This window comes from Sturnira hondurensis, unplaced genomic scaffold, assembly GCF_014824575.4.
Source record: "Sturnira hondurensis isolate 20B ecotype Veracruz unplaced genomic scaffold, ASM1482457v3 Scaffold0019006, whole genome shotgun sequence".
NCBI lineage: Eukaryota > Metazoa > Chordata > Mammalia > Chiroptera > Phyllostomidae > Sturnira > Sturnira hondurensis.
This window is the reverse complement of record NW_028091637.1, coordinates 8,462,376-8,584,271: the sequence shown is the minus strand read 5'-3', so window position 1 is coordinate 8,584,271 and position 121,896 is coordinate 8,462,376. Positions and strand designations below refer to the sequence as shown.

At 43.5% G+C, this 121,896-nt stretch overlaps 1 protein-coding gene across 1 annotated transcript; it reads right to left on the bottom strand.

Moving 5' to 3' along the window:
• Positions 1-342: 342 nt before the first annotated feature.
• On the bottom strand, positions 343-81,200 carry TGFBR2 (transforming growth factor beta receptor 2). Its single transcript, XM_037070786.1, has 7 exons — positions 80,670-81,200; positions 46,134-46,302; positions 41,085-41,275; positions 19,468-20,267; positions 17,544-17,685; positions 4,720-4,847; positions 343-2,017 (listed from the first exon to the last, which is right to left on the bottom strand). Exons 1-7 carry the CDS (start codon positions 80,761-80,763, stop codon positions 1,838-1,840), a joined length of 1,704 nt encoding a protein of 567 aa, XP_036926681.1. The 5' UTR covers positions 80,764-81,200; the 3' UTR covers positions 343-1,837.
• Between the last annotated feature and the right edge of the window lie 40,696 nt (positions 81,201-121,896).

Genomic DNA, 121,896 nt, shown 5'->3' with positions numbered 1-121,896 from the left:
TCAAAAACGTTTTTGTTTTTTTTAAAGAGATTATTTGCAGCATTAACACTTGTTTGTGGATAAACAAGTTTCCTGTGCTATATTAAAGCTCATTCTTTGTTCTTGTCCCACCTGGATGCAGATTTTCCAACTGCAAACAGGACTCTTGTGTTCCACACTCAAATCTTCACTAGGAAATTCTGCAAGGGCTGGGAAGGCTGCTCCCGTAGAGAGACTGCTTATCTTGAAGCAAGCTTCTTGGAGGAAGGGGCTTGTCTCCCTAATACAGAGGGGGCATTCTTAATCTATAGATAAAATAGGTAAAAGAGACCTGAATTAATTGGGACCTCTCAGAGGTCCACCTTTTTGTTTTAAGGTGAATTTCAAATCTTAACACCAGATTGAGGAGAGGAGAGGAGTCAAAGTCATATTATACAGCCAGAGAACGACTGCTTGAATGCACATTTCTTACAAGGGACATTGGTTGGGGGCAGGTTTGATTCCCAGAATGGGGTGGGGGTGGGCAGAAAATAGAAATGTTTATTTCAACAAGTGAAGCAGCTTTGTAAGTGTGTCCACACCTTCATTTTATGAATGATGTGGGTTAGGGAGAACTGGAAACCATCTGCTATCTATTCTCACTTGAGGATCCAGATTGTGTGTGTGTGCATAATCTCCAAATGTTTAAAAAGTGGCTCACTTCTGTTAAATGCAGTGCTGGCCAAGCAAAGCACATTCAGAGTGCCTGACTCAACAGTCCTGACTTTGGCAGTATCATGCAGCTCAAATCCTTTCCACTAGGCCAAAACAGACTTGAGCGTTCAGGAGTCCAGATGATCGAACCTATTGGTCAGACTAAGTGTGTTGAAAAATTAAACACAAGGAACCCTGGGAAGATGCGATCCTTTTTAGAAAAGGGAGAGGCCTGGGAGTAAACAAGAGTTACATAGGTATAGGGGGGAAATATATATATATATATATATATATATATATATATATATATTTCTTATTAGTAGAAGATGTGGCAATTTGATGGATAAGGAAATACGTCCTGGTTTTTCTGCAGCATGCGAAGGAAAAGATGGGGCTCAAAACGTTTAAACTATTAGAGATGGGGCAAAGTTTCTGAGCTAGCTGAGGAAGGTGGTTAACGAGCTGATGTGGGGCTTGAAGCTCAATGAACAGTCCAGGAGAAACAGTGGCACACAGGAACCCCAGGGTCTGGTCCCCAAAACAGTGTGACTATCACACAGCTCCATGGCCAGGTGAGGACCCGCGCGCAGGGAACTGGATTGCAAAAGCGAGTGCAAAGTGGCCGTAGCAGGCTCTGACACCCAGAGCCACTCTCCCAATGCAAAGCGCCTCCTCGTGGAGTCAGAGAACCATCCATCCACGTGTGATTGTCAAGTGCTAACGTTGTCATGGATCCTTGCTTCTGCACGCAGCTCTGGAACTCTCCAATCAAACCGATTTCCTGGGAATATCTGATCTTTTTCTTTGTCTCTTTCCAGAGTATGGCTATATATAGATATAGATATATATATATAACATAGCTATTCCATATTTATATACAGGCATTAATAAAGTGCAAATGTTATTAGCTATTGTAAAGATCAATCTCATTTCCTGAGGAACTGCTAACACAGCTTATCCTATGACAAGGTCAAAGGCATAGAATGCTTCATGTCACCCACTCCCTGTCACTGTTGTTGCTGCTCAGTCCCAGAGCCTACAGGGAGGGGAGTGAGCCCTGCTATTCCAGGAAGCATCCATTGGTTTAGGGGCAGCTTCCCGCTGCCTCGGTTCTTTGGCGACAGGGGTGACCTCTTTGGACTTGGGCCAACCTGCCCTGGAAGAGCTATTTGGTAGTGCCCAGCGAGCCATCTTCGGGAATCTTCTCCTCGGAGCAGCTCCTCCCCGAGAGCCTGTCCAGGTGCTCCAGCTCGCTGAAGCGCTCCGCCACACACTGGGCCGTGAGGCGGGCCTCTGGGTCGTGGTCCCAGCACTCGGTCAGAGTCTCACACACCATCTGGATGCCCTGCAGGGGAAGAGAAGTCCACAGGCAACATGAGTTGGTGGGTTGGTGGGCTCCACGGAGGGCCAGGTGGTCTGCTGACCTTGTTCATGCAGTGCAAGCCAGGTGCTCTGACCCCATGCCGACAGAGGCCCACAGCATGAGGCCAGCCAGTGGCATGTAGGCTGAGGAAGCTGCGCAGGTGGCTGTGCGCTCTCCCGGGTGCAGCCTGCTGTACCTAGTTCCTCCGGTACCTTTTGCTCACAGTAAGTTGTGAAATGGAGAGACAGTGCAAGGATCCGCCAGGGGGCCTCTGGGAGACGGCAGCATCTCCAGTACCTGAAAAGTTCCATGTCATGCCTTTCTACTTTTTAGCTCCGTGTTAGCCTTTATTGCTTAGAGCAGTTTTGGTTCACAGCAAAACTGAGGGCGAAGTCGAGAGTTCCCACATCCCCCTTGCCACTGCCCAGGCTCCTTCTCATCAACAACTTGCATCTCGGTGGTACCTTGGTTAAAACCAATGAACCAACGTTGACGCATCAACTGAAGTCCATAGTTTATATTAGACTACACACAGCATGTTTGACAAATGGATAATGACATGCACTACCACTATAGTATCCCACAGGGTCAGTTCACTACCCTGCAAATCCCCTCTGCTCCACCCAGTTGCCCTCCTTCCTCCCCTTCCCCCAAGTCCCTGGCAACCACTGATCTTTGTACTGTCTCTGTGGTGTTGTGTTTTCTGCAATGTCTTGTAGTCAGAACCACGTACACATTTATGTTTTAATAGGGCCAAATACCCCAGCCAGCGGGACGTCAGGGCATGAGTCCGGTTTTGTCTTGTAAAGTCCACAGGTTTTGCGGGGTGATCTGGTAGCAACTGCCAAGGGCACCCTCCGTTCTGTCCCACTCCACTCCAAAAGGCCTGCTTGACGCCGGGCCTTTTCCTAGGGTTTGACCGCACCCCATGATGGCCCCACTCACAAAGCCTGTTCAGGAAATGCTGCCCAGTACTGCTGCATGGGTCTTCTTTCAGGGCCCCCAGGCTTATTTTGTGTTGCAAATGTTTTTACTATTGCCCCAAGTCCTTTTGGGAAATAAAGCAGGCGGGGCTTAAATAGCCTGTAGGCAGAAACAGAGTGTGCCTGTCACACAGGTGGGCCTGGTGGCATGGGTGCATCCTGACTCCACCCCGAGAATCAGCCCTCTCCCTGTGCTTGTAACTTTCCTAACACACCTGGGAGCCTCTCTCCCTCCCTTCCTGCCCTGTGAGTGATCACGTTCATGATGTTGAATTAATTGTATAATTCACCTAATTGACAGTATTGATTGATGGCCCTGTTAAGAGTGGAGTGTTATTGTTGGTACACAAGTAACATTTATTTTATTCTGACACTGTAATTACAGGCAGTAAATTAAATTAAATATTAAGCATTAACTTGAAATCAATAGGGCAACAAATCTCATTAAGAGAAAAAATGTATTATGCAAATTCTTTCCAGAATTTTATCATCATGAATAATGGCTTCATTACAAGAACTGTACAGCTTAGGAGGCAACCGCATTTAGAAGAAACAATGCCGGTGGCTTCTGATTTCAGAGTTCACACAAAGCACTCATGCATTGTCAGAGTCCAAGAGGCCTTGCCCGAAAGCCCGGGAAGCCCTGGGCTGCCGCTGCCAGAGTCACGCTCTCCCGGACTTTATTAGGTTTTGTCCTCGGAAATGGCTCCAGGCCAGGCTTCCTGCTCTATCTGTCTTCCCGGTCGTGCCTGATTTCTTGTTTCAGTTTCTTATCTGGATTTGCCTTGCCCTCAGGAAAACCTCTGATTTAGCCCCAGCCTTCACTGGATAAGGGAATTCATCCAAAGGAGGCAACAGAAAAGTTTTCTGCGGTGGAAAGATCAGTTCTGTCACTGACACAGGGATCACGGTCCCTCTCATGCTCTTTCCTGGCTGTGTCACAGGCCCTTGTTTTCACAACCTGTCACTTTGTTCTTTTTCCCTGCCCACGGCCCTCATCCAAGTGCCCACAGAGAATCCGGATAGGTCTCCTTGTGAGTCTGAACTACTGCCCAGCAGTGGACGGCTTTACCTACTATTTCTTGAAAAGAAGTGAAAAAGGAGCCGTGAGGATGTTCCCAACAGATAGAGTCTGTTTGTTCATTTGCATCTTGCTCTTCTTTGCCCCTGTTCATTCCTGACTGAGGAGCTGGGCTCCCCTTTCTCAGCTCGGTGCACCCCGCCTGCACTACACGCCGGTGCCCGGCCTCAAGCACACGACCGTCGCCTCTCAGTCCAGCTGGCTGACACCCTCTGCTCATTTCTCTCTGCTAAGTATTTCCTTCTACAGCTGAAAATTTCCAGAAGAAAACACGTGGAACCCAGAAAGGAGCCGAACATAAAGTCTCAGTGAAAAGATGTGGCACTGTGTAACAGAGGCCACAGACAAAATATTTTAACTGGAACCAGGGGGGCTTAGACGACGTGACAAATGCCCTTCAAATGATTAGTTGTGAGCTCTCTGAATGTAGTTTCTACCTGCCAATTGGAACTTACAATAACAGGCTCAGCCCCACTTTATTGAAATTTGTTTTAGAAAGAAAACCGAATTGGATGACAGAACACAGGGGACCCCCCCTCAGACTGAAGCCCGGTAGCCCAACATTCTCTCCTGCGTAGGAGGTCACCTCAGATGCTCCCCTCCCCAATGTTACCCCTTACCTGGTGGTTGAGCCAGGAGCTGGGAATTTCTGGTCGTCCCCGATCTCTCAACACGTTGTCCTTCATGCTTTCAACACAGGGGTGCTCCCGCACCTTGGAACCGAAGGGAGGTTCATACTCTTTCACTTCTGTCGAGAAAGCAGACAACCAAAGGGCCATTAAGAAGGGTGTGCGTAGTCAGTGGACAGGAGCGTGTTGGGAGGTCTGGTTGGAAGGCATGAGGCACTGCGGGTCAAAGTGTATCCATGATCGCTCTGAGCACAGTTGTTAATAATCGTGGATTAAAACAGGAAGGAAGGGGTGGTTGGGGAGGGAGCTTGAGAAGTATTCACAAGTGACCACTGAGGGTTTGCTACGTGCCAGGTGTTGGGCTGACCACTGGGGACAGAGTGGAGAGTGAAAACAGCAAGGTCGCCGAGCTGACATTCGAACACAGACATTCTCAATGGGGGCAGTGTTGCCCCAATGGAGCAAAACTGGTTCCTGGGAAGTAAAAACAGGCTTACGTATTATAATGCTTTGTAGCCCTACAAGGGTCCATCGTACATCAACAGATGGCATATGTGGTGTTCGAGTTCGTGGCGTTACAGTTCATGGCGCTATTCAGCCTAGAAAGGAATGAAATTCTGATACATGCTACAACACAGATGAGCCTTAGAAATGTTATGCTAAGTGAAATAAGCCAGCCAGGAAAAACTAAATATTGTATGATTCCACTTATACGGGGTACTTAGAATAGATTAATTTATAGAGACAGGACACAGAACAGTGGTTGCCAGGGTGATGAGATCCAGTGTGAGTATTTAGTGGGCTATACAGTTTCAGCTGGAGAAGGTAAAAAAGTTCTGGAAATAAATAATGGCAATGGTTGCATAACATTGTGAATATACTTAATGCTAGCGAATGGTACATCTAGAAATGGCTAAAATTTTTTATAATATGTATACTTTCATGGGAATTAGTGATTAAGAAAAAATGTCTACAAAGTCTCCTTAGGATAGCAATGATGGGGGGAAAAGTTTGCAAACGCTGTTAAGATGACAGAGGGGAGAGATGTTCATAGAATTAACAGACAAAATTTTAAAAACTCCTTTTCCTTCAATGAGACATGCTATAAAGAAAATAATAGAAGATGATGCCCTTTGCTAGGGCTTCAGGTTTCAACTAAGGTCAATTTCTTTATAGAAACTTCCTTGAATATCCCCCATGTCATTCCCGATCAGATGTCACGGGCAGAATTCTGGTGTAGCATGTGTTATATTTTAATATAATCACCTGCTTATTTGTGTCACCCAACTAGACTGTGAGCATTTGAGGACAGATTCAGAGTTCCTCGCTCATTCTTATATTCTCAGCCCCTGTGAGAGGGCCTCCCATACAATAGGCTCTCAATATATGTTTGCTGAGTGAATGAAGGAATGAGTAAGTGAATGAATGAACTGTAGATCTTGCCCAAAGTAGCAATGCATGAACTCGGGTTGGATATCAATGCACTAATTCAAGTAAGTGGACTAATATACATGTCAGGGAGGCACAGGACAATTTAAAAGGAAATACTCCATTACAAAAACATGCTTAAGCTAAAAGGGGAGAGTGGGCTAGATTTAACATTTTTCTCCCAAGGAACTAAAACCGTTGACCTATAGCTTTAAAATAATCCTACTTAATGAGTAAAATGTTCACCCATTTGCTCTCCCAGGCTAAGAATCAAAGAAGCTTTCAAAGCAAAATGACATTTTGAAAAGGGATGGCTTTTCTTGTTTGTTTGGGTTCCCCCCCCTTTCCCAGAACCGTACTTGCATACTTATATTCTTCAGCCTCAGCCAAGCAGGGCAGGATGTTGTCTTTTTACATCATTTGAAACACAGAGAAATTTGGAATGAAGGCTGCCCATCAGAACGAGATGAGCACAAGCCACCCTTCTGTGTGTCCACGGCATTTAACCCACACTGCTTCTAGGCTGAGATCTGAATTTTGATTTGCATGCTATTCTTTTTTCCTTCTTCCATTCTCTTTCCTTCTACTAAATCGTAGAGTCCCAAGGGAGAGGCTGTTTCATGTCTTGCAATTGCCCACACTGCCTACAGTTGTACCTTATACATAGTAGGCTTTCAACAAATATGAGTTGGGTTGAATTTAAGCAAAAGCAAAGGACGGAGAATTAGAGCTGGTTTCCAGTAAGGGTTTATTCTGAACTAATTCTCATCATTTATATGATGAAGGTACTGAATCGAAGCATGACCATGTCCCCTCCAGAGTTACCTTATAACCCAATCTATTCAAAGAACATGGTACCCTCAAAGTGCCATGCCTCGAGGTAGGTGTACTATATTATACTATACTAAACTATACGCTGATAGGATTTGTATATAATCTCAATACTCCTTAGATAATGTATCAGTCCACTGACTCTTCACTTCCAACTCTTAGCTGTTGTAGTTGGTGTGGTTGGTGCCCAGATCAGACCCCTTTACCCAGCGGAGAGCACCAGACTCCAGCTGCCTGCTACAGGCCTTCAGTCCTAAGGGCTCACATCTTTACCATTCTCTGAACGATTGCCCTTGGCTGATGTGGGCTGCCTACCTTGGAGATTTCCAGAACACGACAGCCCCACCCCCANACTCCTTAGATAATGTATCAGTCCACTGACTCTTCACTTCCAACTCTTAGCTGTCGTAGTTGGTGTGGTTGGTGCCCAGCTCAGACCCCTTTACCCAGCGGAGAGCACCAGACTCCAGCTGCCTGCTACAGGCCTTCAGTCCTAAGGGCTCACATCTTTACCATTCTCTGAACGATTGCCCTTGGCTGATGTGGGCTGCCTACCTTGGAGATTTCCAGAACACGACAGCCCCACCCCCAGGGGCAGCCTACAGCCAATGGCAAGTTAATGTGTGAGTTTTAAGAGTCTAACCCTCATGCCAAGAGCTCCCCATAAGATCAGCTGAGGCTGGACCTCTTCCGAAACTACAGGTTTGTGAGCTCCTTCCTCTTCCTGCTTCTCTCACTCACACTCTCATGAGACCTTATTCTCACTGGGTCATCGCACAAATATCTCTGTGTTAGACTCTTACTTCTGGTAAAGATGGCCTAAGACAGCTGTCAAAGAAGTACTTTCTCCTTTCTCCCAAGGTCAGTCTCTCACCATCTGAAGACTGGCAAAACCACCCGAGGAAGCCTTGATGTGGCCTCTTCTGGAGAAAAGAAAAGTAACTAGCCCATCCACAGTTCCCAGAGCACAAGGCTCAGAAGAGACAGGGGATGACCACAAAACGGGGAGAAAAATGCTGGGATCAGAATCAATCCCAGGTTTTGATGTCACGGCTGAGATTCCTTGAGAACAAAGAAAAAGTCTCCGTCATTGAGATTATAACCCAGGGACAATTTATTTCATTTTGAAATAAATTAGATTTATTAGATTTATCCCTAATCTTCAAAGTCACAAAAACCACAGTAGCTACTTTAGTGGTAAATTCTATGGGGCCTGTGGTGTATGCGTGAAAGTTGGGAGAAGATGGGACTGGGCAGCAAGTATGGAAATGTTTTTTTTCTTAACAAAAAGAAGTCATGAATGAATGAATGCCTCTGTGGAAAAGGAGATAGAGGCAGTAATCCTTTCCCAGAGCAAAGAGAATTTTAACTGCATTACTTCCTACTTTTCCTTAAACCTTGGCAAGTTGTGAGATTCTGTAGCACTCCCAAGGGGTACAAGGCCTTCTCCATCATTGACTGTGGGAGATTGTCTAGGGAAGGAAGGTCAAAGGTAGCCAGAAAGGGGCTGGCAAAGAGACTGACTCCCTGAGCCACACTGGGAGAGTATGAATAACTGAATCTCCTGCCTCCTACTAAGCTTAAAATAGGCAAGTCTGGGGTGACCATCATTTGACCCAAATGGGCAAATTCCCTTGCCCATACATACTGAAGTCGTCTTTCAGGTTATGAATGGGGGTGAGGACTTAAAGTTCATGCATGTTTTAAGTTGACCTTTCTTCAACTCTGAGAAAAGGTCTTATTTATATAATATGTATTTTCTCAAACATTTAAGTTTGCTCTTTGTCTTATTATGAATTCTGCAGTTCCTTTCTTTGCTCTTCTCCCTCATTTTGAACATTCTGCTCCCACCAATTTTCTTATCATGCCCTGTCATGGGTGTAAAGGTGACCTAATGCTTGTGTGTGTCCATTTGCCTCAGTCACCAGTTTAACACTCGATTGTGGGGGTCATGAAAGCACCTCCAGGCCGTGCTGTCTTTCCTTTTTTTCCTTCTGTGGCTACAAAGGCAGTGCTGTTCTTGGGCCTCCATCAGGAGGTGGAGGGTGACCATTGACAGACATGGTGTTGGAGTCCATCTCCTGATGGCTCCTCAGTTCTTCTCTGAGTCCCTCAGAAAACCGGAGACACTTACTTCAACTCAGCGGGAGGAGGTGGCCACAGACACCTGGGTGGGAGCCCGAACCCTCGCAGAGGTGGGAGAAAGCCTCTGTCAGCCAGGCGGGCACCAAGGTCCTTCCTAGGACAGAACCTCAGCCACTGAAACCCAGACAGTCCTGGGGAATGGAGCAGAGCCGGCAACTGGCAAAAAGTTGGTTTTCAACCGCAGCGCCCTCCCCTCGGCTCCAGTCACCCAGAGGCCGAGATGCTAATCCACTTAGGCAAAATTACTAGGGCCAAATTACGTATCTTTTATCCCTATTTTTCATATTGCTTCTCAAAGTATGTACCTTTTAGAAAATGTAGGCCATCAAAAACTACAAACTCACTAAATAGACAGATACAGACAAAAGCAAATCTCTCTCAACATCTAACCCCCTGGTTCACCAAAGTGGCTTAGTTTGAATGGTGGGATTAAAAGCAATTTAAATTTTTTCCTTATTGTTTACAGATCAGCACTTCCCAATCTATTCTTTTTTAATAAAAAAGAAAAAAGAAAAAGCAAGCACTTTGCTCCCAGTTCACTGGGGTCAGAGGCTTTGGTGAAACGTGTTAGAAATGAATTACAAGAAGAATGAATCCCACTTGGGTGTCAAGGCAACAGCAAATTGTATTGTTACCAAACACCTACTCTCGGTTTCTGTCCTTATCATATTGCAAAGCTGAGGCAACCTGTTTGAGGACTGTGAACCTTCCCCAGCTTTGTACTGCATGTTTTGCAAGGAATAGGAGTTGCATCTTGACGGAGGAAATGAAGACAAGTTAGTAAAGATATTTTATGGGTTTCAAATGAGTCAGACAGAGAAGAGCGAACAAGTGTCTTCAGAGAGGTGATCCAACACCTTGTGTTACAGTTGAGAAAACCAAGGCCAAAGAGCGCGCTGGATTCCGGGAAGGGCACTCAGAACTGCCGACTGTGTTACTGTCATTCTGATGCAATGGCCTTGCCTTTTTAGGAAGCTTGCAGGCTTTCCCCTGTCTACCGAGCATTTCAGTGAGCCCTTCCTCCCCCACCCAGAACAAGCATAGCTGGGAATATGCCTGTCACAAATGTGACAAATGTGTGCCTCGTTGCCTTGGCTAGTCCCTTCCCACCCTGTGACCCCGAGAAGGGAAACTTCTGGGACCTGTTGGATGTTATGGTTTAGAATTTCTAAACAAGCTATGCAAAAAGCCACTGATGACAAAGGGCACCCCTCTTCTTGCTGTTCTTACTTACTGACATTAAACCATTTGGGGGTTAGAGAAGTCCATGAATGGGCGGTGGGAGAGGTGGGGGGAAAGGGGACTGTGGCACTTTACGCCATAGGCACCAGATCAGGGCATGATTGGCAACAGAGTTAATGCGGTACTTTCTAGAGTTCCTCTTTGTGCCTTAGATCCAACAATGCCTAGGCTCAGGCCTCCCTTGTGGGATGCCCCGCAGAGGAAGCAAGTTAAGGGGTAAATGGGATTAGTTCAGAGAGTGCTACCTGGCTAACCTATAATGAGAACCACCCTTTAAAAAATTGGAAATGCCTCTAAAAAAAGAAGCAAAGAGCTTAGAGAGGAAGACTGAACTTAGCATGTTAAAAACGAGTGCTAATGATATGCATCGCAAGGGGGGGGGGTTGTTATCAGATCTCTTTGCCTGGCTCCACTATCAAGTAGATGTGAGGACTTGGAAAAGGGATGTCTACACTTTCTGCCTCAGTTCCCATGCCCACAAAATGTACAAAATAAGAAATCACAGTGTCCTTTAAGTCTTCCATCATGACTTAGTATGGTGGTCCCCCTTGCTCAGGGGAGAGATGTTCCAAGATCTCAGCAGATGCCTGAAACCATGGGTAGTACCACCTGCTCCCAACATGTGTGTGTGGTGTGTGTGTGTGTGTGTGTGTGTGTGTGTAAAATTCATTTTTATTAAGTCAAGAACTTTCAGCTTTTCACTTAAAGAAGGCAATCTTCGGCTTCTTTTTGGCATATCCGAATTGCCAGCGTCACTACTCTTGTGCTTTGGGGCTGTTGTCAACCCAAACGAGGTAAACTTGAGCACAAGCACTGAGATACCAGGAGAGCCAATCTGATCACTGAGAAGGCCCCAAAGGACCGCCAGTAGAGGGAACGTGAGCAGCACGGGTACGCTAGACAAAGGGATGCTTCACATCCCGAGGAGGACAATGCAGGGTTTCATGCTATCCAGAACACTGTGCAATGTAACCCTTACAAAGTACTTCTGGAATTTTCCATTTAACATTTTTGAATGATGGCAGATAACTGAAACTGCAGAAAGGGAACTGAGTGAGGATGAGGGGGACTACAGGATACCGCCATGGGACCGCTGGCCACACAGACTGCTGCATTTATCCTCTTCATGCAGGATGGGCAAGCTGGGAGTTCACTGCCCCAACTTGCCCTGGGCGCAGCCCTTAACCAGAGATAAACACCCAGCTTCCTCCTGAGTTGGGGGGTGTGATGCTGAGGATCGTGTTCAACGCTGCACCCAGGGTTCCCAGCAGGTTAAGCTCCAGCTGTCCACCGTGGAGACCTGCTTGACAACACGCCACTCGTTGGCTTCCTTCCCCTTGGTGACTCACTTCCCCGTTCCCTTACTGGCATTTCCTGAGCTCTATTCCCAAATAAAGGACATACACTCAAGTTCTTGTTCTAGGGTCTGGGACACCCACCCTAGGCAGATGCCCATACAGTAGAATGATTCACTCAGACCAAGTCCAGGCTCCCATCTCACCCTCAGACTGTTTTGCACAGCAGGTGAGTGAGGCTCAGCACTTCAGGGTCTCCCGGAGGCCTCAAACGACATCTTTCCCAAGAATCTTCTTCATTTCACTGCTGGAGAACAACTTGTTCCTCTTTTCCCCTTCTTTCCCTTCCCCTGCCTTTCCTGGCAGTCTTGTCACAGACAGAAGCTCCCTCCCCAACCCCCCTCAACTCCCAGGCCCTCGCAGCTTGCTTTAACTTCTCTCAGAAGGCTGTTAAGAGAAACTACGCTTCCGTCTCTTCCCAGTTCCACAGCACTCGGAGGGCACGTCTCTGGGACAGCAAAGATATTCTTCCGAAAGTCAGCATCTGGGTCCCAGCTGTTGCTTTGATTGTAGTTCCAACGTCACAGTGAGCGGAGTTGTTGACAGTTTTCCCTGGAGCAGGGCCCCAGAGTTTTTATATCTGCCTTCCAAATTAGGCTCCCCTGAAATCCAGGAAAATGAAGTGCTTCCATTCTGGTCCTTGAAGTCTTCAGACCACCTCTCCTGCCTTCATTTTTTTACCCCCTTTTCTTTCTTTTTGATCCGTTTGTACTTTTTGTCTGTCTCAAGACTGCAGGGAGCTGACAATACACTCAGGAGGCATTCTCCAGGTTGTGTTTTTCCTCTTTGTTAAATCCTCACTCAGTCGGTGGCTGTGTGTCAGCTTCTATTCAAAGGCCTAAATGGCTAGGGGTTCGGGGGTTGGTCAGGCTTGTGGGCTGGTTTTGGCTGGGCCATCAATATTGGGCCTGTCGGGCCAACGGCAGCCCTGAGAGGCACCCCGCCTTTGTCTGCCTCCCACACATCTTGCAAACACTTGCATGAACACCAAACAAACGGAAAGCCACGGACAGAGATTTCTCTGAAAAAGAGAACGTGTCATTGCTGAATGGAGATTTTAACACTTTTTCCTTTATCAAACAATGACACCCTAATCACCCCGTTCTATCCTGTCCCCTTTTCAAACAACCAAGCCCTGTTTCTTGGTGTTTCTCTTGTATTTTTTCAGATCAAAGTAGCTGAAATTACACCCTTGATCAGTATCTACTCCCTAACTGCTTTATTTTTCTTTCTAAAATCATCATACCCACCCACAATGTTATATTATATATCTACTTGTTTATTACTCGTCTTTCTAAACTATTAGCTCCTCATTAGACTTTTTGTTTCTTGAGGATGGAGACTGGTTTCATTCACTGTGGCATCCTTAGTATTTTGAAAAATGCCTGCCATGTAATAGGTACTCTATTTGCTGAGTGGATGAACAAATGAATGAATGAATGAATGAATGAATGTATCTTCAAAGAAATTTAAGAATAAGGAAGCTATCTCAGACTTTAAGTCATCAAATCCACAACATGCCGCCAAATTTGGTAGCTTCGGTATTCTGTAAACAGAGATTTGCCTGGAGGAGACAGGAAAGTCAATTATTGGAATCTTTCAGAAGCGAGGCTGTCCTTGGGTGTCCTCAACGTGTGATTGTCTTGCCAGGTATTTCCAGAAAGGCTTGGCGTCAAGGCCAGGATGTACAAAATAGTACTGACTACCCCATCCATAATATAGATAATGGCGATTGTACCTGCCACTTATTAAACACGTACTCATTGTGTCAGGCCAGCGTGGACTAGGGCTTGTGGCCCACAGTCAGACAATAGGACTTTTGATTCCTGGCTCCACAATTTTCCCCACCTCCAGAAACCTCTGTTTTCTTCTCTGTAAAGTGGGGCTAATAACAGTACATGCTTCAAAGAACGAGTGCTAGGTTAAATGAGCTGATCCATGAAGCACGTGCTTATGTCATGGTAGCTATCGCCTCTTCGTGTTTTATTACGTGAGCAAACCTACCTCCACCAGAAAGTCTTTCCCTTCTGACCATTGTCTTCAATAACGACAATGTACCTCTTGAGCTCCTGGATGGAAATTTGTGCTAATGAAGCTGTACAAATTGGCTTCAGAATGGTGCTATTATCACCTGTGTGCATCTTCTCACCTAGTAAGAGTGAGGATTCCCCAGGGTATGCTCTATCAGAGCTGCTCTGCACAGAGGAGAGGCGGGCTGAGAAAGCGGCAACTCAAAGGACATTCCTGGGTCTTATCTTTCCTTCTAGAGCTGACCTGTTCCTCCTTGCCTGACCCCACTGCCACACTCCCTTTAGCCAGCCTGGGCGTTCCGTCTCCTGTGTCCCCCTGCCTTATCTTCCCGCAGCACTAACCACTCTGAAATGCATTGCCTGCTGTTTACAAGTTGATTTCAGGGTTCCAGTCCCAGTACACATGAGACAAAGGCTGGAAGTGAGCCCTAAAACACGTCCATAAAGATGACTGCAGAAGGAAAAGGGTGCTATGTGCAGAGAAGCTAGAGGCAAGCAAGGGCCGGCTCACCCCCATGCAAAGAGTTTGGGCTCAACCCGAAGAACAGAACAGACTTGTTCAGAGGCAGAAAAACTGGGCGTTCACATTCTCCTGCAAGACTGTCCCTCACTGCTTCGTAGCCTGCTTCATTCAGTTAGCTGTTCTCCCGCTCAGAGTAAACTAAATACAATGTTACTCATGGTGTGAAATAAAATATTGACCTATAATCCCTCATACTGAGGTGAGCATATTCCCCATTTCTTTTCTAGAAATGAGACTGGCGATAAAAAATTGCAATTGCATAATGTTGTATTTCAAGGGACAGAATAGAAGTTTAAGCTTAAGGAAAGCCCATGTCCATCCTGCCCTCTCTCTTAGACGTGATAAATTAAAGCCCTATATCAACTAGGGGGCACTGTTATTGATTTTCTTTGTAAGGTAAGAACTGTGTCTGTGTGTGTAAATTTTTAAGAAGTAAAGGAGAAAAAATAAAAGCCTGATTCATCAGTACATTAGATGCTTCTTGAGAGCAAGACCTGCCTTTACACGTGTGTTTCTACAAGAGCCGGGAGGGAACACATTTGTCTTCGGGCTTTATATACCTTCCAAGAGATTCTTGAAATGTAAAAGGGAAGTCTGAAATGAAAATGAGGCTAAAAACATCTGTCTTTAAGGTTTTTAAGACATACTAAAAAAACACTCTTAAAAGAATTTTTAAAAAGTAAAACTTACTACCAGATTAAAAAGTAAAAAGGACTGACTATGTGAGTTCACACATTTAATCCAGTGCAGAGCTTTCCGTTAGACCAACATGACGATAGAGAAAGAACTTCGGTTTTCACAGACGGAGCAGAGATGGAAGAAGCAGGGCTGTGGGCTGAAGAGCAAACAGCATGAGGACTGGGACGGCCTCTTTCTGGTTCCCCAAAAACCGTCTGTCTGTTCTTACCTTGGAGGTTATGAAAGGCTTTCTGAGAAAAGCTGAACAAATGAGATCCTGTTCCTTCCTTGGGAAAACTTGTTTCCCCTGCATCTGTTTTTAGAGTTCATCAAAGTCGGTGAACTCTGTTCTTCCTCATTAGCCCCCGAGTTCTTCCACACTCAGCAAATATCATCAGGAAAGTGCTTCATCATTGATAACAACGAAGGCAGGGAGCTCCCACTCGGCCCTAACAAGCTGGCTGTCCTGACAGCGAAAGACAGAGAGACACCATCTCCAGCTCATGTTTATGGAATAACAGGTTTGAAAGGATAGGAACGACGCTGAAATTTAGGTAAATTTATTCTGACAGTGACAACAGCATCATCTCTTCCACAGCTCACACGGGTCTAAGGATTCATTCTGGAACTGTCAAAGCTTTCAAACAGAAAATTATTCTCAGCAGCTGAAACTTGGGTAAACAAATTTCACTGTGCAAGGAAAAAAACAAGTTACTTCTGAAAGTGCTGTGGGGGTAAGAAATCTCAGGCAGCAAACCAGAAAACGACAGCGTCAGCTGGATAGCAAGTGCCATCCTCATCAGGCACCCATGGCAACGGGATGGCGCAGCAAGGTGCTGAAGGGGAGGGGATGACTGGGACCCATCCTGGAAAACTGGCTAAGCATGTTCTAAACAGGACGAAAAATCAGATCCAGAAAGTGTGTCAACCAAGCCCACGGTGGGCAGAATGTTGGGCAGACGGGCCCAGTGACCAAAACTGCGGCAATCGATGCAACAAAATAAATCATAATATTGGATTCCCATAGACTAAAATAAACATCCACAACTCCACACTGATATCCATACATAATTAAATAGGTAAATGACAAGGGGTGGTGAAAAGAAGTATAGGTATTCCTTATAGTTGAATATCTATAATAAACAAAGAAGGAATAAGAAGAATAGAAAGCCACTATTAGAAAAATATTACGGTAATAATTGTTGTGGGCAAGAACTACTCATGGATCCCAAAACTAGTAGGTAAAATTATGATAAAAAGAGGTCTAGAATCCCAGCTGGGCGTGTGTTCAGTGTCTTTAGAAACAGATCTCAGTACCTTCCCATAAGATATGCATTATTTACAAATGGAAAAAACAATTACAGGAAAGGAAACCTGGTAGACACCACCTACACCACGTGATCAAGTTGAGCAGGCCCTGATAGGAGGCACTCAGAAAGGCACGGTGTCATTTCTGTGGTGTTCTTTCTCAAAATATACTCTCTCAATGTAATCATGAGAAAACGTCAGAGAAACCCAAAAGGAGAGACCATCTATAAAATAACGGGTCTCAATTCTTCACAAGTGCCAAGGTCATGAAAGACGAAGAGAGGCTGATACCTGCCACAGGAGACTAAGGAGACTAAGGCGGCATGAGTATAAGGTATAATGGGAGATCCTGGATTAGATTCTGTTCCAGAAAAAGACATGGCCAGGGACTTGGAACTTTGAATAAGTTCTGTAGCTTAATTAAGAGCATTGTACCACTGTTAACTTCCTGTCCTTGCTATTTCTGCAACTGTTTTGCAAGTCTAAAATTATTACAAAACAAAGAGTTAAAAATAAAATTGGAGTCAGTGTGGCTTGACTTAATAGTCAGCCAGGTCCATGTTGGGATGCATAAACTGATGAAAACTACAGAGAAGAGACTCCGGGAAGCAGAAAGTAATGGGGGCCCTCAGCCATTCTCACGCCCAGAAACATTAGGCGACAATACTCTCAGAAACAATGATATCCCCTTGCACCCCTGACAAATGCTGCATTCCTCAAGAACCTCTCTTGTTAGGTTTTTAAAAACTTAAAAAAAAACAAACAAAAAACATCAAACCACTCTGTTTGTTTTGCCCAACAAAGGAAAGTCACATCCATAAAAGTAAATTTTTAGTCAAATCCATCTCACAGGTCTTATAATTCTGAAAAAAGCTTAACACACACACACATACACCCAAGATCAGATATTTTTCTAAATATTATCCATTTGATAAGTAAAACTAATTCTTACATCACTAGTGTTCATCACCTGGCAGATATTTAAATATCTGTGGAGAGATATGTTCAGAGCAAGAAGTAATTATACTCTAAAAAAGGAGATAGAAAGCTTTATACTCCAAATATAGCTTTCCGGTTAAAGACCTAGGTTTTAGGCTTTTTAGCACAATTTCAAATTGTACAGTGATGGCTATATTCTACCAGATGCCAACGCGCTACTCACCGTGGGGCCAGCTCTTTGGTACCCCTAGAGTCATGTTTGAAGCCAATAACATGACTCTAGGCATCATTTTGAAGGCACATCCACCACAGCACCAGGATGGGGTCCATACATACCTCCCACTGCATTGCAGCGAGACGTCATTTCCCAGAGCACCAGAGCCATGGAGTAGACGTCTGTCTGCTTGAAGGACTCGACATTCTCCAAGTTCATCCTGGACTCTAGGACTTCTGGGGCCATATATCTCGCAGTTCCCACCTAAGGCAAAAGCAAACATTAAGGCCCATGATTTAATTCCAACTGCATTTTTACTTTCAAAATATAGCTGATGTTTGTCCCTTGTACGGGCAGATCATCTTTTAAAAACCACAAGGCTTTAAAAAATAATGAGACCTGCACAGAAAGGGAGAGCCTCGGGAATTATTTTTTTTAAAAATAGGTGTTCTCTTCCTGAACACCCTTTAAATAATATAAACAAAACATGCCAAAATAAGGAAATGTCCACCCCCAGAGGGGCCTTGTTGAAATCCGTGATATATATGTCACTGTCTTATACAATAACATCCTTGCAGATAACCTGAGATAAGATCTGTGATACTTTACATGTTTATTTTTGTTTTGCAAATTAAATATTTTTTCATTCCTGAAATTCCAAGATTGAGGGTGGAAATAATTATTCTTGCCCATCATTTTGGTCCCTGAACGCGTCATACTCCTTTTTGTTTGCTCCATAGTACATGCTAGTGTGCCGAGAATGTGGTAAAATTTCATAAATTTTTTCCTAAATTGTATGAAAATATTTCCAACAGTAAAAGGCCAAATCTGGATCTTTATGGAGTTTTATTTAGACTATGACTGATAATATGAAAACACTGAGACCCAAAGGGAGGAAAAAAAGCATTTCTAGGGAAGAAATCACTTAAACGTTGGATAATGCAGCATCTAGAGCTTTACTAAATAACATTAAAGTCCTACTTTCCCAAGGATCTAAGGAAGGTCAAGCACGCTGATGTTATCATTCCAAAGAATGTTGGGTTTGGGGTTTTTCTGCATGCAGTAGAAGAAATTTTTCTTTTTATTAGGTCATTGCATGAGTCATTCTCTTGGCACATAATCTGTTCGTATTTCGATATGTTTACGTCAAGACAGCCTGGGCAGCCCTGGACCCAGAGGGCTGACTGAGCAGTAACTAAAGGCTTCAGCAGCACGATCCTCCACCTGGTTATAGAAAGCAGTGGTGCTCTGGAGACTCCGTTCTAATCCACAGTTAAGCTTCCAGTATGTGAAAACATGGGGCCCTGTCATTCAAAAAGGATGTCTTGGTAATTTCTAGTCACTTTCCTTAGCTAAACAGGTTTCTGTTTTACCCTGTGGGATGCTTCAAAAGCGCAATTGTTCCTGCACTCACTCCATCACTCACACAACCAGTACGCGTTGGTCATGTTCACTGTTCAAGGCATTGGGCTAGTTGTGACGAAATGGATGTGGATTTAGACTTCAAGGAGCTTGCCTTCTAGAACGATGTAAAATGAAATGCAACAGAACACTATAACCAATAACATTACTAATAGCAGTAAGAGTAGAAAGGGCGGAGTACAACCATAGGAGAGGAAAAAAATAGAGATTAACTGCTGACAGCATTTGAAGCACACACACAAAAAGTTTTCAAATGGAAGAGAAATGAGCCCTGGCTGGTGTAGCTCAATGGATTGAGCGTGGGCCTGCGAACCAGACGATCGCAGTTCGATTCCCAGTCACGGCACATGCATGGGTTGCAGGCCAGTTCCCAGCGGGGGACTCACGAGAGGCAACCATCCATTGATGTGTCTCTCCTTCTCTCCTTCCCTTCCCCTCTAAAGATAAATAAATAAAATCTTTTAAAAAAATGGAAGAGAAATGAGGATCAACTCAAGGAGAAAACTGTCCTGAATTGGGGAGGACTTAAAGAAACAGGAGGAGATGTGCTTATCATGCGCAAAGGCCCCCTTAGGGCTATTTGTGGGTTCAGAACTGGGGGTGGGTGACCCAGGTTTAACTTACCTGCCCGCTGTTGGCCAAGTCATCCACAGAGAGAGTAGGGTCCAGACGCAGGGAAAGCCCAAAGTCACACAGACAGCAGGTCAGGTCGTTCTTCACGAGGATATTGGAACTCTTGAGGTCCCTGTGCACGATGGGCATCTTGGGCCTCCCACACAGGGTGTGGTCACTGTGCAGGTGAGCGATGCCCCTGGCCAGGGAGCTGCCTAGCTTGCACAGGTCCTCCCAGCTGATGACGTGTCTCGTGAGATACTCCTGCAGGTTGCCCTTGGCATGGAAAGCAGTGATCAGCCAGTACTGCTTCCCCAACTCTGTCTTCCGCTCCTCGGCTGTCAGGAACTGGAGGATGTTCTCATGCTTCAGGTTGATGTCTGAGAAAATGTCCTTCTCCATCTTCCAAGAAGCATACTCCTCATAAGGGAAGATCTTGACCGCCACGGTCTCGAACTGCTCTGAGGTGTTCTGCTTCAGCTTGGCCTTGTAGACCTCGGCAAAGCGACCTTTCCCCACCAGGGTGTCCAGCTCAATGGGCAGCAGCTCCGTGTTGTGGTTGATGTTGTTGGCACATGTGGAGCTGATGTCGGAGCGGTCGTCTTCCAGAATGATGGCCAGGTGCTCGCTGAGGTCTATGAGCTTCCGCGGCTTGCTGGTGTCCCAGGATGGGGTCAGCTTCTGCTTTCGGTGGACACGGTAGCAGTAAAAGGCAACAATGACAGCGATGGCAATGCCCAGCGGTGGCAGGAGGCTGACGCCTGTCACTTGGAATATGACTAACCACAAGTCAGGGTTGTTGGTGGAATATTCTGATGTGGAAACAAAACAGGAGAGAAGAGTTGGGTTGAGCAGGTGTGCTCTGTGAGACAGTGGGTGTACACTTCAAGTGTCTGGACACTTCAACATCAGTATAGTTTTCATAAACAATAGATTGTGAATTTTTATTCCAGGATAAATGCTAGTGTGCACCTGTCTGGTCTTCCTAGCCTCTGGCTATTCATTCAATGTCTCCCATTTTCCCCTCAAACTTTTCCTTAAATGCCACTGCCTAGAAGAGATCTAGAAAAACTTGGGAAATACTTTATTTTATATAATCCTATACATTTTAATTTATAAAAACTCATACATTTTTCCTATGTAACAATTTAGAACAACTTAAATAACTGTGACTCTACCTAGTAGTCTTATATCTGTCTTTCCCTCCTTTCTCCACTCGTCACAGACTGAGTATTCTACGCTGGCAGGGAACATGTCTTTCTTTTTCATGACTATAAACAACACCTAGCACACATCAGGTCCTCAATAAGCACTGAATAAATGGAACAAGCTTTTACTGAGTGTTAGCTATACTCAGGGCATGGCAGGAGGCTTTGGGAATAGAGGAAGAATGACAACTCTTTGGTAAAAACAAAGAGATTGCCATAATGCTCCCACAGTCTTTGCTCTTTTTTGAACCCTACCTTGTCCTGTTCTGATCGACATCCAGGCTACCCAGAGCTGAAGCATCAGCTCTCTCTGAGGGAGAGCAACCCTCCCACACTGCATGCTCTGCACAGGGAACAGGAAGGAGGATGATGAGTAGGTGGTTTGGAACCAGGCGTCGTCTCGGAGAAGGGATCTGTAGTTATTCAATTAGCAGTTTCCACCTACTGCAGGTGTTTGAGGTTGTGGGGCAGCAGTGATGAGAATACAGTCTGGGTGAAATGGAGATAACCATAGCTCCTGAAGGGGACCCATTATCTAATTGCATTTGATACCATCACTTAATAAACCACGGTGAGAAATGAAGGTAGTACCACAACAATTTCAAGTTTTTAGGCTAAATAGGATTCACAACCTATTCGGTAAATTCCAAGCAGAAACACCAACTTCCACCACCCATGCACTCGAGATGAAAACCAGAGGTCTTAAGTCTATCTGATGCCACCAAAAACTGGAAAAGTAACCCGCAAGCATCCTATTTTTAACAACCAAGAGAAGAGAATCAGTATTTTGAGGAATGATATACTAACACCTTAGAAGAAATGGGAGAAGAGATCCAATTTGACTCTTAAAAACCTGAATTCTTACTCACACCAGGAAGCTTAAACGGGACAAAGGGCAGGTGGGACAAAGCAATACCAGTGAGGACTGGAACTGTGGGAATACGTGGACTGTCCCCAGTGTCTGGCAAAGCACAAGCCGGGAGAGCACACTTTAGGGGACAGATGCTATAATAACCAGGTGCCACAGCTGGAAACAACATCCCCTGCCTGTAAGTCCATCTCTCTTATCTGAAGTGTCCAGTGCATGTCTTTGCTTCGAGTAAGCCACTTGTTTGTAACTACAGAGGCATTCTACCATCGTAAATCGGTTGGACTCTCCGATTGCTTGTCTCTCCCATAAGAAGGTATTCTCTACTTGGGGGAAGCCAGGTCTGTTTCGATCATCATAATGCAGAGCCAGAGCCAGCCTCAGGATGGGGCACTTTATGCTGCTCAGTGAATGTTTGTGGTAGAAGATGAATGAATGGGCAATTATTTAGAAGGAACAAAATCCCTCACATTTTTTATGTTCTGCAGCAGGAGACGACAAACTACAGCCCAAGAACCCATGGCTGTTTTGGTACAGCCCTCTGAGCAAAGAATGTCTTTTTCTCCATGTTTAAAGAGTCATTTAAAAAAATTCATTGATATGCAAATGCAAATCAAAACCACAATGAGATATCATTTCACATCTGTCAGAATGGCTATTGTCAGGAAGACAAGAAATAACCAGTGCTAGAGCTGATATAGAGAAAAGAGAGCCATCGTGCACTATTGGTGGGGATATAAATTGGAAAGAATACAGCTACCAGCTGCCATATGACCCAGCAATTCCTCTTCTGGGTATTTATCTGAAGATATGAAAATGCTAAATTGAAAAGATATATATATATGTGTGTGTGTGTGTGTGTGTTCATTGCAGCATTATTGACAAGAGCAAAGATATGGAAACAACCTAAGTGTTCATCGGTGGATGGTTAAAGAAATGTGGTACATACACACAATGGAATACTACTCAGCCCCCAAAAAGATGAATTATGGCTGATGGTGACAATACAGACAGAAGGATCCCGAGGGTATTATGCTAAGTGAAATAAATCAGATGGAAAAGGACCAAAAACATATGATTTCACTCATATGTAGAATATAAAACAAAGAAGGAACAAAGAAACTCACAGATCCAGACAACAGAATAGTAGTTCCTAGAAGGGAGGGCAAAATGGGGGTCAAAAGTATGAGGACGGATGGAGAGTAGACTTTTGGTGGTGAGCACACAGTATAATATATAGATATCAAGTTATAATGTTGTATACCTGAAATGTATACAATGTTACTAACTAATGTCACCTCAATTAAAAAAGACAAATTTAAAAAAAAGAAAAACTAAGAAGTTCATGCAACGGAGATCATATCTGGCTCAGAGAGCCTAAAATATCCACTACCTGCCCGTTTGCAAAGCAAGTTTGCCGACTACTCTGTATCGGTATCACTTTAATAACCTGTAACATACTGGCTTGATTTGAAAAGACTTTATTTCGATCCGTTGTGAATATTCTCTTTCACATATGAGAAACCAACACAATTAGAAAGTTTAAAATATTAATTGCGTAATTACTTAGTTGTGTCTCCAATTCATTAAGCAGCATAAAACATCCAGATGAAACGTTCATCTATCACTCCTAATTGAATTTTCTAACTCCTGGCCATATATTCTTTTTCAAGCTAAGAAAAACACAAAAACAGAAATCCCCGAAATGTACATGGTCACTGATGGAAGTCTCTAGAGACACCCCCACCTTCAATGTCAGAAACCGAAGTTTTACGTTCCCCTCCAATTTCCTGTGTTTTCTTGTTGAAAATCTACAGGTAAGTGTCTTGTAGGGAGGGAATTATTGAATAACATCTGCCAATTTTCAAGCTTCAAAGAGGTGGTGAAAAACCCGCACAATAGCAAAAGGGCTGAGAGGAAGCTTTGGGATGTGGCTTTATCTAAACAGGAGCTGCCCACGCCCCACCACAGTATTAACCCTTACGCCGCTACTAGAAAAACCCACAGCTGTAGGTGTAGGTACAAGCCAGCATCATCTTTACTCAGAGACCAGCAGGAAGTTATTTCTTTTCACCAGCCCCCAATTACACAGAAACCAGTAAATCAAATTCTTAGTAGGAACCTGGCTGGGCCCTAAGAATTTTGTATAATATTTATATTTAATCAGAAAAACCCTGTGAGGTAGACGCTGCTATGATTATAAACCCCATTTTTACACATGGGGAACCTAAAAGGGTCAAAGGGTTGAAATAATTTCCCAAAGTCATAAACATGGGCAGTGGCAAAGCTGACATTTGAAAACAGCTCCTTCGGATTGGTGAGAACCCTGCTCTTACCCTGTGCCATAATGCTGAAACTTCGCATGGGAGAGAGAAACAATTCACGGTGACTTCACATAGCCCTGCAGTTAAATGAAGTGGTTTTCTTTATTGGGGGCTGGACTAAGCAAGGTTATAGCCATCCGTGAAGTGATATCAGCAATTCTTGGATAAGGCGTCTTAGGAAGCGTATCCGGGGTGCATAGACTATTTCCCCTGTTCTTAGCTAGCAACCACAGTTCAGTGGTGTCCCAGCAAATATGTGTCTTGTCTCTGAATGGGAAGAAATCTGACATGAGGAAGAACTCTAAAATCCTTTTCTTTCTTTCTCAGAACCTGTCCCAGGGCCTAGATAGAACATAGGTGGGGGAATCAGGATATAGTTTCTGAACTATTCGAACCTTCCATGAATTGTTTCCGGGATGCACAGGTAACTTAATGCTTAAGACCTGACATTCACTTTACACTCCTTGTTCTGTAACATTGAGCTGGATTTGGTTCTGGAGGGCATACCAAATAGGGGAAAGTTCCCAAGGTTATAAACAATGAGTCTCTATATTATAATAGCAGAAGCTTTGAGGCTAGGCTCCATGGATAGAATTCAGTGCCTCTGTGAATTTAAACGAGCAAAATTTGCATCTTTTAATTTTCTCTACCCTTTAGCTACAATGTAACATTTCCTAGTATTAGCAATACTTATGACTTTGTTGCCGATAGAAACCGCAGGTATTTTCATGCCATATTACATTTATTGCCAATATCTTGGCATATCATTTATACTCATCACTTAGACATTTCAAGTTTGATGGCAGATTTTGTTATTCAAAGCATTACCACAGAAGCAGGTATTATTACAACAAAAAAATTATTTTTTAAATATTTGATCATTGCAATTCAATGTCATAGATTTCCTTTGAAATCTTGTGTTTTATATTTTATGCATTTAAGAAACATCACTCTGAGGAGGGGTCCACAGCTTTCTCTAGACTTCGAAGAAGTCCATGGAACACACACGCAGAAAGCCCTTGGCAGAGAGAAGGCACTTGACTCTCATCTCTTGGCCAGGATTTCCTAGAGCAGAGTTTGAGATACTTCTGTTTCTTGGGGAAGTTGGTAAGGGAGGGAACTGGCACCCAGGATGGAGCCTCCTGGCATGATACTGTGTTTCCCACGGCAACCGTGGATTCTGTCCCAGCTAGAGTCACATGTCCAGGGAGCTCGGCAGTGGAAAATGATGGGACCCCCTCCCTTGACCTCTCTTAATAATAAAGATAACTACCATAATGTGCTTTACTGAGCTAGTCACTGAGCAATTTGCATCATCTCATTTTAGAGAGAGAGAAGAAAAAAAAAGAAAGAGAAGCGAGAGGTAGAAGAAAAGGGGATATTGAGGTTTATGATGATTCACACGTGGGCAAGCAGGCGAGCCCATTCCCCCAGGTCTGAGCGGCTCCTTCATTACGTGCCACCAGACTGTGTCCCTAGCAGTAAATCCAGAGGTCCGTTTAATAACTCTGGGAATTTCCAACAACATGTGTCCCAAATAGAGAGGGTGGATTTAGTTGCAAATAAGGAGCCATCTGCAAATGTCAGTCTTGATTGATAAATATTTTTAAAAGACAAATGTCAGATAAATGTTAGTGTGCCATAAAAATACAAATTGGCAGAAAACCTCAAGAGGAAATTCCATGGTATACATTCCTCTGGAGTGACTTAAAAGTAAACAAGTTGCTAAATAACACACACACACACACACACACACACACACACAGGACAATGAGAACAGGTTGCTTCCAGCCTCTTTCACATCCTTTGTTCTGCTCAAATCCAACACTGGGATTTGAGGAGAACAAAAAGGAGCTCAAAGCTGAACCTCTATAAGTCACAAGTTTTTAAAAACCACATAGTAAAAAAGACACTAAATGAAGACTAACAGAGCAAAAAAGCCTACGTGGATCAATGGTATGTGCTGATGAAAACCAAATCAAAATAGACGAATGGGGGAGATGGGCTCCACCACTCAAAGCAGGAGTTAGGAGCAAAAACTTACCAAGATACTATTTTATTTGAGCAACAGAGATGGATATGGATGATGGTGTTCCTCCGCACACCTTGCTGCGTGGGTATACTCATGAACATCACATGACAGCTACAGAGAGTCTTTTGAAGTTGGCCGTGACCCTCTAACCACAAAGATGTTCACAAGCCAACATGTTCATCTAAAGCAACAGGATATATACGCACCTGGCAGAGGTCCAAAGAAGGAAACTGTGCTGAAGAGAGATGTGCTGGGGGGGAGGGAGTATTTCCTGCCTCGAGCCATTATGTGAATTATGACATTAAAAAGTCCAGCAGTTACTTATTGAGCACCTACTAAATACTTTACATGGCTTATTTTGAATCCTCAGAGCTGCACTGCTAGATATGTATTATTATTCCCATTTCATAGAAACAGAAACAGGGGAAAGAGACACACAGGGAGCTGGGGTAGATTCAGAGGCGCCTTGCAGTGTAGTTCATTGTGCATTTGGAGGGGTTGGGTTTCACTGACGAGGGATAGTATGGAAGCTCTCAGGATAGGAAGCCAACGTAGGGGTCAACGTGAAAATTCCAAAAAAGGACAAGATTACGGAAACAAAGGAGAAAGGAAGAGATGGTACAGATCATCGCAGTTGGTGAAACAGAAAACAAAGACGTAAGAGGAAGAATGAACAGACCCCAAGTTGGTACATCATATAGAGCTCTGTGGGGCTGACAACGGAGCAGAAGCACAAGGGGGACATAGAGTCACAGGCCCAGCAAGGACTCAAAGGATGAGGAAAATCTACAAACAGCATTTTGTTAATAAATGTGAAACCGTAGATCAGAATTGACCTTTCCAGATAAAGAACATTTTTAGAAATCTACAGCCTCACCCAGCCTGGTCCTGTATACCCAGTCTCCAATGTCATGGTGCTAGCTCATCTACTATTCAAACAGATTCACCAACATCCAGCTTTTTTTTTCTGACAAAACCATTTATAAAAATGGAATGATCTAGGTGTCAGGAAGAATAAAAGATTTCGCAACATTCAAAGTACTCTCACTTTCAGTCAAAAGCAAAACAAAAACAAAACCTGTTTATTTCCAAACAGACTAACACAAAGTACATTCTGTTAAAGCGGTGTATTTGAGGGTTTTTTTTAAATCCCGAGTCTCCCATATACCCTGGAATCAGCTTTCACTGCCATGCTGGTCGGCTGCCTGACATTGAAGGTCACTTGATTTCCCTCTAACGATTCAGCAGAATATCCTGCACCAGCGACTGTATTTAAAATCCCGAAGTCCCTGCTACTCTTGGAAGAGACTTCTCTTCATTGTTCTACGATCTAAGGGTTGTGCTTGCATCGTTCACGTCACTCCACTTCCAAAGCACAGTGTTTCTTGGACCCCACTAAGCTGAGAGCCGATGTCATGATTTTCTCAGTGCACTCGGAGAAGTTGCCTTATTTGACAATTTGAAGGGGAACGAAGTACTTCTAGACTTAAACGAGTAATATTTCATCAGGCAACAGTAAGCTCCAGGAGTTATGAAAGTAGATCCTGAGATTTAAAATTTGTGATTCCATTCTGTATATTTAGAGATAATGTAACTTGGTTTTTAAGAACTTGGGACTCTGATTTTAGACCTGAATTTACTGTTTCCTGATTATGTGGTCCGCGGTCTCAGCTTCATCTGCACAGTGGGGACAACCCAGAACCAAGACTGCTGGGTTGGAGTCCGACAAGAAATCATGTTTGTTAAGCTCTTAACCATTACACATTTAAGATAGAAAGCATTCCATAAATATATTTTATTATTTTATGATAGACCTTAATAAACTGGTTTTAATTAGTAACACATTTCGCAGATTTCTAACCAAAAAAAAAGCATTAAGATATCACGAGGCATGTAACCTGACTACTTAGCTTTGCCTCTTCTTACATCACGTCAAATAATAAATGCTCTTTACAGAGAAATCATTTGCCCCATGACTATCTGAGCTTCAGAATTCTTTCTTAAAAAGGTGAAGCAATATAACCTTTGTCCGAAATAAGTTTAAGGACGCATACGCTGAAGAGTCTGGCATGAAAAACCAAAAATAAGGCAGAAGGCTATGGAGGTATTCAGTCTGGCTGTGCTGAAGGGGACACGTGCTTTTTGGTTTGAATGCGGTTGCCTTCCCGGAGACATAGCCCCACTGAACCATAAGGCTGGTCAAGGTGCACCCAGTTATAATACAGAAAATGGTGAACATGAACAAATGGCACTGACCTCTCCTAACTGCTTAGTGGGTATGTTCTGAGTGTGTTCACCGGTCAGGCAAAGGGAGCACTGCTGAGCCTCGGCACTCAGCAGGTGGACGTGCGGTGCTTGTTTGGGGAGCAAAACGAGCTGCCTCTTTATTTTGTTACATTCCATATCCTTATCAGCTGGTCTTGCTCCATCACTCAAGCACACACATGCACACACACCAGGCCATTAGACTGTATAAATATTGAACTTGGGGATTCCAATGACAACCATTTTCTACATGTTTAAAATGGTTGGCGGCATGGTATAGAAAGAATGTTTTGGCACCTTCCTGTTCAAAGTGTGTTTTTTCAGGCCAGCAGCAGGCATTACCTGGGAACTTACTGCATCAGAAATGCAGAATCTCAGCTCTGTCCTAAACTGCAGAAACAGAAGCTGCATTTTACAAAGTTCTCTAGGTGATTCAATTACACAGAAAAGTTTGAGAAACACGGCTTTAGCAAACATGGAAGAAGCCCCTTGGTACTCTGCCATAAAGATGTTTCCCTCTTACAAAGAACCTGTGTAGCGGACTTGTCTGCAGAGCCCTCATACAGTTGCATTCAGTGCTGGCCAATGAGAAAAATCCATGAGAATTTTCTAGTCAAATGAACCTTGGTAGAATGTGATACGATTCCCCATCCATCATCTCAATAAAAGGCAAACAATTAAATTCAGGCAAACACATTTAAAAAAATCACTGAAGTTAAACAACAGAAGGACAGTGAGCTCACTGGGCATGCAGGATTTAATTTAACTTCCAGCACACTGACAGGGCTGTTTGTCTTTCTGGACAGACTTTGAGAATATTTTCTTTTCCCCCAAATGATGGAAGATGCCTTCTCTCCAGTCCATGTGGTTGTTTTATGCCAATTCTACGTATTTCAAAACTAAGCTATTCCCCAGCTCTTGTAGCCCACCCCGCAGTCTCCCTGACATTATTTCCTTCCCACCTCTCTCCCCAACAAAAGGATCTTCCATGAAGTCTAATCTGGTATGACAACCTCTTCTGGAATATTCCTGAGAGAGAGAGATAAAATCTCTCGTTGAAATATTTCAACAGAGTGACCCCACTCTGTAAATCACCCCAATATCTAATCCCAATAGATCTGGCTGCAGATCTATTAGACAGAATAAACTAACTCTAAACATTGGGATAGAGAAAAAGTTTATTCTTTATGATAAGTCGTACACGGCCTTCATGTTATGCCCACTTAGTGGTTTTTATGCTGCTCTCTAAAGCAAGAGACAATAAAATGATTCTTTCTTCTACGGGATGAGAGCTTCTAAACTCCTGGTGGGCTTTTAACTCATTTCTCTAAATCATCCCCGTGTCCTTAGATCACTAATCAAAAGACATGGGTATCAGACTCTAAAGTCTCATGTATTTGTCAGACCCTAAAATCTGCCTGCCCAGCCTATGGCTGGTGCCCAGTAAACGCCAGGTCCTATTCTAAGTATATAGTGATCTGTTCTCTAAAACCACTCTTGCTACTCAGCATTCTCCATGACATGTTTCGCGAGGCCCAGCGACAATGCTTAGAATGTCATCTCTGCAGCAAAGATGACAGTGGGACTCTCACTGCCCCTTCCTCTGAGTGCAGTTTACGATGACTACTGGTTTGTTTGTTCTGTGGTTTCATTTTGATTCTCTCGGCCAGATCATCCCGATTTCACAATGGCCTTGACTTACCTGTCAGCCCTGGGTCTCTATCATGAACAGATGCCCACCCAGCTTTCTGACCAGCTGTCCTTCTGCAGCTGATCGTTGGAACCCATGTGCCTCACTTTCCATTTCTCTGTTGTTTCCTATTACTGGTCACTCCAGGCAATTAAAACCCTGATTATGTCTCTGCTGTGTTAGACGTTCCTTCCACTTACCAACCTTCATGGGCCTCCTTGGGATACGGATTCTGGCTATTTCTGCGGCTTTAGTTTAGAAGGAGGGCAATTCATATTACCAGAGAACCTACAACAAGCCAGGTTTTGCTATGTCTTATGAATGTCTATTCCATCACGAATAGTACCTCGGCCTGATATAGTTCTTTGAGTCTGGATTTATTTTTTTTTCATTTTCTCCTCCATGATATGGTCTGCTGACCCCTAAAAGTAGGTTTTGTTAGGATCCCCCACCTGCCCTGACTCCTCAATTCTTTTTCTGGATTATATCTTCTACTCTGCCTAAGGTCCCTCCTGTCCTCAGGAAACCAGAAAGCAGAGATAGAGCTCTTAACTGATCTCAGTATCTTCTCCAGTAGGGAAACCAGACCGCTCTAGAACAGCCCAGTGATGACTCACAGTATCAATACGTGTCAGGGCACCAGAACACAGCCTTGCTTCTCTGCTCGCTTTCCACGTGAGCCATGGCTTGCCATGGTTCCCTCCCACCAGAGAGTCTCACTTCCTGTAGCTGTGCACATGCCCCCTCCCCCCAACACCTCTGCCAAGACGGGAGCAACCAATCCTTGCCATCCAACCTTTCAGTCATGCCTTCAGGTTTAAAATGTGCCCACCCCTCACGTATCATTTCATCACTTCTAAAACCTCAGATACCTATCGTCAGGAGGCCCTTGGCCTCATCCTGAAGTAAGTGTTTGTCAACTGTGAAAAGCAGAGTCACATCCTACAGTAAAGAATCTTATTATTCCTCGGGGGTGAGGTAATACGGGTATTTTGTTTGCTTGTTTTCCTCTAACACAGAAGGCGAGATTTCAGCTGTTGATACTTCCGGTGGTTGCTGTTCTCTAATTGCTACCATCCTTTTCCAGGTTATATGGGGAACGTGGCGAAAAATATAAAAAGATTTGGCAGAACAAACTGTCTTGAGTTCAGTGTTTCCCAACACTGGCTGCATGTTAAAATATCTTGGGGAGTATTTGTATTTGTTTGTTTTTTAATCCTGATTCAAGGCCCCAGACCAATTAAGTCTAAAACTGCAGGGCTAAGACCCATTTTAATGAGTGGTTTTTAAAGTAGATGAGGTGTTTGCAATGTGCAGCCGAGGTTGGGAATGACTACTCCAACCTGACAGGAGAAATTTTAAATAGGATGGGACCTGGACGGTGGAATGGGAAGAATTTTAACAACCAAATGTAGGATCAATTGTTCCTGACACTGGAACTAGCTATAGCCTAATGAGGTAACACAAGGTGTATATATATTTTTTCAGAAGTAGAAAAGCAAATATTAATTGTTTCTTTAGAAGTCAATATTGTATTTTTTAAAAAGCATAATTATTGCTGATAAAACAGATATTTTACATAATTAGCAACACGCAGGAGTGATTTGAGCATCAGAAAAGATTTTCCAAACGCAAGTCAGCCAGATGTCCAACTGGCGGGAAACACAGTCTCTGAAGTTTAGCATAGGCGGAAATGAAAGTCAATTTCATGGTGGTTAGCTTGCTCCCTGGTGTTTTTCCACTGGTGGGACATGGCCATACTTGTAAAATAGCAAAAAGAGTCTCTCTGGACCCTTTTTACCATCACCCATTGTATGTTGTTTATAGAACCCAAGAAGGGGTGGCGGGAAAGATGAGAGACTGCCAATATATCACCACAGCCTCACAGCAATGCCAGACACGTCGGTCCAACCGTTATATTGGTCACTCACAACCAGTGATACTGGTCATGCCTGTCCAGTGGATGAGACTTGAGACAGACTAGTATGTCCTTAGTGGATTGCACTGTGCAGTGATTCATATCAGAATGAGGTTCCAGAGTGGAAATAATCATAACCAGCTACCACATCTGGCCTCAAAGCATCTTGTTTACTTTGCTGCTTGGGAAAATAAAAATCGACAAAAGCCACTTATTTGGCGAAAGTCACTACAAATACATTCTCTAAGCTTCACTCGACTGCGTCACAATAGCCTCTGGCATGCACAGTCTTCATTATTTTCTTGGCCAGACACTGGGCCAAATTCACAGATTCAGAGGATCCTTTCTAACCTAACTCATTCACAACCAGAGGACCCTTTGCTGTGAGTCATCTCCTCCAATAACTTACTTCTCTTCCCAGGAATGAGACTAGCAACTTTAATCCATAATTTTCTTCCTCTGCTAACAACTTCTTGCAACCATATTTCCACGCTTATTTTTTCTCGTCTGCATTTAGAGCAGAAAGTAAACCTGTTCTGTTTCTCTCGAAACAAAAATGCACAGCTGGCGAGACAGCTATTTTGAGTAGCAAGTGCACAGCTCAAAGGCAGCACACCCAGAACCCCCGGGCCTGCCAAAGCACCGTTTGTGCTTCTCATTTCTTACAGGCAAGAACCCAGAGTCACCCAAGAAGCCAGCTCCCTGCTCCTGGAATGGAACAAACACAAAATGAGATTTGGGAGAAAGGGGGCAGCACCTCCAACCCTTCCCTGACTCCAAAACCAATACAAGCCACTCAAGTGCACCAGGCATGGGATCAATACACAGGGTGTGCTTGCTGGATGGCAGGAGGCAATGTTATTGAGGTCACAGAAGGTCCAGGGGGAACCAGCTGGCTGAGATGTTCTGCTAGCAAGTTAAACACAGACAGGAAACCGCGTGTCTGATACTGTAAAAGAAAAAAAAAATCATTTGTCTTCCTGCCAGAGTTAGGCTTGCAAACCAAAGAGGCTGTTTTCATTTTAAAAGAAATTCTTCAACAATGGGAGAGGAAGGAATAACACTCAGTGGCTACTAGAAGTCCTCGTCTGCCCTGTTTGGAGAGGAGGCTGACTACAGACAGCTGAAGGTCAGCCATGAACGCCCATGGGCAACGGCCGACATGTGATGGTCTGCTTCTCTGCTGAGCCACACTGGTTGAACTGTAAGTCAGTGTGGTTTCTAGAGTCCTGGTTTCTAAGTTAAACAGATATCACTGATGCATCTACTGATAGTTCCATCCTGTAAAAGAGAAAACTCTCATACAACCTATAGGTAGACATAATAGGAAAGGAAGACCGAAGGAGCTGGAATCAAGACAAAGGAAAGATAAATATAAGAAAACAGGCAAGGAGGGGTGGTAACAATATATGGAATGTATGCACACAAACTGGACAGCAGCATGACTTAGATTGGATTCTACACTTTTCTGGTTGTCAGTATCGAAGAGAGAAATTAAAAAAAAGAAAAATATATGACCACATGACCATCTGCATGAGGGGCTGGCCTGAAGCCTCGTTTTGTGAAAGAAGACTTATTGGAATACAGCTGTGTCCCGTTGTTTACATACGGTCTATGGCTGCTTCCGCGGCGGGGTGGGGTAGCTGCAATGGAGCCTCTCTGGCCTGCAAAGCCAAAAATGCTCATCCACCTGTCCTTTACCAAAGAAATGGGCTGTCCCCTGCCCCCTCTGCTTCAAAGCGTCCTTCCGGTCAGAGCAAAGAGGTCCTCCTGCTGGAATAATCTTTCTGGGGCAGAGAGCTCAGAGAAAAACCTCCTGGCTTCCTCAGGAAGACATCCACACAACACTCTAAAGAGCTTCCTCCACAGCGTTCTTTACAGGGAGTACATCACGCAGATTCACAGGAATGTTGCTAGCGATGCGCAGCACCGAGACACAACTCAGCGGAAGGAATTTTCAGGAAGGAAGAGCAAAAGCAATGTGATGTTGGTGTACAGCTTCTTTCCCCCTCATCTGGCAAAATCCATAGATAAGACATTTGAATCTAGGGGAACAATAGGAACGGCCAAAATGCATCGAGTACTTGCTGTGTTCCAGGTTTTATTTTAAGTTCCCTACATGAATAAACTCATTTATCCTTCCAAAAAACCCTGTTGAAAATGAGCACTGTTTCTGTCCCCATTTCTCAGAGGGGGAAAACTAAGGTGAATTAGTTCACCCAAGGACAAACAGCTTATAAATAGCTCGGTTGGGATTTGAACCCAGAAAATCTCACTGTGGAGACCATGATCTCAAAAGGTGAGCATCCTGCTGGCCTTCATTTTTAAACATCGTTCCTCACAATCATGTGAGTGGTGTAAGCCTGCGATGCACAGCTTGCCAGGGACTCACCGAATGGTGAGTTCAGAGATCTGTTGTGTGCCCAGGGAACAGGCGGCCTCTTACATAAAGTGTGTGGACCTCCGTGGATACAAAACTCAGAAAGAGCTCTCCCCGCACCTGACCTGGATGTCAGAGGGTGAGGATATTCCTTAGAAAGGAGACAAGATTCTCCAACTCTCCTAGGGATAAACGTGGAGAACCAACTAGGAGATCTCGAGGAACTTCATGGCCCATGTCTTGGTCGGTGAAATGAAGAGTTTGGACAAGCAAATTTCATGGGTTTCTTCTTAGCATAAAAAGGTTGTAACTCCAAAAAGACAAGGGAAAACAAGTGTTGGCAAGGATGTAGGGAAAAGAAGCTTTTCCAATGTTGGTAGGATTGTAAATTGGTCCAGCTATACAGGAAAACAGCATGGAGGTGCCTCAAAAAATTAAACTTGGAACTACCATATGATGCAGCGATTGCAATTCTGGGTCGATCTCCAAGGGAAATCAAAACGGGAGCTTGAAGCGACCCCTGCCCTCCCAGGTTCACTGCAGCGTCATTCACAACAGCCAAGGGATGGAAAGAACCCAATGCCCATCGATGGCTGAATGGATAAAGAAAATTATCCTATAATTTCCAACAATACGAATAGCTTTGAGGGCTTTATACTAAGTAAAAGAAGCCAGACAGAGGAAGACAAGTACTTCCTGTGATCATTGAAATGTAAAATCTAAAAATAAGTCAAACTCAGAAAGAGTAGAATGGTGGTCGCCATGAGCCAGGGCCGGGGGCAATAGAGAGGTTGGTAAAAGAGTACAAACTTTCAGCATAAGTTGAATAAGTGCTGAGAATCTAATGTAGAACACGGTGAATACAGTTGACAACAGTGGATTGTTCAATTACAATCTGCTAAGAGAGTAGAACTTCAATATTCTCACACACACACAAAATAGAAGACAAACAGGCCAACTGTCTAAACGACAGGACCCCTTCCACCATGTGTATGTATGTTAAATTGTCGTGATGTACCCTTTAAATGTCTTCTGATTTAATTTGTGACTTATACCTCCGTCAAGCTGAGAAAAGGGTGGGAACATACTGCCACCCCCCAAAATGATATAATTCCAGACAACAAGATGACGCACCTGTAAGTGGTGAACCAGCCCATGGTGAGGCTCTCACCCGGGGCAGGGGTCGCTGCTCCTGTTGTTCATGAGCCCCCACAGCCTGGGCCTGGGGCGTGGTGCTGGCTTGCCTGCACTGCAGTTACGAAAGGGGGTGGGCCTCTGGCCTTGAAACCAAACTTTGCTAAGTCCAGCGCTTGAGTTTAGTGCTAAGTCCCTTCCCTGTGTGGCCATGGGGCCACTCAATTTCCGGAACGAGCAGTGCAGCTGTACGTCAGGGGGGGAAGATAGGAGGGCTAGGGGGCCGGTCCTCCGGGAGCTAGAAGCGTTCCAGACGCAGGCCTCCTTTAACCTCCCACAAGTCATCTGCTCGCTTTCCAGGTACCCAACTCCAGCAGATGGCTCAGGGACAAATTGATGGAGGCAATTTTTTGAAATGCCACTCTATGACTTGTGGGGTAGCTCTGCAGAGCTCCCAAGCTCCCAAACAATTCTCTTACAGCTCCAATTTGGAACAACATGCTCTAAAACGCAACTTGAATGTATTCCTAAATGTCTTCTCTCTCTGAGAAACAGTTATCCCACAGATAAACTAACACAAAACGTTATCATGGAAACCAAGGAAATGTTACTGAAAAGGTGATTAATTTTCTCTACACCCAGACCCATGATAGTATGAAGTTTGTGGAGTATATAAAAACATGAACTTCATCATCGCTGTTGCCAAACACCTGCATTTCCCTAAGGAGTTCTATTCCACGAACGGACTGAGTGAAGTATATCTATATTGTTTCCTAATGACCACGTGTAATACCAAAGGCATGCCTCTTGAGCCGATTAGCTCAGCAAGTTACCAGCATGAAGTTAACAAGACCCATGTCTGACTCTATCTCTAGCTGCCGGAGGCCATACTAGTGCTCTCCACACTTCAGTGGGCAAACGGGTCACCAAGGGTGCCGTTACAACACAGGTGCTGACACAATGGGTTAGGAGGGCCCCACGGTTCTGTTCTTCTAACAAGCTCCCGGGTGCTACTGTGCCGCTCTGCTGATACTTTGAGCAGCAAGGGCTTTCACCATTCAGGAGGGGTGAGCTCCTTGCCATGGAGTGGTCTCCTCACCCAGAGGAGCAAGGAGTAAGAAAGGAGGTGCTGGTAGGCGCCCCCTACTGGTTGGGACACTCCCAACATCATCCCCTTTAATTCCCACAACAGCTCCAGGCAATAGTAGCACCATTATCAGCCTGGTGGGTCAACCGTGGCACAGGAGGTCCATGAGAAGTCCACGTGGCCCCCCAAAACAAACTTTCTGCTAAAAAACAAGAAGAGGGAGTGAATCCCTTGAGCAAGCACAGAACTGAGATTACCCGAATCACTGATCTGAAAGACCCTTGTGAGTTGTTCCTGTTTTATTTAGCTGCCTCCAGCTATGGTTGTGAGACAAATCAGGAACAAGGTGCCTAATTTGTAACACTATCCAAGGGTGTCAAGCGACGCGGTTAGCTTTGATTAGAAAATCCTAGGCTCGGCAGGCTCCCCTTCCTCTGTGAAGTCACGCGGAGGAAAAGAGAACCTGGATGGGGCACGGATTAAAGAGAACAGGCTTCTCCCCAGCTCCAGTGGTGTGCTATCTAGACATCACCGCTCTGCTGGCACCACCTGGTCCAAACTCAGCTACGAAACCGCCATGCTGGAACATACCTGAGGGCGGAACCCTGCTGGCTTCGTGCTTGAAGATAAGCGGGGGTCCCAACCCCTGTAGAAAAAGCCCAAATAATACTAACAGCTAAGGTCTAGTGCCTGACTCCTTCTGCTGCACCGGGCACTGTGGTCAACACCTTGTATGTGTGAATCTAGTCAATCCTCACATCACAATACCCCCCCTCCCCCCGCACCTGTCATTTCCATTTAACAGATGCGGAGACTGAAGCGTGGACGTGTCAGGTAGGTGGCCCAAGGTGGCATTGCTGGTGAGTGGTAGAGTAGGCCTTAAACCCAGGAAACCCACCCCTGCCTGCCACTCTGAACCATTACCCTAGACTGGTTCTCTTTTGCCTAAAAGAGCAGACATCATTTCTTCGCCTAGTGCTCTGCAAACGAAGTGTCATGACGGCACTTCAAAACCATTTATGAAATGAATTAAAATGAAAGGTTGGGGGTGACTCTTAAAGGCTCAGTGAGAAATCAATAACCACGTCATGCCTTTGCAAGGTGGATACGACACTGGCCGGCAGATAGGGCAACTATTAGCTCTAGCTTCTCTCCTCTTACGTCCTACATTTGCTTCAGTCCTGGAGGCTGGTCAGCCTTATGGGACTCACAGCTATCACCAGGCCATCCATAAAACCAACACAAATACCCTCTCTTCCAGCTAGAATCCTAGGTCTTGGTGTACATTCCGATTGCCTCAGAAATCTACACATCTTCTGACCAGGTGGCCTTCAGAGGCAGGACGAGGAGACGTGACTTTTGGAGCGCACTACGAGGAGCAGACCTTAGGTGGAGACCCACCCTTCCCTCACACTATTTGCTATGTTGCAAAATGATGCAGAGGTGGCTTTCTCTTTTCTTTCTTTTTTTTTGAGACTGAGCTTCTTGCCTGAGGCTGGGGGCATTCCATATGCCCATTCTTCAGAGGACTGAGGTCATGGCATTGCTTCACTAATATGAACATCACAAAGGAAAAAGGCAACCAAATTTTTTAAGTGTGACTAAAAATCCCAATATGACTGCAAAGGGGCGTGAGAGAACTTATGGAGAGTGACGAAAGTGTTCTGTCTCTTGATTGTGGTAGTGGTTACACAGCTGTCCACATGAGTCACAATTCAGCCCACTGGACAGTTTAAAAGGGCGAATTTTATTTTATTAAATTACACCTCAGTAAAGCTCGACTCTTTAAGAAATTGCAGGGCTTCCATGCAGAATTTCTTGTAGAAAAAGTCCTTCTGGACGAATGGGCAATCAACCGTTCACAATGGCCAGGGAAATCAGGGAACAAAATGAGAGGAGGACTGTCTTTCCACCGTCCCCTGCGTAAGCATTTGATTTAAAAAAAATAATATATAGATATAGATATATATTATCTGTTTAGACAAACAGCATGAGAGAGAGTGAGGAAAAGAGGGAAATAAAAAGAAGAACGGGAGGGAGGGGAAATGGAGGGAAGGAGGGAGGGTGGAAGGAAGAAAGGAAGGAGAGAAGCGAAGGAGGGAGGAAGGGAGAGCAGAAAACCCTCACAGATTTTTTAGTTTATACACAGCCCATCATAAATCCTGCCTATGGCACCTACTTGTCACGTGATTCTGGACAGAGCGTTAAACGTCTCTGAGCTTGGTTTCCTCATCTGTAGGGTTAGGGTGCCTATGTCATGGGGCGACTCTGAGATTCACTGAGGCCGTGCTGTGGAAAGGCCTGAGCACTGTGCAGAGCGACAGAACGTCCCCTCTGAGTGCAGACTCATACCAGCACTGGAAATACAGAGCTGCATTTTGAAAAGAAAATTTGTGGCTCAACATTTTCCCCCTAACATATTTAAGAACCCAGGCGATGTAAATAGGTATCATCCGTTGTGTTTGCAGATCATAAATCCGGCAACAAGAACAGAGTTCTGTAGTAATTTAAAAAAAAACAAAACAAACAGTGGGAGACACTCCAGAGATTTTGTGTGTTCACTGTCTTGTTTGACGCGGACTGGAGAAGAAGGCCATCAGGCTTTTCATGCTTTAGTACAGGGGAGAAATGGACCCTGAAACGCTGCTGCTGTAGGGAGGGGAGGAAATACCTCACTGTAGAGAAGAGAGATGCCTAACGAGCAAACACCCCCTAGAATATTAATTTTAGAAGACTAAATGCAAGCCACCTTGGAATGTGGTAAAAGACTCCAAAATCACCAAGACCTCTGAGTCACCAGCTGTGCCGGGTTTCTAGAGGTGCACAGTGAGAAGCCGCCTTCAGGGTACTTATGTCACGTTACAAGAAAACGTCTGATAATGAGTAAGAGGGGAAATATATGAATGTGGGCTTGTGATTATTACTTGAGTTGATATACACTAAAAGCTGAAGTCATTAATATCTTAAAAGCTTATGGTAATAAATATATCCACCTCGCAGGTCATTTATCAAATTTTATCTTTTGGGGATGAAATAAATTCTTCCATTGTGGGCAAGCTAGTATGAAAAAGGAGAAAAAAACCTTTCACAAATGATGGTAAACAGGTCTGGATATTCTACTCTTAGAGATTAATTTCTTTAGTTAGCCTGGACCTTCTTTTAAAAAGTGAACTACTTGGAGAAAGTTGACAAGTTAAGCCAGGATATTAGGTGTTATGCTTCAGCGTGATTTAATCTACTTATATCTTCCCTCCTACCTCAGACATTAGGAAAATGAGAAAAAGGGTGTGTTTTGAGAATGAGAAAAATAGGAGAGAGGAGTGATTTTGGAGATTGTGTTGCACCAATAAGCGGTCCACGTCTGCCTTCGTGTACTGAGCAGTTGGCGTACGTGGAAAGCTGGACCAGGAGAGACAGGGGAATTGGCATTAGGTCAAGGGCCCAGAGAGGAGAGGGTGAGTCTGCAGTGCTGGCGAGCACTGGGCACAACACTGGGGACATGTCATTTCCCATCACTGGGACACACTCAGGGAGTGTGCAGACACGGCACTTGTGTTCCAAAAGGAATTTTCATTGAATCAGAACTATTTTGGCTTAAAGTAACCTTTTCCCATTCTGAATTGACATTCCTAAAACCAAGAGAATATCATTTTCACTATCAGACTGGCAAAAGTAAAAAGCTTATAATCTCTAGTGTTGGAGAAGGTACATGGAAATCCATATGCTCAGGTATCTTTTTTGAAGAACAATTTAGTCGTGGTTACCATATTTAAAATGTTCATAACTTTGATCCAGAAACTTCACTTCTACAAAGAAATCTATCTTGCACAAATATCCAGAGAACACATATGCAAGCTATTTGCACGAAGATGTTCAATATAGCATTAAGTGAAAAACTGGAGATACCTAAATAGTCCACCCAATGAAAATGGTTCTATTGGTCATAGAAGATAATCCATGGTATAGAATTCTAGACAACTAAGAGGTGTGACTTATATCTGTATGTTTTATTGTCTTTAGAAAGAGAGTTAAAAAGTGGCTGGGTAAAAAAAAGTTGCCCAGTAATATTGATAACCTCATCAACTATTTTGCACTGAAAGATGGATGAGTGGATGGGGTGGATAGATGGATGGACACAGGAGAGATGCATGGATAGTTGGACAGATGGGCAGATGCTTTGATGGAGAGGGGCAGGAAAGGAAGGAGGGAGTAAGGAAAGACAGGAGGAAAGCAGGGGTTGTAGGAATGAATGACAGAGACATGTGTGTATCCCACAAACTCTCAGCTGATCATCTGTTGGGTTGGGAGTGAGGGGATAAGGTTACTGTACTTCCACTTGTAAAATTTTGCATATTGTTGGATTGTTTGAATTTTTGATAAGGAACATATATACTGCTCTTGTAATTAAAATTATTGAATAGTTTTTTGTAATTGATGGAGTAGAGCGTACCCTTCTTTCAAGCTGAGTGAATGCTGAACTTCAAAGATAAAGGCTATTATCTTTGAAGGAAACTATTTGGCAAAGACAATAATAGTGTGGGTCCTGTGAGCCAGCTTTAATAAGGACCAGAACCAACACTGTAACCGTACAAGCACCTCCTTTGGCTCCCTCTCCAGCATCAGCCACAGGAGGATGAAATGCACCCTGAGACGGCAGACCAGGGTCACAGGAAACCAACACAGAGCAAGTCAAGCTGCAGGCCATCAAGAGACGAAAACTCACCTTCAGAGAAGATGATGTGGTCATTGCACTCTTCAGAGCTACAGGCACACATAAAGAAAGTCTCGCCGTTCACTTTTTTTTCCTTCATAATACACTTTGAAGAAGCAGCATCTTCGAGAATAAATCCATGGTAGGGGACCTTGGGGTCATGGCAAACCGTCTCTAGTGTTATGTTCTCATCATTCTTCCTCCTTCAGTGTAGTTCATGGGTGGAGAGGGAGCCGGGGAGAGAGAAAGAGAGAATGGATGAATATGCGGTCTCTGGCCAGAAAAGCAATCTGCAGTGCATTTCCTTCAAGCAGTTGTTTCTAATCATTGCAGCTGGTTCCTGTTTTCCACCATTAACAGGTTGTCCTCTCGTCTCTTGTGCTTTTTCTACTTGTTTTAGTTTTTCCTTTGCTTATTCTCAGAGCCCACTTACGACAAAAACATGAGGCCTTACCTCAGGGCCTACATGGGCAGAGAATTCCACACATTGTCTTAATTCCGTCCTCAAAGGACAGGGCACTGAAACAGAAGGGTGCTAGGGCCCTGAGATGATTTAAACCTTCCACCCTGAATGTGCTGCAAGGCCCACGCCACACCCTAGTTTATCTGGCAGAATCAGGGTCCAGTCCAGCTAACTTGTTCTCTAACAGCAGCCTGGGAAAGCAGTTGTGCTTCCTCTTTTTTTCTTTGCTGGGCCCCCAGGGCACTGTGAGTGAAGGCAGGGTCCCTGTCAGCAGCTGGCCGTGCTGAGAAAATGGCAGCTACTTCCTAGATAAACAAGTGCAGTTTCCAGAATTACAAAGGAACAGAAAAGGAAAAGAAATTAAAACACGTGGGAAAGACCTGCAAGGTGTTCTTCGTTTACAGTTCAGTGAAATCTTTCAGGCTGTCATAAACTCATTCCATCTACGATTTGTATTTCATCATATCACACATTTGGAAAGTAACTCCGCTCCGGACTCAGTGAATCTGTTACGTTTTACCTGGGCTCTAAGAAATGCTCAACTGGCTCTACGTGTACATTACATCTGAAAAGGGACATGATTAACACCCTCGGTTAGAGCTGCAGAAGCCAAAATAAAACTCTGGCATCCTCGGCAAAAGCATTATTTCTTTGCCCACTTCCCTCTGCTCCCCTCATAAACCTGCCACCTTCGATGACTGTGTCCAGCGCCAAGGTTGGTCTGACATCCTTCCTCCCATCTATGCTTTTTTCAGATGCAACATACTGTTTCCTTGGATGGCAGCTTCTACGCTGGAGGGGAGGTCAGGTCTTAAAGTATATGATAGGTTCAGTCAGTTTCGCACGTGTAACATGCAGTCTTTCCTGGGAAGGATTCTGAGGGCATGCATGTGAGTTTAGTGTGCCAACACACACTAGTGCACACTAGTGCAACCTACACCAATCAACTCCTCTCACCCCCAAAACATAACAAGCTCACTTCTCACAGCAAGAAAAACGGGAGCAGCTAGGACACAGCTTCCACTTGGAAAAAAGGTGGGCTCACACCCACAGGGAAAGAGCAGCTTGTCCAATGCCCTCGCATAGCACTTAACTGAAGGACACGAAAGGACAGTGTGTCAACAAGGGGATAAGAAGAGGAGGAATAAGGGTGAGGCTGGAACACCCAGCCAGGAAGGAAGTTATCTTTGCGACATCCATCCTGCCCAGTCTGCCCAGAGGCGTCTCCAGCAGAAGATGCCACTTTGTGAAACACATCAACTGTTCTCAAACTACCACTAAGAAAGGCAAGGCCTTGCTCCGCCTGCCTCTATCGTTAAAGGAGGAGAAGCAATTGGAATCCTTACTCCAGGGGGCTAGCAGGTAATGCGATGAAACTTGACCTAGCACACGATCACACAACAAATGATGCACATTTAAAAATTCACTCATCCTTCACCCCAAAGCTACTAGGAATTCCTAGCAGAAATAGTGGCCTTGAAACAAGAACACCTCCCTGCCCCCAAAGCAGTGTATGTGTGTGTGTGTGTTGTGCATGCAAGTGCACATATGCATAGATACATAGGAAGGCACATTGAGACCTTGCTGCTCCCAGTGGAAAGCAGAGTGTCCCTCTGCCGTGAAGCTTCTAAAGGCAAAGAATGGGACGAGGAAGGCGTTGTGAGTCAGGCATCTCTTCCAGAGCCTCTTGCTTTCCGCCTCCTCACTGCCTAGAGAACTAACCTTGCAGAGAGGAAACTGAGCTACGATACTTGAGTCTGGGTCAAGTCCTTCACTGCTTTCTCCACTCGGTCCTGCAACAGTGCTCTCCCTGCCAGCAGGACTCACTTTGCAAAATACCTTTAGATACCGCTGAGTGTAGGAAGGGAACACACAATGATAAAAATACAGACTTCTTTGTCCTGCCGTGTTTGCTCTGAGCAATTGAGGAGTTTGTCAGTAGCCACTGGGGGACAAAAAAAAAACACGGTCATGAAATTAATTTTGGTTCCAATATAGTTCTTGGGAAGAACTTGAATATTTTACATGAAATGGGTGCACAGCTTGACGTTAGTGAAATGAACAAACCAACCAATGGATGAGTGAAACGCACACTGAAACTGATAAAGACCTTGGGGGGCATGCACCACGGTGGTAGAGGCTTTCTGTTTCTGTGTGTGGCTGTTTCTAAAACAGCCTCCTTCCCTGGTTTGGGTTCTCTGGAAACAGACATCGAGGCTACTAGGTTTCTGTGCAGGAGGATTTTGGAGACGCGCCTGTGAGTGACTGAAGGGAGCAACATCGCACGTTGGAGGATTTGAACCGCAACACAGGTTGTAATTGCAGGACTCGGCTGATGCCTCAGGACTCCTAAAGCTGGGATGGTCCATTGGAGCTGTCCCAATTTGAGGCAAAGTGGCCAGGCATTTGGACCCTTGCATCCTTCAGTTATAGGATGGGAGCTGCCCGAAAAGAGGGGCCAAACTGGAGAAAAGGCCAAACTGGAATGAAGAAGTTCTGCTGGGGCAGAGGGTTCCCAGGAGAGACTGGGGGATGATCCTTCAGCAGCCAGTGCTTCGGAGGCGGAGGAGGTGGGACCCTGGACGCTGAAGGGGGTCAGGGAGTGCAGCACCGCATCCCCTGCCCGTATCTTTCTCCTCATCACACTCCCACTCCACGGGACCATCTGTCTTCACCAAGACATGTGGAAATTAATGCTCACTGTATTTCCTCTTTGTAGCCGGTCCCAGAGGAGACAGGGAGGATTCCTCTCCCCCACATGCTCACATTTTCCGGGACAAGCAAAGCTTCTATTCCAGCAACCTGATTCACAATCAATCACTGGGACTTAGACTGCAAGTCAAGCAATGACATCTTAATTAAAAGAACCTTTTTTTTTTCATTAGCAGAAATATCCGCTCACACCACAGTGGATGTTGAAGCACAGATGGTCAGCAGAGAAGAGAAGTGAAGAAGGAGGTCTTGAGGTCATCCCGTCGGGTGTCTCAATCTTCCCTGCACTAGACTTGCCAGTCACCCAGCCTCTGCTGAACTTTGTTTGACTCTTCCCAAGAAGGAAGTCTCTTCTGCTGTTAGGAAACCACGATAATGAAAATGTGTAAACATGTCCTGAGCACATGTCTGTCTCCTTGTAAACTTTATAGATCCTCCTTCTGTCCTTCAGAGTTTTGAAGAAAATGGGTATTATATTTTCCGCTTGGGATATCTCAGGAGACCGTGTCCTGCGATATCTCTCAAGAGAACCCACGTCCTTTCTGTCCTGGATCCGTCTAACTGCCTTAGCCATTCCTAAGATGGCACACCTTCTAACCTCTGATCACGCCGTCCCTTCTTCTAGACCCAGTCTTTGTCAAAATTCCTCTTCCAAAAGCACTTCTCAGGAATGGACATGAGTGAAGCTGGCAGGTACAGCAAGCTGTCATGACTTGTCTTTGCTACTAATATTCCTTTAGTTCTTGAGAAACGAGTTCGTACCTCAGTAGGCACAGAATTTGCAAGGTTTTTAGATCTGTCATCAAGACTAACTACATGTGGTCTGGAGAAAGTCCAAAAGACTCATTCCCCAAAAAGTGGGAAGGATATTTGGGTTTATATTCTCATCGGCTACTGGCCGGGAGACCCATAAGTTACTTAAAAACAGCTCATGAATTCAAAACAGCAGAATAGATGTGCAAAATGTTGTATTTCATTAATGAATGTACACATTCTTATAAAGTGGAACTTTTTGGATGATCCCTATTTTTCTTTTATCTCTCGCTCATGCTCCCAATTTATAACTATGAATCAGTCGGGTGATTTATGAGCACCAACTCTGTGTGTGTGTGTGGTGAGGTTTGGGGGATGAGAGCTGGGGAGAGAGAGAGGATGGAGGGAATCTGACCCAAGAGAAAGAGGTAGTGTGTAGCGCGGGGTGGTGTGAGGACACGGCCAGGCCCCCTGACTAAGGAATGGGCTGTTTTCTGGTTCAGGAACAGCTTCCCCTTTTTTGAAAAGTGCATTCCTCTCCCAACAGCCCACCTCTGCGACCGCCTCGGAAGAACAAATCTCCTGGTGTCACTATGGAGCATTGAGGGGGTATCATTAAATGACCACTGAGTGTCATAGTCCACTTCTCCATACAAGGACGGGTCTCCAGAGTTATTACAAATATGAAAGGTCATCTCACATAGACACACATGTGTGCGCATTTGAAAATGTACAGAATATCTCTGGAAACTTCATTGAATGATTAAAAGATGGTTTGAGCCCTGGCTGGCGTAGCTCAGTGGATTGAGCGCGGGCCTGCGAACCAGAGGATCACGGTTCGATTCCCAGTCAGGGCACATGCCTGGGTTGCAGTCCGGTTCCCTGCAGGCCAACTCCCAACAGGGGATGCACGAAAGGCAACCATACATTGATGTTTCTCTCCCTCTCTCCTTCCCCTCTAAACATAAATAAATAAATAAAATCTTTAAAAAAAAAAAAGATGGTTTGAGAGAAAGGGAACCGGGATGCTGTCTGCGCTTGGGGTGTGAAGACACTGGGACTCTGTGCTCCGTGAGCCTGCGCCACTTACTGTAATAGCGGGGAGGGGAGGACTGTGTAAACGGTGGCCTTACCAGACAGCCACACAGACTTCGTGTGGCTTCTCACAGATGGACGTGATGCTGCAGTTGCTCATGCAGGAGTTGCGACTGTCACAGGTGGAAGACCTCACATCACAAAACTTGCACAGTTGTGAAAACTTGACTGCACCGTTGTTATCCGTCATCGTCATGTCATTGTTAACTGTGGAGGGAAAAGACAGATACGCTGAGTGGTTATCTCACCACTAGACTGCCTGCCAGTGAATTCCTGATGTTGTCCTGCAATTTCAGATGAGCCTGATGTCAGAAGAATAAATACGAAGGAAGGCATGAGAATCCCCTGCACCTATGCAATCCGTTACAAAGGCCACGGCAGGGTGGGCGGGGGAGTTGAGTACTTCTTGCTTTTGTCCATGATTTTACAAGGCACTCTTCCTACACAAACCTTATCATTCAATCAAGAAACAGAGACTGGATTGGCCCATTGCATTGTTCTGGGTGCTGGGAGCGCCGTGGCAAGTACCCATGGGGAAGTTAGCGTTGAGCTGGGTGGATAGTCAAGGAAACAGATAAGGGGAGGATAACCCAAAATAGAGAGTAAGACAGGGGATGTGGAAGCCAGATGAGAGGCACCACCCACGTGGGCAGAGAGGCCACCAGGGAGCAGAACTGCGAAGTGCACAGGGGAGTCGGTAACTGAGAGGAGACCCTGTAGGTGAGGCAGGACTCGGCCACCTTGTCCCTGACTGACAGCCGCTATGGGGTCTTCTTGCAGGGGGCTGGCTCTGACTTCTCTCTGTTGCCTTGAGGGAAATCAGGTGATAAACCAACATGGACCGAGTCACTCCTAGGAATAATCCCAATCCCCGTGGAGGCGCTGGAGTCTTGCAGGCGGTAAAGGCGAGGTTCCACCTTGAGGGTCTGCCGCATGCTGCCTCTCTTAAAGGCGCCACCACCACTACCACCACCAGCCCTCCTATCCCTTACCTACTGGCTTTTGGACACACGGGCTCTATCTAGAAGAAGCCAAGTTCTTTCCTTCCTCAGGCCTTTGCCTTGCTGCTCCCTTTGGCTTTTTATCACCTTTCTGATCTCTGGTTAAAAATGTCAGCTCTTCACCCTAAAGCAGCCACAGGTAACTATGACCAGATTCTGCCTTATCTTTGGCACAAGGCTCCAAAGTGCGACCTCTGTGAGATTTTATCTGCCGTGTTTGTATACTGTGGCAAGAAGATGGCCTGTTACATAGAAGCAGCTATCCAAAAAATACTTACTGCGTGAAGAGCAAAATACGTAAATAGATGAATATAAGAAGTTTGCTTTTGGTGCTTTATCCCAAGTGGGAAAAAATATAGAACATTTCCCCCCACATCAGCGGGGAGTGTGATTATAAATACAATATTCATTCTGCTTTGCAGCTCCCATATTGGATGCTGAGAGGCAGCAAAAAAGTATAGCGCCTCCTTCCCCATCATTTTCTTCAAAGAGGCCCATTTCCGTTGGCAATGAAGATAATTAAAGGTGTGCCTTTGGAGAGTCAAGTGAGAAAGACTACAAGGCTTTTTGGTCCACAAACATGATGCTAAGGAAGATGAAGCACCAAAGCACATTTGGCGCTAGTTGGGAGGTGTGTTTCTCTCCCAGGAATCACGCTTGGAAAGCCTCCTCCGCGCCTCCCCAAGTTCAGCATGCCCCTGCCCAAAGCCAGAGGAGCAGTTTCAATGCCATGGACATTCCCTGTTTGCAAATTTTAGATCTCTGGCATCGACACTTTGCCACTCAGCCCTCTTTGTCGCTTGGACAGAGCACCTGTTTCCTGGGCCTCTAAAAATATAAACGTATATAAATTCAAGATTTGCTTTCTTGTGGTAACATTAAATATAGAAGAAAAATAAACCCATTCATCCCTCCCAGGCCTCAAGTTCATTTCAGGAAGTATATTTTTAGGTAGCAAACTATTTTGAAATTCTCAGTGTCTCCCAGCACTAGACCTCTATGCTTAGCTAAAAATACAGGCCTAAGTGCTCTCCAAAACTTGTGTTCAATTTGGGACTAAAGCAACAATGAATATATATATTTTCTGCAATGGTTAGATTTGGATCCATTGGTGAAACAACTAATTTAACCCGTAAGGTTTTCCCACAAGGCGTGGGCAAAGCGGAAAAAAAAAAGCTAGGCCGTGTTTTGCTTTGTTTTTTATTTTTAATAGACTATGTTGAAGACAAACATCTATTTGGTGGTGATGAAGCTTTGTTTTTAAATATAAAATCAAGCTTCCATGCCTTGGAATTCAGCCTTCCAGCATGTTAGGATTTTAGCCTAGATTAGTGGCTATCAACTTGGGGGCCTGTTGGAATCCATCACGTAGGGCATTTTAGAAAATAATGAACTGGTCCCATCCCAGATACACTGTTGTAATTATTCTGGAGGGTCACCTGGGCATCAGGGATTGTAGAAGCTGCCCAGATGATTCTAATGTGTTACCAAGGCTGAGACCTGTGGCCTAGAATGAGCTGAAATATAAAATGACCAGCATAAAACAGAAAACAAATCCTGCCCCCCAACCACACAAATACATATACAACTTCTGTAACTGATGTGGGAGCCCCTCAATAAAGCTGGAAATTTCCTGGAGAAGAAAAAAATCATCCAAAGCTCTGAGATTAGCCCCTTTACGCTTCAGGGAGAAATTCATCTTTTTTGCGGGCTGGCCAGTCCTCTACCCACAAAAGCTAGAAGTGTGAGAAAAGGAGTCAGGAGTGACAAATAAGAACAGATGAGACGGTGCTGGAAGCAGCAGTGGCGGCCACAGATGTGGTGACAAGTGTAAGGGGTTGGATTTGATGTCTGCAAAACACCATCAGCAGTGAAGAGACCAACCACAACAAAAAAGGCCACCAAAAAAAAAAAAAGAGAAAGAAGAATAAAGAAAGGTCACCAGCTGCACAGCTCGGGGCCCCACTCAGGTTGCAGTCTGTGCAGTCGGGGCCCTGCATTTGTGCAATTCTCAGGCCTGAAGGTGAGGCCAGGAAAGAGAAGACCTGTCCATGTAATTCCAGGAAAGAGGGGAATAGCCAAGTTCACTCACAACTTGGAGGCACAGGCATATGAAGACAGGAGAAGGCGTACATTGGCAACTTCTCTTAAGACTTACTGTGTGCTAGTTAAGGTGCATAAGTTATCACGTGATACCACCTCGTAAGTAGCCAGCAAGGAGGCCTCATGTTTTTCTATACTACAGTAAAACCTACCCCTGTTAAGGTGAGCAGACCTTTCATCTTGATCAGCTTCATTTTTATTTGAAAATTCATTTTGTGCCCTGCAATTTCCAGCCACTCCCCAGCCAGCCCCTCACTATTAGCTGATCTCTGCAGACTCCTACGATTCCAGCCAGTCAATAAATGTCCAGCCTTTGCTCTAAGCCAGTATTCTCCTTTGTGAATCACTATGTTGCTGAGACAGAGTTAAGCGTAGAGGGCAAAGCTCCTCTTAACCTTTGTTGGGGTCACCTCATTTTGATGAAAGCTTTATGAACTCACTTTGGGGTGAGGGGGTGGAGAGACATACATATAGACTTTTTCTCATTATTTCAGAGGGTTGGTTCACAGAGTCCCTGAAGGTCCATAAGCTCCATTTGAAGAATCCTAGAGTCGTCAAAGGGGAGTCCCTGATATCACACTAAGCCATGTGCAGTACGCTGCTAGGTGGGGTGGAGGGCGAGCGGGCACAATTTCTCCGGTGCATTCCGACCCACCGGGAAGGAAGTTCCCGCCATGGCCTCACCTGTCAAATAACATCCTTAGGTTTAATACATAATGTTTGTGAGCCTCAAAGAATGCAGACATGCATAAAGTAAATGCATAGAGTCGGCCCTGTACATGCAGTGGGTCTGCATCTACAGATTCAACCAACCTCAGATGGAAAATAACTTGGGAAAAAAATTTTAGGTCAAGTTGTTGCTGACCTGTAGTTAGGCCTATGATGTCTGCATCTGTACTGAACACAGACAGACATTTTTTCTTGTAATTATGTCCTAAAGAATATAGTATAATAACTATTTGTGCTGTATTAGATATTGTTAATAATCTACAGATGATTTTAAAAGTATACAGGAGGATGTGTGCAGGAGACCTGGACTGGAGTATCCATGCATTTTGGTACCTATGTGGGGTCCTGGAACCAGGGCCCCAGCCCCAGCACACCAACGGGCAAATGTATGTGTAAATAGTCAGGGGCATCGCTCTAAACAGCACAGCAAGAGCCACCTAATTAATCCTACAGCAAACCCTACCCAACGTCAAAATTACTTTCAATTCAGGTTGTTAACAGACTCTCCTAAGTCCTTTAGTTAAAATGTTCTCATATCAAGTCCGTGTATTTCTTAATAGTTCATTTTATTGTATTTTTTCCAGTTATTCCCCCTACACCCTCCTCCACCTCCACCCGCCTCCCCGCCCCCGCCCCCTGCATTCACCACACTGTTGTGTCTGTAGATCCTCTGTGAACAGCTGACCATCTTTAGAGAATGTTCTACCCGTAACAGGCAAATTAGCTATTCGTAATGTTCCCCTCGAAAAGTCTCTCCCCTAGAAAATCATGCGGGAAAGGAAGTAAACACGGGCAGCTGCTCTCGGCATACGATGGCATCACATGGCCCACCACAGTTCACTGCTCTTCACACAAACCCGTGAGTAATACACCCAGACCTCTAGTCTAGGTCCTACTGCCTTCCTCATTTTAGGGCCCCTTTTCCCCGAAGTCATTGCCAAGAGACAGAGTTTCCAGGTCTTGAGAATATGAATTAAGCAAATGCTCAGCCGTGTCTATTTCTGTAACTACCTTGTTGCTTCTGAAGGTCAGAGATGAACCGCCTAATAAGGTTTAGACTTATTCCAGATAAATATTAAGAATTTTGGATAGGAATTCTGAGTCCCAGACTCCCATTCTGGAATGGTGTCTACTCTTAGCGGAACAAAATCTAAAGATTCTAAAAATAATCTAAACATTTTACCAGAAGTGTACTCATGTATCCTTCAATTCATGCATCTACCTCCTGTTGTTCCGTAGCATGCTTTGGGGAGCACTGAAGAAGCCATTTATTTTTACAAACTCCTCTGGATATCTTCCTAACATATATTTCATAGCACAATTAGTAAAATTGACATAATTAAGTGCAGCATCTCATAGAATAATCCATGGTGACTGGTGACTGGAACTCATTACTCCTGAGAGCTGTGCTTCTCACTTGTTAATAAGCCAGTGAACCCATGGGGAATATGTTTAACCCACAGGTGTGGGGTAGCACACTTGCTCATGAAACTGTGGACCTGGCAAGTCTGAAATTTATGTGGCAGGTGGGTGGGGTGGCGGCTCAGGCAGCAGTCGATGCTGCTGGTTTGAGGCAGAATGTCTCGCCCCAAACCACTCAGTTCTTGCTCATAGGTGTTCCAGCTAATTGAAAAAGGCCCATTCACATTATCTAGGGTAAACGTTTCCTAAGGTCAACTGATTGTAGTTGTTAATCACATTACAAAGTACCCGGACAGCAACAGCTAGATTAGTGTTTGATTTAAGGACTCATGACCCTGACCAGCACAGGTGGGACCTGAGACTCTGTTCCCGGGGGATTCCATGCTGCTGGTTCACACTGAGCATAAAAGTTGTGAAGAACCCAATTGTTGACTGGCGGTTATTTCTCTTTCTCCACTCCCTTTGGATTTGGCAAAATCAAATACACCATGGCCTCACTTGAAGTCACCGATTGTTCTCGGACTTTCAGGGACATGATGGATAATGAAACCAACTGGACCATAAGCTGGTTGATATAATAGAGTTAAGCCCCTACGGCGTCCCATCAACGTTATCATGAAATGACTCTGGATGAAACGCAGTTATTCCAGGACCTCCAGCATTATCCCTCACCTTTCTTAAAGGCCTGTCTCATCTTACGGTTCTTTCCATCTGCTTTCCTCTGAAGCCTGGCCTCTCAAACAGTGAAAGGCCCCGAGGCTCTGATCACCACATGGGCCCAGAAGAGAAAGACTTGTTCTCTGAAAGAAAGGTTTTAATTGCACTTGGCATTTCAGAAGCAGACACTGAGGAAGCCATCTGGCAGACTGCTGCCTTGGGCTGTGGCGCGGGCAACACACACCCCATGCGTGGCCCTTGAGACCAGGTGGGACAAGTCTATCAGCCTGTCACCCATGTCCTCCCGCCTAGAACAAAGAAGCAAGTCATGAAACCTTGGAGGTGTCCCTTCGTGACTCCTCAGGAAAAAAAGACATCCCCAGGCTAATCAAACACTTCGGCCAATTACTATAAACCAACAAAAGAACATCTTGTAATGAAGTCAGAGATGTTTTAGGAATAGTTCTCTTCTCTGAACATGTATTGCATAATTGGAACTTCTAATACAATGCAAGATCTTTTTTAGTTTCAAACTGTATTTGAACCCTCAGTCCCGAAGTACTTGTAAGTATTCTGAGAGCAGGAGAAGAGGAGCTTCTGGGCACTAAGGCCAGTGCAGGAGAAACCATCACTTCGATAACTGGGAGACCACAGTGTGGGCAGGAAGGAATCACAGGCAAGAGCCCTAAAGACATCGATTCTTTTCATGTAAATGTTTTCATTATAATAACACTTGCTAAAAACCTTCAAAGGATGACCTAATCAATGCTCTAAAATCTCTTTGAAATGGCAAGAAAATCATTCTTACTAGTCAAAAACCTAGTAAGAAAAGATAGACAGTTTTCCACATTGACATTGACTACCACTTGGTCAACAATTAAGGATTTATCAAGTGTCTCCAATGTTCACACCCCGTAAGGGATTTAAAACAAACACAGGGTTGGTCCCTGCCCTCCTGGGGCTAATGTTCTAGATTGAGAGGCAAGACAGTCAAATGCAATGGTCTTGCCTTTCATTGCAAACAGGAGGTCAGAAAAGGTGAAAGAGCCATACAGGAATTCCCACGTTCACGGAGGGGTCCATCCTGGAAGGATCATGGTTTTGAGAGGGGAGCAGAGCTGCAAGGGCCCTCGGGGGTTCGAACACAGCCCAGACCAGGAGGGTTAGTAGAATGGGAGATCCAGCCCATCTAGAGGTCAGGTCTCTGAAAACACAGAACTATTCAAGGAACAGGCAGGTTTCATTTCACAGGCGGAAAGACTGAGAGGCGCACCGACGTTCTAGGTGTGTATACGGATCACAGGGTTGGCGTGGCCCAAACTGTATGTACAAGAGCCAAGGCATGAAGTCCCAGACGTTGTCCACCTAATCTCATGGTAGAACAATATTCAATTCTAAAATGAACTGAATGGATGCAATGCCTCTTTTAAAAACTGAAAAGTCTAGAACTAGCAAATAAATCAGTGAATCTGGAGAGTTGTAGAAGTTTTTAATAAAACTCTGGCCTACACTGACGATTATGTGGGTAATGATGAAGGAATAGGAGAAGAGGGTGTGGGTGCGTGCACACATGCGTGTGAGTAATTTCCCTCCCTGGAGTAAATTCTCCATGGAGAGGATTGAGCTTTGAGGGTTTGGATTTGAAGAGCCTCTTTGTCTCATGAGTTGAATGGCTCGCTCTGGGTTGCTTTAAGAAAACTGCATAGACATGAATTCGTTTTCACCAAACAAGTAAAACCAGGAATTACAGGGTGCACCAAAGGAATGATCTGACAGAGTACTTTAAATGAAAAACTTGACTGTGCCTTTAAGGATTTTAAAATTTTGGTTTATGAGGACATTTTAAAGAAGCCACCCATAGAATAAAATACACCATAGTTGAATGGAAAAGTGACTGGCATTTTCTAGTGACAAACTTAAAGTAACTGAGCTGGAGCTTCAGTTGGGTCCTTCCCTGTTTACCACGCTCCAGCCCCACCGCCCGATAACTCCTGGACGTGCTCACTGTGTTCCTGCTTCTCCCCAAGTGTCTTGGATCACTGAGAAATGAAGTGCAGTTTGAGTTCTAACACTTGTAGAATTTGCCCTTTAAAAAAAAAAAAAGATCCCAGAATCAGGTCACCTATTAGGAGACAAATCCCAAACATTTCAAATGACTCTTGCAGATGGAAAAAATCCACACGGTTGCCAGAGGCAGTATTTCACAATACCAGCACTTGGCCATATTCAAAAAGCAGAAAAGCTTTAGGCCTCTCCTCGTTAATAAGGATTGGGTGGATGAAACAAACTCCTCAAAGCCGGGCAGGGGTGAGCCGTTGGCGGCAGATACCGCCATCCACACTGGGCGATTTGAGTGAGTCACTGATAAAGCCGATTTTCACAGCGTGCTGATCTGGCCAACCCCAACTGGAGGGACTTGAGCCCCAAACCTGGAGCAGGCAGGGGCTGGGGCTGGGGCTGAGGACGAGAGGACTCCAGTTGGTAAAATTAACCTTATTCTTGTGTTTGGAAGTGCTTTCAAGTTAGCACTGCTCATAAAGTAATAGTAACTGAGAAAACAATTCTCCCTCAGTTGATAGAACCTGGCTGAAGTGCTGGAGCAACAAAGAAAACCGCCCAGAGATGATTGAAAACAAAAGATGATTAGTTCTCTTGGTGACAGTCAAACCCGAATTGGTAAATAGCACAATTGTGCTATTTTAGAGGCGAGACAATGAGCACACACTTTATGGAATTTTGTAATGTTACATAATCCAACTAAAAGAATTGGCCACTTAGCAGAGCAATTAACCAACCTAAACAAATTTGCACTATTTACCTGCTCTGTGAGTGCCCTCATCTCAAACCCGTGAGCAGATAGATGTTGGACCTTGTGAGTAAACCTGGCCCTTTTCTCAAGGTGCTCGCATTCTTGCAGGGGATGAAGAAACATGCACAACCATGATTTTTGTCAAAACAACTGAAAATGAAAAAGGTCTCCACGAAGATGTGCTTTTTAAGAATGAGGTATTCACCTAGGAGTGAAAGCGCACGGGACCCCGAAGTACCAAGGCAAGTTAATGCAAAAATGGGTGACAAAATGCGGTGAGAAAGAACTATTTTAAAGATAGCAGCAAATAGGGACTCAGAGAAACGAGCGTTTGAGATGAGCCATGTGCTTCAACTAAGCAAGGAATTTGGTCTGAATATCCATTTTCTGTGAGACCAGGCTTCTTCTTGATAAACTTCGTGGAAGTTTTTACTCCCACCCCCACCCCCCACATGCTGCAGTCCTGGTGCAGAACCCGTGCCTCCAAGGTTTTTCAATTACAGTTCCACTAAATATGTGCAAATGTCAGTGAAACCAGGTGAGCACCATATTCAAGCTCTGCAAAAGGACTGGAAATGTTACTCCACTGGGGGGAGGGGCTGTAAAGGGCGAGGCCCAAGGGCTTGGTTTCTGACAACCAAGTAACTCCAGTGTAGACCAGGGCAGGAGATGCTAAAACAGAGATGGTTGGGGGAAGGGGGAGGGGAAAGAGGAGCCAGGTACAGTTCACGGATGTGTTCTGTTTGGCCTAAACAGCTCTTCTTTTTAAAATGCGAACCAAGATTTAAAATTAGGATAGTTCCCATGGGTTTCCAACTCCACTTAAGAAAGTGAAAAGATTTGGCTACAGTGGGCCTGGGACAACAGGGAGCTGGGGATGAGGCGTGGTGGCCCCTAAGGCATTGTAAGCAAGTAGCTTCAAGTTCGCCTCATTCCTGCCATTCCCTGGTGTCTGCTGGCCCCCTGCCTGGCCCCTGGGGCCATCTGAACTTTTACCATTAATGATTATTTAGCACGTTTATTCAATATTCTCTCCCAATACTAGAGGTTTAACTGAAATGTAAAAAGTCATGATTTAACTCTCTAATATGAATATTTTCTAATATATATTTGATTTTTTAACGTGGATACTCACATTTTGGTTCCAGGAAAAAGGAAACTTTCTATCTTAAACATCAGATATGCGTGGGGTAATAATGATCATTGTTATTATTTCTATCATCACCACATATTGAACTCAGACCAAATGCCCAGTCCGGCACTCAGTGTTGTGATGACTATTGAATGTGCTCATCACAACAACCGTGTAATTCTGTCATCACCATTTTAGTGGGGAAACTGAGGGTCAGGGAGGTGAAATAAGGTATCCAAGATCAATGACAGGTGACTGAAAGACAAAGCCACAGGTCACGTGGAACCCCACATCCTTCCTGAGGCTAACAATAAAATAGATGTTTCCATTGTAAAGGCTTAGAACAGAGCTTTACCCAAACCCCGTGGAAGACAAAGACACTGAGTGTGGCCTGCAGAAGGTGTAAGAGCAGGCGGAGCAGGAAATTTCTTAGAGAAGAGCTTTGATTTTTTTGTAAGTCCTTCACGTATCTTAGGAGACAAATCTCATAAGAGCAGCTTGGTGAAGTCCCAGAGTTTTAAGGTCAAAGACTTGTGAGCGAATTCAGGTTTTGCCAATCTTAATGGTGGGACCAAGGACAAGCCGCTTGACTTCCTGGAACCTCTGTTTCTTGATCTATGAAAGGGTGCTTTCTAGGGTCAAGTACATGTGAAAATTGTCTAGATGACAGAAAGTGCCACACAAGCACTCTGTTCAGAAATGCGTGCAGTGCTCTCTCCCAGGAAAGACATTTCCAGGCAAGGCAGGACAAAATAATTAATCGAGATTTTTGGTCAGTCTATTCCCACCATAGAATGCAGCAGTTTGATAACTTTTTAAAAGTCTGTCAGGAAATTTGTCTCCTCCTGTGTGAGGAGACAAACTGAAATATAGCTTTTTGTTGCCTCTGCGCTCCAAAGCTTTCACAGAGATATAATGGAATCAATCACGGATTTACAACCACATCCCCAAAAGTATATAAACAATCCTTCTAGAACCAAATAACCCAGTTTCAAAATACTGCTCGTAACCAGTTTAAGATCAAGTTCAATTTTCACATTTTCTGCTGACTCTGCACAATATTCAACAGGCAAAAACTGATCTGCTTTGGCTTGGAGACACTTTCGTATGTTCTTTGGCAACACAGCTAATAAAATTGGCGTTTGACGCACAGAATGGGGAAGCAAGGAGGCACCTGAAGAGTATGGAATTCTCAAGTGTTGGGATAAAGTTAGGTTTGGCTTTCTTAAAGAAATAAAACCGAGACATTTTGATTCACAGCTGATAAGACAATCCGAGGGCTGTGAGCACCAGTTTGACTAGATTTGTTAGTATCTAGTTAAGAAGTTTTCTGCACCATTCAGACGTGTAGAAAATAGTATTTCTTAACCTCTTCTCCTTGATGTCGTATACTTAGGTAAAATTAATTATGTGATATTGCTGAACAAGTTCTACTGCAAGGGAATCTCCATGCTGGGGGTGGAAGCAGGTTGCAATAGAGGAGGCTGTGGCCCAACTGTGAGCTGGCATCCTGTTCCTCGGCAGTAACTCAACTATTCTCTGCCTGTCCTCTGACCAATCCGATAGGCGGATTGCAATCACGACCTTTAAGGTCCCTTTCGTTTTGGAAAATATTCACAATTCAACCCCCCAAAGTGAAGAATTCAAATAGGTCCCAGCTTAGACTTGGCAGCCCTGGTTAAATAGAATGAGAGGCTGTTTCGGCCTAAAAAAAATAATGGCTTAAGGACTATCAAGCAGGGCATTTACATTTGGGTTTGTCTTTTCTGCTGATTGAGAAACCCACCCTGGGGATTTCCTGGTATGCTGTTTAAGTACATGTCTCCCCCTTAACACACATACACGAACTTGAACCTGAACCCTGCCCCCGATCAGTCCTGCAAGAACAGAACTATGCGTGCATCACGAGGTTGGAAGGAAGGAAATTTATGGAAGGGTCACTTTCCACTCAGCCCTGTAGGCATTTCCTCTCATTTTATGGGGGGTGTGGAGGAAACTTTGATTTAGAGCAGAGACATTTACTGTCACAGTTTAAAACAACAACCTTGAGCACATTTCTAATGTTTCTAGTCTGTGTTTACTCTGAACCCATTCTCTGGGCTCAGCTCAAATGATAAGGAATAATAACAAAAGACTCTGTTGCGTAAAAACATCCTATTGCTTCATCAAAGCCTTGACTATGTCTGACAAATGGTTGTAGAAGATTAGCAAAGGAAAGCGCTGAGGGGACTGGCAAGGTCGGCAGCACAGGCTGTAAGCTTCTGAGAGCAGGGATGTCACCTGTCTTGTTCCATGATGACGGCCTCAGTCTAGGGTCTGCCACATAATAAGGCTCCGACAAATGTTCGTTGAATTAAAAGCCAAAATTCAAAAATCAAGCTCCTTCTACGTTGTCATCTACTCAAGGCTGATGCCCCCCAAATGCAAATGAAGGAAAAGAAAGAGTCAACTTGAAGGAAATAAATGCAGAAACCACTTCTAGCGTACTTTCACAGATACATTAAAACAGTGATCCACTTCTAAAAGCGCTTGGGTTGGTTTGTAAGTAACACCAAACGTTCTGAAACCTCCCCCCTCCCCCGCCACCACCGACACACAAACACATATGCACGCACACACACACACACTGTTCATGTTTTTCAAGGAGAGGAAGTGAAATTAAAAAGAAACAAGTTTGAAGCATTGTTAAGGCTTCAAGAAAAGACAACAAAGGGCAGGAAATTTGAAACAAAATCTGAGAATCTGCCCTTAAACTGGGCAACGTCTTTTGTGTTCTCACAGTGCAGTTGGATGAGGAAATGTGAGGCTGGTCTTCGCCTTTCCTGGGCATTACTCAATGCTGGCGTGACCCGAAAGTGACTTCCGGTAAACAGCATAAAGCCATCTGCATGAGGTGACCCTCCAACTCGTGGAAAACTAACTTCTCTCCAAGCGCTACCTGCGCCACTCAAACTGGGCGGAAGAGAGAATAATGTTTACATGACGACATTATTTGTCAACAGGCTGCAGCAGAGCCAAGATAGATTTCAGCAGGCCACTTTAATGCAAAAAATGAGAACTAGACTCCAAGTCCTGGAAGGACCTTGTTCTCATACACTGTTGGAATATGGTGGGCTCCTTGCATCCACGAAGAATGGCCACATTTGTGTACTGAACTACCATGTCCTACTAGGGAAAGGGTGGGATCAGTAACTTAAACTTGGAAATGATTTGGATTACCTTTGACTGGGAAGTCAAATTAGAATACCTTCTAGTGCTTAAGAAGACTTTTTATACGAGTTCTGGTATACAGCTACTGTACCTTCAAATTGCCCCCACACGATCCTTTTGTTCATTGCAGTTATTGGGGTGACCTGATTTGAAAGCATATATGCACCCCTATAACCATGGCAGTGCTATTTACAATAGCTGAAATTTGGAAGCAACCCAAGGGCCCATCAGTAGAGGACTGGATGAAGAAGCTGTGGTACACTTATACAATGGAATACTGCTCCCAAACAACCCTATTTGTTTAACCTGCAACGTGAGAACCAAGTTATATAAAATGCTGCAGAGCCACAGAGGTGACTGAGAATGTACATTTTCACTGCTTTACTCATCTGAGTGTAATTTCTTTAGCAGCACCAGTGGAGTGTGATTCCTAATGGAGTCTAATATAAAAGGAGAGAAGCAAAGAGGAGAGACCACGGAGAAGAGGAGATCTGGGGAAAAGATGACCAGCACACTATGGTTTTAGGGCAGTGGAACTTATTTTTTGTTCCTTCTGACAAGAATGTTCTTATCTGAGATATCTGCCTACTTCAGATAGGGACGTGACAGCCCCTTCTGAAATTATGGACACTCACCATCACTCTCTGCCCCTGACCCTGCGTTCATCACCCCTGACATAGGAGCAGAATCCTGTTCGCTAACTTGTCTACACAGATTTGTTTAGCTCACAGTGGTACACCAGCATTTTGAACATTGCCTTGAACATGGGAATTGGTACCAATAGACACTTGTTTCCAGCTCTGCACTTCCCCAAGTCCTCAAAAGCCAAGTTTCGCACCCTGTTCTTAAGTATGAGGAGAGACCTTCTATTCTTCTGATAAATTCTCATTTGTTAAAAAAACAAGATTATTTGCAGTTGCTGGAGAGAGAATAAAGCTATGCTCACAGAAGGAATAAGGCAATAGGGAAATAAAATATTGAACCCAGGCATGAAAGGTATATAGATTCAATATAAAAAAAATAAAAAACTCAAGGTTCATTAGTCAAAATTTACAGTATAAAGAAGTCAGAGAGTTCCCGTCCTTGGAAGAGCTGGTTGAGGAAGGCACAGGCCTACAGAATAGCCAAGCAAAGGTGCTTCTCTCAAGGCACACTGTCCTTGAGTCAATGGGATGACCCAGAGCTGCACTGTGTAATAGGGTAGCCAGAGGCTTTCAAATTTAACTTTAGTTAAATAAAATAACATATTACTTTCAAGTCACACTAGCCATTATCAAGTGCTTAGAAGCCACATGTGACCAGGATAGACAAACACAGAAAATTTTATCAACACACAAAGTTCTATTGGACCACATGGATAGAAGGAAATACAGAAACCTGGGTTTCTCAGTCCCAGGGAGACCTGAAATCAAAAGCCACAGGACTGGAAGGCAACACAGGGCAGGGCGAGAAAAGAAGTCCCACTGGTGAAGGACTTGCTTACTGGCTTGCCTGCCACTTGTCCTTAAAGATCCATCCCGATTTCTTAAGGCATGTGTTTTGTATTAAATGATTGGCTGTCTGTACTACTCCTGCTGAGGTAGGGGCAGAAGACAGTTAAGGACCAGGGCTAGATTCCATGGTAAACCTATAAGCCATGAATAGCAGAAGTTTGCAGAAGCGTGAAAAATGGACCAAACGAACTAGGTTTGCAACAAGCTGTAACCTGTGAGGGCTCAAGTCAGCTGGCACAACCTCTCAAAATGCAAATCCCTGAGCCTAAGATAAAATGCTGTGTGAAAAAAGCAAGGTGAGTCTGACTCCGAGGTTTTAAGTAATTCCCATTAAGCCCAGTTTCAATGGCTGCAACGTAAGGCAGAGTTGAAGCACACAAAAGCCTACAGTAAGGAAATTAACATTTTACAAAACATGCTAGCCTTTTTTTATCAAGGTTTTTTTTTTTTTTTGGAGGGTGTAAGTCACAGCATGCCAAATAAGGGTGAGTTTCTAGAACATAGCAGAGAGGTGACCAAAGGGGGAAGAATTTACTCACGAGGGAAAATCCCAATAGCCTCAGGGCACTGCTTCCCCTGGACTCCGGTGGTGGAAGCTGAACCTAATTAGACGCGTTCCTCCAGGGCAACTTTGCTCCTCGGAGACTTTCACCTGCCTCTTACACTTCTCCTTACTTGGTGTGTCCAGGGGTTTGAAGGGTTTATAATCCCGAGCACAATGTGTGCAGAAACTTGAAGCATATTTTTCTCCTGCAGGACAACACTCTTTTTACAGCCGTTTTAAAACTAAAAACCCAGGTGATAAAAAAGACCTGGCTGGATCCTCTGACAACCAAGTATTGTCATTAGGGTGTGTTACTAAAGAGTATTTCCGTAAACATTGGTATATCCTGTGTCCAGGATAGAAGTGGCCTATATAATTCCCAAGTACAAGAGTAGAAAAGTACAAATAATTTAATCTGTCTCACTAGGATTATAGGTGCAAAGAAATGACCTGAATATATTCAGGAGAGGATTTGAGGCAAATGGGAATTTTAAGGACACTGTACAACTGTCCTGTCCACTATGATAGCCAGTAGACACATGCAGCTATTGACATTTAAGTTCATTGAAATAAAATAATATCTAAAATTAAGTTCCTTACTGCCCCTGCCACATTGGCAGCCAGGGGTGGCTAATGGTTACCACCTTGGACAGCACATCCACAAGATACTGTCACCACTGCAGAAAGTTCTCCTGAAGAGTGCTGCTGTCTAAAATAGGTATATAATTTGCCCCGATATCGTCATGGAGATTATGAAGTAAAAAGGGTCCTAAATACTAAGTTTCTGGGCTGTTGGCAACCTTCTCCCCCCTGGGGAATTCCTTGCAGAGGTTTGTCTAATTAACCCAACCTCCCAGTCTTAAGCCCATTAAAATGCCTTTAGATATAAGAAAAATATTCCACAGAGGTTCTCCCCAAAAGGGACTCTTAAGTTCTTCAGAGTTCCAAAAGTAGCTGAGTCCTATGTCTGAGATAATTGAGGTGTAAGCATATCAGGAAAATGTCTGCAAGTGAGGCCCAGGCAAAGGAAGGTACTCTCGGAAGTCATGAATCTGTGTCTTTCTTTGCTTTTTTTCACATTTTATCCCAGAGGATTCAGCAGGCTACTTTGCTTGGAGTGGGGTCTAGAGAGCACCTAAAGCAAGTTCTGGGGCTCCTAAGAGCTTTCCCATACACCTTTCCAAGAGCAAAGAAGAAATGATTGTTTTGTTTTGTTTTTAAATCGGCCTCTGCCCCTTTTTATCGGTGTAATAGATTTTTTGAAATTAATTTTAGAGAGAGAAAGAAAGGGAGAGAGAGAGGAACATCATGCATTCATTGGTTAATTTTTTATATGCCCTGACTGGGGATTGAATCCGAAACCCTGGTGTATAGAGATGACCCTCTAACCTACTGGGCTCCCTGACCAGGGCAAGGAACAATTGTTTTTAAAAAATCCTGAAGTGCTGATGATGGCATCGAGCCCCAATGTGCTCAACTTGGTGCTTAGGGAGGTTGTGACCTTTGGCCTTTTGCTAACCACAAGGCATTATGGGAAAAGAAGAAAGAGATGTGCTATGCTCACATCATGACACACTCCTGGCCTTGCAATGATTTGTCATTCTTCAGTTTATAATTTGACAGTGACCCAGACACGTAAGCCTAGACTACACGGGCTGGCATTTAAGGCCTCCCTAATCTGATTACCTTTCTGCGGAGCACCCATCCAGTACCCTCTGATCAGTTCACTGCCTTTCCTTACTGCATTTCCACCTCCCCACAAGGTCAACCAATGCACAATCGCCAAAGGATGATCACCAAGGTGGCCTGCCCAGGCCCCAGCGACAGTTCGGCACCTCCACCAGCAACTCTGAGGTTTAGTGTTGGACTAGAAGGGACTCAGAGAACGGCTTCTCCAAGGCCACCTGGTGCCTGACACTATCCATCAGAAGAAGCCCAAGGCTGTCAGCGTGCTGACTGCGCGTGTTGGATCAGGCTCAGGAGAGCTGGAGCACGGCCTCAGTGTGGTCAGTGGACACAATGCCAGCAGGCAGCTTCCCAGCTTCCCTTCTGCTTCCTTGAAGCAGGTGGAGAAGTATTAACTCTGAGGCTAAAAAGTAGACAATAGCGCCACAGAGTCAGAGCCAACTTTTCCAGACCCAGGTTATCCTTACCACTTACAGCCAACACACCCTAAGGTTCCCTGCCTATTCTGGCCTTAATTTTTAATTCCCTGATTGTGAGGTAGCCTTTTAGATGGGATTCTATTTACGAAGTAAAGGGATTTTCTCATTCTCCCATTGCTCTACTCCAAAACCCGCCTCATATTTGTTATGCTGGACTTAGGACAACAGTCAGAGAAGATGGGAAGTTTTAAACCCAGTAAATGGTACGTCTTTGCTGGGGAATGTCAAGTAAGGACCTTGACCTCTCTAGTCAGAGGCCCCGTTTCTGAACTATCTGGGATAGGCTACCTCAGTGTTTCTCAGCCTGGGATCCACATCAGAAAGACACGGGGATCTTTTTAAAACCATACTGACATCAAGGCCCTACCAGCAGGAGGTAAATCAGAACTTCCTGGAGTTTGGCTCAGGCTGTTTTACAAGCTCTCTAGATGATTCTAATGTGTAGCTAGAGTTGAAAAAAAAAAGTTCAGGAAAGGATTTATTTTATATAGAGTGAAGAACTCAACAGGAACAGACTTAGGGGCCATGAGAGCGCTGGATAGAGGTGACCAGGCCCATGAGATCTCAATTTGCACAGCTGCTAAGGAAAATCACAAACAGCATTATCACAGAATCTTATTAGACATGTGTACAGGTCGAGTCAAGCCCAACCCGAATAACTTTGTTATGTGACTCAGGCTCTAATAATGTTTTAGGATGAAGCAGGGATCAGAAACGTAATCAGCCCGAAGGCATTGGTTGCTATTATATAAATTCTTCCTGGAAGATCATCTTGAGATTAATGTTTAAGTATGGGTTTTACACATTCCTATGTTTTTAAAAGATAACAATCCTTTCCCAATCACCGAGGAGAAATAAGCTTAAAGGAGGATCTTTTTGAAAGATCTGAGGAGCAGGTTTCCTGAGAAAGCTGAATACTAAAGCGTTCTGACCCCGAGAGGCAGAATGAATCGTGAATCCCAGCAGACCAACTCGAGAAAATGCATCTCCCACTACATAATCTAGCAAAAAAAGTTAAAAAGATAAATAAATGGTTCCTTCGATCAGAGTTAGCAGTTGTGGATAAACTTATCCTTCAGAAAACTGTCAAAGCTAAAAAGATATCACACAAGCTAACATCTAAGTCAATATACTATTATAATTTAGTTTGTGTTTCTAATCTGTGATGGTTTTCTCTTTTATCCCACTATACAAATATATATTGAGCACAATCTATATACCAGATCTGAGGAACCATTCTTGGAATGTGTGAAATTTGAGTATTTTTCTGGGTATAATAACATTTGCCTTAACGGGACTCAGTATGTAAAAATTATAATTTTTAAAGGACTATATATAAAAGGTATTATTTCAGAAGATTTACCATGGGATCCTGTTTTTTTTTTTAAGTGCATAAGAAGGTAACATTGAAACCTATTCTAGTTTTAAGAAAATCTCTCCCATTACAAATTCAAGAACCTGGTCATTATTTAATGAAGCTCATTTCTTCTAGGAAATTTTCACTGGGAAAGAAGAATCAGATGCTGGGCACTTCCAAGTCCATTGGAAAAATCATCCTGATGAATACTGATGGAAAAAAAAAAGAGGAAGAAATCCATATCCTAGTGTGGGAGGTGATTTGAGGGGCTTCCTTAACCAAAACTGAGTAAAACAACATCATGACTCAACTCATCATTTTGGGTTGTGGGGACAGTCACTTTCATGTGAACAGACTTCAGGAAAGCAAGAATACAAATTGGCTTTGCGTGCTGACAAACTGAATACACTTTCTGCTCACTGAGATCATCCTTTGCCCTATCTTTTGAGAATGTCATTGTCATCGTCAACGAGCAGGCTTTGCAGGTTGTCAAAGGACACCTTCTTTTGTATAGAAGGAACTTGACTAAATACTTGAGGTCTATGTCCTTCATGTTACACCAGTCAAAGCAGTTGTGTTCTTCTCTATATCTTTATCCAGATATTCGCCTTCGAGAAGTTCCGTGAAAGGAAGCCCAAGACAGTACTTGACCTCCATGCTGGTCTGATGGAGAAGTGCCTTTGCTGTGTACAAACACCCATATCACAGATTATTTTAAGCACGTTGAAGCTCTGGGGAAGAGCCAAACTACAGCACTGTAGCATCTTCCATAGCCTTTTATAAATGGCAACATTTCTCTTCTGACCGTGGTGACTTAACCCTCAAGAAGATGGACCACATTGTACTTAAAAGAGAAGGTGCTCCCACAAGAAAAAGAGGAGAAAATGACTCAGCACAGAGCTTGAACCTCAGTAAGACTGGTGGACAAAACCCTCAAAGGAGTGGCTCTTAAAAGCAGAAATTCCCCAGTCCCCAGTGTGGCTTCTAATTTTCAAGGCCAAGGGGAAGTCTTCTGACATCAACCCTTCCAACCCCTTCTTGTACAATTCAGGTATGAACACACAAAAACACAACAGGACCATAGTTTTTATCTTAGATGTACTCAAAAATGAAGCAGAGAGGGGAATGCAATGGTTAAAAATGGTAAAATGATAGACAAATTTGTGATCCTTTACAAATGCCTCAGATGGTTTCTGGGTCTCCATTTCCATGTTATCTGTAAAGCAGGATGACCGTACCCATCTCAGAGAACTCTTGCTGAAATTAGATATAGCATGGGAGCGAAACTGTTTTATAAATAAAGCATTCTATCAACATAAGGGATTATGAAACAATGATTATCACCAGGCATGGTCAATGGTGCCAGAGCAGACTTCCAGCACACTGGTGCGCTCTGCCCCGTCTACCTCAATGCAAGTCAAGTTATTCAAACCACTTCTCTTTTCTGTTTTCCTGGCCCTAGTTTTCATCAGCCTGGACAAATAGTCAAATGACTATTTTTGCAATGTTTATTATGCTTTTAATATTTATTTGACAGCTATTTTAACAAGAGAAGACATTTTATATGTTCCCAAGAGATATGCACCCAAGAGGGCTGTGGCAAGAAATGTTCACTCAAATTCAGACCCTGTACCTACTGAGCCTGAGTCACAGCTGACACAGGGCACAGAAGTGGCTGCCGGCAACCAGCACCATCATCAACTATCCCCTCCTTTACTGGAAAATTTAAGGCACTTTGATTTAGAGGGCAGGAGCCACGTCTGCCTCCATGGTCATCTTAGGTAACATGGGGAGGTGATTTAAGAGAAGCAACATGAAATCCCTCAGGATTCCCCAAGATTTTCAACAGCTCTCAGAAGAGTCTCTTGAACACCAATTTTATTAATGTACTGATTGATCATAATCAAAACGGTACATTGTATCAGAGGTCAAGTATAGTGTGGGCTTCCTTTCCTATAACTTACAGATGAATGTTTGAATAAAGATTATAGAGAAGAACAAAACTGTTTTGATCAGCAGAACACAAGCAACACAGACATCTAACATTTCGTCAGTTGCTTGTATGGAAAAAGAAAAGTTAAACCTTGAAAAGTAGAAAAGCCCATAGGCTTGGAGGAGGAGGAATTAAATCTCCAGCAGCTATTCAAGAGCTAAACACTGAACTGTTAAGACACTGGATTCCCTCGTGGGCTCTGAAGACAATATAAGCATCTCATCAATACACCAGCAATAGGAAAACACTCTGAGTGTGACGAAATGCTTGGCATACATAGCACTGAATCAATATAAGTGATTATATCATTGCCACCAACATCCCCACCAACATCTTCATCATCGAAACCTTAAAAGATACTTGTTTTCAGCAGTCTGAAAGCTTACCAGTGGGACATCAAATTAAAAGTGCTTTATCTCAACCATTTCCAATAAGGGCCCCAGAAGATGAAGACCTAAAATTCTCATTTCATTTCCTTCCTCCCCTAGACAGAGCTGGTAAGGCATTGCTAGTCCACCTTTAGTAATGTTACAAAGTCAGTGCTATTTCCAGAATTCCCATAGAGGAAGGGCTCCATGGGTGATGGTCCAACTGGAAGGGAGGCTGGTCCGGAGGCTGGTCCGGAGGCTGTGTGGGCTCAGGAAGCACACTACTGCTAGTCTGTAGGCTCATTTCAGGTGTATCCAGGGGGGCTCCCTGGGGAGCTGACAGAGACGACGGAAGAGGAGGAAGATGAAGACCTTTAAGACTACTCTTGGACCTTTAAGACCCATTCCTATGAAGTGCCCATCACAGAAAGCCTTCATATTTAAGTCTCCTTAGCATGTGCCCTTAACAGGGTTTTCCCAAAAGTACAACCAGGAGTCACCTTTGCACTACGGGATGTTTGTCCTCAAGCAGGTAGAAGGGTGTTGGTGTCTCCAGATGCTCTCCATGCACCAAGCAAGACCCTTTCATTCAACTGCCCCTTCGGCAACCTTCCACATGACAGGAGATAACCCGTGATTCATGTAAAGGAGAGGCAGGGGAGGTAAACACTGTCCTGAGTCAGACGCTATGGTTTACTTTATGACTTCTTCAGGCCTCTCCAGTCATCGCACATTGGGCCTTCTATAAAAAATTCACACACAAGAAGATAATGAATCAAAGGCAGCCCGTCAAGGGTGGAAAAACAACAACCCTTAACACCCACGGACTGCAGCTCCCCAAAATTCACAGAAACCGAAGGCTGAAGACAGAGGAAACCTCCACTGTAAAAAGCAACTTGTTCACATCAGATTGTCTGAAGTTTCCCACAAGCCCATGTTCTCTCAGACAATACTATAGGTGCCTATAAATAACATAGCCATCGATGACACATCTGGTGGTAAAAAAGGTAAGCAGTCCAGGGGGAAAAAATGTGTGTGTGTCTGTCTGTCTGTCTGTCTGTGTGTGTGTGTGTGTTCTGTCACCCTGCCTTGGATTTATAAGCAGCTTTTCCCTGGTTTTTAGAAGTTATGAATTATAAACAGCAACAATCTGTTAGAGAAAATGTATGGCAGGTGCTAGAGAAGAATCAGAAGCTTCTCCTCCAAAGAATTTTCACTCTAATGAGACAGTTAAACACACGCATTCAGTCACTGGCAGATCGATGACTAAGGCCACCTGAGTGAGAAGCAAGGCCTGTTAGAGGGACTTTGAGGAGGAAAAAGGGAATTCTGATTGGAACAATGACAGAAAATGCAATAGAAAGAGTAGCATTTGGCCAGGCATTCTTTCAGAAGGAGACGGTATTGTGGGGTACAGGTAGAGAATGGGGAAATTGGGGGAGCAGAATAGCCACAAGTTAGAAAATGTGAAACAAAAAAGATGTGTGAGAAAGCCTGGCCGGGGTGGAACACAGGCCCAAGACATGAGCATGGGCAGAATGGACGATGGGAGAGCGAGTTGGTCCCATCCATGCGTGTGGTCACCAGACAGTCCTGTGTCCCAGCCGTGTGAATTAGGAGCCAGGGACAGCGATGTAGCCTCTGACCTCAAAGAGGACGTCAGGGCCATGTAATCGCCTGCATCCATGCAGGGGATCCACGCAGGGAATCCACCAAAGGTTTTCTAGTGGGGGCCAGCTATTCAAAACGATGCGTGTGGAGGTGGGGGGAGATGTAGCTGATGGCAATGTGCTGTGTGTTCAAGAGATAAGGGACCAGGGCCGACCGTGGGCAGCAACCAAGGAGGAGATTCTTAGAGATGACACAAAAGAAGAATTCAGACTTGCATGGTGGTATCATAATGTAGGAGCCAAAATGAAACCCCATGGTTATGCGTTTCATGTAACTAGAGTCCTCTTGTAAATAAATGTCTGATAAGGAGATTCCAGGTATTAACATTCTAGAATTATTCTGATAAATAAGTTAAGATTTGATGCCACAGGAAACAACATGAGACATAGGTTACAATGGAAAGTCTTTTACTGTTCTTTAGTTAAGAGGTGAAAGTATAGTTAAGTATAGTTAAGATGTGAAAAGCCAAAAAAAAAAAAGTGGTCAGAAAAGAGAATTATTTGGAAAAATCAGCAAGTGGTTGTGAGAATGGGTTGTTGTGACTGACCGGGAGCCATAACACTTGAAGACAAAAGTAATGGAAGGGCAAAAAATCGCCTCACTGTGAGTAGAATATAGAAGCCAATCAAGGAAACAGCCAATAGTGGTACTCTCAGAACTGTCTAAAATAAACGTTGAGAAATTCAGGACAAATTTAGTGAGTCTTCTCTGAGTGACAGCCAAATAAATTTTTCAAGACAAAAGATAAAAACATTTTTTAAAAAAAATATCGCCATGGCTGGTGTGGCTCAGTGGATTGAGTGCCAGCCTGTGAACCAAAAGGTTGCTGGTACCATTCCCAGTCGGGGCACAAGCCTGGGTTGTGGGTCAGGTTACCAGGAGGGGGCGCTCCAGAGGCAACCACACATTGACGCTTCTTTCTCTTTCCCTCTCCCTTCTCCTCTCTCTAAAAATAAATCAATAAAATCTAAAAAATATATCGAAGGATAGAACTACTTCCTGCAAACTTCACATTCATTCATTAATGTATCGAGTACATCCTCTGTACACAGCAGAGTGCTACATACTTTAAGAAATGTTAAGTTATAATCACTCTTAAGTAAGGCCTACAATGGTCAAGGCCGACTGTGATTACATGCCTAACGAGTAAACATGATGAATGCTGAGGTCAGCAGAGAAGTGGTTCTCTGGGACCCACAGTCGGTGAGGGTCAAGGGACATTCAGTGGAGGAAAAAGACATGAGGATGCTTTGGGGAGACAGACTGGTTTACACTAACTCATTCATTGACGTGCTCTCGACAAGTTCTCTTCTGCTAGCCTTAGTGCATTAGTTACAACCAGTAAAACGGGGCCTTGGAGCTTAGGAGGGGTCAAATACCCCCATACAACTAGTTCTCTTCTTGAATCCTTCCCTTGCTCAGTGACAGAAACAAGCCCCATCTGATCGACTGAAAACAGTGCAGATCATTTGACTCCTCCGTGGAAAAATGCTTTCATGCTATTAGGCAGTGCTTCTCGAATTTCATAGCGCGCATGAAATTTCAGTGCCTCCGTGAGTCACCTAGGGATCTTGTTAAAATGCAGATTCCCTCACTGTAGGTCTGGAGAGGGGCCCTGCGTTCTGTGTTTCCAATAAACCCTCTGTGATGCTGATGCCTCTGGTCCCTGCAGCATCAGTAGCAAAGTATTAGGACATCTTTCGTTGCTGTCATCACGGGATGATATAAAAGCATGCTTGGGGCATCAGAATGCTTGAACTCCAGATCCGGACCTCAATGCATGCTATAACTCATGAAAGGTAATGTTAAAAGAGGACGGAGGGTCCTGAAAGAGTGAGAAAGAACCAAGAGAGCTGTAAAGTGGAAGTGAAGGCAGTGTGGCAGACCCCTCGTTCATTAGAATAAATAAGGAGGTGATTAAGAGAGGCAATAAAATGCTATGATTAGTTATAACAGAAGTTATAAAAGTAAGAGTGTTGTGGGGGAGGCAGTTAGCTTGTTAGAAATTATTTTATAACAATGTAACTTAGGGGAATCCAGACTAGTGAATACAAAATGTTACGTAGGATTTTTCTCTTTTTCCTTTTCACAGATTTAAGGAAATACGTTATCACTTGTTTTGCCCAATGTGATGAATTTTAGAGAGTAAAACATAAACGTGATGTGTAACAACAAGATAATCATTCAAAGCAATGGTTAGAAGATTCTGCAGAACACTGTCTACAGAGATGCAATTATGGGACTCACAGCTACTCCCCTGCCTGAACAAGCAGTCTGAAAACTGCCGATCTGTAGCCAATTTTCTGAGAATATTTTAAGAAAAGTAGTGGAGAAATCTTTGAAAGGCAACAGTCAACTAATTATATTCAGACAAGTTTCCTTTCATTTCCCCCCTCTCCAAAACATAAAAACTCCTTTAGGGCTTTCTTTTCCTAGATATAGCACAGCATTTCATACTTCCCTGCCTTCAGGAAGATCTTCATAGACACGCCAACCAACTCAGAGGAAGGAGAGAATGAAAACACCATAATTAACCACGGAGAAATAGCCCTACCAGCAAAACCAAGTAAGCCTTTTCCTCCCCAAGAAGGAGTGAGTGCTAGCTCTTGGAAACCTGCTTTCTGGTGGCGATGTAAACTCAGGCACCTGTACTAGGAAATTGTCAAAGCAACTTGTTGTTTTTTTTTCTTTTTCTAACAGGGGTCATCCCCAACAAACTCCAAGTGAATGTTTGCGGTATTTGTCCGTTCTGACCTGCTAATGACTTTTGATACCTCTTTTGATCAGTTAAGGCTTATGTTTTCTAAGTCAACTTCAGTGGTTTCCTGTCCTAACTGACCTACAGAATGAAACATTTCAATAGGAGAAAAAAGGGCAGAAATATCATCTAGTCCAATTCTTGTCACTGCACAGAGAAGAAAAATGAGACCCATAGGACCAAAGGAGTGAACCAGGCCACCGGCCCCCGAGGCTGCCAGTTGAATATGCCTCAGTTTTCACCAGCTGTCTCCTGGGGGGGGGGGGGGGGGGAGCAGTCCTTAATCTCAAACTAAGAGTTAGAGCTGGGTTACCTTTCATTCAAGATCAAGGTTTTGTGATAATTACATATTTGAAACTTCTTTTCAACTTGGCATGGGGCCTCAAAACTAGGAAAATGATGAAGGGGTTTAACTGCATCTGAGGGGGGAAGTTTTTTACTTTGGTGATGTAACCGGGCAAACTTCAGTCTCTGTGCACCACTGTGGGGTGGGGGGGGGGGGGGCAGGAGAAGGAAGCATTTGTTATGTATTTTCTAAGTTAATATGTAAATCCTACCATTAGGCACAGAGGAGGTCTTGTAGAAGTTGAGGCTTTTAAATTTCAAGGACAGTCTTTCAGAAAAAGAATATAGAAATTAAGAATTGAATTTTGGGTATGAAAAGAAGAATTTAGAATGGCATCTTACAAATTTGGGGGAGGGGGAGCTGTAAATAATACAAATATAAAACTTAAAAGAAAACAAACATTTGTGTTAGTTAATTGCCTGACACACCTCTGAAATATTTTCGCTGCCCTTTTCTGGTTGTATAGTCTTTGATCACCACTTGCAGGAATATTTTGCAATACTGTCGACAGAGAGAATAGAAAAATAATTCAACCTTCCCTCTCGAGCGGTTCAGAATTTGTAATTTCCAGGTTTTGTTACAGAATTTGTAAATTCTGTAATTTGTAAGAAAGTGAGCAGAATTTGTAATTTATTGTTGAGTTACTTGCAGAAGTTTCTTTCAGCTTCACAACTCATTATAAGTAAGGTCATATAAAGGTTTGGAATGCTTCTCAGTCCGGGACAGCCTCTATCCCGGAACCCCTCGGTCTCAGGGGTTCGGTACTTTCCATAACACATCCTTAAGTACTTAACTCATTCATTCATCCCCTACACCCTCTCCCCCCAAAGCAACCTCTAGAGATAGAGATCATTTGGGCAACAGAATTAGGATCTTAACCTTTATTCAAGCTTCCTTTATATGTGATATTCAGGGCACTGTAAGACTTCTTAAATGTTCTTTAACTCAAGGGCACGCAGGGCCCCGCCCAGAGCCAGGAGACAGGCCTGCAGGAGGGACAAACCCTGAGTTAAATTCCATTCACTTCACGGCAAATTCACCTTGGCACACCATCTGCATCCTTGAATTCTCCAATTTTTTCCAAATACAGTGGTCATTTGGCTCAGAATATTTAAACTCCTTGATGGCATAACTGTTCCATGATTCAGGGTCACCTGGAGGATATTTGTCATTTCCCCACTGAGGTCTCAAGACAGACATGATATTTAACTACTTGGAGTATAAATCAAACGTTATTTTATCCAGCAAAAGAAATTAGATGGAATAACATTTGAAAATGCTGAAGCATCAGAAAAATATTGGACATTCTCATGATCTCTCTTGAGCCGGAGCGTCACCCCACACCCATGCCACACCCATGCCACACCCATGCCACACCCATGCCACACCAGAGAAGTGGCTGAAGTCAACCGAGGTGGCCAAGGCTCAGGAGAGCCCACAATTAGGGTCTAGGTCCCCCAACTAGAGCATCTTGGTTCTAGGACCAGCATCATCATTTGCTAATCAGGTGGCCTTCATTAAGTTGCCTAATCTCCAGAGGACTTTCAATGAGCATCATATAGTCTACCTTGGGCAGTTGCTTTGAAGGTTAAATAATACAGATAAAGTGTTCAACACGATACAGGCAGTAGCAAGATGTCAGCGCTAACTCCATACGCCACTGGGAAACCTGTCTGTGAAGGCTCCTGAGTAAAGCTTCCTCAAGACAGGAGTGTCTCTCACAGGGAGCAGGGGCCCGATTCTGTTTCTCTGTGTGGAAAAGCTTTGCAGAGTTTCGATGACCAGTAGCCACCCACAAAGCAGCAGAGTGTGTCTCCTCCAAAGTCAGTGAACCCTCTCTAATGGTTTACGACTTAAATAGATGAACAGCCGCTGTGGCAGAGGCTCAAAATACGCATCTGCTCCCCTATTTTTCTCCGAAGACATTCATGTTTGTTCTGCCAAACCCCCAGGTCTCTAAAATGTGTAGTTTTGACAATCCCATACCTATTTTAGCATCCAAAGGGCTTTTGACTTCGCACTATTTCAATATACTTATTTTCTTTAAAGAAGATTGAGAAGGGCACACACTAGTCAAATATTTACAACAGTAGAAGGAAACATCCAGATAACCTTCACCTTGCCCTAGTGTTCTCAATCCACAAAGGAAATGGCAACCAAGACACTGGGGAGGGTTTTTATTTTTTAATTTTTAAAAAATTTTCATGTACGAGTGAAATAGCAAAGGGAACGAGTCAAACGAATAGAGCTGAAGTTTCCTTCGGGAAAATACAAGCTATGAGAAACCAAATTTCCCGAAGGAAATACAACAGTATGGTTACAAACAAACTCTTTGCTTTTTCATTAACGAGCAATCTCGCTACTCCAGGGCAAATGGGATACAATCAAGAAAAAGTAAGTCTGTCCCCACCGCCTCTGCACAGGAACGTGTTGATGCAGACCCAACACTGACATTGGAAGACCCAGGGCAAGAGGACAGATGGAGGCCCACCTACCCAAGGTCAAAATAGTGAAAGCTAAAAAAAAAACCCAAAAAACCCAAACAAACTGTTCAATACAATAGATTTTATCCTCTTCCTTGACTGACAAATATATCTTCATAGTATCTTGGAAGAGCAAGCACAACTTTAAAATTCTCGAACTCTTCAAAGTCCCTCCCTGGGTATCAGGGGAAAACATTGTCCCAGGCCCGGCCAACAATCAGCTTGCCTCTCTCCGCTGCCTGTTCCGTCCCACGTAGAGGGGGACCTTGTGAGATGCGCGTGGACACCCAAGTTTTAACACACACACACAGCTGGCCCTTAGCCCACAGACCAGTGGCGAAAAGGCCTCAGGAAGATGGAACCAAGGGGCCATGTGGCTGTAGGACATGGTCCGGGGCCATCTAAATAGTGAATTGGGGGATCCCAGGTACCTGAAACATGATCTAAAAAGGCGGGGCAGAGTTTGGACTCAGAGACCAGGAATGTGCTCACCCCATGGACAGGGGCTTGACCAGAGAAAAATAAAAGAAGTATCTGCTAAGGCCCAGGAAAGCCGCTCTTTTGCCCTTATATTGCCCATGAGCTGAAAAATATTGGAGCAGAAGGACACAGCTCATCAGCAAAAGAAATAAGAAGAAGAAGGAGAAAGAACCACATTTACGGGGAGCAGGCAGCTTTTCCCACGTACAGTCTCACCAGTCATACGCCCTTACCTTGCAGCTGACTCCACGCTAATGACCTATAACTTCAGCCCAGTAAACAAACCACACACGCGAGGGAACCCTTAAGAGCCTAAGCAAGAGACCCCAAGTTGACTACATCCAAGGGGGCCGCTGTTCCACGTCGAGCGCCTACGCCTAAAATGCCGGTCATGGTGGCAAGTAAAAGGCCAGATCCTTATGTGACGAGAAAAATCTTAACCACTTACAAGTTCTCAAATTAGTTGAACCTCAGAAGTCAAACCACCCCCCTTTGTTATGTTGAGTAAATTCTGCCCTTACGGTGCTCCCCAGCAATTGTTTGAGGCCAGCACACAGACACGGGTCCTCTAGGCCTTGAATCTGGGGTTGGGTCACACACCTTTAAAAAATGGTGCGTGTTCAACTGTTGTCAACAGCCAAACCCTCGGTCACCGGCAGCGGGTCCCACCACCAAGAAGTGGTTATCACACTAGGGACAGTCGAGTTTTCTAATGCAAAGAGACGCTACCCTATCTTGATTTCCTGCACTACAAAGATAACCAGGAAGGAGCCAGACCACAGGAGCAAAGCAAATCATGAATTCAGGAGCACTGAACTGCCGACACTGGAGAGGAAGGTTCCCCTTTCTCAAATGGGATATCCCTGTACCGTCTCCCTCACTTCCATCCCAACACACACATGCACATGGATTTGCCATGAAAAAGGAGCCTGCACAGTGCACACGCACACAAGCAAACCCCAGGTGACCCATGAGCAGACTCTATCTTCCGAATTTATAAAACAATACGATAGAACTTATCTTCCAGGTTTCCTCTGAAGATGAAATTAGGTAGGGAATGTCAAGCAGCCGGCTCAGAGCAGATTCTCAGCTCTTCGTTCTCCCTTCTCCCACTTTTCCCTGAGACGAGCCAATCTGCCTGCTCACCATTAAGAGCCCTTCTGACATGTCGCCGCTTTCCTGCCTCGGCCAGGAGCAACAGGTAAGTGGGGAGCAAACTATTCCAAGTAAAAGAGGGAGAGCCAAAGGAGTGGTGAGCATTCCGGCTGCTAATGAATATCGGCTAAGTCATCTTCACTGAAAATCATGAGTTAAATCTGCTGGATTAAACCCTGGCAGGCTGAAGCCAACAAGGTGAGGCAGCTATGCTTTTATGTGAAAATGGACTAAAGTATGCCAACCTGCAGCCAGGAAGTTCCCTGGGCATCCTGTGTGAAACTACTTCGGTGGTTTGCATCAGACCTAACTCAGGTCCACACTGCTCTAGAGCAGAACGCGGCCGCTGCGGGACCACACTTCCCTTCTTCCCCCGGCTCCGCTTTACTGCTCGCAAGCCCCAACAGAAAACCCTGATGAGAAAAGAAACTTAAAAACTAAATGAAGACTTCAGCACTCTTTTTTTTTTTTGCCCAGAGCTCATCAGAATAAAAGAACCAATTACATAGTATCAAAACAGCCAAATTGCCTATTTAGTGAGAGCCAAAATTTTTCTCGCTAAAAGTAAGATTTTACCCTGTAGATCTAACTCCCAGGAAAGAGTGACTGGCAGGTTGTTAAAATGCTCAACTTGGCTGCCCTTCATGGGGGTGGGGGGGATGAAAGAGAGGCTGAGTTCAGCATTTCCTGGATATTAAATGATGCGCCAGGTACCGGGGGAGACCTGGAGATAAGAGAAATGAATAAGACACACCCCTTTGAGAGAACTGAAAGCCTAAAGGGCAAGGGAGGTACATAAAGATAACTCCTTGGCTTACTATTGTTAAAGATTGTTACTAGCTAAAAGAGAGGCCTACCCTCAGGAGGACATTAGCTCAACCCAAGGCTTTCAAAGCAGGTTTCTTTAAAAGAAACCTGGTATCCAGGTAGCAGGTATTCCACACAGCCCCCTAAGCAAAGGCACAAGTGCCCCCACCGCTCACGGCATGTGTACTCAGAGCGATGATAAGAGGGACCTGGCAATGTGTGAATCTTGGCAGGATGTGGCGCTGCAGAATCAAGTAGGAACCAGGTCACTGGGGACCATGTTAGGCCGGATTCAGACGTTAAGAGAAAGAATAATAGAAGCTGATGTTTATTGAGCATTTACTACATTACAGGCACTATGTTAAGCACTTTCGAGTAATGCACTGGATCGTCACCAGAACACCATAAACCCCATTTAACAAATGAGGGCACTGAAGGTAGAAAAGTCACATCATTGCAACAGGCTACAGAGCCCATGAAACGAGAGGTGGGTGTGGAAGCCCAGGATGGCCTGATTCCAAAGCTTGAAAGCTACACTTTTCTATCTCCAAGGCTATCCTTGAGAGAAAGGCTGAATGGGCATAGATGGGTCACTCATGCTGGGCACAGAATGGAGAGCTGAGGTAGCCCGGTTGTGGGCCTGCAACCAAGGCAGCTGCAGAAAAGAACAGATTGATGAGAAAATACTCAGAGACACTGAGAAGCATTCTCAGAAAGAAGCATTCAACATGCACTCCCTCCCTAGAGCATTCAACCACAAAGTGGACTTTGGACAAATGGGGTCTAGAAAATAAACTCCTAGTGCTCCGTCGGTAATGCTTCTAAGGGCAGAGGGTTAGAATGTGAATGTTCTCTTTGCCTGGAACACACTCCCGTGTGTTAAACACAGTGAGGGCAAAGACCGTGTCTGTCTTACTGACTCTGGATGGTGTCTCCAGGTCTGAGCCTCCTGCCTGGCACAGTGGGGCTCAATAAATACTGACGAGGAGGAGAAGTGAGTAATGGCCACTTTTTACAATGGCACCCAGGAAGTGTCATTCTTCACTGGGAAAATAGGGTGAAAAATGAACTCTTTAAAAGTTAGCTTGATAACTGAGGATTGGAGAACTGAAATGACAAACGGGTAGTGGTTATGGGGACTATGCAGGCAATAATGAGGACTCATCACCGTGGGGTACTGTCTCAGAAAAGATACGATGGCTGTTTTGTATAAATCATAACTGGTTCAAAAATAAGATGCTATTACAGGAAGTGGCCCACAGGTGAAAACGTGCTTTCTGGGAACAAAAGCAAATAGACCAAAGTTGGTATCCAGGCCTATTGATTTCTGAGCCTGACAAAATAAGCACATCATAAAGAGATTTTAGGGAAGTTTACCTGTGTGACATTTTCACCAATATTCAGTCAACAACAAGTTCCCCTTGTGACTTTATTTGAAAAATAAAGTCACATTTTTCAGATCTGAAGAATTGTTTTCGACTGTGCATTTAGGAAAAATGAATCTATGAATTCAAAAACAAAACTTTTCTAAAGTTAAGTGTATTTCTTAGTGAAGTTTATTAATATTCTAAAAGCCTTCGCCCACTTGTCAACTATTAAACAGAACATGGATTTTTTTTTTTTGGTGACCTAAGTGGAGGCTGCAAATAATCTTATTTCCTAACTTATCATGAATTAAGATATTTTGAAGAGTGTTTTGACAGTTTACTAATTACGTTAGAAAAATCCTGAAACCATTTACTTACATGGAAAATCAAAATGCAACCATGGAACTAGGTTTCTCATCTTCACTATAGCTACTTTCCACTTTCAAGTACCATTGAAAATTTAATTTCAAATAAATACAGATTCAAAATTTGAACTCATTTTTGTTCAACCATTTTGAAACTTTAACTCCATAAAGACACAGAATCTGTGGGTTTTGTAAAACTGCTTAAAAGCCCAAATAAAAAAGCCACTAGGCTTTTAATGGTTTAAAAGGGTGTATATAGATGAAATGAAATTGACTCATGAACTATTGAGTCTGGAATTTGTAATCATAAATCTTATCCTTGTAAACAAAACCTAACAAAATCAGAGCCCACAAATTTCCTTCTTTCGTAATCTGAAACAAAAATTTTAATGATTTTTCACATACACAGAGAAGTAAGGGTGCATTTAAAATATTTATTAGCTAAATATAACTCAGTTTTTAAGAGTCTGGGGTATAATCAGAGACAGTGGAACATTTTGAACATTCTGGTACTGCAGTGTAAGGCAGCATTGGAAAACAAAACCTTGACTGGGATTCCATGTACCCATAGAACTCAAATTTGTGTTAGAGATTTTTGTTTACAGCAATGCTTTTACAACAACCCTTGTTCCGTCAATAACTCCCATCCTCATGGGATCTTCAAATATGAACTTCTCAATCCGCTTCAAATACACTGGAACGTACCATTTAGAACCTGGTGCATATGTCTTTCTTTCTTTTTTAGAAAAATTATTCTATTTTTTCAAATTTTTTAATTGTTCATTTACAGTTGTCCCCATGTTTCCCCCATTGCTCTGCCCTGCCCTGCCCACCCCACCCTCTCGCACATTCAATCCTCCCCACTCCTTGTCCTCGTCCACTTACGCAGGGACCCTCGACTTGATCCTTCCCCCTTCTTTTCCGTCATCCCCCTCCCTCCTCCCCTCTGGTCAATGTCAGATTACAAACCTATGGGTAAATCTGCCTGAGGCCCTTGGGAAAGCAAACCTTGCCTCACTGTGATGGTGTGGACTGTCAAATTCTCTCCGTGTCATCCCAGACCCACACGGGGCATCTCCAAATCACCAAAGGGGCAGGGGAGAGACATAGGCGTAAAAGCTGAGGGAATGGAAAATTATCCAAATCTAACCATGGCATTTTACAGATGAGGAAAACTAAGGCCCTGAAAGGCCCAAATACTCAGTTACCTAGACCACAGCTGCAGACACTCAGTTATATAGCTCATAGCTGCAAAAATTCTAATTTTTAAGGTCTCAGGGGTTCGGTACTTTCCATAACACATCCTTAAGTACTTAACTCATTCATTCATCCCCTACACCCTCTCCCCCCAAAGCAACCTCTAGAGATAGAGATCATTTGGGCAACAGAATTAGGATCTTAACCTTTCCGTTTCCACCAAGATAACTGCAGAGAACCACCAACTCCCGGAAGACGGGGCTGTCTTGCTCCAGGCAACATCTCCAGCGCCCAGCACTTTAGCAGGCCCTCGGTAAATAATTCTCCGCCTCCACCTGACAATCCCCACTGTCTAACGCACCCAGGCCAAGCCCTCGGTGGAGTCAGATAACTTTCCTCTGCAAATCGCCTCTCTTCTTCAAAGTTTAACTATCCAGTAACTCCCGGCCAAGAAGCCGGCCTGGGGGAGTGTGTGGCCCTTCCCCAGAGCTAAGGATTGCGTAACTGGACATTCACGGTGGTGGCTCGGCACGTCCGGGGTGGGCACGAAGCATCGCCACGGGCCGCGGTGGCCCCAGGTGTGCCAGCTGCTTCGGCGGCCTTGGCGGCCGCCGCTCCAGGCCGCTGTTACCCTGCCTCCTCCAGATAACCAACTTCTCAAACTTCCCTTTCCGGGGGTTGGGGCGCGCCTTGAACGCAGCCAACACACTACGCCTTTCCTGCCCGCACAAAGGGGGCCAAACGCGCCCCGCGCCCCCTGCAACTTCAACTTTCCTCTTCTTTTGAAAGTAAAACGCACACATCCCTGTGGCTAAGGGAGTCGGGCTGCGTGATGCCCTAAGGGAAACGTTCCCGTTTCCGCCAAGCCCGGCGTTCCCGGGACCGCCTGTCAAACGCAGAGAAGAGGCGGGGAGTCCCGGAGACCCCAGGAGCCCCGCCAAACCGGGCCGGGGGTCACTCACCCGCCTTCTGAACGTGCGGAGGGATCGTGCTGGCGATGCGCGTCCACAGGACGATGTGTAGCGGCCACAGGCCCCTGAGCAGCCCCCGACCCATGGCAGACCCCGCCGATCGTCATAGACCAAGCCCCGAGCGCAAGCTGTCGGCGCCTTCCCGGACCCCTGGCTGCACCTCCGCGCCGCGTCCTCTCGGGACCCGCTGCCCGGCCGGCCGGGCAGATGTGCCGGCCAGATGTGGCGTTGGCGCGGCTCGAGGAGGGGGCCTGGAGACCGGCGAGGCGCGGGGAGGCCCCCGGCGGCCGAGGGGAGCTGCGCAGGAGGCCCGCTCCTGTCCCAGGCGTGTGCGCGCGCGGGGGTGTCGTCGGTCCCGGCGCGCGAGTGACTCACTCAACTTCTTCACCCGGCGCTGCGGGGGGAAACAGGAAACTCCTCGCCAACAGCTGGGCAGGACCTCTCACCGCCCGAGAGCCTTCTCCCTCTCTTCACTTCCAGCCCTCGCTCTCTCTCGTAGCTGCCAATCATGTCCCCAAGACCAGCCCCTCCTAGGGCTTTGGCAAACTTTCAGCTACCCCTCACCGCCCTCAAGAGTACTGGCTCCAAGTATTTACTCCGGGGTGACTAAGTGCACACGTTTCACAAAGTAACTGAGCATAGAAAGTGTGTATACTTTTCAAAGCACCTTCTCCCTCCTTCCAGCCTTCTTCGGATGGTTCTAGGTGCTGTAGAGCTGTGTTTTCAAAGTACAAGTCACAACCCAGGACTGGATGCTGAAGTCCAATGAACTGCGGGCACCTTGTTTTCTACTGAAATAGAGTAAATCTTGTCTCGTTGAACGTTTGTTTCGGTTATGTGTGCATACATTGTTACGTTGCAGAATGTTTTCTCAGTATAGGTGGACGTCTAGAAGCTTTTTTGCAAATACCATGCATAGTGATCACCTGAGGATCTTCTTAAAATGCCCATTCTGATTCAGCACGTCTAGGATGGGACATTTCTGATGAGCTCCTAGGTGGTGGCTCCCATTTTGAAATGCCTGCTGTGGGGGCGGGGGGGGTGTGATTCCTCGAGGAATTGTGCATGATGGTCCCGCACAGAGTGACAATGGTGGCCTCCTTCAGAAGGTTATCAGCCATGGCAGGAAAGGTTAGAATAAGTGTCCTGGAAGTCAGCTGAATGTCAGGATTTGCATTCCAATGGAGCCAGTGAAGAGACAATATTTAGCCTCTCCTTTGCAAAAGGTGAAATCCTAGAAGGAGGGCAGTACGAACTTTTAATGCTCCCTTCTTGCTCTGGGGACCAGGTTTGCCCCCAAACAATTCTGGTGTACATCTATTTTGAAGTTAATCATTATCCAACCAAAACACATTCCCTTTTCCCTATGCCTCTCTTGGAATTATACTTGCGTGCTCACTCTACTAACAGCTCTTGAGACTTTGATTCTGGATAGCTCTCTGGTCAGGAGGTCTTCCAGCGAGTTGAACAACTGACTCCTTTATCCGAGAGACTGTTTGCAGAGAGGCAAGGTGGCCAAGCTTACTGGAAATGCATTAAGGCAAATAGCCCTCCCATAAACCCAGCTCCTGAAATCTTCCCTGTCAAGCTGTGGGTTCATTGGCTTAAGCCTGGCACCTTAAGTCCTGTCACCGTGGTTCCAAACCAGCACTGAAGCTGCCTCTGAACATGTCTCTTAGAAAAATACCACCTCTCAGCTCTTAGGTTTAGAATGCAGAAAGGGCAAGGACATTGGGAGGCCTGGGCATCCACTTGCCCACCAATAAGGTTGGGAAACTGGAGGCACTTTGAGATGGAGAAAAGTTGGGTTCACAATCTGCTTCTCCCCATTTCCTCCTCTGCGGGCACCTTGCAGACGCCATTGCCATCCCTTCGGCAAGGATCCGCCAGCCACTCACCCTCAGTCGGGGCCTTTCTGCGCCCTTTCACTCAGCTTCTCACCCAGAGCTGAAGTTATTGTCTCAAAAGGCAAGCCTGGTTATACCAACCCTCTGATGAAAATCATTAAATGGCTTCTCATTGCCCTTGAGATGGAGGATAGGAAACGGGCCCTTCAGCTTGCCTCCCTGTTTCTCTTGCAGCTTTCCTTCGGACTTCTCTCCCTCTCCCGCTGACAGCCTTCTCTAAATGCCTAGAAAATGCCCCTCTATTCTTCCCACACATAGCCTTTCCCAGGGTGCACTTCCTTTCCTCTGAACTTCCTTTCTTCTTCACCCAGCCAACTCCTGATCTTGCTCGGGTGAATCAGAACTTCCTGGATGAGCAAGCTTTCCTTGACCTCCCTGAGTAGATCTTTTGTGATAGGGTCTCTTGGCACCATGTGGCTTTCTTTGTTAGTACTTAACTACAGCTATAGTTTTATCATTCTTTAATTCCTATTCCTCTCCCTCACTTAAGTCCCAGTTCCCTGAAGACACGGATCACTTTCCCTCTGCTCTTTATTGTATCCCCAGCACCTAGCACAGAATAGGTGTTTAATAAATTTTTGTTGGATGAAAGAGCAAATGAAGTAATAAAGATTCAGAAGGAAATTGTATGTAATCCTCATAGTTACTTCATTACTCTGAAGAAGGCATTGTATTACCTAATAAATTGAGATAAACAAGCTAGATTTTAGCTGAGGGTGATGTCACTGCTACTTCCTTTTCCTAAAAATAGAGAAGTGTGTAAGTTTTCTTTTTTTCTAAATTTGCCCAAGTTCCTCTAGACAGCATACATATGTTTTCTTTCTCCCCCAAACACACTGAGATAAATAAATGTCCGACAGATTCTAAAGATTTTTCTTTTCCATATTTATTGCAAAGACAGATGTTTACATTCTTAGAGGCCAGGTTTGAGGTATTTCATTCCATGGTGGGATATTTAACTGGTGATCTTTGTCATTATGTATCACTAATGCTGACTGTAATTTTGTTTGTCATTAACATTTCTGATTGAATCCTCAATCTCCTGAAAAAATGAGTCTGAATTCAGCATTCCCGAGTGCAAACTTGCCTTTCAGCAACCATCACGATGAAATCATAGGCATGTAAACTCACACATATTGCAACTTGACAATTAAAAAAAAAAAACTTGTCTAGATCACCTAATTGTCATTGAAAGAGAAGTTTGATACCTTTGATCAAGACATTGCTTCATGCATAGTTGTATACTTGACTTAATGTAACTGTGTATTCACATAGGCAGCTAATATACAAATGCAAAAACTGGACCATTTGCAAATGGAAACAAAAAATGAAAGCTCCACTCAGGACTTAAAAAACAAGGAAGGTAACATTTAAGCCCTTACCAAGTTGAGCAATAATAAAAATCAACTTGAGCCAAAGATAAAAAGCTTGAATACGTTCAGCTTTCCAGTTTTACAAACTGTATACATACATGCATGCATAAAACAATGGGACTGAGGCAAAATGTGGTTAATGTGAGCCCTGCCTGCCCCAGTTGTGACGAAGCGAGACTTTCGTGCTCCCCTGAACGTGTTGACTTGCAGCTGTTGCGGATACTGGAGACTACAGCCGCCGACAGGGAGATCCCTCTCCATGGAAGTCAATCATCCTGCATTCTGAGCTTTTGCCTCTTGCCCAATTGTCCTTCCAGTGTGAAGCAGACCAATGAGCACTGAGACAGCAGTGAATGTGTGAGCGTCACCCACCCACGCTTTCAGGGTCATCCCTGGTGCAAGGTCCTCCAGGAACCCTCCTGGGATTCTCCCAGACTCATAAGATCTCTCCTCTGCCACGGAGAACCCAAGGAGCATGAAGTTTATTTTCTATCTTATTTTTTAAATACATCTGCTCTAGCCCTGGCTGGTGTAGCTCAGTGGATTGAGCATGGGCCTGAGAACCAGAAGATCGCAGTTTGATTCCCGGTCAGGGCACATGCCTGGGTTGCAGGCCGCTTCCCAGGAGGGGATGCACCAAAAGCAACCATACATTGATATTTCTCTCCTTCTTTCCTTCCCTTCCCTTCTAAAGATAAATAAATAGAAAAATTAAAAAAAAAAACACCTGCTCCATATTGACAGGAAGTACATTATAGTTGTGCATTTCTTTTTTGGAATTCTGCCCCACCAATTGTACAGTCCTTGAAAGCACAGATATGCTTTTGTCAACTTTGAACCTCACTCTGCACCTTACAGTACTCAATGTGTGTTTCTTGTCTCTAATCGAGGGAAAACTAAAACCACCTATTTCCCTAATCCATGTCCCTCTTTGCCGTTCTTCATGGTACCAATTGAAACTGCATTATGTCCCATGTTTACAGAAAGCATGAGTAGCTTCTTTTGGAAAAAAACATAACTTTAAAAAAAATTTACAAATACATACACACAGGCGCACACTCATATGCTACTTTTAGGTAGGAAAAAAGTCTGAAATACAGACAAGCCAGAGGCAGAAAACGTAAAGAATCCCTCATCTTATCACTAAAAGATAATCACTGTTAACATTTTGGAACCAGTTCCTGCAGTTCCGTTGTAATCTTCCCTTTACAGGTAAAGAATCTGAGGATGAGAGAGGGTAAGTGTCAGGTACGTGGCAAAGGCCACGTAGCTAGAAAGGGACAGAACCCAGGTTCGAACTGAGGCCTGTCGAGAGTCCTAACTGCTCCCGGGGCCCCATCAAACGAACACGCCCCAGTTCCTGCCTGCCTGCTTGCTTGGGCAGCTGCTTCTTCTCCATGTCTTCCCGGGTTTGTTTCCCCACTTGTTGTTCAAACGCAAGTGCTAGCCGGTTCTGTCCTCTGCCCACCCCCTCTCACTCCTGTTGGGGAACCAATGTATTTCTCTGGCTTCACTGGTACTTGATGATTTCCAAATCCAATGCTCGATTTCTAATTTCTCACCCAAAGCTCTAATTTCTCACCGAAGCTACAATTATTCCAACTATTCTCTTCGTGGGTGTTCTGCTGGCATCTACATTTATTACTCTAACAGAGAATTCCAAAATGCATGTCCCCTGGGCATGTTTCCCATTTCAATAAGGGTGCTCCCTCCAATGGGGGACCCAAACCAGAAACATAGAAGTCAGCTAAGAGTTGGCCTCTGTTTTGCCCTCCAGGACATAGTAGGTATTGGAGTCTATTTACTCCCCAAACATCTCTTGAATCAATTCTGCTCTCATCCCCATCACTGATATTGTTTCAGTTCTTATTTCACGTGGGATTATTTCAGTTTCCTCATCTTCTTGCTTCTCTAGTCTCACCCCATTCTACGACATCCTCTGCTGTTACCGACGTGCTCCCCTCCAAAACACAAGAAGAACGATCCCATTTAAAATTATCCAATGTCTTTCCAGTGGATCTAATTCCATCCGACCATTCATCTATTTATTTATTCGGCCAGCATTTCATGGATTCCATGGCCCAAGTGCTGTGGTAAGCAATGAAGACAGAAGGCCTTGGAAATGTAATCCTAGCTGTGACTGAAGGGCACTGGGCTGTCCTTCTGATCGAATGTGAAACATTGATAAATAAACAACTAATATGAACAAATAGGATAATAGGATTGTCACAATGGTGAGAAGCTCAGGGTACCACAGGAGGAGGCATTATGGGCCACTGTAATATTCAAGAGAAAGCCTAAGGGAAATATGGCTTTTGAGTTAAATCCTGAAGAAAGGTCAGTGAAGCCGTGAGAAAGATGGTACAGATACGCAGACCAGCAGTAAAAACAAGGAGACGTGTGAGCTTGCAGCACTCACCTGCCGGTAAGGAAGTGCACATCGTTCAGAAAGCCTACACTAGATCTGAAGGGATTTTAGATTTCCTTTTTGGCCCCCATTCTGCACCCCTCCCTGAATGCATGCCCTTTTCCTTGTGACTGTAGCTCCTCCCACTAGAGGCAAAGGATTCTGGCCATTGAAAATCATCCTGGGGTTTGTTCTGGGGAGTGGGAGGGACTAGTTATTGGCTAAGAAATCTGAACACCTTGAGACCATCATGTTGTGAGAAAGCCCAGACTAGCCCCACGAGAGGCCTCATGGGGAAAAAGATACCTGGCCATCTACCAACTGTCCAGCCCTCCTTGCAAAAGTACCGAACATGCGGATTCATGGAGCCATCTTGGACTTTCCGGACCTAGCAAATGCCTAGCAATCCCAGTCCAGACGGCAGAATCACAAGACATAATAAACTGATACTGTATCAAGTGTTAGCTCCATTCAAAAGCATGTCTAACTAGTGCTGAGCAGTCCACTGAAGAAATGGAAAGAGAGAGAGATGTTCCAGTCACGATATGGCTGTCAATCTGTGCACCAAACACAGAATTAAAAACTATATGGCTCCTCTAAGTATCTTGCGGACCACCAGATTATACCTTTATGGATTTTGTTCATAGATGAACGCATATTTATATATATTTATATTTTATATGTTTAATTGTATGTTGTGGGCATGTAAATACACCAACATTTTGTGATTTTAGTATTCTGTTTTTATACAATTAATAAGGAATCTCAGAACCCAAGAGTAGCCCAAGATAACTTCAGCTCTGAGAGGCCCTATTTTTCATGCCAGACAGAAGAGTTTGTATTTCATACTCAAGGTAACTAAAGACATTAAAGGAGGTTTTTATCCGGGGAGGAAGATGATCAGAGGTTTCGTATGATATTTTCCAGTGAGTGATCTGAGGGCCTGAAAGGTGCATCTGAATGCATGACTGTGTCAGAAACTCAGGTGTGAAACACCAAGTCTGGAGCAGACTTGTGATCACGGGAGTGGGGAGAAATCAGCAGGTAAGAAAACAAATAAAAAACTCTTGGTAGGAACTGGCATCTGGACTGACTTGGGACATAGAAAGGGATGCTTTTGCCAAAGGCAACTTCCAAAGCACCATCCCCTGAATAACTGTGAACAACTGTGTAGCCAACCTGTGTTGTCCGGCGTATTTACCACGTGCCACACACGACCCTGGGTTCTTTTTTTTTTAAGATCTTATTTATCTTTTAGAGTGGAAGAAGAGAGGGAGAGAAACATCAATGTATGGTTGCCTTTCGTGCATCCCCTGCAGGGAACCGGCCTGCAACCCAGGCATGTGCCCTGACTGGGAATCGAACCGCAATCCTCTGGTTCACAGGCCCGCACTCAATCCACTGAGCTATACCAGCCAAGGCCGACCCTCTGTTCTTTACATGAGTAAATGCCTTTAGTCTTCCCAACAACCCTGTGAGGCAGGCTGTATCATCATACCCACTCTACAGGTGAGAATACTGACCCCTACAGAGGGTAGGTAATGAGGGAGCCAGGATTCCAGCCCAGCACGGCTGGCCACGGAACCCAGGCTCTGAGCCCCTTTGTCATCCGCCGCCATCACACTGGCTGCGTTTCTGTCTCCACAGTAGAAATATGACATTCTTAAGGTGGGGACTGTGTTTTTACACCGTTAGCTTACTAGGCCTGATCCACATTTGTTGCTCAATAAACACCATGAATGAGAGGCTTTTTCAATGAATAACCGCCATAATATGCTACGTTCAAGAACCGAGACTCTGCTGATCGTGAACCTGAGTGTGGAATCGGTAATGCTCTGGATGCCTGACCACCAAATGAGGCTCAACATGTTTGCTGTGGAATTTAAACCCCAACACAAACTTTCTCTTAAACTGCTGAAAATTGCTTCCTAAATGTGAAAATGGTACAAATAAAGGAGGGTAGATTTCACCTCCTGAGAAAACATTTATTGGGGGACCCAGAAAACCCCAGAATTTATTTATAAAAAATTCTGTTCATATTCTTACATGTTTAAACTTCAGTCACCTTCAAAGTACTCTCTATTTGATACAACACCCCCGTAGAGACGTTTTCCCACTGCTCAAAACAGGTTTTGAATTTACTGATATTGATGCCTTTTAGTGCTTCTACTGTTTTTTGTTTCATCTCTTCCACATTGGCAAAACCTTTCCCTTTGAGGACTTTTTCATCAGGGGGGCAAAAAAAAAAAAAAAAATGCCAATCAGTGTAAGATCAAGTGAATAGAAAGGGTAGGGCATGGAAGCCATGCTGTTTGGGGTCAAAAACTGCTGAACACTCAGCACAGTGTGGGCAGGTACACTCATAAATCACGCATCATGAAATGGGCAAACACGCTGAAATAATTAAAAAAAAAATCATTCACTAAAGCCGAATGCAACCTCTCACAATACCACCAAGTGGCACACTGATACAGATGGGTTCCTAGAACAGTCTCCCAGCGGGGGAAGCCTGTACTACAAAGGGCCCATCCTCAGGAAGACAATTCTGGGGTTTTTTTGACCCCCCATATGTCCTTGACAGTTTATTACATTAATCAGTAAAAAGCTGGTGAAAATACTCATCTCCAATTCTTTAGTTTTTTAAAAAGAAAATTACAGCAAAATAGCTTTACATTTGTTCTTATCTAATTCGATGCACGCTTGCTTAGAAATTCTGAATGACTTCCCTTTTATTTTGACATTATTTTCCCCAACCTCCAAAATCATTCAGTTTAATAAGTAGTTATTCACCAAATTACATCACAAGACTTGAGAGTTAGAAACTTCATCAAACATAAGTTATTACTTCAATTAGAACAAACTATTTTAATTGTTCATTTCACAAAAGTATAAAAATTGCCTAACAGTACAGGTTCATTGACTTCAAAATATGTCTTTAGATGGATTTAGTTAGTGTCAGAAAAATTATGATGGTAACCAGTTGAAGAGCGCTACCTGATTTTGTACTTCACATCCATGGTAATACATACCTTAGAGCACATCATATGAATGTGTGCTAATTAGATTCAATGAATTTCAAAGATTTCTAGTAAAAATTTGTACCCTAGTCAAAGATAAATTTTCTAGGATAATGGTAGCATTCAGAAAGCTCTTATCAAAAATCTTCTGCCTTGGGCAGCTTCTGCCATCTTTATCTTAGATGGATTCCCGAAGTTTTGTTAATTGACATCGTAAGGGTCAGAAATAAAATTTATATTAGTGAAATGATTGGTGCTCAAGATAGGTTGATTAGTTCCTAGGAATGGAGCGTAAACCTAACCCAGTGTTCTGTTGAGGCACTTTGGGAAGATTTTGACCTTTGATCTCAGATTAACTGAATTATACCGCAAGAAAGGGTCCCAGTTTTCTGGACTGAACATTTCCTGAAAAATACTTTCAGAGTATATTCAAAGACCTAGAGCAGAGTCTTCATCTTCCTACAGAGCAGGCCAACACTGTTTGCCAATAGCTATTTGGATGTGTGGCAGAGTTCAACACGAGACTTACTTTCATTGTTAAATGTTACCTGGTCGCAGGGAGGTGGGAAGACCTTGAGTTGTCCGCCATTTCTAACTTCTCCCTTCCGCCAAAGGTAACCAAGTATTTGTCAATGACAAAATAACTTTGGTCAGTTCATAGCAGATTCATAAACGCAGAAAGTTTAGATAAGCTACTAAGAACGATTGCAAAGACTATTTGGTAATAAAATACTGACGCTTTAGTGTTATCTGGAAGGAAGAAACCACAGTGTGATGTGTGTTCTTGCATAATCACTTGCACAAGTCTCAGGAGGTTATTAATTATTAACCCACTGAGTCACTGGAAAAGTATGTGCCACTTGTGCCTTCAGGCATTTCAAAGGTTTGCCTCCTTCTTGAACTTGAACCTGGTTCTTGTTTAAAGCTGCCATGGTAAATGCTTATCTCTAAGTCATAATATCATTAAACCATCTGCTCATTCTTCTCCTAAAGGCTAGCAGCATGCTACTGATTCTTTAAAATTGCGGAGGAAGTAGTTCAGAGAGGCTGCCTTTGAAATTTACGGTTATCACCACAAAGCAAACTTCTCAACGACATGAGGCGATTTTCATAACACAGTGCTTTATTTGACTGATTTTATAGATACCTTTTATTATGCTCTACTTTCTTTGCAGCTCAGGCATCTGCTCCAATGAAATGTATTTGCTTCTTTTATGGGAAACATCCATGATCTGTAGGATTTTTTCGCTGAGTAGAGAAAACTAGATGATGGTTTTACCATAGAGTTTTTATAGTTTTGGTTTTCCAATTAGGTCTCTTAAGTAAATATCTTTTACAGAAAAATAACAATTGTGTACATCAGGGGTTCCCAGCCACACACTGGCACTGGTCTGAGCCTGTTAGGAACTGGGGTGGCAGAGCACGAGGTGAGCTCGAATGTAACGCACTCGAATCACCCTTCATGAAACCACCCCTGCCCCTGAGCAGTGGAAAAATTGTCTTCCACAATAATTTTGGTGCCAAAATAGGTTGGGGACCGCTGCTGTACACAATATTCTACTTCTGGGTAGCGTGTACAGTCTCTAGTCAGACCTAAAAATAATATTGGTGCGGCATTTTTCAATTCCCAAAGAGTCTCCACTTATATGATCTTACTTGTTTCTCAAGAAACTCACACGATGTAAGCAGGGAGACCATTAACTCCATCTTACAGATGACGAAATAGAGATTCCAGGATGTTAGTGACTTGCCGGAGGCCGCACAGCTAGCAACAGCCAGAACACGTATCAGTCACTGAACATGAATCAGTCACTGCCTGTTCTTTCTTCTATTCCCTATGGTCTTCCTAACCTCTCTCTTTTGCTTGCTCACACCTCTCTAAATTGGGCTTTCCCCTCTGAACCTGCCTTAGGGTATAGTGCCATGCTTAAGTCAACCTCTTAAATCCATGTACTTCACCTGTTTAGGAACCAGAGTGCCCTGGGAGAATTGCCACGGTCAGGCGGCCAAGGGACTGACAGTTGGCAGATAGTATCTTAACGTACAGAGGAGCCCAGTGGAGCCGCCTGTCCAGGAGAGTCCCAGCTGACAGAGACAGGGGATTGGGGACAATGATAGAGTCTGCGTGAGGAGAGAGAGATGTCTTCTAGTTTAACCACTGCTCTTGGCACTCCCAGGACACCCTCCTAGTTGTTCTTTCCTCATCGCACGGCCTCAGAGCCTCTTGGTAGCCAATGCCTGATCCTGAAGGAGTTTTATTTTGACTTTATCATGGTAGCGCTAGGGTACCCCAAAGAACTTATGCAAGAAAGAGTTTCTGGGTGGTCAGGTTTGATTCTTGCCCTAGTGGAGGTTGGTGCAGTGCCGAAGGCGAGTCCTCCTTCTCCCTAACTCTCTCTAATGCTCTTGTGGCCTGGTTTACTTTTCCCTGGCTGTTCCTTCTCCACCATCAATCCTGGACGCTCTATCCTCTCTCCTCAATCAACGGTCTCCGAAATTTTGTGGTTGCATACATTGATGTTTAAAATAAACACAATAAGCCCTGAGACGGACCTTTCAGGGTTACTGTGTGGCAGCTTCCCACTGTCAAGCTCCTACCGACTTCCATATCCATCTCCCGGTGACTTTTGTCCTGAAAGCGACGAGAAGGCTGCTGGGGCTCTAGCCATCGTATCTGGGCCCATGAAAGAATAAAAGGAAGGACACAATCAAAATGGTTGTATTCCAGCATTCTGTCTTCTCTTTTAAGGAGATTTCCCAGAAATTCACCCAAACCCTTCATCTGATTGTCCAGAGTTTAGTCACTTGGCCACACACGGTTGTAAAGGAGGCTGGAGAATACAGTGCTTTTTAGCGGGTCACACTACCTCACCCAACAAATAGTGTAGAAGTGAAGAACGCCGTTACTGCCAGTTTGTTTTGCTTCCCCCCACCCCGCCCCCGCACCCCGTCAAAAGAGGCACAGCTCTCTAAAATCTTTTAAAGAGCCAATCATCTCTCATACACCTTTTAAAATAGTTCTGCAAACATGTGTTCCTTGGTATACATGTATTACAAAAGCATTTAGCGAACAGCTTAAGCTGAGAAAGGTAAAAACATGGGTGTTTCATTCGGGTATGTAGCCCCTTCCCACGTGCGCCACTGGCTCTAACGTTCGTCTCTCCCATTCCCATCAGTGTTTTCCATGCAGGTCTGTACGTTTGCCAGCAAAAGCCTTTCGCTTTGTTGCCAAATTGCACCTTAATGCTATTTCAGCCATTTTTACTCTGGAAGAAAAAAAAAAAATCAAAAGCATAATAGCCGAGTGGCATTTGGTAAAATACTGGATTAAACATATTGTGGCACAAACTTGACTGAATATGTTTAGCTTTTAGTTATCTTGTTAGTCATGTCTTTATACTAATATTAACTAAAAACTGAAGCTGCTTCTGTGAAGACATTTTTGGCAAGTTGCCGCTCCGTGACTGGAATTTATGGCACAGCCCTAAGCCTTACTCTGCTCTGATAAATGCTATCTAACACCCAGTAGGTGTAAGCCACACCTGTATGTTTAAATTTCCAGTAGCCATGTTAAAAAAAATAAAAAGACACAGATAAGATCAATTTTAATAATATATATTATTTAAACCAATATACCCGAAGTGTTATCATTTCAACACATAATTAATGGGAAAAAAGTATTGAGATACTTGATATTATTTTTTATGCTGTCTTTGATTTTCATTATATATGTCACTCTGAACTGGCCACAGTTTACGTGCTCACTTCCCACCGAAGGAGAAAAGGAATGGACAGTGGGACACCAGCGTCCAGGGACCCCAGCCGCCGTGGGAGACAGCCTGAGGAGCACATTCCTGTCAAATGTAAGTAACTCAGTGGCTTCTGGGAGTGTGGTCAGTCAGGGCCTTCTTTGTCTTATGACGCCAAAAAGGAGGCGTCAGCCCAAGAATACTTTGACAGAATTTATTGTTCCATAGTAGAAGAGAGAGGCATTACTACTTTATTTTCCTTGGCAACTGGTTTAACTTTTCTGAATTTCACTTTCTTTTTTTCCAAAATAAGAGAACTATTTCTCTTGCTAGGTAGGGATACTGTGACATCATGAATTAATGTAGATACAAGTGCCTTGTGAAGAATATGCTCACATAGTTTATAATTTATTTATTACAGTATTATTACAATATGAAATTAATTGGGGGCATTCTGATCTATATTATTTCTGGAGCTCCAATAATATTGTAGGTACGGGGCCTGATGCTTTTAAATAGAGTGTGTTTTCGGTACAGTATTTGTGTGCATTCCCCTTGAATCTTAGAGGGCTCAAGCATGCTCTTCCCCACAGAACACAATGACAATGATACTATGCGATTCCCAAGGCGAGGTCATAAAAGGCCCTGAAGCTTCCATCTTGTTTTCTGGACCACTTACCCTTGGAATTCTGAGCTGCCATGTAAGAAACCTGACCTCCTTAATGTTGCCATGGCGGTGAGGCCTTAAGGAGAAATCACATGGAGAGACCCCTGAGACAACATTGAAAGAGATGCCAGTGAGCCCCAGGGACCTGAGATAAGCGGGCTCAGGTACCAGACATTTAAGTGGATAATTTCAGGCTGCATCCATTCAAGTGAAGCCCAGCCGCTGAGTCTTCCCGGCTAATGTTCTAGACAGTGTAGCACAGATGAGCCATACTGACCATACACCTCGTTCACATTCCTGACCTACAAAATTCATGAGCAAAATACCGTAGCCACTGATATAACCACTAGATTTTGACGTGGCATGTTACGCAGCAATAAACAATCAGAGAAGTTTCTCAATTTGGTTTCCACAAAACTTCACATAATCTTAAAGGCAACTGAGCCTGTGAGTGAACTTAAGTAATTGAGTCCTACCGCGGAAAATGATAGATGTGGCATTTGAACTAAGGTCTGCCTTAAGGCAGAGTCTTTGCTCTTCTGACCACAATCAGACTGACCTCTGGGGAGGGCATGTGTGCGGCCAACCTGCTGAGTCCAAAGGGCGAAGGGGAGGAAGGAGAAACCTGCATTCTTGCTCCAGCTTGTTTGTTTTCAGGCCCTCTGCGGGATGATCATTCAAGGAGCCGAATCCCTCACATTTGTTATTATCTGCCTCAGACATCTTAATTAAATGCTTTGGAGGCCTGCACCATAGAATCAAAACTCTAAGCACTTTTCTCTCTGGAAAAGAGAAATGTAAACTAAAATTCCCGTCCAGTGTTCAGATTCCAGCTATTGATTTTTGCTCTTGTTTTTAACCTTCTTTCTCTCTGAGACTGCAAGTCCCCCAACAAGATAAGAATAAATAAAAGCAAGTTAGTGCCACCTGGGTTAAAGAGCGCAGGGAGATTAGAACACTGATAAGGCCTGGTGTTGATGGTTCAATAGGAGAAGGTTAAGAGACCTCACCTTAAAACTTGCTTGAACTTGAAAAATTCTTTCTTGAAACCCCAGCAGAAGGTCTTTTCACTTTCACAGTGAACTTTGCTCTACATATACTTTGGCAATAAGAATTTAAAAAGAGAGAGAGAGATGATAAGAAAGCAAAGGGACATTGTACTATATAGCTAACATTTCATCAACAAATGTTTTAGTTTTTTTAAAGATTTTATTTATTTATCTTTAGAGAGGAAGGGAAGGAGAGAAGGAGAGAAATATCAATGTATGATTGCCTCTCATGAGTCCCCTGCTGGGAACTGGCCTGCAACCCAGGCATGTGCCCTGACTGGGAATAGAACTGTGATCCTTTGGTTGCTAGGCTCACGCTCAATCCACTGAGCTACACCAGCCAGGGCCAAGTGTTTTAGGTTTTATTAGATTAAAGAGACCAAGGCCCAGAGACCCTCGTGGTGTTTCTGAGATGGCAGAAAACCTATGAAAGCAATGCCTTGTAGAAGAGTCCTTGATTCTGCACTCTTGCTCCCTAAGAGTTGTCCGTACCTATTTTAATATGGTTCCTATTTTTTTATTCAAGCAATTCTTATGCAATGTTATGACTGATGGTTGTTTCGCATAAAATTGAGCCACTTTGGTTCTGTGAAGTTACACCTAGAATAAGAGTGGTCAAGAGATTTTTAGAGAGAGTGAGAAATGGCAAAAGGGGAAATACAATTGGAAAGGTGAAACGTCAATACATATCCGTTCAGCAGCTATGGTGGAGCCCCTAAATAATGGAAGGTTCCCTTTAGGAGATTTGTATATGTTATTCCATTTACTTTTCACAGTTCCCTAAGGTCAATTTTCTTATCTCCACATTTACATGAAGAATTAACTTTTAAAGAGGTTGAGTCACCTTGGAAGTGAAAGAGCTTTGGCTTGAACACCCATTCATCTCCTCCCGAAACCTATGTTCATCTTACTGTGCCAGTGTTTCCCGTGGTATGTACAGGGTATATTCCTACGTATATACTTAGAGAGTTCCTGGATGGACACAATGTACTTCATATTTATGTGTTTATTTTAGTGCGCACTAGAAAAATTGGGCAACAGGCACATGAAACTCGAATATTTATGGCCTGCCTTCCTTCCTTCCTTCCTTCCAATCCTCATCCAAGGATATGTTTTATTAATTTCTAGAGAGACGAAGGGGAAAAGAGAGAAAGAGCGAGAGAAGTTTCAATATGAGAGAGAAACATCAGTTGGATGCCTTCCAAATGCACCTCGACCATGGATCAAACCTGCAACCTAGGAATGTGCCCTGACCGGGAATCGAACCCCTGACATTTCTGGTGTACAAGAAGATCCACCAACCCACGGAGCCACCCAGCCAGGGCTATGGATATTATGTCTTACAACGGGGTTAAGATATGTATTTAAGTTTTTAAAAAGTGGGTAGAGTTAAAGAAAAATAAATTGTAAATAATCACATAGATAAAAAATTCTATAAAATAGTTTAGGCAAATATGTGAAGTAGTAAGTAAGCAATGAAGCTGAAGTTTGGGGAACTGCTGTGCTAGGCTGCCATGATATCGCTGATTGACCATTGGCTATTTTAAAGATTTCCAAAGAATGTGTTCAGGTCCTCTGATACTTAACAGAAGTGAGTTTTATTTATTTTTTTTCTGTGAAAAACTTTGTTGTTTCCATTTGGCTCCCCAGTGGCAGAGGGCTCCAGGGAAGTCAAAGGCTGCCTGCCTAGGGGTTGCAGGGAGAGGCCCAAGCAGAAGCCAGACATTGGGGGAGGCAGAGGGGCCCCTCAAAGGCCTCTGGGCTCCAAAGGCTCTTAGTGGTGCTTGAGGGTGAGCTTTTCCAAGAAACCCTCACGCAGCCCAGCCTGGGGCCGGCCAGCCTATGGAGGCCAGTCAGCTGGTCCACGTTCTTGATGAGTTTCACCTCCTCATCCAGGAAGTGGTTCTCCAGGAAGTCGCAGAGATGAGGGTGTGTGTGGGTAGAACTCAGGGCCTACAGTCCCAGAAGGGCCTTCTCCAAGGCCGTGGTGGCTCCCAAAGTATCCTTCTGCACATCCTGGAAGAGGGCACAGCTGCTAGCATGCTGGATTTGATTCCTCAAGAGATGCTCTGTGCTCTCATACTCCTTCTTGGCCAACTCCTGGCAGAAGTGACCCACACCCTTCAGGCCACATCCTTGTCATGGAACCAGAAGCCTAGAGAGAGGTACGTGTCGGAGGCCTGCAGATAAGGGTTGACCAGGCAGTTCGACTTCACGTCAGTGGAATAATTCTAATCAATGTGAGATCTCACGGTTGCTTGGCCGTAAGGACTTGAGCTCAAAAAACTGTGATGGCTGGTCTTAGAGGCTGAGGATGGCTGAGATAATTCTGAATACAGTGACCAGAAAACAGATTGGAGGGTGGTCATAGTCTGGAGAGGAGGGGCATCCCTGGGTCTTTTCCATCTAATATTGAAGCAAGAGGCAGATCCAGGGGACCAGTGAAGACTCTGTCAGTGAGATATGGTTTTAAAGTGGTATCAGTGACACTAGGGTTAGAGCGTGTTCTTTAACAAAACCACTCTTTTCAAAGGTACTTAATTTAGTGAGAATGTAAATCTGATATATTTACAAAGGGCTGTTCTGAGATAAGAGCACAATCCATTCGTTTATTCATTTATTCATCCATCCATTCGATGTAGTTTATTAGGTATCTGAAAAGTGGCAGAAATCAAATAATTGAGGCACCTTCCTTATGTGAAAGGAGTGCATGTCTACAGGGGAGATGGCCATGTAAGCATTCACTCATGACACACTTATCTGTGGGCAAAATGCTATGGAATCAACAGAAGAATGAATTACTCTCAAAGTCTCTAGGACTAGGATCTTTGGGAAAATTTCACAGTGCAGAAAAGTCTACCGCAGAAAACAACCTGGCACTGAATGCAGTTCAAAAGCAGGTCAGGTGAAAATCTGCTGCTTTCATCTGCTCAATGGTGGGAGTCCCATTTGGGGTAAAAGAGGAACACGGTTCCTCACAGCGTGAAAGATCTACCATGATTGTCACCCAGAGCTCATCCCATTTGAACACCACCCTTCTTTATTCGATAGGACTATTACGAATCCAGTAAAGGATTCATTATGTTAATGGTCAAAAAAGAAACAGAGTAATGGGTTAATACCTTGTAGTTACATTAATACACTTTTTGAACAAAGAGGAAAGTGAATACCATTCACGCATAGTAATAAATAATAACGTGACATTTTGTTCTTGAGGCTTCATTTCTTCCAGTTTGTTGATGACTTCATCAAATTATCTTCAGAATTCCTGAAAAAAAGGAGTATGGCAAGACTGTTCAACCTGTTTCACCCATAACTGATAAAAGAACCTGCTTGATTAATTTTAGTTTCAAAATGGTTCTTTTGTGTGAAGGAACCTATATGGAAATAGTTGTGAAAAATCTTAAACATAAGCCTAAATTTGGCAGGGATGATAAAAACTCCATTTTATAACCCCTAACCCCTGCAAAATGCAATTGCCTGTATATTTGTTTCTTTAATATAGTTTATGGTAACTTTGTAAAGTTTATACATGTCTAATCATTATGTTGCACACTTGGAACTACTATAATGTTGTAGGTCAATGGTTATTGGCAAATAAATTTAAAAATAAACAAACAAAAAGGTAGGGTGATTGATTCCAGGGGCTTCAACTAAACGTCTCTGCAGCTGAAGAACTGTAAACTCAAATTAAAACACCATACAATGACAGAATTCGTCACTGCTGTTCTGTTTCTTGTCTTTGCAGTCACTGTGTCATCATTGTTTATTTCTGGGCTAATGTTTAAGCTGCAATGTGTAGTAACGGCAGGGGTTAGAGACAGGGACGTTGCCAGCAGCCAGCTCAGAGAATTTCAAACCCTTACAAACTTACTCTCGAAATGAATGTGTAGAGCTGGGGCCAGGTGTCCTGGGCTAAGCTAAGTGAGGATTCTCGGGGTTTCATGTGGAAATAATAAAACCTACTAATTTTCTACTTATATATTTTAAACATCCCATCATAATCACAGCAATTGCTTAGAACTTAAACAACATTTTTTAGAGAGCAATATCTCTGTAGCACTGTCATTATTCAGATTTGCAAATGCATGGTATTAATGAAAAGTAGGCTGCCTTTTAGTCGGTTTTGTGATTGTTTTAGCCTTGTCCGCAGGCACTGTGTCTAGGAAGCAGGGCCAGCCAGCCCCTCCCAGACCCACCCTTAGGACGCCACTGCTCTTGGGCAATCTTCATTAGATAGTGGAGCTAAATCCTGTCTGATCAGATCCAGGAAGTGGGCCTGGCCCATCCAGTAAGGTTAGTAATGTTGCCAGTAACAGACCAGTAAGCCTCTACTCTGGTATGAGACTCTAAGTTTGTTGGGAGGAAACACAGTGTAAGTAGGTCAGGAACTCAGCCCATCCACCCTGCCCTCTGAGAGTCTCACTGGCTTGGGTCTGGAGAGACGCCACAGCACCTGAGCCCAGGGGAGCTTGACTCCCTGGGTTCTGGTCCTCTCTACTTCACTGAAGGATGAGCTGACTCCAGCTGCTGACTTGTGACTTTAGTCAAGGCTTTGAATTCTTTTCTTTTTAATTCTTCTTTTTAAAAAAATGTTAGTTAAAGTGGTGGAAACAGGTTTTATTCAGTGACGGCAGGTAGTGAAGAAAGAGCCAAGGTCCATTCCCATTTGTGCAGAGGTGACTAGAGGTTTTCTTTTACTTGTATTTTCTATTAAGATACAGTTGACATACAATATTATATTCGTTTCAGGTGTCCAGCATGGGGAATTAAGAAAATCAAAAGAAAGGAGCAAACAGAACAAACACACTGATGGTTGTCAGAGGGGTGGGAGGGCTAGAGGGATCCGTGACAAAGGTGGAGGGGAGCGCAGTCATGATGGGGGTCATTTTGCACAGTGACAGATGGTTTCTAGAGGTAGTGCAGTGGGTGTATTGTAAGACGTGCAAAGGCCTTCAGTTCTTACAACCTTGTCTCCTGATCTGGGAACGTGCAGATGTTGGCCAGTCTCAGGGGACACACTGCAGAGGCCAGGCAGGCAGTGACTAAATGGAGAGGGTAGGGCGTGGCTGGAGAAAGGAGGGGATGCTGCGAAGACCTGAAGAGCCACGTTCTGTCCAAAGTGGGTAGCATCTGCTTCATTCTTGCCGATCACTGCCACGTGCAGGCTCAGTGTAGCCACACTGTCATTTTTCCAAAAGGATCAGTTATCTCGCTTTTCTATGTTAAGTCTCATGTTTCTAAATGTTGGTAGCGAATGAAAAATGTTTAACACCTGATGAGCCAAACAACACAAACTGCCGGCCAGTGCCTGCCCAGTCTGCACACTCCGTGAGCTTTCTGTCCCTCAGGTTGCCTTTGTGAGTCTATCTGGCTGTGGAAGAAGAGGCTTGGACCTCTTTCCTGGGTAGGACATAAAAAAAATTGTTTCTGGTCTGATGCTGAGCATACAGTTTGATAAATCAATGACTGCATTGTTGGGTTGGTCCAACTCTGTTTAATCCATCCAGATCCCAGCCACCAGGCTGAGGGAAAAGGAGATTACTTTTGATCAGTGGTCACCATTCTACACAACGGCTTTGAGGCCCAGTTGGAATTGAGTTGACTTTTTCTTTTAAGAAATAGGTACAAGTAGAAATGGAAATGAAAATGTGGAAACTCCCAAACTAGCCAGACAAAATGAAGGCAAAGAAGCTTTTTGTGCTAATATGCCTCTTCATTTCTATGGTGAAAGGCAAGGTCATAACCTCTTGGAAAGAGTAAATTAAATAAGACCTATGTTATTTGCTTTTTATACACTCGTGTGTGTGTGTGTGTGTGTGTGTGCACGTGCAGTTACATTATAAGCATAATTTGTCTGAACAGTAAATTATTAGGGACACTTGTTTTTGAACTTGCAATTGAGTGCCTATTTCAGTTCTTCTATTGCTTCTTATTTTTCTAAAGAAACTCTACGAAGGACTTTTCGGAATTAACAAGAGATGAGAAGTTATTAAAATTAAGAAGAGGGAAAGGGAAGTAGGAGACCAGAAGAAGACAAAAGCAGGGGAAAGAAAGCCCGAACAGAGTTATAATTCATTTTAGTCATTAATCAAAATTATTGCTCTTTATTATCCTGTCGGGTCCTGGTGGGCTTGCCTCTGGGACAGAAACCTGCACTCTCATGCTTTTGTTCCATGTTTCCATTGTAATAAGAGAGGGCACTTATTCAAATATGATACTGTTTCTGGAGAAATCATAAGGACACATTGAAAGTCAGTGTGCGAGAATTCTCTCATCCTCCATTTTCCATGCCCTAAAGGACATTTTCATTTGCATTGCTTGTTGTGAACAATTAAAGTAGAGGAGAGAGCACAGGCAATTACAGATTAAACCTTTTCAGAAGAAGAGTAAAAACAATCTTATAAACAGGCTTTTCAGTGTAAGTGCATAAACTTTAACTCTGAATTGAAAATCAGTACCACATAGAACCACATAGAAACTGAAGCAGGGGCATTTAATTAATCTACAGTTTACCCTCTAGTGTGGTGACAAACAATAAAAAAAAAACTGTAATTTTCTTAGAACCTTTCTGCTTAAATTTTAGGAACAATTGCTTAAATTTTAGGAACAATTTAAGTAAGAGGATAATTATTAGTGCAAAGGAATGCCTGTGGATACTTTGCAATCACAGGAACAATATTGAAAGTCTCCATGCTTGAAATTTAATCTGTCTCATACTGCTGTGGTCTAATAAAAAAGGTACCTGAATTTCAACCACTCACAAAGTAGTACTTTTTGTATTTGTCTGTGCTTGCCTGTTTTTATTTAACTGGTGGGGGTGGGGGGTGAGGGTGGGGGTGGGGAGGCATGCTTCAGTTATTTTAAACAATTATTCTAAAATGCTGCCTTATTGATGAAAGGAACAAGGCATTCCTGGCAGGGTCAATAAGTGATTTACGCATAACACTTTTCAATGAGCATTTCACTTTGCACTTTGCACACATAGACACAAGCCAAGAGAAACCAGGAATGTAATTTCAGAATCTGTATGAGAATTTCAAGGCTGAATGTCAAAAACAAGAACTGAGGAGAGAAGGGGGGGCGGGGAATCAGTATTAAAAGTACTCATCCTTGTCACTTAACTTTTGCTCACACCCCTAGTATTGAAATGGGTGTCTTTTTAGGACAGCATTGGTGATAGAGACTCTTGGTAGGCTTCCAACTTTACATCTTACTTGGGACCTACCCCAAATTGGTGAATCAGAATATCGAATTTATAGGTCTGGAATAGGTTCTAGGGCACTGAATTTTCGACAAGCGCACCTAGGGAATTCTGACGCGGAACACATGTTAGGAAACCCTACACTACAGCTGCAACAAATTACCCGTGTTTATCAGGCGTTTTGCTAGCAGTTAAGTGCATTTCAAACTCAGTTAAGAAAGGGAACAAACTCAGAGCCACTCAGTCAGAGTTAGGTGATCTTTGTAGGATCTGTGGCCTTGACCTTCCTGGCTTTCAACCTGAAGAGGAAGCCTAGGAAGAATCCCTGTGGGCTGCTTGCAAAGCAGTCTACCTCTCTCCTCAACTCTGCTCAACGGAAGTTCTTCTGTCTCTTCCCTGGGAAGAAATACAAAGTTAACATAAACATTCTTGGGAGAGTTTTGTTAATGGTTTGGGGGACTTGTATCTACTTATAACTAATCTATAAGTGGAACCCACCCCTCCCCTACTAGATTCTAACCAGCTCTTTAAGGCCATCCTCTGTCCTGACTGGTTATTGCTTAGGTCGTCCCCATTATTAAATATTTTATATATCCATTGTTTTTCAAATAATTCTTGTGGCAGAAAGCAGTATTTGGCCTTTGAACAACTGTTCCCAGCCCCGATTTTGCTCGTCTGGTTTCTGCTGTGACGGATGAACAAGGCTCTGCGGCCTTTTCCAGCTTCCCTTGCCACCAAGCATGGGGTGTCACACATAGTTTTGAACAAGGAGATATAAGAGGCTGTCGTCTGGAGTCCTTCTAAAAAGAACTTTCCTCCATGCTGAAAGCAGAACTGTGCCTGAGAAGAGCTTTCTTGCCTTTAGAAGCAGTCACCCGAGGAGGAGATGTAGAAAGTGGTGGCCGCCGCCTAACCACCCCAAGGCAGAGTCTAGGAGAGTGTCGGACACAGTGCTCACCCTGTCGTGGCAGCGCTGGCGAACTAAGCCTGGGAGGAGGAGCAACCTCCAGACTTCTGGTTGAATAAAAATTCACAGCCTTGAATTTTATGTCTTCTTCTAGTTTGGTATTTTTGTTTCTTTTACCTGAAAGCATTCTAACTGATGTTGCTTCAAGTCTCTCTCTTCTCCTGTGGGCCGCCTTCTCTTAGTGATGTATCTCCTCAAGAACTTTCTTCAGGTTAATATTCTGGAATTTCTAACGGGATGACCCACAGTATAATATACACACACCTGCACACATCACACACCAGCATCAAGATCAAGTTGCCCAAAGTTAAATTCTGTAACTTGCTCAAAGTACTCAAGACTATCTTCTGAATTATCATTTTATTAATTGATCAACTACCTTGGCTCACGCTAAAATGTACTTAGAAAAACTTGCAAGTCTTCACACCTTCCAGACACATTAACTAGAAAAGAATTAGGACAGCCTCTGAAAGGGAGCAAGGGTTAGGACATAAAGCAGAACCTGGAGAAAAGAAGGTAGGAAAGTGCATAACCTGATATGCTCTGAACCAGGGCCATCTATATAGTTGTGGTTAAACCAAGTAGTAGTTATTCATAGCCAGCCCATTGTTCAGAACAATTGTAACGATTCCTGATCCTATTATCAGGAAGGATGATTTTTCCCCCCTGAAGATCCTTATAAGTCAACTATTATGCAGTGTCACCAGGCATCTCTCAGTACTGGACAGTGGCATCATAACGAAGTGTGCAGTCCTTCACAGAGCTCATCAGCACAGTGCAAAGGGAAGTCGAATGTGGTCTGCCTAAACAGACCCTGTACCAGGATGTGTGAAGCATACGAGGGTAACTCCTGCTTAGTGTGACTGCCTGGCATCGGATTTCTTACTAAGTGTGACTAGCGTGTTAAGAGCACAGACTCTGACATCCAGGTTGCCTGGCTTCAAACCCCAGCCTCACTGCTTATTAGTTGAATGACCTTGGACAATATATAGAATCCTTTTGTGCCTCAGTTTCCTCGTAGGGATGATAAAGGGGATGCTTAGTTCATACTATTCTCTGAGAAGTACATGTGTTACAATGTCAGGCACATAGTAAATGCTATGTAAATGTTTGCTCTCATCCTAGTTAGGATTTTAAATTAAACCATGTAAAATGTTCTACACCCAATTGCAATGTGGTTGGGGGTGGGGGTGGGTGTTCCCCCCAGAAAACAAATCAAGTAATTTGGGGGCTCCAGCTGGGTGTCCTATAGTTCCACTCAATGTTGACACTATCTACTTCAAAATGGCATTCAATTCCACAGATTAAGGGCTCAATCCTGTAAGACTGCTCTCCACGTCAGATGCCAACTGCAAGTCCAGGTTGTCACCTGTGCTTCCGACAGACCAACTGATTGGCAGTTCCTGTCACCCGCTCCTGCTTTGGAAAGTAGCTCACAGAACTCAGAGAAACATTCTGCTTCCCAGACCACCCGTTTCCTACAAAAGAAAACAACTCAGGAACAGCCAAAAGTAAGAGATGCGTGGTGCAAGATGGGGGGAAGGGAACTCAGAGCTTCTCTGCCCTGCCCTTCCAGAATCTCCACACATTTACCAACCTGGAAAGTCTCTGGACCCTGTCCTTGTGGGTTTTGTGCAGGCCTCAGTGCACAGGCATGGCCGAGTAAATCACTGGCCATTGGTAATTGATTCAACCTGCAGTCCTCTATCTACTTCCCAGAAATTAGGGGCTGGTACTGAAAGTTCCAACACTCTATTTATGGTTGTTTTCCCTGGCAACCAGCTACCCGCCCCCCCATCTGTAGGTGCTTTCCAAAAGTCACCTTATTAATGCAAACCCAGTTTGGGTGGGAAGGGGCTTGTTAATTTGTTATCTATCACAGAACACTCATTTCCCCTTTATGGCTTTGAAGGTTTTCAGGAACTGAAGGCAAGAGATCAAATATTATAACAAAAGATGCTGTCATTACTCTTATCGCTTGGGAAATTTCAAGGGTTGGGGGAACTCTAAGCCAGAAATCATGGATGAAGACAAATATATAAAAATATATTTCAGTTATCAGAATGATGGTGTATATCTTTCAGGGTTCTGATTATTTCTCATAAAAGACTAGCCCCAAAGTTGGCCACTTTAAAAAGCAAGCACTTCGTCTATCTCGCAGTTACATAAGCCAGAAATTTGGGTTCAGATGGACAATGTTTCTGCTGCTTGAGTCATTGACTGGGGTCACTCAGTGGTACTCAGCAGGTAGAAGGCTGGCCTGAGCTGGAGGGCCCAAGATGGAGACCTTTATTCCCATGCTTGGCACCTTGGGAGGAATGATGGAAAGTGTGAGACTGTTACGCAGGCTCTCCAACCTGACAGCCTGTAATCAGAGTCCTCATGTGGTGACTTAAGTTTCCCAAAGGGGTATTCCGGGTGGGAGGGGCAAAGCATCTTAAGACTTAGCCCTAGCAATTCCAGAATATACCTTACACCGCATTCTGTTATTCAAGCAAACATAGAGATCGATACAGATTCAAGGGGAAAGGGATTGCCTGACACAATCCAATGGGAAGAGAGTAAAAAACGAGTGTAATCTGCCACACCAAGTACACACCGGTGTCGTCCAACCTGAGACATGTACCACTCTACCATTACACGTGAACACATCCCTTTATTCTCACATGTGTTGTTGAATGAAACAGTGTAAGCACTTTCAGGTAGTATTTATATTTGGGGGGATTTTGAGCACAGAAACCATGGATCTAATAGTCATTTAATATTTTCTTAGTATCAATAGATCCTATTTTTATATGATAAAACATCTAGAGAATTTCTTGATTGTAAGATTTGACTGTCTCTACTTTTTCTTCTGTAAATTGGGCCACAAGGAAATTTGAGCCCTGCGATTAAATATGTGACCCACGTGGAACTCTTCGATGTGTGCCGCGGTCATAGCTCAGGATCCAAACTGCCTGGCTAATCGAAATGCCAGTTTTCAGACTTTATTGATCCCCTGAAAAGTGAGTCACCTGTGCTAGAGATGGATTAAATGTAAAGGCTGAATGCATTGCATAAAGGCCTATGAATGGGAGAAACCACGAGAAAGGCAAAAGGAGCTGGATTGCAGCTACGCAATGAAGGACAAGTGGGGAGTTTTGAAGAACACAACTGGTCTCCTGTTTCTTCCTTGGCCGAAATCTCTTAGTGGAGGGTCCTTCCCTGAATTTGCCCTTTACACTATCCAGTGAGCACCCCATTGTGTTTGTTCCTGCTGTCTTTGCTTTGGTATATTTTATTGTGCAGTTGCATATGTTTGGGTAGGGAATTTATGTTTCTCTTTGGCACAGTCCTCACCCCCCCTTATAGTCACACACTGATCTGCTTCCCTTTGTCCGTCACTTGTTTGGTGCCTGAAACTTGAGATGGCCCTATCAGCTCTGTGGCTTTATCGGGTCTTTGCTATTTTTTGGTTCAGAAGCTACGCTCTAACATGAAGGAAAATGAGCACATAAGAATGTATCACCCACCCTTAGCTCACGAGGGCAGGTTCTAGAACTGGAGCCAAGTGTTGCTCAGGAAAGAGTGGAATGATGTCTGTACCACTCAGTCTTCAGGGAGCGGGTACGTAAAGTGGTATCAGCCCTGATTACTTTGGCTGAGTGTCTTGTAGTTTGACCATTTATATTTGAAGCCAGGATTGAATAGATTGACTCTTAGTTTCAAACTTCTTACTCTGGTGTTTTATATCATTCATCTTAACCACCATTATGCCAACAACTACTTCAAAAATTATGGAAAAGAGCCCTGGCTAGTGTGGCTCAGTGGATTGAGTGCCAGACTGCGAACCAAAAGGTCTCTGGTTCTATTCCCAGTCAGGGCACATGCCTGGGTTATGGGCCAGTTTCCCAGTAGGGGGTACACAAGAGGCAACCACACACTGATGTTTCTCTCCCTCTCTTTCTCCCTCCCTCCCCTCTAAACATAAATAAATAAAATCTTTAAAATATTATGGAAAAGACACCATTTTAAAAGGATGTGCTCAGGAGGGTAAATTGCTTTTTCTATAACTATTTCATTACTTGGGGCTCATTGCTAATGAGCTCATTAGCTCATTGCTAATTCTATGAGCAAGGATTGTAGTGGACTGCTCAATCACTAACAGTTGTAAGGAGGACAAATCTTTTATAAATCACTAGAACATCATGAAACTGACATTGGTAATCACCAAAAACATATCAGATCAGTCTTGAATTTGACTGAGCAAATTCAAGCAAAGCACTTAAAAAAATGGTCCTATCTTATGATATGGATTTATACTTTCTGGAAGATATTTTTTCCTATCTTGAATATTCATATTCTCTACATATTTCTTTAATGTTATTTCTTCTCATGGTTGACACTTTGAGAACTTTCACATTAGACAACAGGAAGAATGTTTCTCAGGTTCCATAGTAAGAAAATTGTTGGACTTCATTCAGAAAGTTTCTAGAATTGAACTGCAAAATAATGGTAAGCCTTCTTGTTTAAGAAGTCACCTTTATTCCAAGCTCCCTGTCACATACGATGCAATTTGAGACCCTCTGGGTTTTTCCTTTTTCTATACTCGTTGCCTTTTGGTCCTGTGTCAACGAATTATTCTCATTAGAACAATAACAACAAAAACCCTTTGTTCTTTCATTGGTCTCTTGGGTGGTTTTAGTGGTATTGAACTAAGACATATATGTGCCGTTTCTTGAAACCGTGAATTCCACATCTCAATGGGGTCATTACAGCCCTGCAGTATAAGATAAATCAAATTGTATGGCATTTGTTTGAGAGATTTCTAAAGAACAAAAGGAGTGTATGTGTTAGGAGGAAGGATGGGGGTGGATGGAATCTATTCATACCTCCAAGATCGTGGAAAACTCCCTCTCCTTAAAATAGCTGCCCTTTTGTGGCAGGTGGTGCTTGTTGCCTACCCAAAATCCATCTTTCTTCTTTCTTCCTAGCAGGAGCCCTGATTTTGTTCAGGGCTTCAATGCATGCAGTTAAAAAAAGAACCCAGCTCCTAAAGTTCCTTTGTGCCATGGAACTGCTCTGTATCTTGATTGTGACCACGGATGTATGAATCTATGTAGGTGATAAAATGTTACAGACATATAAAAAATGAAAACTGAACTTATGAGGAAAAAAAACAGTGAAATAATAATAAGGTCAGTAGTCTGGTCTAGTTAATTATAATCTGTTGTTATAAATTTCTGAATTTTGATAACGTTCTATAGCTATTGCAGGAATTAGGGTTGGAGGGAGCACTGTAATAGCTACCTGGGAATTCTTGGTATGATTTTTGCAACTTCTTGTGACTCCATAATCATTTCCAGCTAAAAACTTTAAAGTAAAGATGACAACTGAGACTGCTTTGCAAGTGACCGATGACCCTGTGAACTAATTTTGACCAATGACGTGTAAGCAGAATTGGGGATGCTATTTTATCATCCTTAGAATAACCATAAAAGTGATGATATTTTAGGAGTTCTGTGTTCTTGTAACACTTTATCCACAGGATATAGGTATGCATTTGGACAAGAAGTCCCATTTCCTCTAAGATGGGAGGGTTGGACTTAAGAATACTGAAGGCTCTTAAACCAGGAATAGGTAATGATGGATGTTAGGGACTTGCTAAATCAGTCAATGTGAGAGAGAGATATTCTGATACCTCTCTCTCACAGACAGATAAAGGAAGGAAGCAGATTACCAGTTTTCACTATAAGTGCTACCTGCTCCCATATATCTTGCTGCACTTCCTGGGTGTAAACACCCTGTTTCACTGACTTTGGGCTTGGGCATATGATGTGCTTTGGCCAGTGGAACATGAGACAATGTGATGTATCCCTTGCTCACACAGAGACTTTCAGAAGCATCACAACTTTCCACCCGAGTTCTTGTTCTTCTTCTGTAACCCTAAACACAGGGGTGGAACACCTAAGAACTGCTCTTCCTTTCCAGGTCTCTGAACGAGTGAACACACGCAGCAGACCTACCGCCTGCCTGCAGTCAATCCACAGCTGAAACATAACATGAGCAAAAAATAAACCTTTGTTGCTGTGAGCCGCTAAGATTTTAGAAGTTTTACAGAAAAATGGACTAGTACTGAAGGGAACCTACAAGCGTTTGAGAAAAAGTACTCCATGAGGGTAGTCGAAGCAAGAGCCACAATCTAAGGAGGAAATTGTGAATAGAAGCTGGGAGATAGAGTCAGCGCTAAAGAATGGGAAGTTGGACTTGGTATGGTAAATTCTTCAAATTCTGAATGTTTTCTGTTGCATGACGTACTGGTTACCAGTAGTGGCTCCGGGGCCAGATGCATGCATTCTCATCCCAGCTCCTCCATTTGCAAATTGTATGTCCTTGGTCAAGTTACTAACATCTTCTCCAAAATAGGGTAATGAACAGGATTAAATCATAGGTTAATACACAAGGATTTAAGTGTGTTAATATATAACCCTTCAAATTGTCTAAATTGTGCACTCCGTAGTTAGCTAGTATTAATGTGAGAGGGTCTTTCCCTTCCCTCCCACTGCCGACCATTTTGCCACACTATCTTCTTTTGGCTATTGCAATAAAAAATACTACCCAGGCTGTGAATGCCAGCACTAACGAATGGATGATGATTTAGACAAATTAGGGCGAGACAAATGAAAGTCCAAAAAATGAGTACAGTGAGAAATGCTTTATCTATCTATCCATCCATCTATCTATCTGTACACCATCTATCTACTCATCCCTCCACCCACCCTTCTTTTCTATTTCCCTATGGATGGCCTCTGAAGAAAGATATACTTGCCAAAGGCCAAGGCAGACTTTAAAATAGCTTCGGTCTTTTAGCAAAATCGCTATTTTTTAAGTGGTAAATTCAGAGCATACACAAAGCTGGAGCGAAATGTTCAAAAGCTCCTGTATTCATGACTTAAACATAATAATCATCAACTCAGGGCCATTTTTTGTCTCATCTCTGCCCTCAATTGCCCCGTCCCACTAGATTATTAGGAAGAAAATGCCAACAGTCGTAACATTTGGTTGAATCACTTTGAAAAATCACTTGGCAATTAATCTTTCTCTAATAAAGGACACCATGTTTGGACTCTTAGAGTATTCTCATCCTGAGTTACATAGCATCAGAAAGCGGGAGCATAATAATTAACAGGTGGGTGGTATATCAGCTTGTTAAAATGTAAAGCTGTAAGTGTGGGCTGTTGTCATGGTCTAGAGCCAAGAGACTGCCTCCCAGGCTTCCCACATGGCTTCAGGGCCCTCCTGTTTGGAGTGCTGTGGTACGAGAGTGATTTGTAAGAGTGGCACTTTATAAAACCCCAAGAACAAATCAATGCAAAATATCGGTTCACTTTGTTTCAATATATATATTTAAAGACCACCAAGAATACAATATGCTTTGGTATTTAGGAAAATAAGTGAGCTTAATATGAGCCCTGCCTTTAGAGTTGAGTGAAAATTACAGACATGTGTAGCTAGTTAATTATAACCTGAGGCAGGTTGAAGACTTAGTATAGAATTCCAAACCAAAGGCCATATCATCACAGAAGGAATGTGATTTTGTATTTGGTGGGGGGGGGGGGTAGGGGGGTGGGGAGTGGTGAGGCAAAGAGAGAGTTTCAAAGAGGAAGCAATTCTTAAACTTAGCTTTTAAAGAATGAGTAGCGTTTGACAAGTGAACTAGGAGGTGGGTGGTTGAAAGTCTCCCTCTAAAAAAAGTAAAGAAATTCTAAGAGGTGTGAAAGCACATATATGCCTTAACCCAGAAAACAATCCAACTTTTGGCACCTCCTTTCCAGTATTATGTAAGTCCAAGGAATGTTCTAAAACTTGTTTTCTAATAGATGCCGTTTCTTGGCATAAAACATTTTCTGCATACTGATGAAATTGAATGGGCAAATCAAATAATATAATATTTATATTCATTTAAAAATATTCCCATAGAACTAGAGCTGGCCAACTATAGCCCTTGAACCAGGTCTGGCCCACTGCCTGTTTTTATAAATAAAGTTTAATTGGAACATAGATATGCCTGTTCATTTAGTATTATCCATGCTGTTACGGTGCCACAATGATGGAGTTGGATAGTTACAAGAGACCATCTGGCCCGCAAACCCTAACAGATTTACTCATAGGCAGGACTATGGTGGTTAAGCTGCCTAGGGTGCAGCATTTCAGTAGGCACCTGCACGACCCCGAGAGTGCGAGCTTTCTTAAATTTTGTGCTTTAGATGACTCACATGTCTTACCCTATTTCGGACCATGTGTTTCTTTATATCTGGCTCCCTATAGAAAAGTTTTTCCAACTCCTATTGTAAAACAAAAGGCTTGGTAGCAAATTACATTCTTAAATTATTTAGCAGTTTTCTTGTGATGAAATGAAGTGCGTTAATTCTCCAATGAACAAGAAGCGTGGGAAGTGATGAATTTAACATTCATTAATTTATGGTAATATGTCACTTAAGGGTATCAGAATATGCTGCCCCAAAATACGCCACTTTGGCTTAAGGAGTATTTTGATCTAAAGTTAACTGAGAGCCAGCAGGTACAGCAAAAACCCTCTTTGCCTCACCCTAACTGCCTAAAAATGCAATTTTAATGTCCCCTTTTATAAAGAAAATTTATATTTCTAAAGGAAATTTTCATTTCTAGAGATGTTTCTATAAGGGAAGGAGCACAGCTCTTCACCTGAGTCTCTAATCTGCATAACAAAACCACCTTTATTTGGCCTACCCTTCTTCCCTTCATTTTCCCCAAATTGCGTCCCCTGGCCAAAGCCACAAAGCCCTTTTCCTTTGGTTAGCCTCTGATGGTACATAAGCATTCATCATCTGGCTGCCTCCTGCAGCCACAGGTTTACTTTGTGAAGTCTAGGGCATACATATAAAATTAAAACTGCTCCCCCCCTTGTTAGTGTCTTTAATTGGTTTGATTTGTGGTCCCCAGCTATTGAACCAAGGAAAGTAGAGAAAAAGATTTTTCTTCCCCAACATCACTAAAAAGGAACTCTAGTCCACCATGTCTACCAAGCATCCTGGGACCAGGACTGCTGAGCGTAGCATGGATGGGGTAGTCTAATAGGATTCGTTGCTTGGTCTTTTCCTTTATATCTCAGGTGGTACAATTTTCTTTTCTGGGTATTTCCCAAGTTGCTTGCATCGTTATCAACTTCAAGTTGTGTGGGCAGACTGCTTTCTGTTTTATATGTTTAGAATCAGTGCATGCATTGCATTTAATAAAACTGCTCTTATAAGATGAAAATAATATTACATATATATATGTATTTTACTGATTTACAGAACCAGACAATAGGAGCTTGGCCAGAACCAGTGAAAGCTTTAATGCAATGCCAGTTGCTCTTGCGCCTTCACCCTCTGCTGATTTCTCCTCCACTCCCGCAGGCTACCCTGAATGAACAGCGCTCTGAATATGCCCCAGTTTCTGGTGCTTCTAATGGAGCATTTCCCCGTAGGAAGCCTACTGTCACTTCAGTGAGGGCATTCCTTTCAGGGAAAATTGCTCTGGAATTATGTTTCCTGTGAGTTTTTATCCATCTTCTTGTAGCTCTTACCGCAGAAAAGATTTCCACTTGCATAGTTTGAGGGCATCTCATTGTTAATGCTACACCCAACGGGCAGAACCAGGGACTCAGATAAAATAAGAACCTGTTGTGAGACTTTTAAACTTTTTTAAAGAATATTCAGCTACTCAGTAAAGAAATTAAAAGTATTGAAGTCTTTTGAAACCTCAGGACTAAATGTAAAATACGTAATAAAAAATTCATTGAGTAAATATTTGATTCCAACAACATAATGCAAGTTGTAGGAAATATAAGGATGCATTTGGGGTTTCAAAGCATTCCAGAATGAAAATAGTTTTTTTAAACAACTGTGTACAAAAGTAAATATCAAGTAGAGATAAATAGAATAATTGTCTCGATGCTCCAGGTAAAGTTAGAGATCATACATTTTTAAGGCATCTAATCAATATGGAATACTAGAAGTTATTAGTATTCCACATGCAAGAGTGAAAAATCGAATGCATTACGTTTACTCAAGGTCAAAATAAAAAGCGTAGAAAAGCTGGTGGTAGGATGATTTTGGAAAGCAAAGAAAGCAAGGCAGAGAAACCAGAGGTGGCTGACAATGATGAAACACACAGCGGTGTGTGCGTGGTCACCATTCACAGCACAGTTTTTGCAGCTCAGAAATCCTGCTAATTGACGTCCCGAGAAGCCCAAATTCAGGGGGGAATGACTGGATATTGTTTACACATCCCACATGCTTCAGGAAGAAGACCACCCTTCCCATACTCTCCAAAGTGCCCCTACTCCACACCAGATCAAGTGGTACACAATAGGGCACTTATGTGGTGTTTAGCCCTTCCTCAAAAGAACCTGGCATAAGTCTCAGTAGGAGACAGGATATCAGAATAAATAGGTCATTGTTCCCCTTCATGAGGGCAATTCTGGTGTTCCTGTTGCTTGACAAAGACACAAGTGCCAGGAAGTGAGGTCGATTGTTTCACACAGCTCCCATTTTCAAGTTCTCCTCAGTGGCTTCTTTTTCATGCTGCAGACCCAGCTGGGAAAAAGGCCTGGACAACAATGCCACAGAAAGATAGCTTTTTCTTTTATCTTACTTCTCATGTTCACCATGTGTTATTAATCACTTCGTTGTTCTATTTCCCAGGCGTTTGAAGAGTAGAAAAATGAGCAAGCATCTCAGATCTGGCTTGGGGGAGAGCTTGTGTTTACAAGTGGAGTGAGAAAATCTTGTGATCAGCACCCACAAACCTGTAGGAGTCAGATCATGGTTTGATGACATTTCTTCCTTTCACAATAATGAGACACATATTAAATACTCTTCTGTGGGTGAGTTGATGTAGGAACCAGCTGGATTTAGAAATTCTGGAAAGGTGCTTGTTTCATCCACTAGGGCTGCCATAACAAAGAACCACAGACTGGGTGACCTAAACAGCAGATATGGGTTCCCTCACTGTGCTGAAGGGTTGAAGTCCAAGATCAAGGAGTGGGCAGGTTTGGTTTCTTCTAAAGCCTTTCTCCTTGGCCTGCAGATGGCTGTCTTCTTTTGGGGTCTTCACTACATGTGTGTTTATGTCCTAATCTTCCTTTACTCACAGGGACCCACTCTCAAGACCTCATTTAAACTTCATTATCTTTTTTAAAGGCTCTATTTCCAGATACAGTACTATTCTGAGATACTCAAACATATGAATTTAGGAAGACATTATTGAGCCCATAACAGTGCCCTTTTCACTTCTTACCAGCAGAAAAATCCCTTTATGATTCATAATTAGACAAACATTTTTCTGGTTTATAAATCTCACCTGTGCTGTTGAGGGTCTACCTCATACAAAAAGAAAGTCTTTTGACCACCCAGGTTAACTTGGGGGTCGAAGGTTTCTCTTCTCCTGGGCTCTGGGCCCTAACATGGAATTTTTTTCAAGTTTCCTCAGTTGAGGCTGAAGGCAAGTGCTGATGAGAATAGAGAGTTTGAATTTTAAAAATTGAAAAAGTTGGCACATAATTTGCAGTATTATGTATATTTGATCTTTTTGACATAATTATTTTCTACTTCCCTCTGCCTATGTAACTTTTTACTTTTCATCTTTCTTTTGATGGCAATGAAAACATTTTTTAATTGCAATTTTATCTTTCATATCACTTCAATCTAAGGCAGCAACTTTTATCAAATTTATTTCTGTTAATATTAAATTTATCAAAACTTACCTTTATTTTAATTATCACTATTAGTGTCTCTATGATACTAAGAGGATTTAAAATATCCCTTTTATGTGTACACATCAAACATTAATTTAGTTTTCCATTAACCCCAAGAATTTATCTAAACTTTTTAAGTACACAAATATGAAAAGAATTTAGACTATAGACAAAGGGAAGGACAACACACAGCAAAGTGGTCCAGATAAAACTACCTCTAGGGATTAAGCTAGGTCTGCTGGAAGCCAGATGGAACAAAAAGGACTTGGCCTTATTCTTTTATAAAAGCACGCAGCTTTTACTCTCCCAAAGCTGGCCTGCTGGCGGGTGAAGTCACTTCCTACCACCAAACTGGGATAGCTCTGTGTGGGATCTGCCTGGAAAGGAAACAGCGATGGGATAGATGTGAGTTGAGGACTGAGGGTCAGTTCTCCCCAATTCCTGGTTGAAAGATGGCAGTCTCTCTAAAACAAAAAGGCGATAACTGGTTAAAAATCAGTGCTATGTGGTGGACCGCACATTCTGCTCTTTAAAACCTGTTTTTCAGGCAATCATCTTCTCCCCTCAGGGCTGCGCACTGACGGTGGTCAGTGTGTGCCCCGAGTTCTCAGTCACAGGAAGGTCACTCAGGTGTTTGATCTGTGTTTGAGTTGGAGAAACTGAATCTCAGGAGAAAAGATACTGAAATTCAGAAAAAAGTAAATAATAAATAATTAATGCCACCGAAAAGATGCTATTTTGAACAGAACCAGAGACACAGAAACGTGGAACAGACTGCCGGTGGCCAGAGGGGAGGGGAGGGACAATGGTGGAAAGAAGGGACTACACAGAGAGCATGTGTGAATGACCCACGGACACGGACAGCAGTGTGGGCATTGACTGTGGGAGCGGGGGAGTGGGCTGGGCAAAGGAAGGCAAAAGGGGGATAATTTGGGCAAACTGTAATAGAATAAACAATAATAATAATAATAATAATAATAATAAATTTGTAAACAATTCCCAGCTTCTAAAACTACTAAGAGAATAACATTTTTTGTCTTTGAAAAAAAAGATGATGTTCTGGTGGCAGATTCGTGGGATGTATATTTCCTTTGGTCATAAATGAAATTGATATAATTTTTTAAATTCACATTTTTATTGTATTTTTCCATTACCATTTAGTCCCCTTATTCCCCCCTGCCCCTCTTCCCAACCCCAGCAATCACTATGCTGACTTTTTTTTAATGCATTACTACTATAGATAGATGAGCCTTTACCTAAGAAAAGTTAGTAAGTCCAGATCATGTAAATTCTCTTTTCATTTTACAGATTTTCTAGAGACTTATTATAGTAAACAGTCAGTTTTTAAAACATTTTATTTATTTATCTTTAGAGGAGAAGGGAAGGAGAGAGGGAGAGAAATATCGATGTATGGTTGCTTCTCATGCATCCCCTGCTGGGAACTGGCCTGCAACCCAGGCATGTGCCCTGACTGGGAATCAAACTGTGATCCTTCAGTTTGCAGGCCTGAGCTCAATCCACTGAGCTATGCCAGCTAGGGTGTAAACAGTCAGTTTTGTTCCATAACTCTTTTACTGCTTTAATAAAATAATAACACTTTTATCATATACAATAATTAGAAGACCTAAGGATTACACACATGCCTAAACAAGATCAGAACCATGCTAAATATATTTATTTTTACCAAATTGATATTGTAAGGATTTCCTGCAACATCCAAGTGATTTTTTTCCATCTTTACCTGAATGATTTATTTTTTTTTAAAGCTTTTTATATTTATCTTTGGACCAAGCTGAGTAAAAATGTCTTTTAGGGAAGTCACTGTCTCTTGACACTTTCTGCTCTTTTATTGATTACCTTTTACTGAGATAATCAGATAAGTGACTAGAAGAAAAGCGTTTTGGAAATGGGACACAGGATAAATATATTTTGAAGGATGAGGGGTGGTGAGAGGTACAGAGTACAGGGGCTCAAATCCAGTGAGTCTCCTATAAAGTTAGGAGACATCTTCGAATCACAATCAATCAGTGTCATTTATAGAAAAAATCCCCAGCATTTCCCTTTGTTCCAAATATAATCGGAAACCTATTAAGGTTTAGAATCTATGATGGCCACTGTGGTGATTATCAGCTGTAAGTGATTATTTAAACATAAATTTAAATAAGGAAAGTGGAGCAAAACAAAACATTCAGTTCCTCAGTTGCATTAGCTACGATTCAAGTGCTCAGGAGTCACAGGTGGCTAGGGGCTACTGCGGGGATAGTGCAGATAGGAAACATGCCCATCATCACAGCATTGGCATTGTGGGGAAAGGAAGGCACGTCATGAGAAGGTAAATAAATGCTAAAAGAGGGGCTGGACAGGCATTGAAAATAATCTGTGGCTGCTTCAGATTTGACCTTGGCTGAGATTTTGCAAGGCATTCACTTCTCTGCCCCTCCAGGATGCTGAGGATTGAGTACAATACAACCAGACATCCCCAAATTAGTCATTTCCTTTTCCATCATTACCTGAGCTCAGCCCCAAAGCCTCCTTGCAATGGAGTGATGCTATTACTACTTTTCATTTCACAAGTCACTTTTTGGTATTTCTTTATGAGGTGTCGACTCAGTCTACCTATTCTCAAATTACATTCTATAGCTGATTCCCACCAAATTTAATCAACTATATTAAATAGGTGTATCTTCCATTACTCTCCAGAGGAAAGTTCTTTCCACCAAATTCTGAACATCTCCTGGGTTAACATTCAGTGTATTACCGTATCACAGCATTTTAGTTTTAATGTTGAAATCTTTTAATTATGTGCTTAAAGTAAATGGAAAATAGGTCAGAGGATCCATGAATCTTATTTTGTTTTGTTTTGCTATTCTAGCATGTTGCTAATTTTCATATGTGACAAATAATATTATATTTTAATTAAATCATACTTTTACTTTTCTTTTTATATTTAGTATTAATGATTTAAAAAACTCTTTGAATTTATGGTCCTGGCATATAAAAATATGACATTCTGGCTCTCATAATAATTGCATATATAAAAGATGAAATCATCTGTTGGTTTTAAATGCTTTTAAGTTGAAAATAATTTCCATATGGTTGAATCAGGCATGATTTCCCACTTGTAAAGATTCATATGGCTGAAACTGTATATGTATTTAGCTAAAATGGAGAGATATGAAAATTTTACCACCAATAACATGTAAATTAGCAAGGATGGATCATTTTTTCTGAGCATCTAAAATCAAATTGTCAATAACAAAGACATTAGCAATCAATCTTTGGTATTAAAAGTAAAAATAAAAACATCTCTTATTATTTATTAGCATTTACTATATGGTAGATACTGGATTAAGTGCTTTATCTGGATTATCAAATTGGGGGTTGGCAAAGTTTCTCTGAAAACAGCCAGGTAGTGAACACTTCAGACTGTGTGGACCTTATAGTCTTTGTCACAACTACTCAGCTCTGCCATGGTGGCACTGAAGTAGCCAGAGACAGTCCTGAAAGAATGTTAGGGGCTGCATTTAAGTGGACCCAGTTTGGCCCCTTGGGTTCCAGTTTGCCAGCCTTTCATCTAAATGAATCCTCATAAATAACTGATGGCCATCTACTGAGAACATATCTTTAAGCCATTGATGGCTGCTGTTAACGTTATAAAGAAAACCGGAACATTTTTTCTCTACCACCTGGACTCTCATTCATTGAGTCTCTGGTTCCACATCTTTCAGAGGCTTGGAATTACTACTCATCTTGCCTCCTTTTGGAATGCTGAGCACAGGCTGAAGACTGTGGCCCGCATCTGCTAATTGTGGGGTTATCAGGCCTCTGCCGCTACTTGGATTTTGGACACTGGTTTACCTTGCAAAAAAACCTATCTGCAGCAAATCTTGTGAGAAAATCTTTTTCTAAAGAATTAGTTGCTAAGACTCAGGGACAGGAATCCCACCCAGACACCCATGTCTCCATCTTTAGCCACCCATAATAATGCGGACCTCTCTGGCCAGCTCTCCTCTCATGGACTTCCACAGTGTGCTCCCTTCCTACCCTCCTGACCCCTGCCTCAGGCTTTCTTTGGTGACCTGTGGAACTTTATTCCACTGTAGGTGAACTCTTCTTCATCCTCAGACTCTCCAAAGAATCCTTTTGCTACTTGTCCTGCCTTTACTGTGCTTCCTATTTCCATACTAGTGCTTCCTAACTTGTGTGAGGATGTGACAAAAATTACCCCTGTCCTCAGCTCTCAGAGTGGCCACATAGGGTCTGTCACAGCTGGGGTCTCTGGGATATTGCCTTTACCAGCCACTTCCTCTTATGCACTTAGGCCGGAATAAGAACAGGAAAGTAGAGCCCATGCTGTTTCGTTCCCTCCCTCATCTTTAACCACCGTACACAGGATTCTCATGTCTGCATCACGAGCTGGAATTTATCCCCTGAGCTCCTCAAATTTTAATAGAAGTGTTTATTATGTTTTCCACTTGTTTATCTCACAAGTATCTCAAGCTCAAAGACAGATTCATGATCTTCCTTATCAACTAGTTTTTGCTCAGATAGAATGAAACCACCATCTATTCTTTCATCAGAACCAAAAACCCGGGGAAACTCCTTGACTCTTCCCTTTGCCTGAAGCTGGTCCTATAAGATCCAGCTTTCTGGCCTCTCCAATAACTGTTTCCTAATGGTTCCAAGTAGTTGCCCCCCAAATCACCTTTCTCTTTTTTACTTAATAATTGGATATCTTAAAATAACATATTCACTTGAAATAAAGACTACCTTTAAAAATGTTTTTTTTTACTCTTTTGCAGCTAGGGGTATCATGTTATTAAGCTCAGACAGGGAAAAGTAAGCAAAAGTCTCAAGTACATCTTCCAGGAAGTATTCTTAAAGGAAGAATACACAGCCTTATAAAAAAATGTTCTATTATGGGGACATGTTTCCTTTGTTTTAGTTATCTTTCTTCTAATTCTGACCTTTTCCTTATGTCCTCTCTTCCATTGCCTTTCAAAAAGTACCTGCCATACTCCTCACTCCTAACAAGACACTTGGAAGGCAACTTAAACTATTAATTAACCCTCCATCAGAAGGATGACAAAGTCCCAACAATTGTATACTGTTAAAACTCCTGAATTCCCTCTCCTGCTTTGTCCATCCTTATTAGGATGACCCCAAGGTCAATAGTGTCATCAAAGCCTGTTGTTTTTCTAATTGCCTTCATTGTCTCAGCTTCTTATTCTGCAATCTGTGCTTTAGGCAGCAACTTCAGAATGATCCTTAAAAAGGAAATAAAACAAAATCTAGAAAAGATCATATCACTAGAGTTAAGAAATCACAAATGGCAGGGTGGGGGAAAAAAAAAAAGAAATCACAAATGGCTCCTGGGGGAAGGAAGGGAAGATGAAAGAAAAAAGGGAGGAAGGAACTGAGGGTGCATATCAATTTATTAGAAACATTTATTACAAGTTACATATACTCCTAATATATAAATAAATAATATCTACCCACCAATCGACTTAACATTCGGGTTGGGAGCATTTCTTTAAGCACATACTCCCAAAATTAAACTATATGCTAAGCCATCCTTGGGAAAAGGTGACACAGTTCTTGTTAGTTCTGTTTTTTCCCCCTAAGCTTGTGCTGCCCTCTGACCCCTCCCTGAGAAGCCTTGACTTCTGGAGGCTGCAGCTGCTAATAGCAGAACTTGATGAGCAAGCTGCCAGGACCCCATCTGGAATTCACAAAACTCCGACCAGCCTTACTCACGAGAGTCTAAATATCCTTTAATCCAGCAAAATTAACTCAAGAGCATGTGGGACCTGAAATCCATGCTCTGCATATTATTGCAGGTGCTGAAGGCAAAGCAAAGCACCTGCTTTTCACATTTGAGATGCATTTTAAACAAAAGGTCTGTTCTTGTAGCTCCACGAGGAAGCACGAACCAGACCACAGAAAGTTTACATCCAGGCGTCTCTCTGCTGCAGCAGATCTCACTGAACAACAAGAACTGATGGCTCCGGTGTCTTCCCGACTCCACGTGAGTCATGTCAGGGTGGCAGGTGGCAATTAGCCATCCTAACAGTATTTACGCCGTAGAAATTGACACACGAATCAGGGCTTTCTCTCTCTCTCTCTCTCTTTTTTCTGGAGGGACAGTTTAACAGTATACCTCTTTCCTGGCCCAACCCTCCCCTTCCTCCCTCCTTGCCTGCCCCCCCTTCCACTTCCCAACTCATACTTGAAGAGCTGTGCTCCAAATGAAACACTTGTGTGAGAAACACACAGAGCTTGTGTCTCCACAGGAAGATTGATGTGTTCATTTACCTTAATACAGGAAGTTCCTCTGCAGTGTTTTTTAGCTAGAGGTGCTGAAAGACCACGTCCTTTTTGGCTATTCAGCTCAGGTTTATGTGGTCATTGTTTACCAAGGTGTTGAAATATTTTTAGAACACTGGGCATTAGAATTGACCATGAAAAATTCCCATCAGTGGACTACAGTGGTAAGTGAACACACACACAGCAGAAAAAGAAATTATTATTTACCTTCTCCCTTTCTGTTCTCCAAACTCCCCCAGACCCTTCAAACAGGGAAAGTTTTGAAATTGAGAAAATAAGGAGTTCAAGCACCTTTGGCCTGTTTCTGATTGTTGTTGGTAATCTCTCTGAAATAGTGTCATTAGGAGGGGCTTTCTCATAATGCTAATGAGGATGACATTTCAGAACCCTTTATTTTCCACAAGACCCCTCCCAAACTGCAGTGTGTTCATGCAGTCATGTCTTTGAAAACTTCACAATGTAAATTTTTTCATTACTTTTCTTTAAAAGTGTCCCCTGTGTTTTTATAAACTTCAGGCCCCAGAGAAACTGAATCCACCCCAGGGTTATTTTACACTGGTTTTGCCTAACTTATTTGAAGTCACAGTGTGGCTTCCAATTCCACCCTTCTCAATAGCTAGACTGTCCTCTTTCCCTCATTCTAATAAATTCACAAGGAAACCTCTATGTTGCGGAGCTGCTGTTTTTAAAGTTCTGTGTTATTACTAAGAAAAAGAAAACGGATACTCATTTCATTTCTAAAGGGAATTGTTATAACATTATTGGCAAGAAAGCTCAGTGCTCAGCTGCCTTC

What these genes read in the sequence shown, in the direction of transcription:
- TGFBR2 (XM_037070786.1), bottom strand. Translation starts at nt 80,763, where the DNA reads ATGGGTCGGGGGCTGCTCAGGGGCCTGTGGCCGCTACACATCGTCCTG. An exon ending in TCCGCACGTTCAGAAGGCGG is followed by an intron (nt 46,303 to 80,669) that starts GTGAGTGACCCC and finishes TTCCCTCCACAG; the next exon opens with TTAACAATGACATGACGATG. An exon ending in CCACATCATCTTCTCTGAAG is followed by an intron (nt 20,268 to 41,084) that starts GTGAGTTTTCGT and finishes TTTCCACATCAG; the next exon opens with AATATTCCACCAACAACCCT.